Source organism: Fukomys damarensis, unplaced genomic scaffold (genome assembly GCF_012274545.1).
Source record: "Fukomys damarensis isolate Sample0158 unplaced genomic scaffold, DMR_v1.0_HiC HiC_scaffold_6, whole genome shotgun sequence".
NCBI lineage: Eukaryota > Metazoa > Chordata > Mammalia > Rodentia > Bathyergidae > Fukomys > Fukomys damarensis.
In genome coordinates this window covers 42,597,575-42,707,193 of record NW_022900918.1, presented here as the reverse complement: position 1 = coordinate 42,707,193, position 109,619 = coordinate 42,597,575, and the positions used below count along the sequence as shown (strand labels likewise).

The 109,619-nt window shown below is 46.5% G+C and overlaps 2 protein-coding genes and 1 long non-coding RNA gene across 6 annotated transcripts in view; 1 reads left to right on the top strand and 2 right to left on the bottom strand.

Moving 5' to 3' along the window:
- Window positions 1-8,705: 8,705 nt before the first annotated feature.
- Window positions 8,706-59,209, top strand: Tubgcp3 (tubulin gamma complex associated protein 3). The gene is made up of 22 exons (XM_033760915.1): window positions 8,706-8,715; window positions 9,155-9,262; window positions 11,259-11,326; window positions 14,143-14,220; window positions 15,434-15,651; window positions 17,151-17,323; window positions 18,986-19,104; window positions 19,732-19,857; window positions 22,093-22,161; window positions 22,479-22,611; window positions 23,516-23,682; window positions 33,049-33,159; window positions 33,476-33,584; window positions 36,836-37,025; window positions 38,410-38,545; window positions 39,319-39,387; window positions 47,675-47,810; window positions 51,340-51,428; window positions 51,518-51,649; window positions 55,735-55,875; window positions 57,113-57,229; window positions 58,210-59,209. The coding sequence occupies exons 1-22, from the start codon at window positions 8,706-8,708 to the stop codon at window positions 58,366-58,368; spliced, it is 2,658 nt and encodes an 885-aa protein (XP_033616806.1). The 3' UTR covers window positions 58,369-59,209.
- A 756-nt stretch (window positions 59,210-59,965) lies between these two features.
- On the bottom strand, window positions 59,966-64,226 carry LOC117285140. Its single transcript, XR_004516122.1, has 3 exons — window positions 64,159-64,226; window positions 61,991-62,133; window positions 59,966-60,039 (listed from the first exon to the last, which is right to left on the bottom strand). It is a non-coding gene; the product is annotated as an uncharacterized LOC117285140 (long non-coding RNA).
- A 25,144-nt stretch (window positions 64,227-89,370) lies between these two features.
- Window positions 89,371-109,619, bottom strand: part of LOC104859379 (sperm acrosome-associated protein 7) — a 26,394-nt gene continuing 6,145 nt past the window's right edge. The window contains exons 2-6 of one of the 4 annotated variants that reach the window (XM_010619959.1): window positions 108,537-108,647; window positions 107,688-107,786; window positions 107,214-107,287; window positions 90,381-90,458; window positions 89,371-89,522 (exon numbers count right to left, since the gene is read on the bottom strand). In XM_010619959.1, coding sequence (XP_010618261.1) covers window positions 89,493-89,522; window positions 90,381-90,458; window positions 107,214-107,287; window positions 107,688-107,786; window positions 108,537-108,647 — 392 coding nt within the window. In that variant the 3' untranslated portion in view covers window positions 89,371-89,492. Of the gene's footprint in view, window positions 89,523-90,380; window positions 90,459-101,612; window positions 101,809-102,554; window positions 102,795-107,213; window positions 107,288-107,687; window positions 107,787-108,536; window positions 108,648-109,619 lie in introns of those variants that run through there. The other 3 variants (XM_010619960.1, XM_010619957.1, XM_010619958.1) reach the window with 3 other exon arrangements.

The following is a 109,619-nucleotide window of genomic DNA, read 5'->3' as shown; positions in this document are numbered from 1 at the left end:
GCCTGCTTAGCGGGGACCGCTCGGGGTTGCAGGGATCCGGGACAGCACGACCAGGGCGCGCTGGCCACTGTCACCTGCCGCCTCTCCCTTAGCCACAGAGGATGGTTTGATCTGATTGCTACGAGATTATTTCGGGACCGCATCCCCGCGCCAAGCGCTGACGTTCTGTAGCTGCGGTGCTGGAAGCAGTACAGGACGTCATCTGTTGGTACTTGTTTGGTGCTGAAGTTTAGAGGGAATTTTCTGGTAACTGCGTGACTGAATTACATCTTAAGTCCCTAGACGTGGGAAATAAATTAAGTACTTTCTGAGGGAAGACTTTAAACAAAGTTACACGTAAAGTACTGAGAAGAGGTTTTAACCTTCCATTATTTATGATAACTGATGTATGTAATTTATTGGACGTTTCGGTATAACCTTGGGGCATAGGATGAATTAGTTTGTGTCACTCCTAGGTGCTGCCTTCACACAATTTTTGCTAAACTTTGTAGTATTTCCCTGTTACTTTATTCATCCAAGAAATCTTAGAGGTAACCCTTTCCCTCCCCTTAATAGAAGGTGCTGATAGCGCAGAGATACACGAACAAACCATTTCTGCCACAGATCTTGTGTCTGTCACAGACCTTCCATTGTAATGGAGGAGAGTTGATGAGCACGTTGGTGATAAAACTGTGCTGGAAAAGTAGGGTGCGGGGAGAGAGGGAACAGGTGAGGGAAAGAAGCCTCTTGGATATTAAGCATCTACCTGGTAGGGGAGAGGAAGGGCCTCTCCAGCACCTGGGAGGGCTGGGAGGGAACAGCGTGGGGTACTGAGTGCGCATCAGTGCAGCCCTTTCTCTTCTGTTTTGTCACTAGCACTGTGAGTTACCTTTCTGGTTTCATTTCTAGCAGATATGTGATAGCAAGATTGCTGATTTACTCGGTTGAACATTAGTTCTTTTCCCTTAAAGTTAGGGTTAGGGTTAGTGGTTCTAAATTTCCCTTTTCCTGTAAGGATAGACGTTACATTTCATACATTCCCATTGTCATAACTGCGTTTTGAAGTCATCCATTGTGAACTACAGTGATGAATCTAAAATTTAAAGAACTTTCTTAAAATTGATTTTTTTTCAATTGACAAAAGTTTCACCCCTTCCAGAAGATTAAAATGCTTTCCAACAAAATTCTGTATTCTCCTATGGTCTCATTTAGAATTGTGTCTGCATTACCTAAATCAGTAGTCTGTCATTGAGACCCAAGGAGATCTGCTGTGAATAAAATATTTAATAAATTTTATTAAAGATAATGTTCTCTTGACTATGTTCTGGATAGCTAGAGTTGTCAAACATTTTGATTCAGATTATGCTATTTACTGAAAAGTCTCTGTTACTTAGTGCTTGTCTCGGTTTGTCTTTTATTCTACATCAGTAAGCAGTGGAGCAATATTAACTGCTGCATTTGTAATATTTGACTTAAAAAGTTTTATTAGTTGGCGTTTCATTTGTTAATTGCACAGACCATTTCATTACCATTTTCTAATGAATGTTATGGACAAGTGGCTTTATGCTTTTGTAATGCGTTCCTTTTTTTAATACTGTGGAATCAGCAGAATACAAACTTGTTACTTTGTACATGAGTCAAAGTTTTGCAAGATTTCTCTTTTTTCAAAAAACAGTTATACATTTACTTCAAGGGACCTTCATAAGCAAAGTGCCTGGGTATAATGGTGCTTCATTACTTTATAAACTCAGTGTAATCATCACTTCCCTCCTGTGTTAGCATTGTGGTACTATAGCAAATACCTGAGATAATCAGCTTGCAAAGGGAAAACTACTTTGGCTCACAGGTTTGGGGCTACACAGCCTGTGATCAGGTGGCCCCATTGTTGTAGGTCCACGTGAGGTGGCACATCTTGGTGATAGTGCATGGTGGAGCAAACTCCTGTGATGGCCAGGAAGTGAGAGAGAAAGTGGCAGAGAATGGGAGGTCTTGTCCCTTTGAAGGCATGCTCCCATGGCCTCCAGCTGGACTGCAGCTCCTAGAGGTTCCATCCCCCAGGTTTCCTTCCTGGGGCCAAGCCTTTGACATCTGGGCCTCTTAAGGATATTCAGAGTCCAAATTGTGGTGCCACCTTTTCCATCATATATGGTGTATGATTCTGCTTAAACACATTGCCAGCCAGTGATAAGAGCAGCCCTCTGCTCCTTAGAGCACACGTGCTGACATCTTTAGATAGTTATTATTCCTGCCAGTGTGCTGCTCTGTAACCATCTAACTACAAGATTAAAAAGGAGCAAAAGAGGAGGTCATACTAGAGAAGCATGTCAGCATATATGTTTAGAATGACTGTGGCACGCAACACATGAAAATCAGGTGGCTGCCCTGGCTGGTGAGACCGCCAGGAGCTTGTATCCAGACACAAGGACACAGATGGGAGAGGTGTCATGATGGGCCACTGTTACAGACAGGGCTGCTGTTGCTTGCATGAGGTTTTGATGTTTGTGCCGACTAGGTACAGACTTCTTTTCATTCTGTGAACAATATGATATGACAACTCTTCATAGAACATGTATGTTGTGTTAGGTATTGTACATAAACTAGAGATGATTTAAAGGATGTAAATAAAATTTTTAATAAAATTGTAAAGGAAGTTAATATTTAAGAAATGTCATGGTTGAAGTTTCTGGTGTGTAACTGTGGCTAGGTGTAACCTATATAAACACTCTTGGGCCGCCTCAGCTTGGATGCTATAAGGAAGCTCTGGGATCACATGTTTGATGTTTTGTTTGGTAGCATCGAGTTTTAGCTCCCTGTGCCTTGGGACCACCTGTGACCTACTCTGTGAGAACCTAGGGACAGTGGTGTGTTTGGAAAGGGAGCTGGTGGCTGGACAGACAACTCCACAGAATCCAGTGGCACACCTTTTTCCATTGAGCTCCCTGAATGGAAGACTTCCTCAGTAAACATTGTGGTTCTTTCTTCAGGCATTCTGTTCCTGAAGATTGGGGGAGCCTGGTGTCTTAGTTACTTTCTCATTGCTGGGACAAAATATCAGACACCCACAAGTTAAAGGAGGAAGGTCTTACATTGGCTTATAGTTTGTAGAGGATTAAGTCCATTGTAGGCCAGCTCCAAGGCAGGTGGTGTCACCGAAGAGTGGCAGAGGAGAAACAGTCCATGCAGGGCAGACAGAAGGCAGCCGCAGTGATCCTTCTTTTCCCTCTCTCTCTTTATATTCCATCCAGGCTACCAGCCTGTTGGTGGTGCCACCCACACCCAGAGTGGGGCTTCTCTCTTCAGTAAATCCATTCAGCCCCACACAGAAGTACACTACACCAGTCAGTGGGCTGATGCAGTTATCAAATACCCTTAATTCAGTGTCACACACCCACTATCCAGCCGCTTCCAAAAACTCTAGAGGCTTTGGGGGAACATGTAGATACAAGCCATGACACCTGGTGCCTGCAGCTTTGAGATGCATGAGGTACTGCTCGCATTTGCATCCCATGTCCTGGTTGAGGGGTGCTGGCTTTGGTGCTCCTTTCTCACCACACTGGGCTGAGAATCTGTTGTGGATCTTGGCCACGGTGATAGGTGTGCAGTGAGCATTCATCAGTGAGTTTTAGTTTTCATTTCTCTGATGGTTTTGAACCATCTTTTTATGACTTTTTTCTTCTTTCTTGCCATTTAACTATCTTTCTGATATATTCTTTACAGCATATTTTTTTCGTTTTTGAGATAGGCTTTCGCTGTGGAGTCCAGAATTGCCCTAAACATGTGATCCTCCTGTCTCAGCCTCCCAGATGCGGGATGACAGGCGTTTATCACCATGCCTGGCTCACTTATCAGATTGCTTTTTCCTTCCCCTTGCCAAGTATTGAGTGTTCTTTATGTGTCTGGATGCAGGCCCTTTGTTGGATGTGTTTTGTTTTGTTTTGTTTTTGGTACTGGAGATCAAACTCTGGACCTTGTGCTTGCAAGGTAGGCGGTGGCACAGTGAGCTAAATCCCCAGCTCTGTTGGATGGTTTTTGAGACAGGGACTCTGTAGTGCTCAGGCTGGTCTTTTGAACTTGTGGCAATGCTCCTGGCCCAGCCTTCTGAGGGCTGGGATAATGGGCATAGCCTCCATGCCTGGCTTATTGGATATGTGTTTTGCAAGCACTTTTTCCTCAGTGTTTTCATTCCTGTAACAGTGTTCTTTGCAGAGTAAAACGTTTTAGTCTTGTTGAAGCCTAGTTTATTTTATTTTGTTTTTGGTATCAAACTCGGGACCTTGTACTTGTGAGGCAGGTAGTGGCACCACTGAGTTAAAACTCTGGCCCTAGTTTATCTATTTTTAAAAAATTGGTCATAATTTGGTTTCATGTGAGAAACTTCTAAATCCAAGGTTACAGAGATGTCTCCTTTGACTGTTTTCGTTTTCTTAAGGAGCCTTAATCTTACTCCTCTGTTTGGTTCATCTGAGTTAATTTTCATAGGTGGTGTGTGTTGTAAGTTGAGATTTATTTTTCAGTTTACTAAGAAGCCTTTTCTTTTTCACATTTAAGTTGCTGTGTTTTTATCCTGAAAATTAAAGATGTTGAAACAGAGCTTTAAAAAACTTCAGTAGGCCAAGCAGGGCGGCATATATCTGTAATTCCAGCTGCTTGGGAGACTGAGACAGGAGGATTGCCTGTGTAGTTTAAACCTGTCTCAAGGTAAAAATAAGTAGCTGAGAAGGGCTGGGAATATAGTTTAGTATGAAGGCCCTGGGTTCAATTCTCAGTACCTAAAAAAATTGATAGCATGGAATTATAAAGTTGAGCAGGGTGTGGTGGTATCTGCCTGTGATGTGATGGGGATCCCAGCACTCTAGAGGCTGAGGCAGGAGGATTGCCATGGGTTCAAAGCCGGCCTGAACTGCATAGCAACATGTCTCAAAAACACAAAGGGAAAACAAGCACATAGAATTGTAAGGCTGGTCCTGGCATCAGTATAATTTTTAAACAGCATTTTATTTGCCAGTGGTTTAAAACTTACACAGCAGTTGCATGCACCACTCTCGAGGCCCACCCACCTCACTGGCTGTTTGTCAGTGTCTTCCTTTGTGGGGTGCGGTATAGATGCTGTTGAGTCGTGTGTGGGTGCTGATGTAGCTGAGCTCCTAGCCATCTTGGTCTTCGAGCACCTCCCGAGTATGATGCCGCTGCTTTCGTTCTATAAGCCTCCCAGGTGGCTCTGGACTCCAGGCTTCCCTGCCCTCCCCTGCGTGGCCTTGACAGTTCTGAAGATGACTTTGCAGTTTGGATTTGTCTGCTGTCCTCCTCATGACTGGACAGGGCGTTCTCAGCATCTGTCAGGCAGCCTGTGGCTCCTGGTGACCGGGCTGGGGTCCCGCACCATGTGCGCAGGGGAGCCGGGAGCTCTGTGCTGCTGCTCCAGTTTCCTTGCACTGTCACCTCCCAGTTCCCGGCCAGCTGGGCTAGCAGGGCCAGCGTCCCTTCTTTTGTGTTTGAATTTTCACCTTTTCTTTTGGTTAATCTGGTTGAGGTTTATCAATCCTTTCATCTTTAAGGACTCAGCTTTGGATTTCTTAGCTTTTTCTCCTATTTTTCCCCCCAGTACTGGGAATCAAACTTAGGACCTTGCACTTACAAGGCAGGTGTGGTGCCACTGAGCTAGATCCCCAGCCCTCTCTGTTTTTAATTTCATTGCTTTTTGTTCTTATTTCCTAATGCACACCGAGTTTACTTTTTTGTAGATTTTATTTGTGTAAACTAGTTACTGATTTGAAATCTGTTTTCCCTTCTATGCTGTAAATTTCCCTCTTAAGTGTTGTGTTAGCTACCCTACATCTGTTGATGTATTTTTATTCATTTAAACATTTCCCTTGAGTCTTTCTCTTTGGTCTGTGTATTGTGTGTTGGTTTTTCTCCAAATACTGGGAGATCCTTCAGGATTGTTCACATTGATTTCTACTTAGTTGTTAGCGTTAGATAACATACTCTGAGTTTTGAGTTATTTTGCAGTGAAGAAGCTTGTCTGTGAGCCCCAGCTCCCGCATCTTGGTCTGAGGACCGTGCATCACGCGGCTCTCTGTGGAGATCTGCACACCCAGGCCAGCCTTTGGGAAGCGGAGCTGAGTGTGTGCACGTGGGGTGGCTGCCTAACTGGAGAGCTGGCCCCTCTGTGCCCCTGCTGACAGCCTGGGAGCCAGCCAGTCCCTGTGGTCCTGGCAGGGATGGCACGCAGCATCTGTCCCTCCTCCCCTCCTAGGGCGCCTGTTGGCGTTCGCATTGGTTCCGCCTGGGTGGCAGGTGTGTGGAGGGTCTCTCAGCTCAACTTTCTCCGTGCTTCCTTCGCTGTGGTTGGGAGTGTGCCTCTGGTGTCCTGGCTGGGTGCCCACCAGTGTTGCTGGGTTTCACCACTGGCTTATGCCCAGGGGTGGACAGCAGAGGGACTATGGAGAGGGTGCAGTGTGAATTGCGCGCATGCCTGCGTGTGGCAGGAGGATCCTCGCATGTCTTCACCTCTGTGTTTGGGTGTGGCTGGCTGTGCAGCCCCAGCTGGGGTGTGGGAGTCTCAGACAGAGACTGAGAAGCGGAGGCAGGAGCAGCGCAGGTCCTGGGCCCCTTCAGTCTCAGGGTGGAGTTGTCCAGGGCACGGCCTCATACTGGGAGGCGGCCCAGCTTCCTCCCCAGTCTCCTGACTCCCTTCCTGCAGGGCTTTCAGTCTCCCTTTTACCAAGAGTTCCCTTCTCTGTCCAGTTTTCTTTTCCTTTGCCCTTGTAGGTTTATGCCTTATTTTTACAAATTGCCTTATTTGTAGATTGGCATTTTGGAAGAGAGTGAAAGTGAACATCATCTGTGTCCCCAGTGCAGGCCCACACCAACCAGCCGTTTTTGCTAGGTCATAATTATGGACTTGGAGCCATTCAGAAGCTTTTTTCCTTTATGAGAAAATTTCCCCCAGTCTTTAAAAATTAGTGTATGTTTATGATATGTAATTCTTAAATTTGTTTTGGGCAATTCATGCATAGTTGTATTGCATCTTAATCATCTTTGAGCCCCCTTTGCCCCTTCCCCTCCCCTTCCCTGTTTCCAAAAAGTCTACTTCCCTGTTGCCTCTCATCTGCCCTTTATTTTGCTTTTTATTTATATTTTGGCTTTCTCATGTAAGAGAAACCATATGATATTTAACCTTCTGTGTCTGATTTTTTTCATTTGACGTTATGGTCTCAAGATCCATCAATTTTCCTACAGATTACTAAAATGTATCTTTCTTTCTGACTGACGAGTACTCCATTGCATACTTATGCCAAAGTTTTTCTTTTTTCTTTTTAGAGGCCATCACTTTATTTATTTTTTTCATTAAGTTTATTGGAACTTTTTAAGTATACCTTACAGTTACATTCATCATTTGGATCTTGAACCTTTACATGACAAGTCTTGGTTCTCATTTTCTCCCCCTTCCCCTGCCCTCCCTTCATCCCCTCCACCCTTCCCCATTTACAAAGACTTTGTTTCCATTTTTTCCTTTTCTCATATTTTTTTCTTTTCCCTTCTTTCCTTTCTCCTGTCCTTCCCACTTCCCTTACTCTTTTAGCCTTTTCTTCCTATTTCACATTATCAGTTATACAATTGGAACCTTATTTACACTTTTAGTTTATCACACCAGAGAAGCTATTTGGTATTTACACGTCCTACTTATTTCACTTAAGAGTATGTCCTCAATGTGCATCCACTTAGCTATAAATGTCTATGGTTTCTTGTTCTTTGTGGCTGAGTAGTACTCCATTTTATAGAAAAACTACATCTTTATCCAGTCTCCAGTTGATGGGCAATTGGGCTGTTTCCAAGTTTTAGCTGTTACAAACTGCATACCATAGTTTCTTTATCTGTTCATCTGTTGAGGGCATCTAGGCCATTTTCATGGTTTAGCTGTTGTGAATTGCACTGCTATAAACATTCATGTGCACAGGTCATTCTAATATGCAGGATGCAGCTCTTTTGGAAAGATATTCGGGAGAGGTATAGCTGGATCAAATAGTATTTTTAGGTTTTTGAGGCGTTGCCATCCTGATTTCCACAGTGATTGTCCTGGTTTACATTCCTACCAGCATTGCTAACATTTGTTGTCTTTTTGGTCACTCTCACTTTGATTAGAATCTCCCAAATGGCTGGAGATGCTAGATATTTTTCATGCTTTATTGGACATTTGTATTTCTTCTTTTGAAGTGTCTATTTATTTCAGTTGCGCAGGTTTTGATGGGGTCTTTTGGTTTGGGGTCTTAATTTTTTTGCGTTATGTATTCTGGATATCAGTCCTTTCTTAGAGGAGCTGCTGGTAAAATTGTTTCGCCATTCTGAGGGTCTCTCTGTTTCCCTTGCTGTGCAGAAGCTTTTAAATGTGTTATAATCCCATTTTTTGATTCTTGGAATTATTTCTTGCGGAGTTGGGGGTCTGTTCAGTGAGTCCTGGACTATGTTTTTGTCTTCAGGTGTTTTACCTGTGTTGTCTTGCAGGAGAGCTAGTGTTTCTGTTTTCATATTGAGGTCCTTGATGAATTTTGATTTGATGTTAGTGCAGGATAAGCGATATGGGCGTAGACTCATTTTTAACAATTTTTCCGGCACATTTGTTGAAGAGGCTATCTGGTCCCGTGTTTGTTTCGATCCCTTTGTCAAGGACCAGATGCTAAAGGCGCATGCGACTGTCTTGTTTTCTCTTCTGCCTGTAGGTCCGCATGTCTGCCAGTGTGTCAGTGCCTTGCCATCTTGGTTATTGTAGCTTTGTGGTGTAGCCTGGAATCCGGGATTGTGCTGCTTTCTCTTTTGGCTCAGGATTGCTTTGGCTGCTCAGGCATTCTTGACAGGGCTTTCTTCCCTTGTTCCATGTCTGGACCCTAACTTCTCCTGCTCTTTGTTTATCAGTGATTATCAATCCAGTTTCTTTTCTGTCTTCTAGGATTTGTCTGACCATCTGGCCTGTTGTTGTCTTCTGTGTTTTAAAGAACTCTAGTTTTACCCCTTCACTCATTCATTTTTTATGATTTCTCAGTAGCTTTTCTGTCTCAGTGAAGAGGTGGGAGGTGGAATAGACTACTGCCCAGTCCATTCTCTTGAACTGTGAGCACTGGGTGGTGGAACCTTCACCTGGTTGGTAATAACGTGCATCCTTTTATTTACCTTCCAGCTGATGTAGCCCAGCAGTTCCAGTTTGCTGTGCGAGTTATTGGCAGCAACTTTGCCCCTACTGTTGAAAGAGATGAATTCCTAGTAGCTGAAAAAATCAAGAAAGAACGTATGTATTTTTCTTAAGTATTACTTGTTGGAATATGAAACTTGTAAACTTAGTATGTATGTACCCGTTTACGTGTATGTATGTGTGCAGTTCTCAAGCATATTTTGATTACAGGCACTATTAAAAATAAGGACTACTCAGTTCTTAGAGGTAAGACTAAGAGTGTAAGCAGAGTACTGCTGTAGCATGCTACGTGGCTCTAGGTGTGGAAGATACATGCTTGCTGTTGCTTCCTGATTCCATGCTTTGCAGCATCAGTGTCACATATTTTTGAGCAGGTGGCATAGTGCACCATCTTGCTCTTGGCGCAGGAGTCATTGCTTCTCTTTATGGTCTCTGCCTGAACTTCTGTGCTGTAGGCCGTGCCAGCTTTAGTCCGGAGGTACCCGGGCTTCCTGAGCGTGTGCACGGCTAAGAGGAAGGCCATGCAAATGGTGAGCCGTCAGCCAGGTGGGAAGTGTGGCTCTGAGTAGCTGGTGGCCCTCAGGAAAGCGGCCCTGGCCCTGAGGAAGGTGGCTGGCACTGCTCCCTGTACCTGGGCTGTGCGAGCATGCTCCTGTCGGGCCTGCAGCTGTGCCGAAGGGAGGCCTGCCGGGAAATCAGCGTGCTCCCTGTGAGCCTCTGGTGAACCCGCCTGCGTGAAGCTGGCTTTGTGTCCAGTGCCCTGGCGAACTGTCAGTACAGCTCTAGGCAGTTGTTCACAGGGCACAGATTCCCACAGCCAGCTATTGTGAACTGCTTAGGGCCAGTAGACTGAGGATACCGTGTCTCACAGCTCTGTCACTAGTGAGGTGGAGAACTGACTGCTACCATGTGTGAGCTCTGCCGTCCACATAGACCAGGTATGTCTGTGTCTCTCCATAGTGCCAGGGTTAATTGAGTGGTACGGAATTCACAAGTTACATCAGTTTCGTCAGCCTCATTGGCCAAGTTAGAATTAGTATGTTCAGAGCTAAATGTAAGCCAAGCATGGTGGCACATGCCTGTAATCCCAGCTAGTTGGGAGGCTGAGACAAGAGGGTCACAAGTTCGAGGCCAGTCTTGGCAACTTAGTGAGACTGTCTAAAAATTAAAGAAAGAGTATGGGGAGGCCTGGGGATGTGGCTGTGCTAGTGATCTTGCTTAGCATGTTCCAGACCCTGGGTTCAATCGTAGTCCAGGGAGGGGAAAAGGAAGCTAAGTGTAGATAGGCAGATGAGGTTTTCATAAAGTTCCACTCATGAGAAGGGATAAACAGGTTCATTGGAGGGGTTGCCTTGTCGGGGCTTTAAGGAGCTGCACCTCTCCTAGAAGGCCAGCAGTCTCCCGGGAGGTGCCTGTGGGATCGTGTGCGGTGTGGTTCTGGCTCTTGACTTTTCAGTGGCTTCTCCCTTGTCCCAGAACCAAACCTCGAGTGAGTTTGTGTTTCCTGCTGCTTCTTTCAATACAGTAGTCTGAGTGCAGCTGGGACCCTGGAAGACATCAACACGATGAAAATCCACTAATAAGCTATCTGACTTTTATTTTGAAATGGTAGTCAAGTACCTTTATACTAAAATGAGATGATGGATTGCTGTGTTGTGTCCTAACAGAAATGTTCAGAATGTATAGTCTCCAAGTCAGGTGAACTGTCAAGAGTGCTTTACTTTTTGGTGATTGCTCTTTGACTTAGGATTCAAGTGGTGTTCCATCCCTCTCCCAGTAGCTGTTATTAACTAGTTAAACTCATGCTCTTTTGTTCACTGCTGATGAGTGTTTTCTGATAGACTATAGTGATCTCACTGTTTCTGTTAATGAATTTTCACATAAATGCTTTGATTCCAGCATAATACTTTCCATATCTTACAAACGACAGAGGTTGGATGGACGACCACACTCAGCTGAAAAGTTGCCCTTGCCTGAGTTTCAGACTCTTACACTCAGGATTCTTTTCTACTCTTTGAGCTGCCTGTTCCCCTGGGTGAAAGTGAATCCCCTATAGATGGGTCACAGCTGGGTTTCTTTCCTGACTTTGCAGTTATCCGGCAGAGGAGAGAGGCGGATGCTGCGCTGTTCTCTGAGCTCCACCGGAAGCTGCACTCACAGGTAGGTGCAGGGTCAGGCAGAGGGGCACCTGGGAGTGGATGTTTGAGCAGCCTCCGGGGTGGCAGGTTATATTTTCTGTCATTGCGGAGGGCTTCGTGCGTTACGGTGTTAGAAGTTGAAGTCTTGGCTTGCTTTCTGGCCTTCTTGCCTGTGAAGCTGAGCGGGTCTGTTGGGAAGGCACAGATTGCGCTAGGCATGCGCTACTGTTGGCCCCTGGCGCTGCTGGAGGACGTGTTAGTGGGAGTTGTGCCTGAAGCACCGCAGAAGCTGCCCCTCAGGCCTGGCTCCTATAGCCCTGGGGCTAGTGGAGCAGCAGCAGCTGAAGACTGTGGTGTTTTGATGCCTATACTTGAAAACAAGTGGTCTTTCTAACCTGGTGTTTTACAAAGTCTGTATGTTGGTAAGTTAATGATTTGCAACGTTAGCTATTTTGTGATTTCTGGCTATAACAATACTGGATTAATCTAGCTTTCTTATTCTTTTGTGGAGAAGAGAGTGAATCCAAAAAGGTTTAATGCTTTGTTCACCAAATACCAAGTCAGTGTGACAGTAAAAACCACTGCGGTACACACAGTGGTGCTGGTGATTAAACACCTATGTTGTGACTCGTAAGCTCTCTTGTTATATTTTTATGCTTAAAACAGCCTTGTTTATATGCTATGTTGATTCCTTAATTCAGTCTACTTGGATTCATTGTTAAAAGTGTGCTTTTTCATCCTTGATAATATTTACAAGAAAAAGAACTTTTTTGGTACACTCATTTCCAGGCAGATTGTTTTAAACTGAAGTATCATTTGTTAAAATAACTTCTGTGCTTTGGATGTAAAAAAATGTGCTTATCATACATCAGATTTCCCAGGACAGCCTTGCCAGGGTCCCACATGGAGACTTTCCTCCCAGATCTTATTGTGTCTGTGGATGTGTGGACTGTTGCAGGGGAGTGTTTTAGGAGCTTTGTAACTTAAGATGGTTGTTCTCCAAAAGTTTGGAACCCTGGGGGTGGCCCTGGCTGTGGTCTTCCTGGCCGCTGCCCTCTCACTTCTGGCTCTGGAACACACTTGGGCTCACATTGACACCAGCCCATGAAGGATCTTGAGCAGACTGACCCTGGCTGAGTTTTGTGTGTACACTTGTGCTCCTTTTGGGACCTTTCATCACTCTTCACCCATACACGCTTTCTGAGGTGAGAGCTGGAATTTGAACCCGTGTATTATTATGGCACAGGTGGAACTTACTCTGTCGTCTTCCCTGTGCCACTGGCTACCGTCCCCGTGGAACTAATGGCTTGGTGTCTTCACAGCTGAAAGGAGCATTTCTTCTTTTGTAGCTTGGTGTCATCTTGTTCCCTCTTGGCATATGATTCTGCCCTTGCCTGTTTCTGCTCCCATGACTCCAGGCCCTGGGCCTGCCCTCTGAATGTGCCTCTCTGTGTCCTTTTGACTTCAGGCAGGCCTTGGTCTGCACTTGGCCTGCAGGTTAGGGTACCAGCACATGATTTAGGTCTGCGCTGTCTCAATTGTGGAGTGAAGAGAGTGATCCTGTCATGGCCTGTGGTGATGCAGGAGAGGCTGAATGAGCTGTACTTGGCTCTGCGGGCCCTGCCTCTAAATGGCAGCTGCTGCTATTAACTGACTGCTCCATAAAATGTGGAGAAACAGTTAAGTGGTTGTGTGTGGAGCAGGGGTACCGGGTCCTGACTGCTGGTCTTGGGCTAGAGCCAGTCCCTGTGCCCCAGAGCCCTGGTCCCTGCATACGGGGATTCTAGGCTGTGAGGCCGAGTGTAACTCAGCTGCATTTCTCTCAGGTGGCTGTTGTCCTGAGTGTCCTCCAGCGCCCGTTTGACCCCTCCAGCCATCCCTCCATGCTCACAGAAGCAACAGTTTGTGCCTGCAGGAGCCCTCAGAGGCTTCCCGTGGTGTTGCTTAACCTGGATGTCCTGGCACGGCCTACAAGGTCCCCTGCATTTGTGGTCTGTCTCCACTCTGACTCCTGGCTGTGGCAGATTGATCTGTTCATGGTTCCTATCTCCTTTCACGGCTGTCCTTTCTCAGGGACTCGAGCCTCCTCCAAAAGTCCTTCCATGAGCTGTGAAGTGCCACTTGTCATGTTGATTTGTCTGCTCATCTGTCTGCCACTGGACCATGACTCCAAAGAAACTTTCAGGGAATATTTTATGTCACGTGAATCAGCGTCCAGGGATTCCTGCTGTAACTGAGGGTGCTCGCGCGTAGCTTGCCTATGTACCCAGAGTGAGGCTGCATGAGGTGTGCGAGTCTGGACGCCATGCCACACGATGGCAGCAGGTGGCGTCCACGTAATACCTTGAGTGCACGCCCGTGGTCAGCTCTGCTGGCCGCGAAGGTTTTGGGAGCAGAGCCTGGAGTTTGGGTCTTTACGGTTCTGAGATGACTGTTGCACTGTGGCCTTCTTGTTATAATACCTGTTCTGTGGTCTGAAGGGGACATCAGGAAAGAAGGAAGATTTCATGGGCTTTCTGATGCTGTTTACCTTAGGGTTACTGTGGACATTTCTAAGGACTTTTTTGGGGTGACAGTACTGCTATTCAGAAGTAGGGTGGTAGATGGGAGTAGTTCTTTTGAGGGGCTTTGTAGCTAAAGGCCCACGGGTATTGGTGCAGATCAGCCTCACCAGGCTGCAGTGTGCCGTGTGGTATACGGGACGAGAAAGGAGCACAGGTTTGAGATTAACAGGTATATTTTCAAATGCATTTCTATTTTGAAAGTAAGTATAATGTAGAAGAGAGGAACATTAAAGTGAAGAGCTCTATAAAATATTTAAATTTTTTTTCTAAACAGGGAGTGTTGAAAAATAAGTGGTCCATACTCTACCTCCTGCTGAACCTCAGTGAGGACCCTCGCAAGCAAGCCAGCAAGGTGAGGCCAATGCCACAGTAAGAGGAGAAGCGTGAGTGTCTATTGGGAGGCCAGGCAATTTCCTTTTCTTTTCTAAGGTCCTCTTCAGTCTACAGTTTTCTTAAGATGTGTTTCAGAGTCAGATTATTCTGATACAACAACGTGCAGTTAAATCGAGCCTTGCTTGTTCGATTTCAGACGTCAGCATGGGTGCCCGTTCAGCAGGGCAGGAAGAGCTCGGAGGTGCTGTGTACGCCCTGCTGTCAGGGTCTCCAGGCAGCACTGTGCCAGGGTGCTTCCTACTGCCCACCCCACTTCTGCTTCAGTGGCACAGGCACAGTGTTGGAGAGAGCACTGGGTGCAGACTCCTGGCACTGTGAGCAGGCAGATACCTCTGCAGACACCCAGGGCTGGGGCGTGAGCAGTGTGGGCCAGAGTTACTGTGGCCTCAGCGCTGAGCTCTCTTCATTATGGGACAGTACCAGACTTTTATTTTTTATTATTTTTAAAATTAAAAGTTTTATTAGTATATTTGTAGGACATAACACTTCCATTCATCTTAGGGAGTGGCGTGCATGTCCTTAATGTATCTTAATTCTTTTATGCTCCTTCCCCTTCTTTTCTGCCTCTAGCTCCTCTTCCCATTTGCAAAAATTCCAGCTGTTTCCTGCTGTCTTTTATTTTTGATTTTCTAAAGCTTTTACACAGCAAAGGAGAGAAAGTGAAGAGAGCCTACAAAATTGGAAAAAATTTTGCTGTTTACACTTCTGACAGAGGAGTAATACCTAGAATTTACAAATAACTAAAAAAAGAATCAGACCCCCCAAAACTAAAAGACTCAGTAAACACAGGCAACCAAAATGAATAGATGTATCTCAGACATCCAGATAACCAATAAATACATGAAAAATGCTCTGGAGATTAAAGTGATCTTGAGATTCCATCTCATTTGGAAAAAATGATCATCGTCAAAAAAATCAGACTTCTAAAACTTACTTGACTTCTAGTTTACATGGATTTGGAACAGATAAGGTGCTCAGCTGCCAGCCGTTGAAGGGGTTATTGGAGAAAACTCCTAAAGCTGTCAGTGCTGGTGGACTTCAGAAACATCTCAGTCAGCACGTCGCCCAGTGGTGTGCAGTCCACAGCCAGTCCCAGAGCGGGTGGGGACACCTGCTGTCCCTAGTGGGGCTGCTGTGTGACCTCCTGTCCCTGGACTCTGCTTTCATTTCAGGTGTCCAGCTATGCTTCCCTGTTTGCGCAGGCCTTGCCTAGAGATGCCCATTCCACTCCCTACTACTACGCCCGGCCACAGACGCTCCCACTCAACTACCAGGACCGGAGTACCCAGGCGGTGCCCAGTGCAGGCAGCTTGGGCAGCAGTGGCATCAGCAGCATCAGTGCATGCCCTCTTGGCGGCCCTGGGCCCGGCCCGCAGCCTCTGTTCCCAGGGTAACACTCCTGACACAGCCAGGCTGATGGGGGTGGGTGTCCCGAGCTCCTGGCTGGCTGGGGTCTCATATGTGCCCCCAGCATTCTGGGCAGAGTCTGCCAGCTGTTGTTGAGGCAATGCACGCTAGCTCTGTATGAGTAATAAAGGTTGGGTTATCCTCAGGCTGACAGTTCTGGTGTGTTCTGCGTAGGACAGTAGATGAGGGGACCCAGGTGTGCAGGACTAAGATGTGACAGTCTCTGTAATTTAGCCTGCTGTCCAATCTGATTACATTTTGAGGCCTCACAGGGCTCATGGTTGAGAAGAGCAGATGCTGGGGCCTTAGTGGACCTTCAGAACCTTGTTTTTAGTACACATTCTATGTGGAGGTTGTCAATCAGCTTTGCTCCTTGCTGCTATTTATTCCTTAGAATCAGAATGAAGTGGGTGATCCTGTCGCGGTATTTTTCAGAACACTGACAGGGACTTGGTATAAGTACCTGTCTCCACAGGAGCACACAGTCCCAGAGTACTTTGTGAGTAGCAAGGGTATGGGATAGAGGATAGAACAGGAGTACCATGCAGGAAGGATGAGTGGGGCATAATGTTCTGTGTGGGGCAGCTCACATGTTCACAAGCAGTGCCTGGCAGAGGTTGTCTGACACTCACGCTCTGGCCAAGCACTGGAATGATTATTGTCACGATGTAGACAGGTGAATCAAAAACTCAGGACTGGAGCAGTCTTTTAGCATCAATCTCTTAAATTTAGAAGGACATGGTTTCAGCAAGGGTTGTGTTGACTTTTCCTCTTTTGAGAATAAACTTCCCCCTGTCCTCTAGCCTCTCATGGCTGGCAGGTATGGCTGCTGGTATGGCTGGTGCTGATGGAAGCTCTGGCACCTCAAGGCAGTGCCTGGGAGAGTCCTGCATCTGGGTTTGCAGCCCTGCTAGTGTGGCTCTGGATGCACTTGTTGGGTTCATTTGTTAGAAGTTGGCTGTCCTGGGCTTCCATTTTCAAAAATTGGCCGTGGGGTGTTCTCAAAATTAGTGAACAACTACAATGGTTTGAAGGTGCACTTGCCCTCCTCTTCCAAGTTAACTGAAATCAGTGCCTCTTCCCCCGTGGGCTGGAGGGCAGGCAGTAGGTGAGGACAGGCCAATGGTGCGGCTCCCTGTGTTTAAGCCTCTCTGCCCAGGAGAAGTGGAAGTGTCATTTAGCTGAAAATAGCGCAGTGGGTCTGTGTGGGGAATGTGTGCAGTGTGTGCAGAGGAAAGTCAGACGGAGCATAGATGTGTCTGGGTGTCAGGGCAGAGTGAGGTGTCCCCATGCTGCAGTGTGGCCCAAGTGCTGGGCTCGGCCTGGCCTGATTGTGAGTGTGCTCCTTGTGGTAAGCGCGATGTCACCTTTCGTGAGCTAGTTTTGGGCAGGAACACGAGGAAGTTCTCTCTCTAGGAAGGGCCGTGTCTTTTGGAGAATAGGATGGCTGTTGAAGACATGAGTGTCACTTCCTTCCTCTAGACAGTCCCATCAAGGCCTCAGCGTGGGAGACTGCTTCCGACAGCAGTTGGGATCACGCCTCGCATGGACTCTGACTGCCGGTCAGCCTTCTTCCCAAACCCCGACCTCCAAGGGCATCCCGAGTGCTGTGTCCCGCAACGTGATGCGGGCAAGGAGAGACGGGGACTCGAGTGGTAAGGATGTGTTTTAACTTTCAGAATTTACCCTTCTTTCAAGTGCCGACCTGGACCTCTGTGTTACTGGCTTCCCACTGTTTGTGTCCTGGAGCCATGTCCCTGCTGTGGCTTGTTCTTTGGGGAATCATTTCCTGCCCCTGGCTGGCCACTCTTGGCCAGCTTCTGAATGGTCTGCTTTCTGTGTTGCTCTTCCCTGCGTCCTCCTCACCATCCCTCTCCCATCCCGTCCTGCTGTCCCTCCTGGGAAGCCTGTGCTGCTCATTCCCAGCCCGAGTTCCATGAGGGCCACGTCTGTCTAGTGATGGTGCCAGTGCCTGAACACACAAGCACATGGGCATGTGAAGGAAGACCACTGTGAGAGGTCTGAAGTCCTGCTGTGTTCCCAGAGTGAGCGAGTGTCTTTCATGACCACACTGCAGAGCAGTGCTTGTCCGTGGGTATCCTGGAGACCAAGCGATGGCTCTGAGGTCACTGTAGGTGCTGCCTGTACCTGCAAGAGCGCTGGGGCTCGGAGTCTTGGGGAACCATGAGGGCACCATGCTGCCCTCGGCTGCTGCAGTGTGCCCAGCCTCTGCCTGCCTACAGCGGCCGTGCATGATAGGGTTGGATGCTGGGCTGGTGTCTAGACACTGTCAGAGGCTGTCTTCCTGACTCCTGGGCAGTGCCTGTGGTGTGACCTATGGAAAGATGAGAGCACAGTGCCCTTAAACTGGGAGAAGCAGGCAGAAAGGGTCAGGCATAGCAATGTGGCAGGAAACAAGGAAGCTGCTTCAGGCCAGATGCATTACGAATTCCGTTGAGCATGAACACTTCGTTTAGAAGACAGGTGTTTTAAAAACATTTCCATTTAGACAGTCATGTTTTGCTTACCAGAGACGTTTTAAATGTGAAGACGCAAACAGGTTGAAAATAAATGGATGGGAAACCTGCATCTTGCAGACACTATCTGTAAGGCAGATGGGTGATTGTCATTGTCAGAGTGGCCTTCAAAGAGCAGGAGTGGGGATGGAGGGGGCTGCATAATGAGGAAGGCATAGGAACGCTAATCCTGAGTCCCATGTGCACAGCGTAAGCCAGGTGGGCAGACCAGAGGGGAGATGCACCGACCCGTAGTTACAGCGGGGTGAGTCAGCCCTGCAGAGCTGAGAGGCTCCAAAGGAACAGGTGGTGAAGGTTGCAGTGAGCAGCACACCCGTGCTCTGTGCTGCACTCTGGTGCCGTGGACTTGGGGGAGGCCTCTGCCTCCTGCTCCTTGGGCCCAGCACCCAGGTCCATCTCTGACTCTGGATGTGCGGAGGGACAGTGGGCATCACAAACATCTTTTCTGTGCAGTGAGGCTTTCTCAGGGGCTGTGCCCCTCTGTGGAGACCCACTTTTACGGATGCCCCTGCCGCATGACCAGCCCGCTGGTGATCTGCGGCAGCTGCGGCCCTGTCTCTGAAAAGACTTGTAGAGGAAATGCTGTCAGCCGCCTCTGCCCTAGCCTTGTACCCCTTTTCTGTTGGAAGCTCATTTATGGAGTATGTAAATGTTGTCCTGGTGGCAAACACATAATCCAGACAAAATCATGCCATGAAACGTGTTTCATCTGAAAATGTATAATTAAATGTATGATTAAATGTATAATAGTGATTACTATCTTTGACAAACCGTTTACAGGTACTACGGAAATTACTGAAGCTGCTCTCGTGAGAGACATCTTGTACGTCTTCCAGGGTATAGATGGCAAAAATATCAAAATGAGCAGCACTGAAAATTGTTATAAAGTAGAAGGAAAGGTACAGTAACATAAAATCTAGTTTAAAATATTCAAAATGAAAGCTGACCTGCAGTCCTAAGGTGAGCTGTTGATTAACAGGTGCTCCTGGGACTTGCCAGGCAGGGCCCCTGGGGCCCCTGTGGCCTCTGTGGTCAGTACTTCGCCCTCCCCCAACACACTGATGTCACAGGTGTTCGAGGGACGGTGGCCTGGCCTGGGCTTGGCCATGAACGTGGGATTCCAGGTCGGGGGTCCTGCTTGCTCTGGTTTGTCTTTCAGAACAGCCTTCCCATTGCCCTGTCATGTTGCCCCGTGGCTCTCAACCCTTCTCAGGAGTGCAGGTCCCAGGGGTGTTCAGAGGCCCAAGCCTGGGGACTCCAGTGTTCCTTCAGGGTGTTTTCCCTCCCTGTGTGCTTTTTTCCTTTGCTGATTTATATTAGTTACTTTTACTGGGGATCAAATTCAGGACCTTGCACTTGTGAGGCAGGCGTGGTGCCACCGAACTAGATCCCCGGCCCTTAATGTTAGTTACTTTTAACTTTCACATTGAAAGTGGTGATATCCAAGCATAGAATCAAGAGCACAAGTGATTGAGGAAAATTCTAGTGTTGCTTGTTAATTTTTGGTGTGCTTGCTTGCTTTTTAGGCAAACCTCAACAGGTCTTTGCGAGACACGGCAGTCAGACTTGCTGAGTTGGGGTGGTTGCATAATAAGATCAGAAAGTACACTGACCAGCGGAGTCTGGACCGCTCGTTTGGACTAGTAGGTCAGGTACGTTCACTACGACTCCCTTTGACGATAATGTTTAATCTGCGTATGTTCTGCTATGAGAATGACTTCTAGTAGAGTTCTTTTTAAAGATGATGGTATTAGTTGGGTCCACAAAAAGAAGTGGAACCCACAGGAGCTGTTGGAGCCTGAGGCTTCCCCAGCCAAGGAAAGGGGATTCAGAGGGAGGGGCTGGGGAGCAGGGAAGCTCTGAGGAGGTGCTGCCCTGTTGTTGTTGCTGCTACCTCCCACCGGGGTAGGGAGGGAGCAGGCAAGGTGTGGCCACATCTGCGGCCCGGGGGCACTGAGGTGGATTCTGGATGCTGCAGGTGCTGGTGGTGAGCACCCACTGCTCTGGCTGCTGAGCCTGGCAGAAGCAGCAGACAAGTAAACCGCAGCACTGCTGTAGTCCGCCTTCTTTGGTGGTGAAGTAGTCATGATGCCCCTATGCAGTAGTTATTGCTGGTGAGGCCCTCAGTGCAGCAGCTGTGTGTCAGAGCAGTGGCACTATGGTGTGGCTGGGGCAGTGGTGGCAGCAGCTGAGGGCGTGGCTCTAAAGGGAGACAGCCTAGGGTTCTCGGCTTGGCTTCTCCAGATGCGGAATTTACTTCCTGTCTCCTTAGTCTTTGGAGATGAGAGAATGCCTGTTCTCAGCTGGTCTTGAATGAGCCAGTGCATCCACCATCAGGTGAGCTGCCTGAAGACCAGTTGCCATGCTCCCCCACTGTGGGAGCAGATGGTGAGGACAGGCTGGCATGGGGTGGGTCCTCAGCAGGCAGTGGTGTCCCAGCAGTGCCGAGTCCTTGTCTATCTGACAGGATCCCAGTAATACCTTTGTTCGTGTCATCCGGTTATGCATGCAGACTCCACGGGGAGGTCCTGTGTTTGATCAGCTGTGAAAGAAGTACAAAAGGAATATAAGAAACTAAATACTGTGTAGATATTTTAAGTGTATTGTTAAATTGATACATAAAATGGTACATATTAATGGGGTTCCAAGGAAGCTTTGATACAGAAATATGTTGTATAACATTCACATCCAGGTAAACATGCCTGTCTCCTCAGTGACTGTTCCTGTGGTGACAACAGCCAGAATGCTTTTTTACGGCGGTTTGGAAGTGTCCAGTCCATCGCCGTCAGCCATGGCTGTCTGTGCAGCAGCACTGAGAGCTTCTGTCTCTCATCGCCCCATGACTTAGACTAGTTCCCCACATCCTCCCTTCCTGCTGGCCCTGCCTCTGCCCAGCGCTGCTCTACTCCCTGTCCTGTCAGCAGCGCTGATTCCACATGTAGGGTCTGTGATGCTTGTCTTTCTCTGGCTCACAGCTTATTTCACTTAACATAATGACCTCCAGCTTCACCAGGTGCCTCCCTTTTGTTTGCCCATTTGCTCGTCCTGGACAGAAGGAGCCAGCCAGGCTGGGGTGCGGTGGTTGTCCTTCCATGAGAGCCAGGATGATGCTAGGTCTGTCTGACTGCTGGAGCTGGGATGGTCCAGCCTGGAAATCGCACTTTCAAATGTTGCTTTGTGTCTGCACAATGAGTACCTGAATGCATTTTTATGTTAGTCACTTTAGTCCCCACCCACAAAGCAAAGATTCTGCAAACAGACGTTTTTGTACGAGTATGTATTGCTTTAGGGTGTGCAGGATGTGTGGCTGCACGTGGAAAAACCCGCAGCGGCTCCATCCCTGACAGCCTCTGCTTCGTGCCAGTGAGGTCAGCGCACAGGGCTGCGTGCAGGCCCATAAAGGTCCCTGTTGCTCCGACAGTGTCCTTTTGATGTGGACCTCATCGGAGTTCAGACTGCATGTATACAGAGAAGCTTTTAATTCTATGCCTGGGAGAATAAGCAGTGCAAACCAGAGCAAAATTGGGTTGGGACCGATTTGCCAATTTTTAAGTTTCGTCAGTTGAGAACATCTAAAAAAGTTGTATTTTAACTGAAAATTTAGAAAGGCAACCTCAAAATAAAGGATAATTTTTCAAAATTAATTACAAAAACTGCACTACATTAAACATTTTTCCTTTTGTAAAGTTCATGCTTTTTTCTACAAAAGAATAACTCTTCTCTGACATCACTGAACTGTATTTTGTAGTGTTGATCAGACCATTGACAGATCCAGAATTGAGATCTCGGCGTGCTCCGCCTGAACTCACTGCAGGCACCGCACCCTGCACTTGGAGGGTGTCTGCTGTGGTGGCCACCTTGCTTTAGTAACTTCTTCTTCCATACAGAGCTTTTGTGCCGCCTTGCATCAGGAACTCAAGGAATACTACCGGCTACTCTCTGTTTTACACTCCCAGGTAAATATTTTCTCTTTATTTTAAAATTAGAATTTCATGGAATATTTAACTTACTTTGTATATTAAGGTGTAGAAATCAGTGCTGGAGTAATGTTTGTGAGTGCCAAATAGCTATAAAATTTCACTGTATTCCAGAGCCAATGAATTGCTCATTTTCAGAGCCCTGTATACCATTTAAAGGCTCCTGGAATCTTGAAAGGCCTATTATTTCCTCCGAGGAGACCTTTGGCTTCATTATTTCCCTATTGTTGCTGCATATGCGTTAACAATGAATGTGACTGGTGTTTTGCACTTCCACTTTCCATGTTGTCTTTCAGCTGCAGCTAGAGGACGACCAGGGGGTTAACTTGGGACTTGAGAGTAGCCTGACACTGCGGCGCCTCCTGGTTTGGACCTATGACCCCAAAATAAGACTGAAGACCCTTGCGGCCCTAGTGGATCACTGCCAAGGTCCTTGGGGTCTCTTGTGTGTGCCTCCTGCTGTGCCATGGTTCGAAGTTGTTTGCAGGGCTTTGCAGGGTGGGCCATCCAGCTTTGCTTTCCGACCCTGGCAGCCGTAGGTGTGTCCACTGAATGCAGTCAGGGATGTGAGCTGTTGTAATGTGGTCCGTGATTGTCCTTGTGAGAGCTCAGGCTGTGAGGGAGGTGAAGGCCGGTAGGAGAGAGCTGCCAGTGTGTAGAGGTGTGGTCTGGATGCCGTGCTGTGCCCACGCCCCTCCTCTGCTTGCCTTGTACCTGGCAGGCTTCTCTAGCATCTCTTCTTCCCTCCCTTGTGGGTATGCTCTTACCCTTATTTGCTGTCTGTGTGTTGAAAAATCCCCATGTTTGGATGTTTACCTCGGCCCTCTTTTGGGCTCTGGCTTCTGTGTTTTTGGCTGAACCTTTTCCCCATGGTTTGTGCCACTTGGCAGAACCTGCTCTTAAACTGTACGGTGTTGCCTCACGGGTAGGTGGAGCAGTTGGTGAGTTGGGACGGTGTGGTGAGCCCGAGGCAGTGTAGGGGTCCATGCGTAGAACCTGTGCTGCTACTGCTGTGTGTACTGAGCGGCAGGATGTAGTGTGAAGCTCAGTCAGAAAGCTGTGAAAAGCCATGTGAGGTCCAGAGTGGGCAGCTAGTCACCATTGGCTACTTTTGCAGCTGATAAACTCCTTTGCTGCCAGGAAGGGAACAGTACTCCCCTGGCTTGTGTAAAGTGACGGGGTCTTGCTGCTGCTGCTTCTAGGTCCAAAACTGGTATTAATGGCAGGAAGTAGACACGCTTACTCTTCATGCCTTGGCCATCCTTGGTTTGAAGGGCTTGCTTTGTGCTGCGAATGTACACTGGGTGTTTAGTCCCTTCCCTCGTTCCCCCAGGGAGGAAAGGAGGGGAGCTGGCCTCTGCTGTCCATGCCTACACAAAGACGGGCGACCCATACATGCGGTCCCTGGTGCAGCACATCCTGAGCCTGGTGTCTCACCCTGTCCTGAGCTTCCTCTACCGCTGGATCTACGACGGGGAGCTTGAGGACACATACCACGAGGTGAGGCGCTGGGGTGAGGAGGCACGGGCACCCCGTCTGCTTCGCGGTTCCCGGTGGCTGTCTAACAGGAGGCGCCCACACTTCTGAGCTCTGTGCACATTTGCAGTGCCTGGAGAGCTGTTGTGTTGTCAGACAGCAGAGCTGATTTCACTTAGTGAAAAGCTCATCTCCCATTCTTAGCAGTGAGAAACTCCCAAGGTCGAGTGCTTACTCGCTCAGGTGGAATTCCCAGTGAGCTGGTCAGGAGCAGAGGTCTGGGCCTCCTGAGGCTGAGTGTGCATTCACATGTGGGTGCTTTTGCAGGGTTGTTCCTAAAATCACTTCCATCTTCTGTGCCAAGGGTTTGAACCAAGTGAGTTATTTGTATACATGAGTATTTACTTTTTGAGCTAAGTCAGTTCTGCTGTAATGTAGCAGATATGTTCCTAAAAACCACCAGAATGCCAAAACCAGAGTGAAAACCATAGGGCTTTGTTGGGGAAAGGAGGTAGGGGCATCACACTCATAGACATTGCTAGTAACATGGAAAGCCAGTAAGTTAGGAACCTCACACGGGTTCAGTGGCTCAGAAATACATAAATACTGCAGTAAATGTGGCGTTACTCTTGAATGCACCCTGTTGTCTGCATAGGCGTGGGTGGGAGGCTGTACTGGCGCATCCTTTAAAGTGCTGAGAGTCCCTCTGATCCCGGGCAGTGCCTGGGAATAGGCTGGCGGCTGGGTGCGGCTGCCTTGGTGTGTAGGTGGTGGGTTCCTGTGTCTTCGGGCTCAGCCTGTGTTTCTTCCTGTGGAAATTGCATGTAGGCACACGTGGAGTGTGCTCTATGTCTAGCACGCTTCCTGACTGTTGAGTGTGCTGTTATAACTCACTGCTTTTAGAACACACTGTAGCAGAATCTCCTGGGTGTGGTACTGTGTTGTTGTGCTGCCATGAAGACACACCGATGGGTTGCACATGGCCGGGCGTGTGTGTGTGTGTGTGTGTGTGTGTGTGTGTGTGTGTGCGTGTGCGTGCCTGTGTTGAGGGGGTGTGTGTGTGTGTGTGTGTGTGTGTGTGTGTGTGTGCGCGTGCGTGCCTGTGTTGTGTAAGCAGATCATTCGGTGACTGTCTTATTCATTAATTCATATTATCTCGCTGTGTGGACAGGTCAGTTTATATTTGGCCGCATTCCTATTGATGGAGCTTGTGTTCTCTGCGGGGTTTAATATTAGGAGTGTTCTTAAATCGGTCATCCTTTGTGTGTTCCCTATGTGTGGTCTGCACTTCTCCAAGGTAGGCACTGGAATTGCTGGCCTGTGGGGATGCAGACTTTAACACCTTCCCGCCAGTGCTGCAGATGGATCTAATACTTTCCATTGGCCTTTTTTCTAATACACTTAGTGAGAAGCCGCCCATTGGGACAGTCATGCCTGTACCACCTGTGGTGTCAGTTGCCCTGCAGCAAGAGTTGCGAAGTGTGGCCCCCTGTGAACATGTTAAAGTCTTGCTCTGCCAGTTTGAGCCCTCAGGAGATCTGTCAGTGTACCCAGTCACCCGCTCAGTGTCTGTCATTGGAGCACCCAGAGTCTGAGATGCTCTGAGACGGTGCTTATGTGATGCACCAGTGGCCCGCAGGTAATGGTCAGACCCTTGCCCACTAACACGCTGTCTACCACACCTTCAGGCTGTGTATGAAGTGTATGGAACACAAAGGGATTGAATATCAGTACATGGATTCTATCCCAGATCACCTTGTTATCTGCATGGCAGCATCGCTATCCCCTGTTTTTTAATTTTTTTTCTTTTTTATTGAGTTTATTGGTACTTTTTAAGTATACGGTACAGTTACATTCATCACTGGGATCTTGTACTTTTACATGTCAGATCTTGGTTTTCATTTTTTCCTAATATCCCTTGTTTAAAGACAACTTAAAGCTGAGGCATGCTGTTTGAATTTAGGCCCCATCTTTTCTTTCTGTATGTCGCGGTTGCTGAATGAGGAGCGTCTGTATTCCAGAAACCAAAATCCTCAGCACTTGCGGTCTGCTGTGTTTCAGATATGTGTTACTCAACCCAGAGTGTGGACAGGGACTTAGGTTCAGACCCCCTAGGCCCGGAGTGTAGATGGGGACCAAAGTCCTTGCGCTGTGGCATGCTCAGCCTGTACCAGCCTGTGCCATGGGTTCCTCCTGCGCTCTGGTCCACACTTCTGCTTCCCTGCAGCATTAATAAACTACGAAGTGTGAAATAGGCATTCACTGTGGCATTTGTCTGCTTTTCCCTGGTTCCTGGTTTGATATGCACCTTTTCATGGTTATAGGTATTTTTATTTTCTTCTAATTGCCCATTCATATCTCTTTGCCCATTTTTCCTAGGGATTTTTGTTTTGTTTTGTTTTTAGGGTTAACTCATGGAAGGTATTAAGTATTTGGATATGTTGTATATGTAATTGCACTTTTTCTTTTCTTTTCAAATTATTTAAGATTTACAGAAAAGTGGGGATGTTGCAGAGTACTGCCCTGTTGACTGAGCCATCACTCATACCCCACAGGTTTGCACTCTTCATCCCTAACTCCCCTCCATTTCTGAGTCTCGCTTTCTGTGTTCGTCCTTTGAGCTATTTGTGAATGTTATTTAGATGGCTCTACTTAAGGTTTGATATCTGTAGCCTGCAAAGATGCAGGCTTTACCTTTTTTCAATTTCACTGCTGCTCTACACATTTTTATAAGGCATTTAAAATCAGCTTTTCAGCTCTGTTAAAAGTTCTCTTTGTATTTTTATACCCCTAGGCTGGTTTTGAACTCAACAGTAATCGTTCTGCCTCAGCTTCCTGAGTGCTGGGATTACAGATGAGCACTATCATCCCTGGCTCAACTTCTTGTTTTCTAGTGCTAAGTGAAATGTCTTTTTTGAAAATATAATTGAAAACCTTCTGTTTGTTTTACTAATGGTTACCTTGAGGTGACTTAACTTTCAGTGTCATGCGTCTTGCTCAGCGTAGGTCTCCAGTAAACCAGTTTGATTTCTTCCCTAAGATGAGGAAATCTTTTCCCTTCCCAGGTTCTGGGCCAGCACCACTACTAATCTGTAGCTTTTGTGTTATTTTTAACTTTGCATGTGCATGTATAAATTGCTTTTTCTTTTAAGATTTTAATTTGCTTTGCATCTGTATTTGAACCAGCTGTTGAACTGGTATTTTTGCCTCTCACCCAGTGCAGTAGCCATGCCTTTCATTGAGGTGCACACTTGATTAAACACAAAATGAGCCTCCTGAGCCACCGTCCAGGTCAGGACACAGCCCTTCCCAGCGTCCCTGAGCACTAGGTCACTGCCTGCTCTCTGAGGAGCATGTGGCCTTCACCCAGGCGCCGTGAGCAGCTTTGTCTTGTTTCAGTTCATGTCTGTGGGGTCATGTGACACACAGCCACACATGGTGCATTGGTGCTGTCTGTGGGAGTCATTTGTATTCATCATGGTAAAGTTTGCATCCTCGGGTCTGTTTCTGGAAAATATAAAGTTGTTTGTTTAGTTAGGTTTTTCACTCAGACTTAATTTTTCAAGATAATCAGCCGCTTAGACTCGTGCACTCTTCAGTTCTTACTGCCAGGACGAGAGGCAGCGGAAGATTGCAGCTGTGGCCTTCCTTTGAGGTTGCTCTGCAGGTTCAGGAGGAGTCGAATCTTTGAAAGCTTGTGCAGTTGATTATTTAAAAAGCATATTAATCTTCTGATCATTGACACAGTAAGGTAATTATCTGGGCTTTTAAATTTTTTCATTAGTAAATTTATGGGACTGATTTTGTGATGAGAAAAAATAAATGTTTTTAGAAATTGTGTGTGTTTATAACTTTGTGCTGTATGCTAGGGTTAGCGATGTAGTTCTTGCCTCATTGGTAAAAGTTTTTAATTCTCAAAAATGTTTTCTTTTGATTTAATTTTAGACTTCTAGAAAAGTTGCAAAAATTCAACAGAGTGCTGGTGTTGCTGCTCAGCACTTGGCTCCAGCAGTCTCACAGGCTCCCTCACCTTTGCAGCCATTCTGCTGCTTGGTGACCACTGTGCCCAGGCCCTTGTTCACCTCACTGGCTTTGCCTGTGGAATTTCTCCAAACGCCGTGACTGGCAGAGCCTGTGTGGGCCCTTGAGGCCCGCACATGAGTCTTTGCCATGCTCCATAGCTTGGGTCCTGGGTAGGGTGGTTTGGGGCTCCCTGTCCTGAGCCCTTTCTCTGCTGCCATCTTTGTTCCTTCCATCTTTCAGCGCGCATGATGATACCTGTCCCCTGGGTCCTGTGTGGGACACATGGGAGGCATGTGGCATGTCACTGGAGGTCACGCCAGTCTCAGAAGAACTGGGATGATGTGTGAAGGCTCCTGTGCCTATGGTGCTGAGGCCTCTCTTATCTGTAGATTTCTGACCACTGTAGTTTTCTGATCAGTAAACCCTACATTGACACATTTTCATTTAAATCTTTAATTTTAGAGAAGTTCTCTAGGTAATAACCTTTACCATACATACTTGCTAGTGTAGAGAATCACATTGTGTGCTTGTCATTATGTGATTAAAACTTGAGAGTTTTTCTCTACGTTTCTGGTACATGTTAATCCTTTCTCAGCCTGGCTGAGGTGAGTTACAGCTTGTAAAGTTGAATCCCTTCAAGTGTCTCTGGATACAGGAGCTGTATAATTTACTTCATGGTATGTGGTTTATGGGATATCTGCATAAGGAAATGCCACTTTTGGTGATCAAAAGAATGTGTAAAATGCCTGTCAGGAGATAGAAATTGAAAAAAAAGTATAAGGATTCAAATGAGACTGTGGCCCTGGAAAGTCCCGTGAAAGGAGAATCGTCACAGTTCCACAGTGGGCTTCGGAGGGAGAGGTAAGTGCGGCTGGAGGAGGTCGAGGGACTGCAAGGGAGAAGCAGGAAGGGAAACAGCAGCGTCCTGGGGCACCCACACTCGTGAACGAAAGGATGGTGAGTGCAGCAAAAATGCGAGTCTGCACGTTCAAGACCCACACGGAGAAACGCGGTCAGCTGCACAGAGCCAGAGAAGTTCGGCGCCACATCGGGCAAACCCACGGTAAAGGGGCCTCCAGAGCTGCACAGCGGCTGCTCATCAGGCTGGGGGGCAGAGGCGGCACAGCGCGGTCTTGGGTGCTGGAGGAAGGCTCAGTGGGGCCCAGGACTCTGCATAAAGTTTCCAGACAAATAACACCGGAGAGTTCCTAGAAACATGGGAACTACCAAAGACAGGAAATCTGCATCATTGAATCAGTAATCGAGAAACTTCAGCACAGAGTGGCCCGCGACCCGTGGCTGCTCAGGTGAATGCTAACTAAGTCCTTGACTCACACCAGTTCTTCCCCAGCCCTTCAAGCAATAGAACAGGAGGGCCTCCTCTTATGAGGCTGTGATCTTAGAGAAAAACCGTAGAGGACACCCACATGTGCTGAGTAGGTGCAGAAGGTTAAGAGGGACAGCTGCCTCCAGAGGGCAGGGCCCATGTCCGCTCTGACAGTCAGTTGTGTGTCCACACACTCCGAGCAAGAGAGCCCCTGTGGCATTAAGACAGCTCTGGCCATGCTAGCATCGAAACAAGGACACAGTTGAGGCTGTGAGTGGAACCGAGGAAGCATGGGCCTCGGCCCGTGAGACACTGTCCTTGGTGAGTTCACTCGTATGTGGCCGTCACTGCGCAGAGACTGGACCAGCTCACCGTCCCCTAGCGCGTCCACCCTGCTCGTTCCCAGCATGTTGGGCAGAACTCACACGGTGGCCTGCATGGTGGTGGAGTCCGCCGTGGGTTTTCTGTGGTCTGCACCTCTGCCTCTGATTCCTAGAAACAAAGTTGCTTGCTCAAAATCCCCTCTTTGCATCTGTTTGTAGTCAGAAGACCTTGGCGTGTGTCCAGCAGTTAATGAGAAATTGCAGAACAATTATGTTTTATTTTTTCGCTCTATTCTTTCTGAGCTTGACAGAAAAGTGAAAATGAAAGGACCTTGAGTGGAAAATGCATCGATAAAATGAAAGCTTATTGCAATTCTGTTCTAGCCTTGGATTTCCTCCTGTCACTCTATTTTTTGAGGAATTAATTCTGCTCTAGAGGGGCCCCGCTCTTTGTGCTTGTGCTGACGTCTGCTAGTGGAGTGACTGCAAGTGTGCGCCTGGCTCTGAAGACAAACTGGGTCGCCGGAGGGTCTCTTACTGTTTAAATTAAATTTTCCTATTGTTCACACTGATAAAAATCCAGCTGCAGTCCAGCTATCGGGGTGAATTAGTGTGTTGTCTGTAAAAACTGGCACTTCTATTTAAGTGAATAACAGACAAATACAATTTATATGCAATTAATCTAATCTATTGAATGGCAAGCTACAGAGCAGTCCCAGCACTGTGATTGGCTAACTATGGAGACAATCACAGCGGGCTTGTAACGGGTTTTAATTTTTATCTGGGGTAATTTAAGTGTATGTTAAAGTGATGATAACCTCATTAGAGTGAAACTGTTTATCTCTAAGTAGTCATTATTTACGTATTTTAAATTAGGTAATGTAAATCGAAGAAGTTTAAAATAGATCAATGAATGCTGTGTTCATTGAAACTGATAATAAAGGTAAATTTTAATTGAAAATAAGGGTAGCAGTCCACCTGTGTTCATTGAAATGTTGGCATTTATTCATGTGCCTGCTTGCGAAGGAGAGAGGATGTATGGAGCTGATACTTCCTTACAGTTCACTAGGATCAAGCAAGACCTGGGCTCATTTAAATTGTTTCTCTAAATATTTGCCCTTGATAGTAAATTTCTGTGAAAGGAGAAAAACGGTTTTAGTTAATTACCCTGCAGAAATTGTGTTAGTAAAAAAAATACTGGTAACATAGTTAGTATTTGGTTGTTGTTATTTGATTCTTTTACTAAGCAATTTTTTCTGAGTTAAAAATATTTGTGCAATTTAAAACTTTTGATTATATAAACACAGGAGAAAATTCAATCTTTATCAGGAATCTCAATCATGGATAGACTATATTTGTGTGTATTCCCATCTTTATGTGTATGCCCTATGTATCCTATTTCATAACCTTTGTTATTTTTTCCTCAAAGTAATATTATTTCTTGCCATTAGAAATTATCTTCTATATCAAAGCTTCTAAGAATGACCTCAGAAGCTCTGGAATAGGGTATCAGACTTTAATTTGTTGGATGCATGGTTCTTTCCTGAAAATGTCTGTGCTCCCTCAGTCTCTGGGGGTCTGTGATAGGTAACAAAAACCTTTATTGTTAATGACAATATTTTATAATTTATTTATGCCTTCACTTGGTTTTACACAATTAGTAGCCTATTGGAAGTAATATACTTTGACCAAAAATATTTTATTCCAGTAATGGAAGGCTAATTTTATCCAGAATCGATTCCTTTGTGTTTGGGAATGAAACTTGCTATAATAATTTTTGGCATTTTCTTATCAGGAGTGCTAGTGATACACTGATTTTATAAAAACAAATGGGGCATTTTGCATTCTTTCTGTGGTCTCGCACATTTTGAGTAACATGAGAATGGCATTTTTAAAGTTAGGCAGGCCCCACACCTTAGTGGCAGTGTTTCCTAGTCCCTACTTAGTGTAAGGAAATCGGTATTTTGGGGTCTCGTCTTTTTGGTTTAGTTTTGGTTATTACATTTTTCTGGGAAATCAGCAATTTGGTGTTGCTTTGTAATTGTTGAATGCTTTAAACATTCTCTGAGCCATCTTGTCCCTGTGGCACATCCTTTTGTCAGGTGGTGGTGTCCCTGTGGCTGGTCTGGGATCCCAGGGCCGTTTGTGGTGAGCTTTGACTCAGGTGGACTTCATAGTCTGGAGAAGTGACACTGCTGTCCACTCTGCCTTGGGCTCCTGATCCCAAGTGCTGCTGCTTCTCCTCAGAGGAGGTCTGGTGCCTTGGAGGAGTGGCTGACCCGGAGATGGAATGAGCTGGAGCACTTGAGGACCTGGAGCGAGGAAGAGCCCTGGCCGTCCAGATGGAAAATCTGAGCGGCTCGCAGCACCCCTGTTCTGAAAGGAGAGGTGGCGTGAGGACAGTGACGTGTCTGAAGCCCTGGTGCATTCTGGGAGGATGGCGAGGATGGCGGCTGCTGGGGGTCCCTGCACCTCTCGGTGTGGTCAGATGATGTCCTCTTCTGGGCTGTCCGCGGCGTTAATTGCAGTGGTTCCTGGCCTAGAAAAAGGGATGATGCACTGAATGAGTGGTGCTGGTCTAGCATGGAAAAACACACCACACAGAAGCAGATGCTGGGGAAGCTGCTGTCAGGACACAGTGCAGAGTGGCCGAGGGCCAGACTCATGATCGGCTTGGTGGCGGACGTACTGACGGAACGTGATGGAGGGCATTTCTGTGACCCAGAAATGAGGCGATCACCCCACCAAGCCCAGAAGCTAGTGAGGAAGGCAGATGTTTATGTGACAGAAAAATGGGGCAGAACAAACAAAAACACAGAATGTAGTATAAACAGTGGCCGACAGTTAACTTAGAAAAGTTAAGTTTGTAATTTGTAATGATGTATGAAGAATTTATGTATTGATAAGAAAATGACAAAATCAGAAGGGTGGATCAGAGACACGAAGTTCATAGGAGGAAACGCAAATGGCAACCATTGTGAAAACTGCACAGCTTCCTTTGTCGTGAAGGAGATAACAGTACAGGGCACCTGATCTCACCTCAGCAGCCCGCACAGCCTGAATGCGCGAGTCAGCTGTTGCCGGTCACTGGCGTCAGTGCACAGGAATGCGGCAGGTGACCTGGATTCTCCTTACCAGTTAGAGGCCTTTCTAATGCTGTTGGCTGGTGCTGGGGAGGATGGAGGGTGCTGCAGCGTGGATGAGAGAGCAGGTTCTTGATCAGAGCTGTCGAGAGGTCACCTCCGGAGTGCTGCGTGGGAGGCTGCTACTGGCCATTGCACTTAAGTGTGCCGCCTAGGATTTCTGTGAGTAGAATACACAGGCCTACGCACCTCTACTCTGCACTGGAGCTCTGTAGGAGAGAGGGTAAGGGCAGGCAGAGCCCAGAGAGGCACTCGAATGTAGGGTGGGCGATGGGACCCCAGGTAAGCACTCAGCTCCAGTCTGCACAGTTACCAAGGAAGAAGCCCGTGGCTGCAGGTCCTCGACAGTGCATGGCAAAGGCTGAACTGACATGAACTCAGGGATGCTTCCGAGTCTCCAAGTGAAAGCACAGTTTGGTTTTGTTGGACTCTGGTCATAAAAGGATAGGAAACATAGTTCGACTCAGATTTCTGCCCCAGATACTTAACTTTCTAGACTATTGTAGTCTCTGATGTTGCTGTTAGCCAGTATATTGCACCGTTGCCTGTTAATAATGCTTTTTTCTGTTTTCAGTTTTTTGTAGCATCAGATCCAACAGTTAAAACTGATCGACTGTGGCATGACAAGTATACTTTGAGGAAATCTATGATTCCTTCTTTCATTACCATGGATCAGTCTAGGAAGGTAGGGTTAGAAGAGCTTTCTGTGATTTTGATGTTGTCTCGCTATATATTTGGATTTTATGACAGAACTATTTTTCAGTTAAATCAGGTTGCATTCTAAGGTTACTCTTTTGTGAGGTGACATGCATGGAAACTGGGTGATCAGCATGCTGTGCATTTGCTAGTGTATGTTCTGAGTTTGAGAGTGCACTAGATTCAGTGCTCTGATCATGTAGTTTTTAATCCATAGCCAATTTGTAACATTTATAGAATATTTGTAATATTCGACGAGCATTTAAATTTTAGGTAAGAAAATTGTAGGATATTTTCCATTTCAGGTCCTTTTGATAGGAAAATCAATAAATTTCTTGCATCAAGTTTGTCACGATCAGACGCCCACTACGAAGATGATAGCTGTGACCAAGTCTGCAGAGTCACCCCGAGACGGTACGTCGATGATAGCGTGATGGGGGTGGTGGTGGGGATGGGGACAGTGGTGATTCTGGTGGTTTGGGGTGATAATGTGATTGAACTGATGCAGGTGATGGTGGGGATGGTGTTTGGTGGTGATGATGGTGATGGTTTTACACACACACAGTGGGTTTACAGTTTGTCTGAATCACTAAGGTACCGCGTGTACAGTATGATTGATATATACGTGTAATGTTTTATTACATGAATGTTTAATTCCTTATATACAGAGTTAAATAGGTATTGGAATAGGTACGGTTAGTCTGTTCTGCTCAGTGGGTTGGTATACTATTTTTTCTAATTGTAAAGTGACGCGCCAGGATAAGAAACGGGTAAATGTTGCCAGTGGTAGCCATGCTGTGGCACACAAAGGCTTATTCGGAAAGCAGAGATTTAGTGAATGTGTGTTGCGTGCAGAACGTTGGGCTGAAGCTCTGCCTGTGTTACAACACTGTGGCTTACCCTCTTTCACTTGCTGTCCCTTTCTTGCATTTCCGCTCTCGGTGCCTGGTCTAGCTCCAGTTGTCTGGCTGTATTTGGTGCATGGCTAACTTGCTCGTATGGCTTTCTAGTCCTGGCTGTGTTTGCTGTTTACGTTGCCATCTTGATTTGTTCGAAGGGTTCACTTTGCATGAGATGTTGTATTAGGAATGGTGTGCAGTGAGTCCCGGCGGTGGGGCCGTGGCCCTCGGAATTGTGGAGCGCTTGGTCCCATTCCCACTGTGCTCACGTTCTCTGGGTTCGTTCCTGGAGCAGATGGAATCCAGATGCAGCTGTGGGGAGAGGCCCAAGTTGAAGAGGCAAAGGGAGGAAGAGTGTTAGTGTCACTGGAGCTTTCTCTTCTCCATAGGGAGGAAGCAAGGCGAGGAGGGGAAGGTATCTGAGGGAGGCATCCCCCGTGGGAGGGGCGGAGGCCGCTGCACTGCTGTTGTAGTGTTGGTGTTACTGTGCTGCTGTGGTTCTTCCTCTGTAGTTCCGGCTGTTGCCGCTCTGCTGTTGTTAATTGCTGTTTTTACTCCATGCTGTTACTACTCTACTGCTCTTTTTACTCTGCTGTTATTACTACTGCTTGTCTATATTGCTGTTACTGCCACACTTTGTTGTTACTTTACTGCTCTTATTACTCTGCCGCCTTTACTGTGCCATCATTACCACTTTTGTTATTACTTTACTGTTGTTACTATCTACATTGTCATTACTACTGCTGCCGCCACTGCTCCTCTGCTGCTGCTGCTTTGCTGTTAGTACTGCTGCTGCTGCTGTTACTCTACTACTGCTATTGCTCTGCTGCGCTGTTACCACGAGTGCTGCTGCTACTCCACTGTGCTGTTACTGCTGCTATTACTCTGCTATTGCTGTTATTATTCTCTTCTTGCCACTGCCACTGTTGTTGCTGTTCCTTTGCAGCTGCGTTTTTTTTTTTTGGTGGTGATGACTCCTGTAGCCCCCTTGGTCCTCTGCTGTGGCTAGTGTTTATGGAAAAATGAGATTTCTGCTGCTCTCTGTAGTGTAGTGGGAAGATAAAGGTACAACGTTCAAAAAGACTACTAATTGTTGTGGAAGGAATTGGTAAATGACATGTACAGTGAAGCAGAATGGATGTAAAATAATAAAAAGTTTGTTTTGCCAGCAAAGGTCGATCACACTCAAAAGAGCAGTGCCAGTGATCCACCTCGTACTGGGTTGCAGCTTCTTTTATAGGTTTTACAGCCATGACCTCATTCAGGTGGTTACATTTCATTTCCTCGGTTCACGTTACCCATGTACAAATTATAGTAACCAGACAGTTCACTTTAACCCGGACATAACAGTTCCTTGTAGTTGGGGAGTTTACCTTAAGATTCGTCTGGCTACCTATTCTGGTGCACAGGAAGTGGGTGTTCAAGGTCAGGGATGAGGCCAGATGTCCCATTTCGTGGTCAGTGCCTCTGGTGTCTGGTAATTTTGAGCTTAACAAAGTAGATTGCTGTCAGAGACAGCAGAAGTCATTTTACATTTTCCTAACATTTTTTAGGGTTTTAGATTATTCACAGAAGTTCTCTCTATCATAATAGTATAAAGCAGTGGACATCTGTGGAAAACTTGAGGATTTAAAAGTGTGAATCAGGAGTCCAGAGGGCAGTGCAAGGAGCTGGTGTCCGAAGGGCGATGAAACCAGGGGTGGAGCGGAGTGTGGGACCCTGAGGCTCCGTCCGGAGAGGCCGCCCAGGCTGACACTGGCCCATATTTAAATTTTCTTTATTGGATTCCAAAAGTGTGAAGGACCCAGTGATAAGTGCATTCCTGGGGGAAATATTTATGTTCTTAAGTGAGTGAAGCCCAGGGCCCTTGGAAGAGGATCACGGTGAGCCTGGGGTGGCACCCATGTGCTCTGGCTCAGACAGTGGCACCGTCTTGTGGGCACCGGGTATGGCAGCAGTGCCAGAGCTGGCCAGATGTTGCAGCTGGCCTCATCTGGAGGACGGACTCCTCCAGTGACCTGGATCTTCTCATTGGTTAGTAGCTCAGGTCGAGGAAGAGGCTCACCTCGGAACCAGAGCTTTGCTTCTGTATCCCTGCATAACCTTGAGCAAGTGTTTTACCTTTCTCAGTCTCAGATTGTTCCCAGCATTGAGATTACTTCCTAGCTCAAGTGTTACTGTGCTTTCTAAAGGAAATAGAATGTTTCAGATATGTTTTATAGACGGGTTTGAGCTACACAGATGTAAATTAGCATCATAAAAGCTCTATTGTGTTTGTAGTCGCCGCATTGTTTCTTTTCAGTGGAAAGCTATGGAGACACTTTTTTCTTGAGTTTCTCCCCTGGAACTAAGCTTCTGGGTTGGTGACAGGCTGGTTGTGCTGCTGGACAGTCTCCAGCGGTGGCCCGGAGTTCACTCTGGGATGCTGAGCTGTGCTGCTCAGAGCTCACGCACACGGGCTGAGTTGGTCTTGGGACAGGTTCCGAGTGTCCTGTGCCTGCCACGTGGACATTGTGGAGAGGGGTCCTCGGAGTTGCATTAGCGCTGTGGCTGTCACCGTGGACCTGACTGCTGAAGCTGTGTCAGTCTCACTGGGTGTCCAGGTCTTGGGGCCGTGCTGCCCTTGCTGACCGTGCAGCTGCGGTGGCCGGGCGGGGTCCGTGGTGGATACTGCTGGCGGCTTGCGAGCTGCTGTGGGCCACGCTTTCCTGTCCTCTAAGTACATATTACATATGGATGTGTGCTCTCCCCTTTTGTTCTTTACAGCTGCGGATTTATTCACAGACTTAGAAAATGCATTTCAAGGGAAAATTGATGCTGCTTATTTTGAGACCAGCAAATATCTATTGGATGTTCTCAATAAAAAATACAGCTTGCTGGACCACATGCAGGCGATGAGGCGGTACTTGCTTCTTGGTCAAGGAGACTTTATAAGGCACTTGATGGATTTGCTGAAGTAAGAAACTGCAACTGTCTTGATTTTTATAAGATATGCAGTGCCTTGTCTGTTGTGTTTCTCCCTGCATCATTGTGGGTCCCACATTGGTCCTTCTCTCTCTGGAGGCAGAAACAGCTCCGTTCCAGAGAGAATCTGGGCCCGGCACAGGCCAGCGTTCCTGGCTGGCAGGGTGTCCGCCACTCACAGCGTGGCCCAGGGACTTTCACGCAGGTGTTTGTGAGAACAGGTACTGTGTTTGGTGTTCCCTTTAGGACACAGAGCAGTAAGGCTGAGTCCTATTGTCCAACTTATGCCGCTTGTTTTGGGCCTGTGGACTATAGCTTTGGCTCACGCCAGCCCCCTAAAGTGGCTGACGAGGCATCCACTGTGCCAGTCCGAGCTGAAGATGTGGGCAGAGCTTAGGCATGTGGGGGCTGTAGCCCAAGGCCCCTCCCAGGCACATGAGCTCCACAGTGCAGACCGCAGTGCGGGAGGCTCCCTGGCAGTAGCCGGCCCCTGCCCACTCTGGAGTGAGCGTGTGAGCTTCAGTGGGACTCTGCGTGGCATTTCCCGCTGAGTAAAGGGAGCTTTGCTGCTGGGTTGGATGCCAGGTGGTCTGGAGTGTGCATGGTGACGCCAGGTCTGAGTGGGCAGCTTGTAGGGTGTGGGGCCTGTGGATGGACAAGCAGGTGGAACAGGGAGCGGAGAGGCCAGGGCCGTATCATGTGGCCTTGCTGGCTGCGTGGCGTGTGCCTCCTGCCAGAGCTGAACGTGTCGTGTAACATTCTGCTGTGAGGCGGGGTTTATTCGTTCTCAGGCTGTGTTTCAGGGGTACACCTTTTAAAGGGAGTGTTATCAGTGTGACGTGATGTCTGTGTCCCTCAAAATGACTTGAGGACAGCGGAGTCTCCTGTCTTCTAGCCTTGTCTCCCACTGACAGCGCTTGTGCAGACCCTGGAGGGGGTGGTCAGCCGGGAGCTTTCACGAGAGGCGCAGCTGCCAGCAGCTGCAGCATGGGGCGCTGAGGGCATCGCAGCCTGCTCCCTTTGGCGTCCATCGAGATGTCTGTGTCTCGTTTCCATCGGCGAAGACCTCTCCTCCCTTTGGGCCTGTGTAGGGATAACAGCACCCTGTGCTACTCCTAGGCCAGTCGGAGGTTGATTCATTAACATGCATGGCATATCTGAGTACTTCTAATTTAAGTGGAGGTTTTATACGCTCAAATGTGTTTCACTCTCAAGTAATTGGTAGGCCCTATGTGCAGTTAATATCATAAATTCTTTATCATCACACTGTATTGGTCTCATTTGTCTTTTCATTTTTCTATCATTTGAACTCTAAGTTTTTCTAAAGTCCATTAGAAGTTCAAGTAACTTTTTTTATTTTTAAAAATTTTGTTAAGACCAGAACTTGTCCGTCCAGCTACAACTCTGTATCAGCACAACCTGACTGGAATCCTAGAAACTGCCGTCCGAGCCACCAACGCACAGTTTGACAGCCCCGAGATCCTGCGGCGGCTGGATGTGAGGCTGTTAGAGGTAGGCCGGGCGGGCCAGGCGCGCTGGGCTGCTCTGGCCAGCGGGGTGTGCCTTGCTCACCTGCGTCCCCTCCCGTGATCACATGGGTCCTCTCCTAGCCAAGCCATGCAGGGTAGCACCAGTCCACTGTGGTCACCAGGGCATCTGTTTCCCTGGCGTCAGTGTGGTGGGGTAGAATCATGAGCATATTTGCTGAGCCAGGCTGAGGGATCCTTAGAAGAAACTGGTGTGCGCCCTCCGCCTCTGCCTCTGCATCCCCCTCTCTGAGAAAAGTGTCCCACTGTGTAGCCCAGGCTGGCCTTGAACTCAAAATCCTCCTGCTCCAGCCTCCCGAGTGCTGGGATTATAGGTATGCACCATCACAACCAGTTGGGATTTCTTGAAATACAGACTTTTAGAGATTTGGAACCTATTACAAGGCAGTAGGTTTTGTCTGTAATAAAAATGGTAGTAAGATTTGAGCATATGTTCACATTGAAGAGTGCGCTGTTCATCCCTGGGTGTTTTTAGTACACCTGCCATACACCTTGTCACGGTCCACCGGCTGAGGACGCCAGGCCGACATAAAGGGTCCCTTGCTCTCACACAGCTAAACGTTCTTGCTGTGAGGTGGGGTTTGTTTTGTTTTCAAGGCTGTGTCCCAAGGGTCCACCTTTTAAAGGGAGCGTTGCCATGTGGGCGTTTTAAAACGCAGGCCTTGCTTTACTCCTTCCTTGGAGGAGCACAGGTTATTCGCACCAAGCTCAGTCTCTGATTGTTTGCTCTGCTGTCAGGTCTCTCCGGGCGACACGGGATGGGACGTCTTCAGCCTGGATTACCACGTCGACGGGCCGATTGCCACGGTGAGTCCCCGAGCACCTGTGACCTGAGCCTGCGGGGCGGGGCGAGCAGGGTGAGCATTCTGTGTGGAAACTGGCATTCTTCTCTGAGAACCTCTGATTAAAATTACCATGACGTCGAGGATATACCCACTGAATGAACACTTCAGCCAAAATTGTGTTTTTTAAATAATTATTAATGAGTGCTGAAATGCTCTATTATTTTAATAATTCTTCAAAATATCATTTGTTCTATCATAGGTTTCGGAAAGTACTTAATAAATGATTTGTTCATTTTGTTCCATTATTCTTAGACTGTAGCAACTAATTTAAGATAATTTGAAAGGAACTATAAAGTGTATTTTAGGGGAATCGTATTTTTACTACTTAGATAAAATTTGATATTTAATATTCATTTAAACTGATGGGAAAATAGCTGCGCTATTGTTCATAGTGCTTTTACCACATGTGAAGGAAAGTACCATTTCTTTTCAGTTACCAAATCGTAAAAGGTCAGCCAGGGGGGTGTCGTCTTATGTGTCTGGAATTAAGATGCTGTTTTTGGAGGCTCCTTCCTTTATTCAGGCCTGAATGAGTTCCTGACCGTGAGGCACCTAGAAGCGGGCTTCAGTCCCTTGTGTCTGAGATTCTGAGGGGCCTTGTGTTTCTTTTTTGTTTTTGTTTCTGGTACCCGAGATCGAACTCTGGACCTTGCGCTTGCAAAGCAGGCGGTGGCACCACTGAGCTAAATGCCCAGCCCTGGGCCTTGTGTTTCTTTCCATTGCTGGGGAAAGACTGCCCAGCAGTGGCATGGGTTGGCCTTCTTATTCTTGGTGCTTGCAGTCTGTGTCCCGCTGAGTGAAGGTGCTGTGACCAAGTCCGAGTCCTGGGGTCTGCCCCCTGCCTAGGGTGCTGTGACCTAATCCATGCCCCCGAATCCCCCCACTGTAACTGAGTCTGTGCCCAGGCTGCCTATACAGGAGTGTGTGTCTGCGGAGTGTGGTTGCTGTTGTGCATGATCTCCATGTGTGACCACTATCAGGTCACAGTTGCCCCGGGGTCTGTGCACAGCTGCCCTTGGGCTGGGTTGCTGGGCCGTCCACGTTGGCTGCCTCTCCTTGGATGTAATCCTGAGTGGGTTCAATGTTTGGGATGCGCAGCAGTGTGCTGTTCCAGCAGATAACCAACATCGACAAACTTCTCTGTTGTGTGCATTCCCTGTTATTTCATGGCATAAAAGAGACCCGAGTAGCGCAGTGGTGACTGCTTGTGCCCACCAAGTGCAAGGCCCTGGGTTCTGTCCCTTATGCCAACACACAAAAAAACAAAAACCTAGAGATACTGTGGGAAAGGTTGCATTGGTTATTCACAGAGTAGGTAAATTGCAACATCGAGAAGTGCAATTACCTATTTATTTCACAATGTCGTACCTGTTCTGGGCGTGTCACTTGTACTTCGTGTGCTGTGTACCTAAACAGTTGCTCATGTAGTATTATTTAAATTTACATGTTTTAACCCTCTACTGTAGTAGAAAAGCAGTTATGTTGACGGGTTTTAAAACATCTCCAAAGCTGAGCATGGTGGTAAACACCTGTAATCCCGGTATTCAGGAGACTGAGGCAGGAGGATTGTGAATTCAGGGCCAGCTGAACCACATAGCAATACCCTTTCTCAGACAACCCAAATAAATAGAAAGATAAAATGAAGTGAAAACATCTCTGACAGCCCTGTGGGCCACAGCTGCCAGTTGTTTCCTTGCCCAGTTTGTTGGCAGCAGAAGCCTGGGCTTCTCGAGGGAGAAGGAGGCACAGGGGCCGGGGATGGTGGGCACTGCCAGGGCCCAAGTGAAGCTCCCTCCAGTGCTGCTCCAGTCTGCGGTTAGCCTTGCCTGTGCCCGGTGCATGTTAGCTGAGTTGCCATCCTATAGCCATGTGATCAGTGTCCAGATCCCTGATGGAAACTGCAGTTCTTTTTATCAGGCTTCGCCTGTGTGTAGTTGTATTCAGATGCTACTAGAAAGTAAGGACTGTCACATTAAAATACTTTGAGTCAAGGTTTGGAGAAGGTGCTTTTCCTCTCTCGAGGTTGTTATTACCTCTGTTTTCTTTCCATTTTCACTAGTTGTGGTTGTCATTTTTGTGCAGAGTTTAATAGTAATGGCTCATATTTTATAATACTCAAAATTATTTCTTGCATGATATCGCAATTTTAGCTTTGTGGAAATTCCATGATATAAAATATCAGTGAAACTTTTTGATAGGTCTAATTTAGGAAATTAACCTGTTACACTCAAAACTCGGGTCATGAAAAATATTTGCCAAATACAGATCATTAAATATTTAAGATATTTCTGGTTCATCTTGTTTTTCATGAGTCTTAAGTGATTGGAGCAAAATCAGTGATTTTCTTTATGAGCAGTGGGGTCATCTGGTGTCAAGGTGGCCGAGGGTGCCCAGTCGAGAGGCCGTGGGTGCTGGGTAGAGAGGACGCTGGCGTATGCCACACTGGAGTGCCCTGCACTCAGGGAGAGGCCCGCGTTCAGAGTGGACGGCCTTTCTCTGCAGATGCCACACAGTGTGACTGTCTTCCTTAAGGGTTTGTATACATTAATCTTTAAAAAATTAAATAATTTTAATTGTGCTAAAGAGTGTGGTACTTAAAATAGAAAAAACAAGACATTTGTGGGGTTAACTCTTCACAGCCTGCTTTGGTGATAATCAATATTACAGTCCTGTGCATCTCCTCCTTCTCTGTTTGAAAACAGTAGCTGCAGCAGGTCTGGTGATCTTTGCAGGTCCCAGGCCTTAACAGGTGAGGGAGTCACTCAGTTGCAGCCTTTGCAGGGCTGTCAGCAAGGTGTCACATCATGCTGCTTGCAGCGAATCCATCTTGGTCCACGGTGGTACATTCTGGGAGGATGGCCACAGCATCTTTTTATTTTCTGTTGAAAAATAAGCATATCCTGGCCCCTATGCTATTAATTGTATGGAGTCCTTTACCTTTTAGTTAGTACATGCTTTGACAACACTAGTGTCTAGGAAATGTCTGTAGATCTTTCTTTGTATCAAAGGAGTTTCAGTGAAGTATTATTTATCTTTTATAAGTGGATCTAAAAATTTAAAATGAAAGTTACAGGATCTAATTGACCGTGTGCAGGTAGCTTTACCTCCTTCTTTGTTTATATAATCGTGCCTTTAGGGAAAAGGGAGTACACTCAGCAGTGGTTTGTCCTGTGAGTTATCCAATGAACCCGTGTCACAAGGACTTAACAGTGTGTCTAACTGGCTTAGCTGTCTATAATTTTTTATAAAGAGCATTTCCAACTGCAGTTAGGGGAGAAAGGGTGTAGTTGCAATCCAGCTGCTTCAAGCTGAGAAGGGTCCATGTAGGGAAGACCACAGTTAGGGGCTGTCTTCAGGGAGCTAGTTTAGTAGACCTTAAATAAAATTCATATTGCAATTATATACTCTCTCTATAAAGTCAATCTGGTGGATTTTTGTTTAAAAAATCTACCACATTTGTTAAACTGCTTTTTTAAAGGACTAAAATAGTGATTGTAACCTGCTGGCTCTTAGACTCTTTTATTAATAGAGGTTATCCATCAGTCTGATATTTTGTCATAAGTTTTCTTTTTAGCTATAAAAAGATTGAAAATTTAATAATTTAAAAAAACAATTTTAGCTAAAAAATTAAAAAAACTTGTTGAGGTCTATAAATTTTACTGTAGTTTTTTTGTTTTTGTTTTTGTTTTTTATTGACCCATAATAGATGTGAATCACCAGTGTAGTTGGAAATTGCCAGTAGGGGTCAGCAGTTGGAGCCCCTTCTTATATACAATGTTATTACTATGGTCTTGACTTAATATATATTTGGGTTGTACTTTTCTATTGGGTGTTTAAGACCAAGTTAAGGTGAGACCTGTATTAATTAAAATTGATCTCTTGGTCAGTTAAGTCTCCACAGGCATTACTTTGAATCCTGCACGGAGCTTTTCAAGCTCCTATCAGTGTCAGCCATCAGCATGTGTCATGGACTTGCTTGACCACGTTGCTTTCTGTGAAAGCATGGGAGACTTTTCCCTCCAAGTAACACTCTTTTAGCACACTCTTGATTCTTATCTTTTTGATGTCCCAACAGTCTCCCTATTTAGGAGGTTGGGTGACCTACCCAAGTTATAGGATCTTGTAGCAAAGGTTCTGTCATGTCCAGGATTGTTTGTAGACCTTGAAAGCCAGGGCCAAAATATTAGCTGTCTTCTTAGCCCAGTTACCTTTCTAGTTCTGATTTGTAAACTTTAGTTGTTGTACACCCAGAAGAGAAGATCAATAACATTAGCATCGCAATGGGAATAGTGAACTTAATTATTATAATTTTACCTGGGTAGCAAACACTTTGAAATATAAAATATGGCTAGAAGACTTATTTTTTATCAGTCATGGTTGTTCTAGTAGTTGAATTTCTGTAAAACGTTAACAGAAAAAAAGCTTCAGCTCAAGAGCCACACATTTTAGCATGATAATCATGATGACATTATCCTTGTAACACACTTAAATGTCCATCTTAGTATGAAATAGTCACTGTTAAACACACTCAATCTCCAAAAACACAAAGATTTCTCATCTAAATTGTTTTTTGATAGTATGCCATGTAAAGAAGATACATCAGGCTATAAATGTACCTGTTATCATAAGTGGCTGGAATGTGAGAGAAAGGCCAACACCTGAGTCAAAAGGAGGTAATTATTGTAAACAATGTATTAGAAAACCTGTCCAGCCAGGAAGCATGGATTCATTTAGTACATCAGAAAATTAACAATGATAATTACAATTATATATATGAAAGCTTATGCCCTTTAATTTAGTGCCAAAAGCATCTTTTCAATAAAACGTTTTTCTCACAGAAAATTTAATTTTTTGAAGATGACCAGTATAAATATATCACAATAACATATTTAGGTAATATTCATTGATGTAAGTTTCTTTATGCCTGTAAATGCAAACCTTTTATTATAACAAACTTGAAACCAACAAGCAAACATACATATTTCCTTGATAAATCACTTCCGCCTACTTCTTGACATACCTAGCCCTTCTGGTCTTACATATCTCTTTATCCTTCTGACAAGACAAACATACAAAATCTTTAATATCAAAAGTATGCCTCTTCTACTTATAGCCTTCTTAGTAGTTTTTCTTGGTCTCACTTACTATAAACCTCTAACAAACGTGTCTTCAGCTGTTAAAAATTTAAAGTGTCCCTTTTTTTTCCTGTTCTCAGATTGTTACATTTTAAAATTTGACTGCCAGTTAGAACAGAAAAGAGCAAGTTAACACTATAATCACAATTCAAGAATTTTCAATGCATAAGAAATTTTTAAGCACACCAATTAAACATGAACTCAAATTGAAACAAAGATACATTTTTTTCAAATAGTTAAATTTTGTAACTTGATCCTCTTGTAAAGTCTCTTGATGTCTGGTAGAGAGCAGTTGCTGTTTCTCTGGCTTTGTTTTGAATTCCAGACCTTTGCAGGCAGCATGAGGCTGATAACACAGCCCTGGCCGTGGCCATTAAAGCCTGGAGTGTTTTTTCTCTGTGTTTTGCTTTATGCTTTGCAGAGCTTTCCCAGCTGTTTTCAATATGTTACTTATTTTCTCACTTTAGTTCTTGCCAATCTGAGCTCAAGCCCTGCTCCACTCTGAGTCCAACCGTAGGACTCCACCTCTACCCTCCGGTACACTAAGGCCAGGCAGTTCTCCTTATGCTTTTGCCCCCACCTCCTCCACACCTGTGATTTTAGCAGCTCAAGTAGAGGGGGAGGCAGCTCGACCTCCACCAGAGGGGAAGCACTGGAGTTTACCTGTAACGATGCCACATTTTCCGAGAGAGGCAAGTCTGCCGTATGAAAGACAGCAGATTTGGCAAGCAGTTGTTCTAAAACCAAAGCTAAACAGGTCTCACCAGTGGCTGGCTTCCGAGGAGCAGAAGTTTGAGCAGCTCCTAGGCTCTATTGTTCTGCTGCAAAGCAGAGAGCACAAGGCTCCAAGTTGTCAAGGGCTCTGTTAAAGTCCCAAGGGAGTTAACTTTCCTGCTTTGGTGAGCTGTCTGGATGTTATTTTTGACACGCTCCCTAAGTTCTACATCTAAAGTTCTTGTTTATAAAAATGATGATTATATTTAACTATCTTTTGCAGCATTTGTTGATACACTGAGGCCTGCTTCGGCCAAAAGTGATTATTTTAGTCCCAGCTGACTACCTTTACTACCTTCAAGTATCTGAAGCACGTGCCTCTTTTTTTTCCTCATTGAGTTTATTGGTACATTTTAGGTATACAGTACAGTTATATTCATCATTGGGTACATGCCTTTTTTTCCTGGGCTTTGTGCTTGTCCTTCACCTTGATGTGAGGTGCACTACGTCTATTCTTTTTTTTTCCCCCTTCATTCCTTTTTCTTTGGAGTAGCCTTACTGAGCAGTTGATTGCTCATGGCTCAAGCCCCTACGTTGGGCACCATTTGTCAGAGGCCCGCGCAGTCAGGTTCCAGTCCCTCCCTGCCCAGTGTGTGACACAGACTGAGAAAAAGAATACACTAGGAGACAGAACTAAGAGAGAGAAAGCAGGGGCCAAGGCGACCAGTGCTGGTGCAACTGACAAAGGTGCTGCTGGACAATCAATTGGGATAAAGGCAGTGTATGGTTTCTATGGAAATTAATGTAAACGAGGCTCAGGAACAGGATAGACAAGATATATGATTGTAATTGGAACACTGTCCTTCTAATCAGGAGGTTTTAGTTATGGGAATGGAATCTGGGGCAAGTTCCTCTGACCTGGGCACGTAGGCTTCAGCTGGACTCACTTCTGTAAACAGCCAATTGTGGGGTTCACTCTTCACAGCCTGCTTGGGGATGATCAGTATTGTAGCCCTCTGCAGTTAAATGTTTAAGATATTTCTGGTTCATCTTGTTTTTCATGAGTCTTAAGTGATTGGAGCAAAATCACTGATTTTCTTTATGAGCAGTGGGGTCATCTGGTGTCAAGGTGGCCGAGGGTGCCCAGTCGAGAGGCTGTGGATGCTGGGTAGGGAGGACGCTGGCGTGTGCCACACTAGAGTGCCCTGCACTCAAGGAGAGGCCTGCATTCAGAGTGGATGGCTTTTCTCTGCAGATGCCACACAGTGTGACTGTCCTCCTCATAAGAGAGTTAATACCCTGAAGGGTTTGAGTAAATTAAATTGTAAAAAATTGAATAATTTTAATTGTACTAAAGAGTGTGGTGCTTAAAGTGCCCTACCCCATTATATCTTTTGTGCAGTGAAGAATCCGTGGACTCACTCCACATTATCTAAGTTAGTCATCTTTAATGTCTGCGGTCGCACAGGCGATTGCAGTGATGTAACGTGGGCAGTGCAGTGAAATGGGCTTCCGCACACTGGTGTTGGATTTTGGAGCCCTTCACAGCAGCTTCTCATCGGCCCTGTGCAGACCTCGGTGTCCTCTCAGGCTGAGCACCCCACGGGCCCTGGCACCAGAGGTGGGAAGAGCAGCTAGACAGCGGGGCCTGGCCCACGGGGGCCAGTGAGCAGGGACGCTGCCGTCCTAAGGATGGTCAAGGGCCACCTTAGAGGAGGGGCCTGAGGAGAGTGTGCGCGAGGGATGCTCTGGATGAGCAGGCGTCCTCAGCGGAGCTAAGAGCACGGCCCGTGGGGGTCTGCGGGGGGGTGTGGTGCGCACAGACGGGGTGGCAGCCATTGTGTCCTGGGCCCTGGCTCCAGTGCAGAGTTGTGTGTGCCCGAGTCTCTGCCAGGCCCATGTTTGTGTTGTTTTGCAGAATACCCTGCCCCAGCGAGCCTCAACAGTTACTCGGGATGCTCCTGACATTCATGCTTGGCTGCCTGGGGGAGGGTGACACAACCCCACCCCAGGCCTCATCACCTGCCTGAGAAGCCACGTTTGTGGGCAGCACGTGGAGGTGCTCAGAGGAGCAATAGGACCGCCCACGAGATGGCTGCGGGCCCGCAGATGCAGACCCTGCTAGGCCTACCCGGGACATCACCGTAGGACAGGGCTCTTGTGCACACGTCTCCGGGAGACCAGGGAGTGGGTTGACCGCACGTGAGCTGGGCTTATGGCCCTCAAGCCACGTACCAGCTGTGTCCCCGAGGGCCCATCCCCCAGCTGCCCTCGGCTGTGGTGCGTCTGCCAGGCCCGGCACGTGAACAGTGGCGGTGTTACAGTAGGACGGTGGCCGGGCCGGGCTGGGAGGAGCCCTTGAGCGAGTGCCATGAGCCTGTTTCCTGCTGTCCTCTGCAGGTGTTCACTCGGGAGTGCATGAGCCACTACCTGCGGGTGTTTAACTTCCTGTGGCGGGCCAAGCGCATGGAGTACATCCTCACGGACATCCGGAAGGGGCACATGTGCAACGCGAAGCTGCTGAGGACCATGCCAGGTACAGCCGCGTTGTCGGCCGGCGTGCTGCTGTGCTTTGAGGTTGTTTCTGGGGGAGGCCTGTGTGTGACATTGCTCATCTTGACTTCAGTACAGGGAAGAAAAACAATTGCTAGATTTTTGCTCAGACCATAAAGTTTTATTTTTCACCAGTGTTTGTATGTGTACTTTAACTTTTTTAATGACCAATTTTTCAGAGAAGAAAACCATTTAATAAGTCACTGGCTCATTTAAGTTCCTGTAGTGTCTTAATTATATTCCCTTTAGAATTTCCTTAATGTTTTGTCCATAAGCCAGGACGTTTTGTATTATGTTACAATTGAAAACCATAGTAAAAACTCCCAGGTGTCAGAAAGTCAAGATTATTTTGGTGTTACAAATATTGAATGACTTCAATTATGACTCATTTTAATGTTTTCATATTGAAATTGTTTGGGTCAGAATCTTTGAGAAATTATTTCCATAAGTATATATCTCTAAAGAGAAACTGAACTGAGTATGCCCTTTGGTTCTTCCTTGGAGTGGTGAAAAGTAATTATTCCAGGTGAAAAAGGAAACGCAGTCTCTGAAGGAAGGAGTCCGTGGCCTCCCCTCTCTCCTGGGTCTGAGGCTGGTCTGCAGGTGACACCACCTGCGTGCGGCAGTGTGGCCCCAGGGCTGGGGGCTGCTGCAGAGGATCCCGATGCTGGGGGTCCTCAGAGGTGGCCAAGAGGGACACTGCCAGTGTGGGCCAGGGCCACCTGTGCTGCCTGCCCTTGGTTACTCCCTCAGTGTGTCCCGGGCACATCCTTCCTTGATGTTCCTTTGTGCCTCCCCAACATTCTTTTTGATGCAACTGAGGAGTGGATTCAGCTGCTCCTTGCTGTGGATGAGCCAGATTCCAGGTAGCCTGAGACTTGTTCCTAGTGTCATTCCTCCCTCCCTGCCAGGCTATGGTTCCTGCTCTGGTGGGGCCTGGAATCCAGGGTTGCAGGCTGGGCTGTGGCTTCTGATGCACTGTGGCCTGTGTGGATGGATGCCTTTTCTCTCACAGTGCTCAGTAATCAACATGGACATTTTCCCCAGAGGTAACAGCTGATAAATCCCTGGACTGTTCTCTACCTGTGAAAACGTGCCCGTACAGTGAGCAGAGCCAGGCTCCAGCCTCCCCTCTCACTGTGCCCTGGACACATCATTTTCCCCCAGGTCCTGCGTACATCTTCACTAACGTGCTTTTGTGTGCCCCTGAGTGCTTCTTTTTTTTTTTGAGACAGGGTCTCACTATGTAGTTGAGACTGACCTGGAACTCACTATGTAGCCCAGGCTGGTCTTGAACTCACAGCGATCCTCCTGCCTCAGCCTTCCGAGTGCTGGGATTACAGGCGTGCGCCACCACTCCTGCCTCTAATTATTATTATTGTTTTTTTCCCTGAGTGCTTCTTCAGAGTAGATGCATGGAAAGTGGAATTCCTGGGTGATAGGTGTGGGTTTTAGTTTTACTTGTTGTTTACTGATATGGGTATCTATAGTTGACTGTTGGTGCACTGTCAGATTACTTGTGAAGAACGTGTACCCATTTACGTCCCTGTAAGTACAGACCAGCACTCCTCATTTAAAAGTTGCAAGCATCTGCATTTTGCTAGCATTGGATCTTAAACACCCATGTGAACTGAGTTTGATATGTGAAAGTGGCAGTTCACCTCAATTGTTTTTATGCTTTTAAAACCGCTGAACACCTTCCTTATTTTTGCTGCTTGTATTTCTTTGTTGTCAAATAATTTGCTTTCCCATGTTTCTGTTGGGTGTTAGTGTTTATTTTATTTGGTCTATAAAGACGTACTTAAAGTTGTTTATGGCCAGGGGACTTTGTAGGTAGCACTTAACCCGCTAGTCCGTCTTGTAATACAGCGAATGTAGTAATGTCCTGCCAGCCTAAGTCTGAGGCGGAACAGACAGGTGCCCCACAGTGCTTCTGTTACCGCTCACAGGACGCGGTAAGAGTCCTGCAGTGCTGCGTCACGCTCCAGAGCGTGCTTTAGCCATGAACAGGACACCTCACTTGCTTGCCGGCCCAGAGGGCCAGTGACGAGCTGTGCTCCTTACAGTGTGTCCTGGGTCCGGAGCCTTGAGATCAGGCGGGTGCTTGGACCAGTGTGGTGGCCTTAGATGCACATAGGTCTGCCTTCCCTGTGCTGGACACAGTGTCTGGCACCCACAGCTGGGCAGGAGAGCTTGAGTGCGGCTCAGGGTTTGAGAGGTTCCAGGTCCCCAGTGCTGGCTCCGAGGCAGGGACCTGGGGGTGGAAAGGCGCGGAGGAGGGAAGTTGCTCAGTTCCCAGTGTGGCATAGGCAAGGACAAGAAAAAGTCCGAGCCACGCCCCGCAGCCCCTAGACTCACCCAGCCAAGGTGTCAGTCACGAGGTATGAAGACAGGCGGTGGGTGTAGGGCCCTGGAGCTGTGAGGCAGGTGTGTCCTAGAGATTCCTGAAAGTGAGCTTCTGGTGCTCAGGGCTTCTGGAGCAGGGGCCTCTGATGGGGCCCACCACACCTGATGCTCCTCCAGCAGCCTGCAGAGGGCATGAAGAGTCACAAGCCAGTCCCACTTATTTCCTTGGTACTGAGGGTACATGGTCCTGCTTAATTCTGTGATAAGACCAGTGCTCGCCCAGCAGGGAGTTCTTTATGTGTTATTGGGCCTCAGTGCCAGTGTGGCTTTGCTTTTACAATTATGTATTTGTGTGTCAACCATGAAAAGAAAGACACTCCTATTTCAGGCATAGATTTTTACTAAATAGAAGAAGACAGTTCACTTGAAGACGGGAAGAGAGGAAGGGAGAGATGACAGCTACTGGAGAAGTAGGGAGAATTCCAAAGTGAACTGCTCGTGGGTCTCTTGTCTGCAGCACCTTTGATTGAAGTCTTCAGCCAGATTGTGCTTGTGAACTGAGTTTGTACTCGTGAGAGTCCGGAGGAATCGGGCGTCTCTCCCTCCCCTGTGCAGAGCCTGTGCGGCAGTGTTGGGGGCCTGTGCACTCCTGCTGTCAGACAAGACAGGAAGATGGTGGTTCTCCACAAGGAAAACGCATCTGTGGCTGAATTCAGGAAAGGAAAGAGCACACAATGTCACACTGGCGCTAAGTTGGCTCTGGTCATGGAAACTTGAGAAGGGCGTGAGTGTGAAATGCAGGAGTGGGTGGTCTTGTAGCCTTGTGGGGCCCCAGTGTATCTCTCTCTTTCTTCTATCCGGCGGCCCGTGTCCACGCAGCTTCCTTAGATACAGACACTGGAATAATTGTGAAGAGGCCACAAAACAGCTTCCATTCATTCACAGTACTGCCTTTCTATGAAGAGAGACTTCGTAGTCGGGTTTGTCCCTCCAGAGCCTTACAGCTGGTGGGGGGGTGATATGGTGCTGCTCCGTTAGGTAGCTCAGGCCTTGGTACGGTGAAGGGCGCCAGCTGCTTCTTGCTGATGGCCAGGACGGGAGGCCTGGGTCCTCCGTTGCCTGTGCTGTCCCCATGTGCCCCTCCGCTGACATCTTCTCTCTTGCAGAGTTCGCAGGGGTGCTGCACCAGTGTCACATCCTGGCCTCGGAGATGGTGCATTTCATCCACCAGATGCAGTACTACATCACGTTCGAGGTATGTGTGTGCCCTGTGGTCAGGGGTCAGTGGTGCAGAGGGTCCTCCAGGGAGGACTGGCCATCCCAAGTGCCCACTGTGGCCTCCAGGTGCTCGAGTGCTCATGGGATGAGCTCTGGAACAGAGTGCAGCAGGCCCAGGACCTGGACCACATCATCGCGGCGCACGAGGCGTTCCTGGACACTATCACCTCTCGCTGTCTGCTGGATGGTGACTCCAGGGTAAGGCCAGCTCGCAGGAACTGCCAGCGAGCCACCTGGTCATGACAGACATGGGTGGGAGTCTGAAGGTCCGAGTTCCTGTTTCTGAACAGACTTTTAGCAAAGCAGGTGAGAGAAGCGTGCCTTAACTGCCTCAGGTGGGTGTGGAGAGGTGAGAGGAACAGCACTGTCCTAACCACACTGATGGTCTGAGTCACAGAAAGGTAAGCTGCGAGGCCGCAGAGGACAGTGCAGAGGGAAGCGGTGTGCATGTCCGGGGATGCCATGGAGGGGCAGAGCCTCTGGGCTCTGTTCTCCTTCCTCCCGCCCTCCTGTGTGCTGTGCGGGTGTCAGACCCAGGGCCCGTGCCTGCTAGGTGATATTCTGCTTCATCTAGGGACTGCGATCTTTCATTATTTTACTCTCTGAGCATCAGTGTCTGACTACGAGCATTTGAAAATGAGTGGTGTGTCAGGATGAATCAAGAACACTCTCAGGCCTCAGCCTTTGCTGGCCTTCTGTTCCTCCCGCCCTGTTGTAAAGTGGTGGCTCCATGGAGCAGGCCTTGCTGGGGCTGGGGTGTCACCAGGCCTAGGGCAAGGGAGTGTGTGGCCTGGGCAGAGCCTTGGGGGCAGTGAGGTCTGCAGAGTCTGCTTCTGACTGTCCTGCCTCAGCCAGGTCTTCCTGTGAACATTGCCCTGCCAAGGGATGCATTGTGTAAACTGCAGTGTCGAATTTAGCCACCATAGCCAAGAAAGTGTCTTTTGATACAGTAAATTTTATCGTTAAAGAATTATTGATGATATATGTGAAAAAATTGCAGACATCCGAGATGCATCTACACAGAATGTTTTTATAAATAGATTGAGATAACCGTAGAAGTGGTGAAGATACTTTGAATGACATTATGAATTTAAAGAATATCCATCTAGGTGTTCGCAGGCCTTCAGCCTCACTTCCTGTTGGAGGGTGTTGAGCATGTCCGTGCTGCTGCGTCAGCTGACACAGTGACAGAGTGACCGCTCCCAGCTGGAGGCGGCCTCCACCCTGTGCATGGGCCAGCTGGCTCTGTCCCATGGAAAAGTTGCCAGTGACAGACAGACCCTGGGCTCTGCTGGTCACAAAGAAGTACGAGCCCCATTTGATATTTCCTGATGTATGTCCTGCTTTGAAAGGACAGTACCAGTCTCTGCAGTGGGTTGGTGAGTCACATACAATGTTCAGCAGAGTGACCAGCACCTAGGTGCTGCTGCTGATATCTGAAGCAGTTGGTGTGAGTGCTTGTGTATGCCAGTGCACAGTAGTGTTACAGCGGTACTTGGTCACAAATCTAATGCTTTTTGGAGAATGTTGGCACCACTGAGGATCACGCCCAGGCTGTCATGCTCCTGGCCGGGGAGGCACAGCAGTGTAGCCTGTTTGGAGACAGGAAAGTCCAGCTCCTGCCTGAGCCACCTGCAGGGGAGGGCGTGTCCTGTGCGCAGGGTCCTCCCTGTGGCGGTCAGTGGGTGTTGCATCCTCGTTCTTGAGTGAGCCTTTTCAAATGTTTGACTCCAAAGGTGATGATTTGTTCTGAGTAGTCACTAGTTTTTTTTTTAAAGGAAGCTACTATGTAAAATAAATTTAAATAAATAAAATATATAAAGTGAATGTATTACTAACAGATTTTTAAGTCTAATATTTTTGCTAAAAACACCAAGGCTGTTCTGACACACAGATGTGAAGTTAGGCACAGCAGCCTGAGAGTGGCAGTGAACACACATTTTCGGAGTTGTGCGATATAGAAAAAGCTCCGAATCACACCGTGGATTGGTGCAGCTGCAGTTGCTGCAAATTCCTAGGAGAGGCCTGGGCATGCCCTCCAGGGTCAAGTCCCTGAGCAAGCTGCTTGACCGTTGCTCCAGAGTGTCTTGTTTTTATGTGGTCACTGTAGTGATGTAGACAAGTTAGAGAAATACCAAAAATAGGGTGTGTCTAAATGTAGAAAATGTTACTACAGAAGACACTGCCATGAATCCCCAGACTCTGGACTAGCTCTGGATCCTCTTGCCAAGTGCCCTTAGGAGGGGTGTTCAGACCACTGTGCCACCCAGCAGAAAAGCAGCTCCTAAGAACAGGACGCTGTATGTTCCTCTGCCTTACCAGGTCTGGCCCTGTGTGACTCCCGGCTCTGCCCTTAAGTGACCACGAAAGTGAAACGTTTGAATCAGTTCAGGACATCAAGGCAGCCGCAAAAATTGAACCATCTTGATCTTTTGTTTCATTTTTTTTGTCATAAAATAAGTGTTTGTGGCATCAATGATGGCACCACCTCATCAGCCCCCAGGTCAGGCCTCCATTGTGTTTGTTGCTATTGCAGGGTGTTTAGCTGGCCCTGCCTTGGTGAACATGAGAGAAGTGAATTGTTCATCTTGCCGCACTGGGTTCTGGAGCGGCTGGGTCTGGATTCTTAGCAAATGCTCCTTTCTCTCCTGTTTCCCTTGACACCCAGCCTGAGCTCAGCTGTTAGTGGCGCTGCTGTGCCTGAGTGAGTGTTGCCATCTCACGCAGAGGGAGTGGAAGGCTGCGCATCCTTGGGGTCCTGGCCATGGGCAGCAGGGCGAGAGGCCTGTCCAGCCATTGGACTCACGTCCTCTGCCGGCCACAGTTGGGCTGGTCTGGAGTGTTGTTCATGTCTTCACTTTGATCTTTTATTCATTTTCCTATTTCTGCACTTTCTTGGATGAGCTGAGGTTTCCTTGGAATGTTTGTACATGTGAGTGGGGTTCCATTTCTTTATTTCCACCCAGAGGGCCTCCTGCTTTTCCCTAGCTTGTGCACAGAGAACACTGTCCTATTCCTCATGTGAAGGGGGTGCTAATGCTCTGCCCAGGCTGCGGTGTTTGCCAGGACCCTGGAGGGCTCTGTCTTGGGAAGCTGGGTTACCTCCCCCTTCCCTTGGTTGTACATTGCCCGCTGCTGTGTGGCCTTGCAATAGGTATGTGGTATTTCATATGATATTCAGGTTAACTCTCCTGTGTCGTAGGTTTTCTTGCTTCTGTCTTTTGCCGTACTAGCATGGGGATTGACGGATGAGGCAGATATGTGGAGAATACTGTGCAGGGTTTATAAGCAGGGGCCAGAGGCAGGGCTGTGATGTTAGGGAGCAGACACAGTGCCCCTCCGTGGTGTTCTTGAGGAGCAGACACGTGTCGGGGTGTTGGTAGGTTTTCAGGCACAGAGCTCTGTTCCCTGTGCTAAGCCTTTCTCTCCTTGTATAAAATGCGATTTGCACAGAGAACAGGACACCATCGACTCAGTGTGTGGCACTTGTCATGGTGGTGTCTTTGTCTGTTTTTTGCTGTAATCACAGAATGCCGGAGACTGGGTGGTCATAAAAAGGTCTGTGTGGCTGAGAGTTTTAGAAGCCCAAGAGCATTGTGCCTGCATGGGCTCAGCTCCTGCGTCAGCTCTGGAGGGAGGTGCGCAAGGGAACAGGAGCTAACCTGCTTGGCTACAGCCAGCTCCCAGGAGAGGACTCGGTCCCTCTTAAAGGGCTCAGCACCTCCTGACACTGCTGGGTTGGGTTGCAGGTTTCTGACCCTTAAAGTCTGGGGACAGAGCATATTTAGGCCATGGCAGGTAGCACAGAATGACAGTGTTTTGTCATGATCTTGTGCCATGCTGCTCAGTAGGGAGGACTTGGGAAATGTTGTGCGAGCAGCTCACAGGGTTGCTGTCTCGTCTTAGTCCACTTTCTGCTGCTACAGCAGAATGCACAGCTCGGGACAGATTATACGGAGTGGAAGTTCGCTCTGGCTCACAGGTCTGGGAGCCGAACAGGGCAGGCCTTGTGCCACATCAACATAGTGGCACACACTGGCTGGTGGGCACCTGGGAGGCGATGGGCAGGGGTTGCTGCTGCTGTGGTCCTCCAGTCCCCTTCACCCTCTGTGGGGGACCTGAGGTCCTGGGGGCCCCATGGATCTGGCTCAGTTACCATGCAGACCGGATTTCAGCACAAACTACGTCCACACATTGCACGCACTGCTTTTCTAATTAGAAAAGCTTCTCTTAAAAAACTCAGGGAGCCTAAGTCCTAATAAGAAATGGTCCTATCTTTTCAGGTACTTTTAAACCAGCTCAGAGCAGTGTTTGATCAGATCATTGAACTTCAGAACACTCAGGACGCAATATACCGAGCCGCTCTGGAAGAGTTGCAGCGGCGATTGCAGTTTGAAGAGAAGAAGCAGCAGCATGAGATGGAGGTGCGGCTTTTATCTGTGCTCTATAGTTCTGATGGCGCACTTGCTTCTCGCCAGTGAGTGAACAGCTTTCCTGCTGACGTCTCCATGAGATGCAGACGCGTTCACTACTTGGGGTCCTGGACAGCCGTCGTGTTCTCGCACAAGAGGACAGGCATGTTCCCGAGAATCGGAACCTGCGCACCCACGTGCCTGTGTTGTGGTACTGGCGTTTCCGGAGCCAGCCCAGCACCATATCGCTGTGCCCTGGGGCTGGGGTCAGAGTCCAGGCCGCACTCTGGGGTGTCCTCGGGGTCCCTCCTAACAAGTGTTCTGGGCCCCGGCTGGGGAGACGGAATGAGCGGGCTGCGTGTGGGCTTCTTTGTATTTGCTGTGATCTGAGCCAAATGAGACAAACAGTTTGGACCATATGTTCAGTTTTACTGTTCAGTATCATTTCTGGGCAGCCCGCATCAGGGAACCCCGTTGGCCTGACAGCCTGCTGTGCCTGAGAGAACAGGCGTTAGGTATGTCGGAGACAGGAGGCCAGTTGTCCCATGGATGTCGCCCAGCTGTCTCTTGATGGCATGGCTTGGGCGATGCCGAGGAGCTGGGGAGGCTGCGCACAGACCTGGCCGTGCCTGAGCCACCCTGTGGGTTAGTGATTGAGTCACGGGCATGAGATTCAGCCCAGCATTTAGGCAGACTCACCGCTGACTGAAAATAAGTCCTCTAAAAGTAGAAGCAGGTGCACATGTCTCCAAGGGAGTGGTCAGAAGCGTTCCTATCTTAGTTACGAAAGCACAAAGCTCCGCGCGTGCTGGGGACTCACTCTGCTTGTGTGTGTGTGTATGTGTGCGCGCGTGCATGTGTGTGCATGCCACAGGGAGTTGAACCCACAGCCTTTGCACTACATCCTCAGCCCTTTTTCTCTCTTTTTTTTTTGAAATGGGGTCCCACTAATTCCCTGAGTTGTACGGGCTGGGCTCTAACTTGGGGTCCTCCTGTCTCAGCCTCCCAGAGTTCTGAAACCATAAGCACTCTGGTTCTCTCTCTATTTCTTCTATTGTTTCAGTACATATTTATATCATCTGAATAAAAATTATGTCCAAAATGACAGGAAGATACAGGCTCTCTGTAATAGCAGAAATCTGTTAGCTTGGGCCCAATCACATCACTGCTATGTATTATACAGTGTTGCTATGGTCATTGAAAACAATGAGTTGTGAGAAAACTAACTTTGGTGCTTTTGATTCTTCAGGGCCAGTGGGGAGTGACAGCGGCAGATGAGGAGGAAGAGAACAGGAGGATTCAAGAATTTCAAGAGTCCATACCAAAAATGTGTTCCCAGCTGCGGATCTTGACTCACTTTTACCAGGTGTGTGCTGGGGCATGGGCCCCTTGCCCTGGCCGGTGCTGAGGTCACTGTTGGGCTGGAGTGGTGCCCGCTCCACACTGTAGATGGAGAGCTCCAGGGCAGGCCTCCAAGGACATGGTGTCCACCGTGGGCATGGCCTGGCTGGCCCTGCAGGGCCCATGTGGCCGAGCTGTGCCCCTTTTGGAGGCCCTGGCATACTGGTTTAGGGTCCCTTATTTCTGGAGTGTTGATGCTGTCCTAGAGAGCAGAACAACTATTCCTCTTCAATAGCTCATCATGGCTGCTCGTGAATGAGTCTCTCAGATGCAGACCCAAACAGGTCCTTGGGTCTCCTGTCTTACAGGAAGCAGGCTGCATTTTTGGCAGTGTCATTTCTAGGGGCTTTCCTCTGCTGTCACCTAGAGTGACAAATGGGTGTCAGTGCATTGCAGTCTGTTCTGTGCCAGGCAGGATGCTGTGTGTGAGCTCTGTGCGCTGCCCTGCCCTGCCTGGGCCCGCTGTGCTCTTGGAGGAAAGGGAGCAGCAGGGGAGGCCTGGAAGGTGAGTGGCACAGCCCAGGACTCCTCTCTGAGGAATTTCTCCCAGGCTTCTGGCTCACGATCCTGATGAAGCCCAGGAACATGTGTCCCCTTGCATCCTGTTCACAAAGCCCCTGACTCTGAGGCGACCCGGGACCCTGTGATTAAATCCGCTCCCATAATCATGGGGCCAGATTTGTATGCTGGAGTCTTTAAGGGCAGAAGGAAACACCCACTGGGTAGATGGCGTTAAATAAAACATTCGCATTGCTGATTGGTATTTGTAAGAACAGTGACTCCTTGCCATGCAGTCAGGGTAGGCTGCGGGACCTCCAGATCCCCACTCAGCTCCTAGACCCCTCATGGGTGTGGGTGAGGCCGGTGAGGAAAAGCCAGGCAGATTGGAAGCTCTGTTCGGAGGGAGGGTCCTGTTGGGAATGGCCATCCCATTGTTTCTTTCAGGGTATCGTGCAGCAGTTTCTGGTGTTACTGACTACCAGCCCCGATGAAAGTCTCCGGTTCCTGAGCTTCAGGCTAGACTTTAACGAACACTACAAGGCCAGGGAGCCCAGGCTCCGCGTGTCTCTGGGCTCCAGGGGACGGCGCACATCCCACACGTGAGGGCACGAGACTCCATCAGTAAACACCAGCTCACAACAGGTGCTTGGAGGCCAGCCTGCCACCAAGGCCTGCAGTGTCTGTCAGTGGCCCGGCATCTGGTAGGGTTACAGTCACGTGTCCACCGGAGGTGAGTGCGTGATGTCGCTGCGATGGACAAACTGCTCTGCTGGTCAGATCGTCCTGGCTGTGTTCACAGAGAAGACACCACGATGCTGTCCAAGTGGTTGCTTGTATTTATCACAGTTCCCGTTAGCCAGCATAGGGCAGTGGTGTGTTCAGGATAATGTCAATGCTATTTTTTTAACATCCTCTTTAGGGGAAGTTTTTGTTACTGTAATAAACTGAAACAAGATGTCCCTGCTAAGAAAACACAGAGCATTTTATTTTGGTTTTTGTGTTGTGAAAAATCACCCAAGAGAATATTTATCCTAACGTACCCTCTTCGTGTGCTTGCTCTTACTTCCTCTTCTCCCAAGGTTTACATTTTTATATTTACTGTTTCATGTAACTTCTAAAACAGTATAGAAAAGAGTAGGAGCAGCCCTGACAGAAACTGGTGTAGCCCATGCCTTTTGAAGCCACCGGCCAGAACAGTGTGTAAGTGCAGATGACTCAAGGGTAAATGGAGGATTTTATTTTCAGATTCTTACAAGCACTGGAAAGAAAGTGGATAATGAAGATTTCCTTTTTCCTCACCTATTTTTTCACTGTAAATATTTATATACTGCTGACCAGATGTTGGGAGGAACTGTTTTTTGTAAAAGCAAAATGTCATATCAAGTCACATAAATCTGCCTTTTTTTATGTTACATAGTGTAAACTTAGAAAATTAAAACCATTATCTTTCAGATTCATTGCTATTTCTTGACTAGTCTATACAGGGACAGCTCATTGCCCGGTTTGATGTGCTGTGCTGCAGTACGGACTATAGTATTTAACTTGGAAACCCAGAAGTCTGCCTGTGCAGCTTTCAGTGCAGCAGAGAGCAGCCCCACTCACGTCTGGTTTGCTGTTACTGGAGACCCCTGTAGATAGGTTTCAGCACCCTGAGCAGTGTACAGTGCAGGCCTGAGAAAACTAAAAGGCAGAATTAGGAGAGAGAAAGCAGGGCGCCAGGAGTCTAATGCTGGTGCAACCAACAAAGGCACTGACCAGCCTCAGGCACTAACTTTTATTGGCAATCAGTTGGGGTGAGGCAAGCTACTGCAGTAAAGTAATGTAAACAAGGCTCATAAAAGACAAGACAAAGCAGTCTTGATTTAGGAACAGAACAGACAAAATACATGGCTGTAATTCGAACATTGTCCTAGTCAGAAGGTTTTAGTTGTTGGAATGGAATTTGGGTGTGAATTGTCCTGACCTTTGCACACAGGCTTTGGCTAGACTCACTTCTGTAAACAGCGAGTTGTAGGGTTAGCCCTTTGCAGCCTGCTTTGGACATAATCAGATTTACAGTCCTCTGCATCTCCCCCTTCTCTTTGAAAACATCAGCGGGATGAGGTCTGGTGATCTTTGCAGGTACAAGGGCCGTTGTAGGCGAGGGAAGCCGCTCAGATCCTGCCGTTGAATGGCTTTCAGCGAGCAGGGTGTCACGTCATGCTGCTTGCAGTGAATCCATCATCTTGGTCCCTGGTGGTACATTCTGGGAGGATGGCCACAGCATCTTATTTTCTGTTGAAAAATAGCATATCCTGGCCCCTATGTTGTTAATTGTATTGAGCCATTTACCTTTTAGTTAAGACATCCTTTGACAACACTAGTGTCTAGGACGTGTCTGTAGATCTTTCTTTGTATCAGTGGAGTTTCAGTGGAGCATATTTAGCTTCCATAGGTGTATTTAAAAAATTCAAAATGAAAGTAACAAGATCTAGTTGAGCTTGACGAGGTAGCTGTACCCTCCCTCCCCTTTTTGTTTATATAACTGCTTTTAGGGGAAGGTGAGTACACCCAGCAGTGGTTTGTCCCCGTGAGGTTAATGGACTCAGGTCACAAGGACTTATAATGTGTTTAACTGACTTAGTTGTTTGTAATAATTTTTTTTTTTTTAAATAAAGAGCATCTCCTACTGTGGTTGGGAGAGAAAGGGAATAGTTTCAATTTGTTTTGAGCTGAGAAGGGTCAGCATACGGATGACCACGGTTAGGGGCTCTCTTTTAGGAAGCTGATTTAATGGGCCTTAAATAAAAATCATGTTGTAATTTAGCAATTATAAACTCTTATAAAGTTAGTCTGGTGGATTTTGGTTTAAAAATATTAGCACACTTGTTGATTTTATCTATATGATCACTTGGAGTTTGGCAGCCTATAGGCAAGAATAAACAAAATTTTTTAAGAAATTAGAGCATGTACAATCAAAGTATAAGTACGAAAATAAAAAAGCAGGTTGGGGAAAGAGCCATGTTTAGAAACTGTTCTTAAAGGACTGAAATAGTGATTGTAACATGTTGGCTCTTAGACCCTTTATAATGGAGGTTATTAACTGGTTGTGATCAATTAGTTGATCACCACTGCACTCGGACCAGCCAGCCATTAGACTTATTTGTGTAATAATTTTTTTTTTTTTTTAAATAAAGAGCATCTCCTACTGTGGTTGGGAGAGAAAGGGAATAGTTTCAATTTGTTTTGAGCTGAGAAGGGTCAGCATACGGATGACCACGGTTAGGGGCTCTCTTTTAGGAAGCTGATTTAATGGGCCTTAAATAAAAATCATGTTGTAATTTAGCAATTATAAACTCTTATAAAGTTAGTCTGGTGGATTTTGGTTTAAAAATATTAGCACACTTGTTGATTTTATCTATATGATCACTTGGAGTTTGGCAGCCTATAGGCAAGAATAAACAAAATTTTTTAAGAAATTAGAGCATGTACAATCAAAGTATAAGTACGAAAATAAAAAAGCAGGTTGGGGAAAGAGCCATGTTTAGAAACTGTTCTTAAAGGACTGAAATAGTGATTGTAACATGTTGGCTCTTAGACCCTTTATAATGGAGGTTATTAACTGGTTGTGATCAATTAGTTGATCACCACTGCACTCGGACCAGCCAGCCATTGGTCTGATTATTTTATCATAATTTTTCTTTTAATTTTAGCTGTAAAAAGATTTAAAAATTAATAATTTAAAAAACGATTTTAGCTAAAAAATTCTTAAAGTCTTGTTGATGCCTATAAATTTTATCATAGTTTTTTTTTTTTTATGACCCTAACAGTGTTGAGTCATCTGTGTAGTTGGAAACTGCCGTAGGGGTCAGCAATTGGAGCCCCTTAGTATATCTAGCTTTATTACTATGGTCTTGACTTTATATATCATTTGGTTATACTTTACTCCTGGGTGTTCAAGACCAAGTTAAGGCGAGACCTATATGAATACGAATTAACTTCTTGTTATCTTCCTATTATCAATTAAGTCTCAGGCATTACTTTGAATCCTATACAGAGCTTCTCAGCTCCTGTCAGTGTCAGCCATCAGGATGTGTCATGGCCTTGTTTGACCATGTCACCTTTTGTGAAAGCATGGGAGATTTGTCCATTCAAGTGACACTCCTTTGGCCCATTTTACATTTGTAGATTGCTGTCTTTTTTGGTGTCCAGCAGTCTTCCCTGCTCAGGAGGTTGGGTGACTTACCTAAGTTGTAGGATCTTGTAGAAAAGATTCTTTCATGACCTGGGTTATTTGTAGACCTTGAAGGGCCAAAGCCAAAATGTTGGCTATCTTCTTAGCCCAGTTACCTTTCTAGTTCTGGTCTCTAAATTTTAGTTGTTGAACACCTAGAAGAGAAGATCATTAGCATTGCATTGGGAGTAGTGAACTTATTATAATTATATCTGGATATCAAGCACTTTGAAATAGAAAATATCGTTAGAAGACTTATTTTTTATCAATCATGGTTGTTCTAGTTGAATTCCTGTAAAATGTTAACAAAAAAAGCTTCAACTCTAGAGCCACACATTTTAGCACAACAACCGTGATGACATTATCTTTGTAACACACTTAAATGTCCATCTTAGTATAAAAGAGCTGTTTTTAAAAGTACTCATCCTCTAAAAACACCAAAAAAGCTCTTACCCAAATTGTTATCTTTTGATAGGATAACATCTAAAGAAAATATATCAGCCTATAAATGTACTTGTTATCATAAGTAGATAGAGTGTTTGAGAAAGGCAAACACCTGAATCAAAAGGATGTTATTACAATAAACAATATATTAGAAAACCTGTACAGTCAAAAAGCATGAGTACATTTAATACACCAAAAATTAACAGTAATTATTAGAATCATATGAAACCTTATGTCCTTTGGTTTGGTACCAAAAACATCTTTTCAATAATACCTTTGTTGTTGTTTTTTGCTTTTTTGTTTTGGTACTGGGGATTAAACTCAGGACCTTGCACTTGCGAGGCAGGTAGCAGAACCACTGAGCTAAATCCCCAGCCTTTGTTGTTTTTTTTTTTCACAGAAAATGTAATCTTTTGAAAATGACCAACATATATCAAAATATATTTAGAACTTAGCCCTTTGATGAAAATCAATGTAAACATATTATAACAACACATTTAAGTAATATTTATTGATATAAGTCTCTTACAAGGCTATGAAAACTATCAGGTCAGTCTATTATAAAATCATGGAAACTGTTGAGGTTCCCCTAGTGAGCAAAGTCTGGAAAATATTTCCATGCAGCTGCTCCTTTCGCCAAGGGGAGTCCCATTTAGTAGTCTGGGGTCTTCATTTAATTACCTTAACCAAGCTTATTCAATAATCTATAAAAATAGATCAATAATTAATACAGTATTTGTAACCAATTACAGTTTTGGAGTGATTAGACAATATACATTTAGACAATATATATAATTTTGATCTGTTAGCAACATAGGTTAAAAAAAGAAAGCATGCCTTTAACTTTAATAATCTATATCTGAAAGCCAATTTAAATTAAATTAAAGCAAATATCTTTTTTAAAAAAATTGTTTAAAGGCAAAAAAAGACTAGAACTGAACTAGGTACATTGAGAAGGTGTTCAGGAGCGATTTATCAAGAAAATATGTATGTTTGATTGTTGGTTTCTAGTTTGTTATAAAAGGTTTACATTTACAGGCATAAAGAGGTTTCATTCCTTCTGATTCTAGTTCTACAAGAGATCTCTGATAGTTGACTTTCAAAAAGTTTTGACTAGTCTTATTTATAGTTATGAACCTAAAAATTACAAAAGGGTACTGTAATTCAATTAGGCTAAATATATTTGAGTGCACTCTAGTTTTATAAATTATCTTACATGTCTGTTTGTCCACTTGTCTGTCCAACTGTAGTTATTTTGTTTGAACTCCACAATTTTTTTGCTTTTAAACAATTTTTTTAAAAAAAGATATTTGTCTGTCTTTCTAGCAAGACAAACATACAATATCCTTTCATATCAAAAGTATCTCTTTTACTTATAGCTTTAATATTTTTCCTCTATCTCACTTACTATATACCTTCTATAACAAACTTGTCTTCTGCTTTTAAAATTTTAAAATTCTTCCCTTTTTTTTTTCTGTTCTCAGATAGTTACATTTTAAAATTTAACTGGTGGCCAGTAGAACAGTACTAACCTCGAGTTCTTCATCAAGAAAGTACAGAAAAGAGCAAGTTAACCCTAGAATTACAATTCAAGAATTTGCAGTGCACAGGAAATGTTTCTACACACACCAACGCCATTTATCAGTTAGCTAAAATTTATAATTTGATTTTTCTAATAAAATCTCTTTGTCTGTTAGAGAGCAGTTGTTCTAAAACTGAAATTAAACAGTGCTCACCAGCTGCTGAGTGCCATGGAGCAGAAGCTTGAGTGGCTCCCAGGCTCCGTTGTTCGGCCACAAAGCAGAGTACCCAAGGCTCCGAGTTGTCAAGGGCTCAGTTAGTCCCAAGGGGAATTACCTTTTCTTTTTTGTTGAGCTGTCTGGATGTTATTTTTGACGCATTCCCTAAGTGCCATATCTAAAGTTCTTGTTGTGAAAAACAAACAACGATTATAGTTATCTTTTGCAGCATTTATTTCAACACTGCAGGCCAGCTTGGGCCGAAAGTAATTACCCCATGTTTTAGTCCCAGCTGACTAACTACCTTTACTACCTTCTCACATCTGAAGCACATGCCTCTTTTTCCAGGTTTTTGTGCTTGTCCTTGACTTTGATGCGAGGTGCACTGTGTCATTGATTCTTTTTTTCTTTTTATTCTGAGTAGCCTCACTGAGCAGGTGATTGCTTGTGGTTTGAGCCCCCAAGATGGTCACCAGTTGTTAGGGATCCCTGCAGTTAGGTCCCAGCACCCTGGCCAGTATACAATGCAGCCCTGAGAAATAAAACTGAAAGAACTGCGAGAAAGTGGGGGCCAGGATGAGCAAGGCCAGTGTAACCAACAGAGACCCTGGCCGGCCCCAGGCTCTGACTTAGACTTATTGGCAATCTATTAGGGTGAAGGCAAGCTGTGTGCAGTTTCTAGGGAAAGTAATGTAAACAAGGCTCATAAAGGACAAGAGAAAGCAGTCTTGAATTAGGAGCAGAATAGACAAAATACATAGTTATAATTAGAACACTGTCCTTTTAGTCAAGGTTTTAGTTGTGGGAATAGAATTTGGGTGGGAATTATCCTGACCTTGGCATGTAGGTTTTGGCTGGACTCACTTCTATAAATGAGCCAATTCACTCTTTACAGCCTGCTTTGGGCATAATCAGTATTACAGTACTCTGCATGCTGTGTCCCTTTAGCTGCCTTAGGATGTAGATTTGATTTGAGTTAAAAATTTCTTAATGTTGGAAAATTTCTTAATACTTGAAGCCAGCTTCTCCACTACAAGTCTTCCCTGAAATCACAGTACTATAACTTGCTCACAGAACCTACTTCTATCCTGTGTGGCTGCAGGGGTCCATCCTATGCTGGAACCACTCCAGAAAATGTCATCAGTGTTGGGGTGGAAACTGCGCAGGCCAGGAGTCGTCACAACAGAAGCCTCTGAGCAGGCCCCAATGGGCGTGTTCAGGAGGGGCAGAGTGCACAGTCACTGCAGGCAGAGGCCCCAAGGCCCTGGGTGCAGCCGTTTCTTCAGAAGCGGCCCTATCTCACCTTGCAGCCTTGTGTTAAAGACTAGGGAAGCCCTACATGGGGAAGCTGGTTCAGGGTTATGGGCGCCTTCGCTCTGGTAGAGGGAGGCCTGTTGCCCTTGCCTTTTTGTCTCATGACAATGAAAGCGCAGCCTCAGCAGAAGGCCATCGCAGGACGCCTGGCCCTGTGACTCACAAGTCCCTGTGGAAAGCGTGACCCCCAGACAGGAACACAAGCAGGAGGGTACCACCTATCCAGAAGTCTCACCGACTGGGTAAGAGCACTCTGTCCTGTTAGGTGCAGAACTCGTGTGTGCAGGAGCCCCGAAACCACTGGATTTAGTGTGTGGGTCCAACCCATGTGCTAGCAGGCCAAGCTGCACTGGTGACATCTGCTACGAGGACCTGGTACATCTGGCCAGTTTCCGTAGAGTGTCTAGCTGTGACTTTAGATGCAGTCCGCACACCAGAATCATGGTAATGGTCTCGAGTTTTATTCGACAACTCATGAAGTATCTGGTCTTTAACATCTTGCTTTCTGTCTGCCTGGAATTTAGCACTCAGTACAGGGCAGAGGCCAGGTGCTCCCATTTTTCAGAAATGAAGCAAGTTTCCAGGCAGCAGTCGTTGAAAACTTTGGCCCGGATGACTTGTGAGCAGGACTCCCCGGGTGTATGTTTTGTGCTTTTGACCTGCTTGTCTGTCCCTGAATTGATGCCGAAGTGTCTTGGTCCCTGTCACTCTGTGATAGATTCTGGCCTCTCCAGTGCTTTCTGTACCATGCACTGGGGCTGGGATGGGCTACTTCTGACCTTTCTTTCATAGCTTTAGAATCCAGTTCTATTTTAAAAATTGATTGGGACTGTAATAATACCTCGTGTTTAAGTCACCAGGATTGGGCAAGGGAATACATTAAATACAGGGCACATAACTTAAGCTTATTTATGATAATTACCCAAAGAGTCAAATGCAAAGAAGATTAACCACACACTAGGAGCCCAAAGCATTCAACTGGATCCCGGCAGTGTCCCACAGAAGTCCAGATAACAGCTTAGAGTCCAAGGCAGTGTCCTCCTCGAGTCCAGCCAGTGGTCCAGAGCCCACGGCAGTGTCTCATGCTTGTCTGTATTGAGGATCTGCACCTGGAAGGCCCAAAGGCCAGTGGTGGAAGCCAGAAAATCCTAAGACAAAGGATATGTGCTACCAGGCTGTGGGATCCACATTGGAGCCAGGAAGCGATGCTCACGGTGAAGATCAGAGCTCCCCTGATGAGAACAGCAGACATTCCCAGCGGCAGTGAGGTCCTGAGCTCCTCCTCCGATGAGAACGGCCTCGTTCGCATCGGGAAAACCATCCAGGGCAAGCTTCTCCTAGAAAACCAACAGCCCCCATCTTCCCCTCCCGCTCTCTTTTTATGGCTATTGGTAACAATCTTCAGGTGGATCCTCCACGCCCAGACCACGCTGATTCAGTTCATCTGGGCATTACGAGTTGACCATTAGTCAATCCGCTACACCTTGGTTCACCAACATTTCTGTTTGCGAGCAATTCACAAACGAGTTTAGCAAAATTCTGCTTCTGTTCGAAAACTTCACTGGGTGAGGAGAACGTGACTGCAGCCACCATGGAATGGATTGTTTGTGAACTGAGGTACCACTGTATCTCTAAATTGTTTTTAGAAAGGTCCCGTATATAGTTGTTTATTTCAGTCTGTGAACATAGTATCTCTCCATTTTTGCCTAGACCTTTCTTAATGTCTTTCAAAGTTCTGTAAATTTCTCCACGTTAGCTTTGCATGACCTTTGTTATGTTTAGTATTAGGGCTTTCTTTCTTTGTTTTTATTTTAGCATTAAGGTAAATGATTTTTTTTTTTTCGGTGGTTGCGCTGCGGTTTGAACCCAGGGCCTCATGCATGCTAGGCAAGTGATATACCACTGGGCTACATCCCCAGCCCAGTGGTAAATGATATCTTTAACATATAATTTTGTATTTGTTGCTGATGTACACAAATGGGATTAATTTTTTTGTATGGACTTTGTAGCTGGAAGGCTTGCCAAATGATCTAGCACTTACCCCTGATCTGTGTATCCCTCTGTTAGTCCATGTCCTCCCAGAAGCAGAGATGGTGGACTTAGATGTACAAGAGATTTATTTGAGAAATACAGAGAGGGGAGGGTCCTGCCTCATGCAGAGGGAGGGAGGAGCTCAGTACGAGTCCTGGTCAGTGTGGAGTTTTGAGGAAGGTTGGCAGAGCCACAGTGGGGTGGGGGATCCTTGAGCCAGAGCTGCCCTGAACGGGTGGCGGCTACTCCTTGCCACCCTGTCACTCAGCCTTGTCATGGGGTGTGGCTTGCTGAGCTGGCATGGTCCTCAAAGACCTCTTCGCATGGCTACAGAGATGCATTTCCAGAGCCTATACTAGCTGTCCTGTCTGGAATCCTGTCCCTCTTGTGACTCAGGCCAGGGGTGCTGCTGGAGGTGAGGCTGGAAATCCTGAGGCAGTGCCGGCTGGGGTGGCTTGGTCCCACACCTGTGTGCTCTTCCTCAGAGTGTGAGCACGTCCTGCCTCCTGCCACGTCTGTGGCTCGAGGAGGGTCCTGGGTGCCTGGGCACCAGATATCTGGGCAGCCACAACCCAGGGTTCAGTGGGGTCTTGCTTAGGTGCTGCAGAGGTGAGGACACCCTGGGAGGAGTCCCTGCCATGTGTGACCTCGGACTCTGGGTGGTGTGTGGGGGCGGGGGTGACACCCTGGAGGGGCACCTTGCGTCCTGAGGGTCAGCCACCCCCGTGTGTGTGGCTCACAGGCCCCTCGGAGACCTCACCTCTCAGACCCCTGGCGCTGGTGGATTCCAGGCAGCTGGAAGTGTCGAAGCCAACAGGCGAGTCCTTGGCATATGGTGCTTCCAGGGCAATGTGAGTGGTTAAGAAAGAAGCCTTCAACATAGTATGCTGTGTGTTTTTCAGGAAAGAGGAGCTCCGTTAAAATCTGTGTGTACTTTTATATATGAAGGTCTTTGTCAGTGTGTGAATTTTACTTGTGTGCTCACCTTCCTTCAGGCAACAGCTAAACAACACTGAGCACCGGGACGGGGTCCAAGGAGCTGCAGGCAGCCGGGGCATGAAGGGCTGAGCAGGAGGCATGGTGCGGCCTGGAGTCGTGGCTGTGGGTGTTGTGCTTGTGGGAGGAGGCTGTGTCTGCAGCAGTACCCTCCTGGGCCAGTCCCATGTCCTCCTTGCCATGCATTTTTAGTCTCACCTCCCCCCGTTCACAGACCCTCACAGACTTCAGGTCACCCTGGGTGACAGACACAGCTGGACTCGTGACATTGAGAGGCATTGTCTGAGTGCCTGGCCCTGGCCCCTCACTGCCAGTCAGTGAGTTGCTGCCGCGAGCTCGGCTTGCAGGGCCTTTGGGGGCTGCCTGTTCTACATCAGAGTGGGGACCCAACTGGGGACCTGAGGAGGAGGTCAGTGTGCAACAGCTGCCATCCTCCTGGGACCTAAGGTGCCATGGCCACCTCTGAGGTCGGGACCTCTCTGTGGTGCAGCCCGTGCCCAACACAGCCCAGTGGCAGCCCCTGCAGGGTACAGGCACTTCCCACCCACCCGAGGGTGTCTTGCCCAGGTTGCTCAGAGTCAGGGCAGAGCAGGTTGCAAGCAAGCGCATGCTTGGGCTGTGACCTCCAGGGCTGCTCAGGCACTGGGTAGCGTGCACGCCTCTCTTTGCTGGGTCCAGCTCGATCCCCTGGGACTCTGGCCATACTCACGGTGCCTGCTGCCCCCAGTGCCTGGGGTCCTGGGTACCGCCCCTGCCGGAAGCTGAGCTGCCGAAATGCAGTCCATGCTGTGGCACCCCGGGTGGGTGGTAGGAGAGGAAGTGAAAATCACACAAAGATCCCTGTGCTCCGAAAATACACCCTGCTCTCCAGAAAATTGAGTGAAATGGTATGGAAATGCGGCTGCGTGATTATGGATATTGTTCTGCAGACGCTCTGCCAGGTGTCTCTTAAGGAAGAAAATGAATCTGTTTTTCTCCTGCCTTTGTGCCCCGTTTGAGGTTTTAATAAAGATGCAGTGGGGGCGTGGGTTGGGCCCTCGGGCCTATCTACTGGGGCCGGCCGGCACTGCTCACACTGGCCTGCAGGAGCCATCAGCTGTGGAGGCCTCCGGATCCCTGCTGCCCCCCAGGAAGCCACCCAGCTGTGGGGGGGGGGCAGGCCTGTGCCTGGAGTGGTGGGTGGGACACAGATGGGTGTAGTGAGGGGTGTGTCCTCCCGGCCTTGTCGGTGGAGGTGAAGCCTAGGTGCCTGTGGGGGCCAAGAGCCCAGCTGCACACCGGTGGGGCCCTGCAGGGGACCTGAGTTGCCATCTGCAACACTGGAACACATTTGCGCTGCCCGATAGTGGACACCGGCCACCCTGGACAGAGTGGCTCATTTCATTTGTAAGCTTTCATTCTGGGATCCAAAGCCCTGAGGTCCGGAAACCCGTCCAAGGTGCACCTCACACTGAGGCCCCTCCTGGCCCCCCGGGGGGGTCAAGGTCAGAGGGCACATGGTCATCATGGCGCAGTGACACCAGGAGGGAAGGAGGAGCACCCTGCAGGGTGGGTCAGCCTGGGTCCCATGGAGGTGGAAGGCAGAGGGGAGAGGAGACAGACACAGGGTCCTGGCTAGGACAGTGGGAGGTGAGGTTGGGCTTATTCTTGGGGTGCGTGGGCCCCCGGTTCTGCACTGTCTGCCTGCCCTCGGGTGCTCCCTAGGAGCAGGCACCATCACGAGCTCTAGGTGTGAGGACAGGTGGCTTCTGGGCCCTGGACAGCCCCGCTGACGTGGACCTCAGTGGGTGGCCTGGGGAGAGGGAGGAACTGGGTTCTTCCTTCTTACTGACCCCCATAATTCATGTCCAGAGGCCTGCCAGGGTGTCCAAAGTACGTCTCCTCCCAGAAATCTCAGGGACTAGTGGCTGTGTGTCCATTGCTGGAGGTGACGTTTGCCCTGCGGTAGCCACTGGCTCTGCACACTACACAGAGGAAGGTGCATCTTCTCCCAGAGCTGTGTGTTGGGGCAGAGGCCGTGTGTGGGGACAGCCCAGCCTCTCCCTAGTCACCATGGCCAGTGTCCCTGAGCCTGCCCAATGCCTGGTACCCTGGCTGTATTTGTAAACCACTCTGTCCAGCGGGGAAGGGTGTGAAGCCCGTGCCAGAACCACCTCGAAGCCGTCCAGCTGCTGGACTCCTGCAGCAGGTGCTGGGCACAGTGCCCTCGGCCTTCCTCCTGTGTCCTCTGCTTGGAAGGCATGCCCTGAGCCCTGGCCCAGCCCTGCAGCCAGCTCCTGGGGCTGGGCAAGTACAGTGCAGAGGGGATGGGTATCAGGACAGCTCTGGGCTCAGCCTTGGGTCCCCACACCTGCTCCATCCCCACATGTTCTGGCCACAGCTGGCCAGTGGTGTGGGCTTCCGCCCTTGGCCCTGGCCAGCTGGGAGGAATGATGCATCCAGAGCCCCAAGCACTGGAAGCTCCTATGTGGGGGTCTGTTCCCCACTGCTCTGGGGGCCCCATGCTGGACCCCATCTTCACCCTCCTAGCCCCGAGCTGTCCCTTCCTGCAGGCACCTGGAGCACCATTGTCCCTGCCCCGTGCCCTGGCTGCTCCCCTCTGTTCGGGAGTGGGTCCATGTGGTGGTCCATGCAGACCTGGTGCACAGCTGTACACGAGAGAGAGGCCTGGTCCTTGCCATCACTTCTGGAAGGGCCGAGCCTCACCCTGGCCTGCTCCTGCCTAGAACTTACATGTGGCCATGATCTTCATAGCAGACCACCCCTGTGGTGGCGGCTGCCTCCAGGGAACTCCAGGGGCTGGGCAGTGTCCAGGTCCTCTGGCCCCACGTCCCCTGGAGGAGGGTCTGTCCCCGGTGTCTCCACCCGCTCACCCCAGGCTGGGGCTCCCGTGTGAGTCTAGGGGGAGACCAGAAGCCTTCGGCCAGAGGAGCAGCAGGAGAAAGTGTGGGAGCCACTCCCTGTGCAGGTCTCGTCACCTTAGTCATTATTGCCAGTAGGATGCAGCTGCCAAGTGCAGCCCTTGCTGGAGTAGGAACTGCAGTGGGGGCAGCCTGGGAAGGAGGGATGCTGAGGGCCCTGAGGGACTGAGGAACCCCTGGCTGCCTGGGCAGTGCAGATGGCAGTGGTGGCAGTTTGCTGTGAGGAACCACCTGGGGAGTCTCCCGCCCGTCTTTGAATCGGGCACAGGTGGATGTGCAGGTGAGCAGGTTTTCCTGCCTTCCGGAGCGGGAAGATGCTGTGGTGGGAGCATTTGTCTCCACGCTCCTGACATGGGATGCCAGAAAGTACAACTTAGGCAGAGTCGGGAATCCCAGAAAGGTTTTCTTTCTTTTTGGTACTGGGGATTGAACTCAGGCCCTTGCACTTGCGAGGCAGGTGGCGGAACCACTGAGCTAAATCCCCGGTAGAAAGGCTTTCTTATTGGGAAGAACAGTGGATGCCCGGGTGAAGGGGGCAGGAAGCGGCTCTTCTGGGCTGGGTGGCTGGGCTCTGCTTGGTCCCCACCCTAGTTTTACCCTGAGATGCTTCCTCCTCCTCTTGGGGGCTCTGCTGGGTTCTGACGGCAGGGTTAGGGCAGTGACAGGAGACCCCAGGGGCCCTGCCCAGGGCCTGAGCAGGATGCTGCAGACCTGACTGGAGTCCCCACAAATCTCTGTCGGTGTCCTCCATCAGGGGTGAGCAGGCCAGGCCACCTGGGGCTTAGGGGTTTGTGTCGCACCCCATATGTGACAGCCATCCCTCACAACAAAGGCTGCATGCAGAGCTGAGTGCGGGCCTGGCCCAGAGTGTCTCAGTGGTCGAGGACACAGAACAAAGGTAGAGACGCCCAACCGTGTCCTGCTTGGCCACTCGCTAGTACCTGCTGGCCAGAGAGTCACTGTTTTTAGCAAAAGCAACTGTTAAGACCCTGACGCCTTGGGAGGAAAAGCAGTCTCAGGTCGGATGGTAAGGACTAAGGCCTGGAGTCACTCAGTCTGCATAGGGCGGAGCACAGTGGAGCCCAGCAAGGCAGTGGGGGTGCAGAGAGAGGCCCGGGGCACAGGGCAAGGGAGACAGTGAGTCACCCACCAGGCAAGGGGCCTGTCCACAGTGGCCCCTGCATCTCCAAGGGGAGCAGTACAAATGTCCCCCACTAGGGAAGGAAGGGCCACAGCGGCTGGGGAGAGGAGGCCTCTCCCAGCCCCATCCTGTGTCACCATGGCTTCGAGAGGACTGGGGACAGTGTGAGGCTGGGGCGCAGGTTCCTTCGCGCTGCCAGTAGGGGTCTGGAGGCACAGTGCCTCTCGCCTGGCCACTGGCCTGCCTTTCCGCAGACAGAGGCTTTGTGTTTCAGGGCTCCGTGCTCGCAGCTGTGGTGTCCCCACTGTCCAAGTCAGGGTCTGAGGCCGCAGTTGCTGCTGAGGTTGGATGTTTTCTCTTGGCTGTAAACCCACCATCTCCCCAACTTCACTGTGGGTTAGCAGCGACATGTAGAGAGGTGACCTGTGCTCGTCAGGCCACCGTGTGGGAGGCTGCAAGCCCAGGTCTTGGTCACCTCACCAGCCCCAGGTCCCTGATCCTTTGTGATCAGCTCTGCCCGCTGCTCCTGGTGCTGACCCTGGGAGCCAGGGCCCCTTTGTGAGGGACACCCTGCTGCAGGGAACAAAGGCCTGGGCCATGTGAGGGAGGCCAGCACAGGGTGTGTGCAGTGGCTGCCTGGTGGCTATCCCACCAGTGCGAGCCAGGCACTTCTTGGGCCAGCAGGGGCTGTTCTCAGAGCAGCCACGGGGAGGCAGTGCAGGACTGAGGTTGAGATCTGGGCTGGACAGCCAGTGTTGCCCTAGGAACTGCATCCTGTCTGGCCGGTGGCAGGTGATACGTGCATTTCTCCCATGTGTGAGGTGGTCAGGCCCTGGTCACAGGTGTTTGAACAAATGCTGTCTGGGAGTTGCAGAGGTGACAATGTGAGGTTAACATTTAATCCAGGTCTTTGGGCAAAGCAGATACCTCTCCTAGTGGGAGACAGCCTTGTCCAGTCTGTTGAGGGCTTTATGAAAAGACCAAGCCAGATGGGATTGTGCCACCTGTAATTCAAGCACTATGGGAGGATGATGCAGGAGGATTACAAGTTCTAGCCCAGCCTGGGCAAGTTAGTGACTTGGTAAGATCCTGTCTCAAATAAAAAGGGCTGGAGGTGCAGCTCAGTGTGAAGGCCTTGGGTTCAACCCCCTGGAAGGTTTAAAAAAAAAAAAAAAGATGGAGATTCTCCCAAACGAGTGAAGCTACCTGAACACTGGCCCTAGGCTACAGCATGGACTCCCCCCGGGTCTTCAGCAGGCTGGACAGGCCCATGCTCCTTAAATGCCCCACCCACACACGTGTGTGTGCATGAGTGTGTCCTGTCCACTCCGTGTCTTTGGCCCTGTGAGCACAGGAGCTCGCCTTGCGATGTGAGCCCAGCCTGCGGCCACGGTGGTGGCAGTGTTGGAAGCCCACGCCGCCTGTCCCCCTCTCTGAGGCTGCGTGGCCCTGTGGGGAGGAGTGGTGCTGCCCAGTTCCTGTCCGCAGCACCCGCCATGGTGGGAGGCCGTGGCCAGCTGTCCCGCCGGTTGTACCCATTGTTCCCTGACCTCTCTGTTTCCGCTCTTCATGGCTGCCCTGTGAGCTCCCCACTGTCACTTCTGAGAGGAAGAACCTGGGGTCTCCTCTGGTTCGAGGCACTGGCCAGGGACACGTGGGCTGTGGAAATGGGGACACAGTCACCTGGGGTGAGGTGGTGGGGGCAGCAGGGGTGCTAAGCAGAGGGACATTCTGGCTCTTCAGCTGGAAGCATCTTGCAAACACTTGCCGCTTAGAATGTGACTTTTTTACAGAATGTCCCCTGGGCCTGCGCCCTTCAGCTTTGTAGACTCGAGCTTTCCTCCTCGGTAAATGCGGTAGCTGTTTGACTGCGTAGGCATCTTCCCCGTCAGGACCCACTGGGGTGAGCAGAGGGACTCGCAGTTCCACTCGCTTGAACTGGTTTCTGCTGTCAGCCCAGAGTCAGCTCCACAGCCACAGGACACCCTCGGCTCCCTCCCGTGTGTGCGGGTGTTGGAGTTTCTGTGTCTGTGGTCTCCCGAGTGGGCTCGGAGCTCAGACTGGGACATGGCCCTCACCCTCACCCTCTGTGAGCAGAGTACAGGCACCAGTGCCCTGGGCTGTCTGGGGCTGAGCTGTGGCAGACGCCTACCTGCCTGGTGCTGTACCGAGGGTGCTGAGACAAGCTACATGCCTGTCACACGGGCCTCATGGGCCCTGGCTGCCTGGCAGTTACCCCTGAGGTTCAAGGCCAGAGGGCAGCACTGTGGGGACTGGGCAGCCTGGGACGTGAGGCCCTCAGGAGCCGCGGCCTAAAACCCTGCATGTTGTGGGTAAGGCGGCTGCAGACCTGCTCCTCCCGAGAGCCGCACACAGGTGCTGAGACTGCACAGCCCCGCAGCCAGGCACCAGGACACCTGCAGCGAGACCAGCATCGGGGCAGCTGAGCAAGCTCGGGACAGGGGACAGAGCCCACACGGAGGCCCTCATGACAGGGACCACCCTGCAGACTGGCAGTTAGTGTACTCTTGAAAGACCAGGGGGCCAACAAAGAAAAAAAAAAAGTAACACAAGGTATCAAAATCTGTGAGATACAGCAAAGGAGCCCTAGGAGGGAAGTTGGGAGCAATAAGCTCCTGCATAAGCAATAAAGGAAGGCTTCAAATAAACAACCTGGAAATGAAATTCAAGGAACTAGAAAAACAGAAGAAACCAACCCTCAAACTGGCAAAAGCAAAGAACTCATGCAAGATCAGAGCAGCAGTAAACTAAGTACACTTAAAAACAACAGTCAACACAACATGAAGGGTTGATGTGACAGTCAGTTGTGTCAACCTGAGTGACAGGCGCTCAGGTAAAGCAGTGTAGCAGCTCCACAGCCTCTTCACCCAGATAGCATGAAGAGGAAACGAGGAAGGCACCTGCTTCTGTTCCTTCGGAGGAGCTCCAGCCTCCCCTTCACACTGGGCGTCACCTCCTGCTCCCAGCACAAACCCATCGGCATCCTGGTACGAGACCTTCGATTGCAGCCTTCAGTCTGCAGTGTGCACAAAGACCCTCCTCAGGCTTCCACACCCGACTCTGGGCAGCCCCTGTGAGTCAGTTATATGTGTTTCTCTAGTCAACACTGACTGATAATAGTTGGTTTCTCAAAAAAGGTAAACAAAATTGAGAAACTTTCGCTAGCTAATCAAGAAAAAAGACTAATAATATCAGTTAAAAAGCAGACATAACTAATTCCACAGAAAGACATTTGTTTGTCATTAACAACTCTGAACTACACTGGGAACCGGGAAATCAGTAATTGCTGGAAATGTGTAACTTACTGCAAATGAGCCACGAAGATATGAAAAATCCAGACAGATCAACAGTTAAGTAATGAGACAGAGTTTGTGATGGAAGTCTCCCAAAACAGAAAAGCCCAGGACTAGATGGCTTTCACTGGTAAATTTTACCAGACTTTTAAAGAAGAGCTAACACCAGTTCCTCTTAAACCATTCTAAACAACTAAGAGAGGCAATCCTTCCAAACTCATCCTATAAGGCTAGCCTTACCCTGATCCCAAAACCAGACAGGGACACAAAACAAAACATAAAACAGAACAAAGCTATAGATCAGTATCCCAAAGAATGTGGATGCAAAAGTTCTCAACAGCATAATAGCTAACCTAACACACAGCACATCAGAAGGATCACGTGCCATGACCAAGATACGCAAAAGATTCAAGAATGATTCAACACACACAAATCAGTAAGCATAATGCAGCTCACCAACAGAAGAGAAGACAAAAACCACAAGATCATCTCAACAGATGCAAAGATGTGTTCAATAAAATTCAACATCCTTCATGATAGAAAACCCTCAACAAATCAAGTTTTGGAAAAATATACCCCAACACAATAAGGGCATTGTCTCAGTTACTGTCTCCTTGCTGAGACACAGCACCTGACACTCACAACTCTGAGGAGGAGAAGTTTATTTGGCTCACAGTCTGTAGAAGTTTCATTCTGTGGTTGGCTGGCTCCAAGGCAGGGTGGCGTGGCAGAGGGGCACCACCGAGGAGAAACAGTCCACAGCATGGTGGACAGGAAGCAGAGAGAAACCAACGGGGGAGGGAGACCCTGTGACACTCCACCGGGCTCCGTCTCCAACCAGTCCACCCGTGAGTATCACCCCCTCATCCAGTCACCTGCAAAAGCCCCAGCTGTGAGCGTACGAAGCTTTGGGGAGCTGTCTGGATGGAAACCCTAAGCACTGCTTGTGCCAAGCCCACAGTGAGCATCACCCTGAGTGCAGAGAAGCTAAATCATTCCTCTGAGATCTGGAGCGAGACAAACAGTCCACCCTCACCACTCTCATTCACCACAGCATGGGAAGTCTTAGTCTGAGCACTGAGGCAGAAGAAGGGAACAGAAGACACCCAGATAGGAAAGGAGAAGGCACATCTCCCTGTTCACAGTGATGTAATTTTACACACAGGAGAACCTAAAGACTCCACTGAAAATTATTGGCTATGAAAATGAATTCTGTGAAGTTGCAAGATAGAAAAGCAACCCACAGAAACAAATCCTATTCTTTTTTTTTTTTTTTTTTTGTACCAGGCATCAAACTTGGAACCTTGCACTTGTGAAGCAGGCAGTAGAACCACGGAGCTAAATCCCCAGCCCACAAATCCTATTCTTGTACCATGCACATCCTCACTGAGAAAATTAGCAAGAGTCCAGTTCATAACTACAAACAAAATAGAACACCGAGTAAGCTTGACCAAGAGAGTGAGTGGTCTCTACAAGAAAAATTCCAAAACACTGGTGCAGGAAACTGAAAAGAACATGCAAACAAATGGAAAAACACCCCCTGTTCATGGGTTAAAAGAATTGATATCGTTCAAGTGTCCATATGACACAGTGATGCACAGGTTCAGTGTAATCCCCATCAAAATACCAATGACAGTCTTCACAAATAGCAAAAATCCATAAAATCCATAGAGAACTGCAGAGGACCCCAGATAGCCAGAGACATCTGAGCAAATATAATAATGCTGAAGCCTCAAAGTACCTACCCTGAAAACACATAGCACAGAGATATGGCGCCATAACTCCAGGGCATCTGTAAAAACTGGCACATTGACCAGTGGACAGAGAGGACCCAGAAATAAACCCACATCCTTACAACTCTGTTTTTCAACAAAGGCAGTGAGGATACACTGGAGACATTCTCTTCAATAAAGGGTACTGGGAGAACTGGACATCTACATGCAGAATGGCAGTGTGAGCCCTCTGTCCTACCTTACACAAAATCCACTCAAGTTGGATCAAAGACCTACATGTGAGACCATGAAAATGCTGGGAGAAAACTTAGGGGAAATCCTTCAAGACACAGTCAACTATTATTTTGGATATGATCCCAAAAGCACAGCCAACAGAGCAGAAATAGACAAAAGGGTTCATCAAACTAAAGGCTTCTCCACAGCTAGCTGAACAGGAGGGTGAAGGGGAAACTGCAGAGTGGGGAAAAGGTTTGCAAATTATTCATCAGGCAAGGGCTCATTCCCAGAGGGTACAAGGAACTGGAGAGACTTAACAGCAAAACTGGCAAATGATCTGAATAGACTTTTCTCATAAGATACACAAATGGCTAAAAATGTGAAGAAATGTTCAACATCAATTAATCATTAGTGAAATGCAAATCAAAACTGAGATATCATCTTAACCCAATTAGAAAGGCTATGGTCAAAAAGGCAAAACAAAGCAAACAAAAAAAACAGCAACACAAACCAAACCAAAAAATACAACACAACATCCACCAAAGAAATCAAATGCTGGTGAGGTGGTCAGATGGGGAACTGATGCTCTGTCCATGGAATGTAATTTCATGCAGTCCTTACGTGAAACTTAGAATTTCCTCTAAAACTAGACTAGAACTGCGCTATAGCCCAGAGACCCCGCAGCTGGGTGCATCCAAAGAAAATGGAGTCCTGAGAGCAGAGCTGCCTGTGCTCAGGTCTCCTGCCACGATGCTCAGAGCAGTGCGGTGTCCACCAAGGAGTGAATGGGGCTGCGGTTTGTGTGCTGGAGGGACCCCAGGCCACACGCGGAAGGCCCGGCCCAGGCAGTGCTAGGGGCAGGCGGTGGATCCTCTTGGAGGACCCGGGTTGTTGGGAGTGGATTGGGGGATGTCAGCCCCTTCCTCTTCCTCTGCTCCTGGCCATGTGGGGAGCAGTTTGCACCAAGCCCCTGCCATTAACTCTCGGCCCCAGTAGAGGGCCAGAGTCATGTGTCCCCTGTGCCTGCTGAAGCTGGAGTCAAAGCTTTTTGTCTTTACGAGTCGGTGTCTCAGGTTGTTACTCGCCTACAGGAAGGAACGTGACCTGATCCTCTGTCAGAGCACGGACAAGGGCACCCGGTTAAGTGAAGTAGGCTGGGCCCAGAAAGCTGAGGACATGAGACCTTGCCCTTTGGAAGCCAGACACTGATTTCACAGACTCAGTGCAGAGTGGCACCAGAGCCCGGGAAGGGGCGGGAGGAGGGCGGTCAAGAGGCAGCCGTCGGGCACCATGACAGGGTGAGGTGTGAGAATAAATTCAAGTGCCCTATAGGCCAGGAGATTGTCGAGTTTCCAAAAATTATGTCTTTCTGAAGAACCAGAGAGGAGCCAGGGCTTCCCCATCCACTGAAATGATAACTGTAAGGAGGTGGAAATGCTAATTACCCCAGCTGGACCATTGCACTTGGTAAACATGTCAACTTACCACACCATGCCCTGCATATATTTACAATCACTAGGTGTTGATTAAAAATTAAGAGCGAAAAATGTGATGCGGGTGCCCCATGCTGACGGAAGAAGTCATGGGAGCCAGAGTGGCACCCGGACTTGGCAGGGGTGCTGGCCACGGAGGCTTTGACTGGTCGCGGGGGCTCGGAGCAGCAAGGGTGGAGACACTACAGCCAGACCAGGCGGGGGCACCGGTCCCCTCTGTGGGAAGAGCAATGGTGGACAGAGAAGCACAACTCAGTTCCCTGGGGCTCTATGCAGCTGCTCGGGGTAGCGGAGGCAGACAGCCCCCGGGCAGCTTCCCACAGAGTGGGGGCTTTGCAGGTTCAGCTCACGTCCCTAGTGGGAGGCAAGGTCCACACATCCCCCAGGAGTCTCACTCAGGCTGTCCTCTTGGTTATGTTGTACGAACAGCTCAGTCTGAGCCCCTGGCTTTCAGCCCTGAGCAGGCATCCAGACCACCTAAAGGGCAGCAGAGGATCCAGCCCTTCAGCAGAGGGGACTCCAAGGTGCACATGTGGGGGTTGGGGGTGTTGCTCATAGCTCAGTCTCATTTTGAGCCTGAGAAGCAGTTCATCAGTGACATCCTGACGTCTGTGTCCTGTAGGTTTGGCCACAAACCGACAAAGCCGGAGCTTCTGTGCTTAGGATTGGACCTGGAGCCCCCAGAGGAAGGGGTTTGCCCCTGATGCCTGGTGGGGAGGGCTGGATTGGCACACCCGATGGAGAAACACAGCACTGTGGCCAGCTGCTGCCTGGAGCTCTGTGGGTTTAGGGTCAAATGCAGTTTCCCTGCAGAGGAGCCAGGAGGGCTCTGAGCATGGCATACAGGTGCTGGTCCTGGGCAGAGAGAAGCTGGGTCACCAGTGCTTTCTTAGTTTTTTTTCCTTAGACCTTTCCATACTCTATGGTCCACTATGGCTCCTTCAGGGTCAAATTGTTTCTGGTTTTTAAGGAAATAGCCAGATGTCCAGGTCACTGGGATCTGTAGGAGTTCCACGGGGCAGGACATGGGGCCCGTGGGGGGGGGGCGAAGGGAAGGGAAGAGATAGAGCCTCAGATGTCCTTCAGAGGGTGTCCCCTGCAGGAGGATGCAGGCCACTGAGTCCCTGCAGCATCCTCTGAGACAGTGCTACTAAATCAAGAGGCACCAGTGCCTTTCCTTAGAACTCTCCATAGCCTGCAACTCACTCTAACTCCTCAAAACCTTCGGTAATTACTTTGCCTGAGGCAGCAGAGGTAGAAATCTATTTTAGCATTTAAAAGAAAAAAATGTTCTAAGCACAAGTTTAGGGTCTGCCACCTCTTAACTCCAGCTCTCCTTGTGCACATTCACAGCTGGCTTTGTTGACTATCACTGGAGGTTCTCTCCCACTCAGGCACTCTGGCACATGTTTCTAAACTGCCTCAATTTCTGTTAGAACAAACAGGGAGGGGGTCTAAGCCAATTTAGAAGAGAAGAGGGGAGGAGTCCCATCTGCTCCCTGAACATGGAGGCTTTACCTCTTATCTAAAGGACGAGATTTCCTGGTGTCCCTGAGATCGACTGAAAAAGAAAATTGTGGACAAACATGGCGGACCCACAGGACCAACCCGCATGAAGAACCAAAATGACTGCAAAACATGATGGAAATGTGGACTAGGATGACACCCTGAGGTCTTAAGAAACAGCCCTGAGACAACAACCCATTCAGGATACTCAGAAACAAAAGGCCATTTGGAGAGAAGCACAGATGAGACTTTAAGCACAAAAGGGGGCAGATTAGGGTAGGTAGCTACTCAAGCAAACTCTCAAAGAGTGAGAAATTGGAGCAAAGTATAAGAGAAAACTGTGGGGTCAAAAAGGCATACTAAATACTACGGAGCCTGCACAGTTTGCAGAAACCCTCTTGGGCCTGGAAAAGCCTGAAATGGTTCATTCCATGACTCTGTTAATCACAGGCTCTCTGGAAGCCCCCAGTTCACGTGACCACGGAAGACTCTACAGCGTCCCTTGGCTCACCACTGGGGCACAAGCCCACACACTGGGCCTCGGCACCAGTCCCCCCAGCCCGTCATGGGGCAAGAGAGGTCCAGGTCCCAGGTTAAGCCCGGGGGCGTGGCCCAGAGTGGTGCAGCATGAGTGTGGATGGAGACCCCACATGGCAGGACACACAAGGAACTGTTCTGGATGGCTGAGAAAATGTCCTGAGTCCCCAGCTTCCGTTAATCTTTCTCACCCTCCAGTTCCCTGCCTCTCTCTCACAACCAGCATCAGAAAAAATGCTGAAAAGGATTTGTGCCCTCTGACAGATGAGAGAGAAGGGACAGAAAGAGGCCCTCCCAGGGAGAGCAAAGAAAGGAAAAGAGTGAAACAGGGCATTCCTCCTCAGCCTGCGTCCACAGACTTCAAAAAGAACCAAAAAAGTTACTGAGGCCTGAAGTGCTAGGCTCTTTCCAGAGACCTCTTCCAGGTTCTTGTCCTGAACAAAGAATTAGCCAAGGCACAAGCAAAAGGTAGCAAGGTTTTCCATTAAAGGCAGGAAAAGAAATATGCTGTGCGGAGCAAGTGCAGGCCAATGAAAGCAGGAAAGGAAGTGTTCTCTCCAAGGTGAAGGCGGCCCTGAAAGCTCACGTGGTCCCGAGGTTAGTGGCCACCATCTTTTGTAACCACCACTCCTCAGGCTGATGTCAGATCTAGGCCATCCTAGCAAAAACCTGCCTGATCTCATGCCAGAGGAACTGAGGACAGCACTCTCATTGGTTCCTTGTACAGGGCTTGGACCTGGTCCGCGCATGTGTCCTGGATCCCCATCCACGACTGACTAGTTCATGCTCACACCCAGTTGGCTGGCCGTGCCCTAGTCTCCTGCCTCAACCCAACCTGCCAGTCCCTGTGAAGCCCCTCTCTGAGCAGGAAGTGACGGCTGTGAGGTGAGAAGCTGGAGAGAGTGCTCCCACACTCCTAGGCATGGAAGGGAGAGGCTGAATTCCAAGGTCCAGCCATTCCTCAGAGCTTTGAATCAGCTTTGAGCTGATAATAAGGGAAGCTGCTAACAGAACAGGTCTTCCAAAGACTAAAACCAGTGTCCAAGCAACTCAACTGGTGGGCTGTGCTCACCCCAGCAGGCCACCTCCTGGAGTCCACAGTGTCACGGCACCACGTCCAGTCCTTGGCCAAACACACCGATTGTCTGAATTCCAGGCCAGACGAGTTAACTTCTGGGCAATGCAGTATTGGATCACCACACACAGAGTAAAGACCACAGGTACATACAGTGCAATAAAGCAGATGGTACAACGGTGAGATCCACAGAGAAATGGAGTTCGTGGAGGAGAACTGGGTGGAAATTCTGTGATGCAGCACAGCTACTGAAACGGGACATTAGAGTAATTGTCGGTTACTGTGGACAGAGAGTGAGTGACCTGAACGTGGTCAGCAGAAAATAACCGGGCCAAAGCTGGAGAGAATGAAGAATGTGCCAGAGACTCCGCAGTGTCTCCAGTCCCCACCTGTCCAGTATGCGATGCAAGGTTGAGGAAAAACTAAAAGACCAAACAGGGAAAGCAGTACTCCAGGAAGTCCAATGCCGGGGCAGCTGACAAAGGTGCTGGCCAGCCCCAGGCGCCAAGTTTTATTGGCAATCAGCTGGAGTAAAGGGCAGCTATGTGCAAGGGCAGGACAAGGCTCAGAAAGGACAAGAAAAAGCATTCCCGAATTAGGAACAGAATAGACAAATTATATGGTTGTAATTAGAGCATTGTCCTTCTAGTCAGAAGGTTTTAGTTGTGGGAACGGATTTTGGGTGTGAATTATCCTGACCTTGGCATGAAGGCTTCAGCTGGACTCAGTTCTATAAACAGACAGTTGTGGGGGTCACTCTCACAGCCTGCTTTAGACATAACTAATATTATGGTCCAGGCTGGGGATTTAGCTCAGTGGCACTGTGCCTGCCTCGCAAGTGCAAGGTCCTGAGTTCGATACCTGATACCAAAAATAAAAAACAAAAATGCCCCCCAAAACAAAAACAAAAATTACAGTTCCCTGCAAGAATGGAGATAAGAATATAAGAAAAATCTGGGAAAACTACCAGGAGCCCCATCTGCCATCAAGAGTGTGAGAGGGCCGGGGATTTAGCTCAGTGATTCTGCAACCTGCCTCACAAGAGCAAAGACCCAAGTTCAATCCCTGGTACCAAAAAAAAAAAAAAAAGTGTGAGTAAAAGTCCATAAAAGTGGAAAAATGAATTTAGTTACAATTGGCCAAACCGGGGGGTGGGGGGCTGCCTGCTGGAGTGCACAGCCAAGTTCTAGAAGGGGCAGAACACAAGCCAGGAAATGCCCACACAAGGATATCAGCAGCTGGGCTTCGGCCATGAGCCAGCCCAGGAGACTGTTGACTCTGGCTCTGTGGAAAGCACCGTGGTCCCTGCACAGGAGTGGAAATTCTGCTCTCGGCCCAAGAAGGCTGGAGAAATAGTTTAGCTTTAAAAACCCTGATTTGTACAGATCCAGATTCTGGACTTCACAGTTTTCAAAGTAAAAGCATCTTCATCTGTAATTGGAGAAAAGAGGAAGAAAAAAAGGTGCAGAATCAGTATTTGAATCTTACAGGAGGAAACAAGCCAGGTTCAAAGATCTCTGTGCCCTTGGCAGGACAGAGACAAGACCATTTGGGTGCTTCTAAAGGTCCTGACTCCGCTGGAGGCAAAAGGCACAAACCTCTGGAGCTACCATGTGAGAGGGCAGGATTTGGGAGAAGAGGAAGGTGGTCCTCAAAATACTGCCAGAGCAGCAAGCCTGAAATGTCAGCAGTCTGGGAGGCTGAGGCAGGACCATCACAAGCAATTTAGTGAGACTTTTTAGCAGAGTGAAAATGGGCTGGGAATATAGCTCTGTGGGAAGGCCTCATGTTCAGTCCCCAGTAATACACACACACACACACACACACACACACACACACACACACACACACAAATTGGCAAAATAACTGTCACTGGCCACATAGGTCCCTACACTCAGGTTCATCTGCTCACCACTGACCGAAAGACTTGTTCAAGGTGGGTCCACAGAGATGGTGGGGTCTCATCACAGACCCTGCCCTCCCTGGCACAGGCGAGTCCTGCACAGCCAGGAGCAGTGGGACAGGGAACAAGGTGACTGCAGACACAGGCTGCTCTGGCCCTCCTGGACTCCAACCTCTCGCCCTTCCATGGGAAGGAAACTAGACTCGCCCTGCTTGTTCTGTTCACTTATCTGGGGGAGGAGAGGAGGGCATGGCCTGGATGTCCTGGGCCTGCAGAAGCCCGGAGAAGCTGCTTGTCTCTGCAGGAAAAGCTGATCTTAACGTTAACTTTGCCACGCGGTTACAACTCCCCCTTTGCTCTGGCCCAGGTCACACCCCCGGTGGGCTGTGTCATGGCACTTAGGTTCCAGCAAAGTTCATCTGAGCTTAAGCGAAGGGCAGCAGATACTTGAGGCTGCAGAGGTGTCACTAGAGATTATGAGGTCAAATGCAAACGAACGCCAAAGTCAGGAGACATCTAACAGCTATGCCTGTGGATGGGCTTTCTAAGTCAGGCAGTCGTGAGCATGAAGCCTCTTCCTAAACCCTGCGGCTCTACTCATTCCACCAGGGCCGACACAGACCACTGTTCGGTGTTCACACCCACCTTGCTCCAAACGCCCCCCTCTCCTGCAGGCATCCCACACAGAGGCTGTGGCCTTGCGCCCAGTGCCAGGCCGCTCTTCCGGTGTCGTAGTCAGAATATGTTCTGTGTGGGAGGGGATGCGACAGATGATGGGAGTCCGGGTTGTAAACCCTTCTCGCCAACCTTGAATGAGGTCAGAGATTTAGGAAGAGGGGTTCTTGGGCTGAGTTTAATCCAGTCCTTTCAGGTCTGTTCTGTAGTCAGCATCCTAGAGCACGAGCACTTTGTAGTCACAGATCTTACAGTAAGTTGTAAAACCAGCCAATAAGAGCAAAGTAAACCCAGTCTGTACAGTAGACTTGGACTAAGGATAGAGTGGCCAAGTTAATTAATGAAAGCGATATTTCTGTGAGGCGCGGTTAATCCTGTCAGGAAGTGGCATCCAGCACACGCTGCAGTCCCCGTTCTTGTAAACGTGTGTGAATTACCATCCTTTACTAACGCCAAGACTAAGAATTACAGTTCAGCAACACCTCAGAATTCCTTAGGTAAACACAACTATAAAAATTTTGAATAAAGTGTATAAGAGTTAATGTCTATTTTAACAACTAAGAAAGTACATTTTTTGAGCAAGACTGATTCTTATCCACCAAAAGGAACATAGCTTTTGACAGTTAAATGGCTATAAACAATTTACAAAGTAGCAATTTTGCAAAAACAATTCAGTTACTTTTATAACATATTAATATAGGACTGCATTATACCAGTACAATTACATTCTTAGAAAAAAGGCAAATCACGTATAATAGTGGTTTATATAACCAGAATTGTAAAACAAAACTTTAAACAGATATCTAAGTAAATACCAACTAAGACTTTATTTTTCTAAAATTTAAGACCTAACAAAAGACAGTAAAGAAAACAAGAAACTATTTTGACAAAAGCAAACCCCCCTTTAAAGGTCCCATTGTAAATTTTAGGAAGAACAGATCGATATCTTAAGCCTTATTATTTTAAATATAAAGATTCTGACATTATCTCTATATATGGTATTTTGAATTCTTAAACATCTTTCTTAGGAAAACTGTCTCTAATTTGAAAAGTTTATTAAGAAGAAATAGTTGAGATATGAAGAGTTTATGACAAAAACAGAATTTAGATAATTACAAAATTATGCCACCCCACACATAGGTTATCAGTAGCACATTATTAGTCATATTTTTATATATTTATATGACTGTACATGCCATATAGAGATGAAAACACTGTGCATATACACAGCACAACATGCATAGGGTAGAAAATCCCCAAAGCTTGGTTTTTGAAGCTTACAAGGCTTTTTTGTAAAAACAAAGTAATTTTTAAAAGCCACATTTTAAAGTACTTAACTTAAGCAAAGACTAAATAGTAACATAATAGCAGCAAGATCCTATCAAAAAAACAAACAAACAAACAAACAAAGACCATAAAAGGAATTTTAGCAGTCATGGGCAGGTAAGATGGCAAAACTCAGAAGACCTAGAAAGATCCATAGACTGCAGAGAGGAATCCCCAAGTCAACATCAGCCCCTCTGGGCTGCCTCGCTAAAGTAGTTACCAACCACTAAGGTCCCTACGCTCAGGTTCATTTGCTCCTGCTAATCACATCAGAGGAATTCATTCATTTTAGTAAAAAGGAAAAATGATTTATTTGAAGCTACCCATGAAGAGGTGGAGAGTCATCCCCCAAATCACTATCTCCTTGATACACATATATTAGGGACTTCTATAGCAAGGAACAGTGAAGGCGGGAGCACAACGAGATAGTAGACATTCTCACATTTGTTTTGTCCCTTCCTGGACCCAGACCTCTCCTTCTTTTTCTGTGGAAATGAAACTGAACTTTGACTTCCAGTGCCACGATCTGCACATTCTTTCCCTTCATCGGGGTGAGGAGAGGAAGAAGTAACAATTTATGCCCTAGATTTGGGAAGTGTGGAGAAGCCACTGGTCTTGAAAGGAAAAAAAAAATCTAACTATTAAAGCTCCACTCTGTGGTGCCAGTTACATAACTGCTGATCTAGTAAGACTATCCCTTTAAAAATGAATGTAAAACAAATATATTTTCAGACAGATAAAACCTTGCAAATTTTCCTGGTAGACTCACACTGAAATACTCAAAAGAATTCTTCCTTTGGCCAGAATGTGTGCCAGTCATTGGGTACTGAAAACTGCCTAAAGAGAAGAATAGGAGTGTAGACCAGTAGGTAAGTGAATATTGACTGCATAAGACTAATTAAAATATTTGGTGGTATTTAAAATACAGAGTTTACCTAAAAAAATGTATGCACACTCCAGCAGGTCACAACACTAACAAATGTCTGGAGACGAGTGCCCACCACTTTTGAGCACCTCTTGTAATTGTAGAGGCCAAAGATAATTTGTATCAATCTCATGATGTCTAAATAAATTTAGTATTAAAATATTCATACAAGTTTTTATTTTCCCAATGTATACATTTTTTGGTGGATTCTGTGCATAGAATTAAAATTTGTAACAAAAATCATGCAAAGATGGTTAAGTGGATTGAAAGCAAAAACTGCTAATTTCAGATTATGGTACATCAAGGATGTGCATATTGTAGTTTCCAACATACTCTTCAAAATAATATTAAAAGAATATATAGTCAACAGTCTAATGAGCAAAAATGGAATAAAAAAGTACTTGTTTAATTCAAGTAAGGTGAAAGAAGAGAAAATTTATACACTTGATACAAATAAACAAAATAGTATGTAGTAGATAAAAACCTAGCTCTACCTTAAGTTATATGTAATATAGATGGCTTCAATATTTCAATTAAATGACAAAAAACACTGGATTTAGAAAAAGCCCTAATATATGTTGTCTGTCTTTTAAAAAGAGCTATACATTAAATATGATGTTATAGAAAAGTAATAAATTGAAATTGATATACCATGTACACACTTGCCAAAAGAAAGTTAATGTGCTCATGGTAATATTAGATAAAGTATATTTAGGAGAAAAAGAAATACCACAAAGCAAGAGGAACAATTCATAGCAATGTGATGGAGAGGTTTAAATGGATCTATAAACATTAGAATTTTAAAGAGGATAAGTTGTTTCTCCAGCCTCCTTATTCTGAGACTGGAAATATCACCCCCAGCCCGGGGACCAAGGAGGACTCAATATTTCATAGGCCTCTGGTGGGCCAAGGCCTAGGGAAGTCTACTTGTGCTTATCTTTGGCATTTGTTCTATCTTTCTATAAACTGAAGTACTTCTCTGTGTTAGAGGGGAGTGGGCAGCTGCCCTCTAAATATGTCCAGTGCATGAATAAATTCATTTTTCCATTTTATGGACTTTTCTGATACTCAATGGTGGATGAATAAATGAATGAACTGACAGTGGGGGCCTGAAGTAAGGTCTTTACATCCCTCAGCAACAGCAATAATAGTTTAAATCAAACCAGGAAGGAGATTAGCATGTTGTCTTTATGAACCTAGCTTAGAGAAATATAAATAAGGCAAAGCACACAGAGTGAAGAAACAAACTCCTCACAAGATAGCATAGACTTTATCACAACCATCTTGGTGACTGGTGGACAGAAGAGCAATTGGTAAATAAACAGCTTCAACCCCAAGACGCCCTATTGACTGTATAGAATGCTGCATCCAACAACTGCAGAGTCCACCTTCCCCAAGTTCTAGGTAGATATTTGCCAAGAGTGACCATATGTTTGGTCATACAGCCAGCCTCCATAGATTTCAAAACTGAAATCACACAGAGAAGCTATTTTCAACATTTTCCCCAGTCTATAATACATAGTGGGATCACTCTAGCATCAGCTCCTTTCCCGAACAGCAGCACCCACTCATGCCACCCACCTCTTGCACTGTGGGACTCTTCCTTCTGTGGAAGTGCCATCAGTTGATGCCAGGGACAGCAGAAGACTACTTCCACTCAAGAGACCTGTTTTCAACATGTGCCACCTCTTGGCCCCTCATCACCTGCTGCCTACTGGCTAGTGCTACATGTCTAATTTTGCTTATAAATTTGCTTTCCAACTCTGTGTTAAGCCTCTGAGAATACAGGGATTTGGTGTTCCTGAACTAAACGTCCAGTGACATTGACAGCAAGCATCTGACTTTTCCGGTGTTTGTGTGTCATTGAGGGAGAGGATAACATTGGAATTCATTCAGTTTCCAGGTTTTGAAGATTGCTGCCACCTGGGGTCCCATCTATCAAGATGAGGAAGAAAAGGCTGGCAATCCATGAGGGTTTTATAAGCAAAACAAGACAAAATCCTACAAACCTATATACCCTCTACCTTAGCACTTAAATAAAGTAACTCAGTTTGGGATCACATGGATAAAACAAATTTCCTTTATGGAGAGGTTAACTGTGTGTGTGTGTGTGTGTGTGTGTGTGTGTGTGTGTGTGTGTGTGTTGTCCTAAGGATGAGGGTGAGTCCTTGCTGGTGTTGCATCCTTGCCCAGGAACATTGGCTGCCTCTGCTGCTCTGCTTGGCTCATTCTTCTCTGGTACTGGATGCTATTTTCTGTTTGGAGACAGAGATTTCCATGAGAAGGGCCCTAGTTGTCCCCAAGGGTTGCATCTCTGGCCCTGCAGCTTCAGGAGAGGCCTGAGTCTAGCCTAAGCACAGTGGTCTTAAGGGGTGGGCAGAGGGAGGTGGGCACTTGGCATTCTCCACTGTTAGTGTGGCCACTGTCCACTTGTCCTTGGAGACATACAGTCGCCAGGTGGCTGCTCAGTTCTCCTGTGTCGGTCACAGGCCTTAGGGGCTCCCTGGTGACATTAGCCTTACACTAGAGGAAGTCCCATTGCCACACTGAAGCCCCTGCTGATCACCTGACTTTTCCCTCATAGCTCGATCATTACATATAAACAAACACATGAATGCCAAATGTCCCCAAGAAAGGAGAAGCAATCCAGCCTCTGCCGTCCTCTGGCTGGCATGCTGTTCCCCAAAGAGCCCATGGGCATTGGTGTGAGGAGAGATCACTACTGTGCTTGTCCCTTCCCTGCAGTGTCAGGTAGGTGATTCCTGGAGCTCTACGTGTGCCAGGCTCTGTGTATGCATCACACTCATCCATCCCTTGAGGAGAGGAGCTGGCCCTTCCATCATGATGCTCCTGCCTCACCACAGAAAGCAATGTAACCAGCCTGCTATGGACTGAAACATCTGAAACTGTGAGCCACAGTAAACCTTTCCTCCTCTAGGATGACCCCCTTGGGGATTTTGCTGTGGTGATGAAAAGCTGATTACCACAGGGGCCAAGTATCCTGCTCTACCTGGGGTGCATACGGCAGCTGCTGAGCTGAGGGATGCATGTCTCCTCCTCTGCCCAGAATGAACTCTCAGACCAGGAGTCAGGTGTCTATTCTTCCACGTTACCTGGAATTCTTCCAATATTGTGAAGGATTTTGCCCAGAATGGAGAGTTTTTCATATTTATAATTTTTAAAATTCTTTTCTGTGGGGAAAAATAAATACAATGATCAAGCTTTGAAAGTAAAAGCATGATTCCTTTTCCTTTTAACTTAGAAAACTGCTAACCCTGAGAAAACCACAGCCACAGAGGAGCATGTGATAGCAGCTGTGTCACCCCAGGCATCCATCAGGTGAGGTCAGCAAAGACACTATTGTCCAGGAGCCCAGAGCCGACCAAGTGTGGGAGCTGGACACCCTCACACTGCCTGTCCTCTCTGTGCTGCTTGGCGAAGCCAGTGAGAATTGTTTGGCCATTGAGTGCAGCAGCAGAGCATGGCCATGGTGAGCTTGGCTTGTTCTGTGGGTTTGACAGTCTTGGTGCCTGAACTGATTCCCTTGGCCTGGACGGTTGGTTCCAGGTCTTGTCCCTTCTCCAGAGGTCATATCTGCCCCTTCCTGCCCAGCCTCCTCTTCATAACTGTGCTGTATGTGTCCCTGCTGCTACTGAGCAGGTGCAGACTGAGGGGTCCCGGGCCGTCCTTCTGTGGTGGGCGTGGTGTTCAGCACACCAGAAGGTTGTGCACATCCTTACCTTTTGTCTGCTCTTCTGTGGGGGCTGAGCTTCATTGTGTCAACTACATCAGCCTGGGAGCCATCTGGTGTGTCTGCGTGGGTCACAGAGGGATGACCTTGGGTACTCTATCTGGTCCCTCACCCCTTCCTCTCTGGCACTGTTTTCCTGTGCTCTGCTTTCTGGCTGCTGTGAACTGGCCATGCTTCTACCATGCTCTTACACCATGATATTTTGGCCTTGGAGTCAGCCAATGTAATAAAAGTTTTCATGAAATTATATACCATCTGTTCTAGAAGCATAGATCACCAGACAGATAAAAATCAAGACCCAACTATGTGTTGCCTACAAGAAACTTTAAATATAAAGACACAACTAGATGGGAAGTAAAACAATGGAGTATGATAAGACGTGAATACCAATCAAAAGAAAGCTAACATAGCAATCCAAATTTCAGACAAAGTAGTTTGGGAGCTACCCTTCCCTACTCTGCCTTCTGAGGGAGGAGACAAGACTTCATCCAGCTGCATTTCCTTGTCTGAGCTTTTCTGCTTTGATGTCTCTTTGCTGTTCACATTCAGTGAACATGAAGAAAAGTTTTCCTGGTCTTTTGTTTCAACTCATGCCTCCTATCTCTCATCTTTTCCTATTGCTAGGTTTTCCTGATCTGCTCCTGACATGATTGTGTGTCTGTAGCAGGTGAGGCCACTGGCACTGTGGGGCTCAGAGCCCATCCCCTGTGGTGCTGCACAGTTGTTCCACTGAGACATTGGAGAGGTGGATGGGGCACTGGGATGATATGGTACTTGGCCTTTCTTCTATGTTGTTCGTGAAGCTAAGTCTTCTTTTTCCTTCATGTTCTCAGAGAAGCATCTCTGCCTGTCCTGTGTCCCCATGTACTGGAAGTTCTGTGCTTCCTCTATGGGATTCTGCTAATTCATTTGGCCTCTCAGGAAGTTCCCACCCTGTGCAAGGGGCTGGGACATAAGAGAGGACTCACAATTCCCTCAGGAAGTCACTTTACAAGGGAACTCACGCCTCAAGTGCTTTTCTCAAACTCAGGAGGATAGCACCCTTCCAGCTCCACTGGTATTTGTCCTTTGATTATAAAGAGCTGAGCTAAATTAGAGCTGCATTAATACTTCCATTTATATTTTTCTGAACATTTAAAGTATGACTTGGGTTATAAGCAATAGCAAGAAGAAATGATACAGGCACTGGCCACAGGTCCCAGGGGGAGCCACTGGACCATGGGTGGGCTCTGCTACTTGTCCTTCCCATGGGAGGAGAGAGGGTTCACGTGATGTTTCTTTTCATTCACAGTAAAAAGTTCTCTGCACAATGTCACAATGCCACTTGCTGCAAATTGGCCCTGTGGACTTCTATGTCATTCCATTCTTATCTAAACAAGAGCCTGTGCTTGTAGATTATCTAGACTACCTAGTTGCCCCAGGCTCTGCATTTATCATTCTATCTGTGTCACAAAGTTCAAACACCGGGGCAGGAAAAGGAGAGGAGTCTTGTGCCTAGTGAAGAAGGAGAAAGCCTTGCTTGGCACAGCGAGAAAGGCCAGACACCAGGGCACTGGCCCTCAGCGTCAGCAGAGAAACTCTCAGAACCCTCCACACCCACATCCACAGATGCTCAAGGGCTGTGTTTCAGTGTTTTCATATAACCTGCACCACCCTTCCATGTACTTTAAATCCTAATATAATGTACAAGCTATGTAAATACTTGTCAGGCTGTACTAGCTAAAGAATAATGACCATATATGTTCAGTGCAGACATAATTCTTTTTCTGGAATATTTTCAATCCAGTTGGTTGAACTCTCAGTTGCAGAGCCCACATATGCAGAGGGATGATTGTATTAAGGCAGTGGTGATAAAAGGGGCATCTCCCTCCCTAACTTTGTGTCCTCATATACATCCTGCCTCAAGACTTCAGCCAACAGCAAAAGCACCTGCTTGGGATCAGGGAGACAAGCCCTGTGTGCTGCTTGACTGCACTTAGGTGCAGACAGCTTTGCTACTGTTGCTTTGTTCAGGGAATACTTGTTCAGATTTGTCTCCATGCCTCTTTTTTTTTTTTTAATTCATCCTTGCTTCTCACAAGGCTCTTTTCCCTTTGTCCTGTATCCTTGAAGTTTTCCTGAAATGAATTTGTACCAACATTAAACTCAGCCTTTCTTATCACTGCTAGGTGATACTTCAGCTGGGATATGGAATTCTAAATTGATAAGTATACTTTTCTTCCTCATTTCTAACAGTTCTCTTTTGATGTCTTCAAATTTGTTTTTAAATAGTATCTTGATATTTTCCATTTTTTTATATTGTGGATAATTTTAAACATATGTATTTTAATACAAACATCTAATGTTATAGATTTCCATCTAAGCACTGCTTTAACTGTGTTCCATAAATTTTGACACATTGTTTTTATTTTCATTCAAGAAAAAATGTTTTTCATTTCATTTATGACTTTTTGCACTTGGGTTATTGAGAAGGATATCATGTAAATTTAATACTTGGCGGTTTTCTCTGCATTGCTTTCTATTATTCATTTCTAGTTCATTTCTATTGGGACCAGATGTACTTTGTACGATTTCAATATTTCAAAATTTGTTGCTTTTGGCTTTGTGGTTGAAATACTGTACATGATGGTGAATGCTCCACATACCCTGGTGGTCTTCTTGGTAGTGAAGAGTGCCCTGCAGAGGTCACAAGGATGACCTTGACTCCTGTGTTGTTTGGGTCCTGTATGTCCTCTTTCTGCCTACTTCCTTTATCAAGTACTGGAGGGAAATATTGATGTATCCAGACACTTTTGCAGATTCACCTGTTACCTTTTATTCCTATGGGATTGTCTATGTGTTCTAGAATGCTATGCATGCACGCACACAAACACACACACACACACACACACACACACACACAAATGCTGTTAGGTGTCTTCTTGACAAACTGCCCTTTTAACAAGGATATGATTTCTTGTTTCCCTAACAATGTGCCTTTTCTGCAGTACACTTCATGTGACAGTAACATAGCCAATTCAATTTTCTTTTTATATGTTTATGTGATATATTTTCCCATCTTTTTAGTTCTAGGCTATTTGTGTCTTTATGTTTAACATGGGATTTTGTAGTTGGGTCTCACTTTCTTTTATTTGTTATTTTTTATCTTTATTAAGTTTACTGATACATTTTAGGTATATAATACAATTACATTCATCATTGTGATCTTGTACCTTTATCTTGGTTCTTATTTTTCCCCATTCCCAGCCCTCCCTTCAGCCCCTCTACCCTTTCCTGTTGTTTACAAAGACATTATTTCCATGTTTTTCCATTTCACATATTTTTTCTTTTCCCTTTCCCCTACCTCTCCCACTTCCTCTACTCTTTTAGACCTTTTCTTCCTATTACACAATATCAATTATACATTTTGATCCTTATTTACACTTTTAGTTTTTCACACCAGAGAAACTGTTTAGTATTTACTTGTGTGATTTATCAATTTCACTTAAGAGTATGGCATCAATGTGCATCCACTTAGCTATAAATGTCTCTAGTTTCTCGTTCTTTATGGCTGAGTAGTAATTCATTTTATTAAAAAAAAAAACCCACATCTTTTTTTATCTCCAGTTGATGGGCAATTGGGCTGTTTCCAAATTTTAGCTATTACAAACTGTGTCACTATAAACTTGGGTAAACATATGTCTCTGTGGTATGATTCTTTTAATTTGGGGGGGGGAGATACCCAGCAGAGGAATAGCTGGGTCAAATGGGACTTCTAACCCTACTTGTCTGAGGTATCTCCATATTGATTTCCACAGTGGTTGCACCAGTCTTCACTCCCACCAACAATGAAGACGGGTTCCTATCTTCCCACAACCCCACCAGCTTTGTTATTGGTTGATTTGATAGCAGCCATTCTTTCTGGGGTGAAGTGGAATCTCAGTGCTGTTTTCATCTGCATCTCTCAAATGACCAGTGATGCTGAACATTTTTCATATGTTTATTTGCTGTCTTTACTTCTTTTTCTCAGAAATGTCTGTTCATTTCAGATGCTCATTTTTGAATTGGGTCTTTATATTTGGGGAGCCTGATTTTTTTGAGTCTTTATATATTCTAGATAGTAGAATATATGTCTGAGGAACTGCTGGTAAAAATTTTTTTGCCACATTGTGGGTTGTCTCTTAGCTCTGCTTGTGATTTCTCTGGCAGTGCAGAAACTCTTTAAAAAGATGAGAGATACCAGTTGTTGATTCTTTGTGCTCCCATGCTACCGAAGATTTGTTCATAAAGTCTTTCCCTGTGCCAATATCTTCAAGAGTTCGACCTAACTTATCTTCCAGCAAGTTTAGTGTTTCTGTTTTAATATGTATATCTTTAATCCACTAGGATTTTAGTTTAGTGCGTGGTGAAAGATATGGGTCTAGTTTTAATTTTTGATAAGTTGAAATGTAGCTTTTCCAATACAATTTATTAAAGAGGCAATCTTTCCTCCAGTGAGGGTGTTTGGCTCCTTTGTCAAAGATGAGGTAGCTGAGTATGTCAGGAGTTGTTTCTGCATCTTCAAATCTGTTCCACTGATCCTTGGGTCTGTTTCTTTGCCAGTACCATGCTGTTTTTATTATGGTGGCTTTGTAGTATAGCTTCAAGTTGGGGATTATGATACCCCCTGCCATGTCTCTGTTGCCTAGAATTACTTTTGCTATTCTACGTCTCTTCTGATTCCAAATGAATTTTTGGATTGTTTTCTCTAGTTCTGTGAAATATACTATTGGGATTTCAATAGGGATTGCATTGAATCTGTATAGCAGTTTTGGAAGTATGGCATTTTCACTGTATTGGTTCCTCCTACCCAGGAACAAGGGATGTCTTTCCATTTTCTTATATCCTCTTCAAACTCCTTTTTATCAGAGTGTTGTAGTTCTCAATGTAGAGGTCTTTTGTTTCCTTTGTTAGACTGATTCCTAGATATTTCATTTATTTGAATGCTATTGTGAAAGGGATTGTTTCCCTAATTTCACTTGCAGTGAGTCTGTTATTTGTATACAAGAAGGCTATTGATTTTTTTTAGTATTTACCTTGTAACCAGCTACTTTACTGAATCTGTCAGTTAAGCCTAGAAGTCTTTTGGTGGAGTTTTTTCCATCTTCTATGTAGACTATCATATCAGCAAATAATGACAGTTTCACTTCTTCTTTTCCTATCTATTGCTTTTACTTGTTTCTCTTATCTAATTGCTATGGCTAATATTTCCAAAACTATATTGAACAGGAGTAGTGATAGTGGACATTCTTGTCTTGTTCCTGATTTTAGCACAAAGGTTTTGAGTTTTTGACCATTTAGTATGATGTTGGCTATTGGCTTTTCATAGATAGCCTTTATCCAGTTGAGATAAAGACAATCTATTCCAATTTCCTGTGGGGTTCTTTTATCATGAATGAGTGTTCAGTTTTGTTGAATGCTTTTTCTGCATCTATTGAGATGATCATATGGTTTTCGTCCTTGACTCTTTTAATATAGGGTATTATATTTATTGATTTACATATGTTGAACCAACCTTGCATCCCTGGGACAAATATGACTTGGTCAGGATGTATAATCTTCTTGATGACCCTCTGTATTCTGTTTGCCAGTACTTATTGAGGATTTTTGCATCTATGTTCATTAGGGAGATTGGCCTGTAGTTCTCTTTTTTGGTTGGGTCATTCCCTGGTTTTGGAATCAAAGTAACACTTGCTCCCAAGAATGAGTTTGGAAGTATTGCTTCCTTTTCAATTTCATTGAAAAGTATAAAGAGTAGTGGTGATAGTTCTTCTAGAACTATCTAGAACTTCTAGAACTAGATAGTCTTATAGAATTCAGCAGTGATGCCATCAGGACCTGGGCTTTGCTTTGTTGGTAATTTTTAATTACATTTTCAATTTCAGTGATTCTAATTGGGGTGTTTAGAAATTTTATATCTTCTTCATTCAATTTTGGTAATTATATGTATCTAGAAATCTGTCCATTTCTTCTGTATTGTCCATTTTATTAGAGCACAGGTTCTTGAAATAGGTATTGAACATCCTCTGCTGGATCTGTTGTGACTTCACCATTTTCGTTCCTAATTGCATGAATTTGAGCCTTTTCTTTCTTTTTTTTTGGATAAGGTTGGCTAAGGGCTTATCGATTTTATTCTTTAAAAAAACCCCAACTCTTCTATTCACTGATTTTTTAAAATCTTTCTCTTAGTTTCTGTTGTATTGATTTCTGCTCTGTTCTTTATAATTTCCTCCCTTGTATGAGTTTTGGGTTTCTATTGCTCTTGTTTTTCTAGGAACTTAAGATTCATCGTTAGTTGATTATCTGAGCTCACTCTGTTTTCCTAGTGTGGGCATTCACTGCTATGAATTTCCTATGTAAAACTGCTTTCACTGTATCCCATAGATTCCTGTATGTTGTACTGGAATTGTCGTTAAATTGTAACAACTAATTTCTTCTTTGATTTTTGCTGTGATCCATTGGTTGTTCAGGAGAGTGTTATTCAATTTCCATGTGATGGTGAAGTTCTTATAGTTTCTTATATTACTGATATCCAGTTCAATTGCACTATGGTCTGAAATATACATGGGATAACTTCAATTCTTTTGCATTTACTTAAACATGTTCTATGAACTAGCATGTTGTCTATTTTGGAAAATGACCCACGTGCAGCCAAAAAGAATGTATATTCTGATTTTCTGGGGTGGAAAACTGTACATCTGTCAAGCCCATTTCTTCAAAAGCTTGGTTCAGTTCTAGTATTTCATTGTTGATTTTTAGTCTAGATGATCTGTCTATTTGTGACAATGGGGTATTGCAGTCCTGCACAATTGTATTAATATTTATTTTGTATAGTTGGGGGCATTAATATTTGGTGCATATATATTTATGATTGTTATCTCTTGTTGGATGATGATGATGATTATTATTATGTTTGGGTATTTTGGGGGGGGTTGTTTGTTTTGTTTTGTTTTGTTTTTTGAGACAGGGTCTCACTATGTAGTCAAGACTGACCTGGAACTCACTATGTAGCCCAGGCTAGTCTCAAACTCACAGTGATCCTCCTGCTTCAGACTCCGAGGGCTGGGATTACAGGCATGTGCCACCACACCCAGTGGTTGAATTATTCCCTTTACAAGGATGTAGTGGCCTTCGTCTCTCTTAATTAGCTTTGGTTTGAAATTTGCTTTGTCTGCAAATGAGATAGGTACCCCTGCTTTTTTCTGGGTTTCTGTCACATGGAGAACTGTTTTCCATCCTTTATTTTCCATCTATGAGTTTCTTTTTCAAGTGGGTATATTTCTTGTATATAGCATATTGTTGGACTAAGCTTCTTAATCCATTCTGCCAATCTATTTCTTTTGATTGGTGAATTGAGGCCATTAACATTGATGGTTATAACTGATATGTGATGACTTGTCATTGTCATGTTATTTTCCTGTTGTTGGTTTTTGTTTTGTTTTGTTTTGTTTTTTCCTCCTCCCTTTAAATTCTGGCCTTTTGGATTTGCTCTGTTGGGCCTCATGGAGTTGTGACCTTCGTTGTCTTTTTCTAGGATATTTTAAAAAATTGTTTGGAGTGCTTGTTTGGTATTCATGAAGTTTATCAGATGTTCTTTACCATGAAAATATCTTATTTCTTCATCAATTTTGAAAGATAATTTTGCAGGATACATCAGCCTAAGGTTGGAGGTTGTTCTTTTTTTAAGTTGAAAAACCTCACTCCAGGGTCTCCTTGACTTAAGGGTTTGTGTTGAAAAGTCTGTTGTGATTCTGATGGGCTTTCCTTTGCATGTAATTTGTTTCTTTCCTCTAACTGCTTGCAGTATTTTGTACTTCTGTTGGTTTCCAGGATCTTGATTATTATATGTCTAGGTGTAGATTTTATTTTATTTTAACTAGTTGGAGTCCTATATGCCTCACTTATCTGTATGTCAAGTGTTTTTGCTCTGTTTGGGAAGTTTTCATTAATTCTGTGGTTTAAAAAAAATGTCATTTGTGTTTTCTCCTGCTTTTTTGTGGACTCAGTAATCTTATATTATTCTTCTTCGCATCATCTAGGAACTGTTGGGTTGATTTCTCATGGTCCCTTACTATTTTTAAGAGATCTCTCTTTTCATGGTCACTGACTGACATCCTATCTTCTGTATCTGCTATTCTGTCTTCAGATTGGGTTAGTCTGCTATGTATACTTTCAATAGAGTTTTTAATCTCAATATCTGTTTGAATCTGTTTCATAGATTCCATTTCCTTCCTATGCTGAGTATTCATGGCTTCTATTATGGTCCTGAACTCATCTATTTTTTTTTTAATCTGTTTCTTTTCTAGTGTCTCTAATCATGTCTTTAATCTGGGAAATTATTTCTGTTTTGAATATTTCTAGAGCCTCATTCACCTGTTTTTTTTTTGTTTTGTTTTGTTTTTTAACAGGTGCTATCAGTTCAGATTATCCAGGTGGTTATCAGACTTTTCCATCTCATTTCCCCCAGAATTTACCTTTGGTAAGAATTACCTTTGGTAAGCTGGAAGACTGTGTCTTATTTAAATGTCTTTTAATTTATATTATTGTTGTTAGTATAGTCCTTGGTTTAGTTCCTGGGTTGATACTGAGATATAACTTATTATAACTACCTTTGTTGCTTATATTTAAAAACTTTAAACAATTATTGCTTCCCAGAGGTGTCTTCCAGATATAGCTGGTCTTTAGGATTTGAGTCTCTAATTACTCTGGGGCAATCTCATTTTCATTATACCAGGAAAGATGACAGATTAGATCAATCACAACTAGCGCAAGTGATACAATCAGCAAAAACAACAGAATCAAACACAGCTTAGAAAAATGACAATTTGTGGTAGTTATTAATCTATCACCTTCAACCATGTGAAATAAAATGAAATTGAAGACTAGCCCAAAATATGTTCATAATGAATAAACTGATCAATATAGTAACTTTACCCTTCAGGATGTGGACTCAGAAGGAGTAAAGCCCTCTATTTGGTTCTCAAACAAAACTATTCAACAAAAACTTGGTTCCATTCACAAACTGTACATTGGATGACAAACACAAACACAGTCATCTTCCTCCAAATCATAAAACAAATTAAGTTCATGATCTGAGGTACCACTGTACCTACCATCACTTTTGAAACTATTTCACCACTGTTCTTCATACAGTTATTTTCCCTGTTCTCTGTCCCTTCTTTTATCTGTTTATGATTCCACACATTTATGTGATTGTTGGGTACTGTAACGTGACTGATGATCTGGTGTTTTTCCACCTTTTGGTTATGTTTCAGTTTTGATTTATGGATCCATCTTTAAGATATCTAATATATTCTCAGCTGTGCAATGTTTTGTGTTGATGAGCTTGCTGGAGAAATTCCCAACCTGAGATATTATATGTTTATTTCATTTCTAGTATTTCCACTTGACTCATAATTCCATATTCCCATACATGCTTAACTGCTCTATTAGATTATCCAATTATCGGAAGCTATGTCTACTAATGCTATTTATTTTGCTTGTTGATTAGACACATGATGTATTGCTTCCCATAGCTTTGTTTTGCACAGTCTGCTTGTGTTTGCAAAGCTAGCCTCTGTGAAAACTGTGGAGCTCTGTTTAGGTCTTTCTTCTTCACTGTGGCTTGGCATTTGCTTCTACTAAGAGCCTTGCAATCCAGGACTCATTGTCATGCTCATCTCAGAGAACTGGGTTCCAGAATGTCCCAGAGAACAAATGGAAATGACAGAATTCTGCAGGTCACTGGCTGATGTGACAAATTTTCATGCTGTTTCTCTCTGATCGTGGGAGGTTCCCAGTCTGCACGTACATTCCCTTAGGCAAGTCAGTCCTGTGGCAGTCTCTGCATTATTTAGGAATTTCATCTGCAGTTCTTGTCTTCCCCAGGCCACATCCTCCACAAATTAAACCCAGGGCTGTTCTTCGGTTAGACCCATAGCTTACTCTTCTGGGTTTTAATTCCCTCCTGGCTTCCTAACCCTGAAGGTGCACCTTACTTTATTGTTGGGTTAGCTCTCCATAGAAAATGTCAATTAGATTTTTTTCTAGATTTCTATAGGTTGTCAGACTATCTACAGTTTTAAACATTAGAAAACAAGATAATAAATTACATCTTTTAAATCCTTTGATTTCCATTCAGTGAAAGACTATGGCACCTGCCTTGGTCTGTATCTCCTACTATTTCCTTAAACAATAACATAAAAAGGAAAGAAAAATAAAATAACATAAAATCACCCCTACAGTACAACCTAAAGACAAAAAACAAGCTCAGATTTCAAAATAACTGAAAGTAAAGAACTAAAAATGACAAAATCACAATGGGCAGTTTTTATCCCATCTTACACACCTCTGGCATGATGCTTGTGGTGGAAATGGCAGGTATGGATGGCCAGGGGCTAGAAAGCCTAAGTCTGACTAAGGGCTGTCATCAATAGGAGGAATCCACAAGGATGAGACCCCTGAGGATCCATGTCTTTTTTTTTTTTTTTTTTTTTTTTGGATTGGGGCATTGAACTTGAGGCCTTGCACTTGCAAGGCAAGCAGCAGAACCACTGAGCTAAATCCCCAGCGCAGGAACCATGTCTTGGAAGAGACAGGAGAGAAGGAACTCAGCACACATGTGATGTCATGAGCCTATCCACAGTGGTCTTAGCATCAACACCATGCTGGCACATGTAGCTCTGGGGTCAAAAGGAAACCAGGTGTTGGGAGGAGTCCCCTGCTGAAAATGAATGAAGGAGAACAGGAGCAGAAGGGAAAGCCTTTGGGTCCTGTGAGACAAGAGAGAAACAAAAACACCAGATGATACACTTATTTTCCTTGTACCAAGACAAGCAAAATATTCCATAAGGGATCTGTATTTTGCTCTGTGCATCATTTATCTAGCAAATTTGAAATATATCCCACTGCCTCAAAAACAAAGAAGAAAAAAATAAATGAATTGAGGTGGAATCATCACACAAATGTCAGAAACTGAGACTCAAACCTTCACAGAAAAAACAACAACAACATAAAAAGTCAACAAAAATCCATGGCACAAAACAAACAAAACCCCAAACTCAAGCAAAAAATCATGAAGCAAAAGAAAACTGTCAGTGAACATCCCAGAATGAAACACTCATACTCAGAGAGGCATTTAGGGATAAAAAAAAAAGTACTTTTTGAATCAGAAATGTGTACTCCAACAATAGAAATCAACAAAACACAGAAAGAAATTACAGACAGTTGAGTTAACTCAGGGAAAATGGATAGAAATGATAAAATTATCTCAAAATAAAAAACTCAGTGTCGATTGAGTCACATCAACACAGCTCCAAAAGAATGAACTATAATGAAAATTTAATAAAAGGTAAGGAATAAAGGCAGGAAACCAACCAAAAAATGGTAATGAAACAAAGAAAGATGCAAAATATGTCAACAAGGATGCAGTTTGTATTAGTCAGCAGTTTATTGCTGTGACAAAATGGCAACGTGGATACAAATAAACTAAAAGGACAGCTCTACTGTGGCCCACAATTTCAGAGGTCCCATCCATGGTCAGCTGGCTCTATTGCCCAGGGTAAGGCCCATGTTGAGGCAGAGGTGTCCTGGCAGAGAAGAGCTGACACATGACAGTCAGAAGCAGACAAGCACAGAAGACCCAGGATGTCAATCCCAAGGTCACATCCTGTGATTGGCCCCTTCCAGCCAGGCCCCACCTCCTGTTTCTGTCACTTCCCAACAATGCTGTCAGATTCTGTTTCACCTGTGTATTAATCTGCGGATGAAATGAGAGCCCTCAGGATCAGTCTTCTTGGAAACACTCACCCGCACAGGCAGAACTGATTTCTTAGGTGTTTCTCAATCCAGTCAAGAACCAAGTCTGACTGTCACATAGTAGATTAGGGTCACATCCAAGACAAGGGTGACTGATTAATACAGTAGACATTTAAATTTTAAAAAGTATTTGATAGTAAATGACACATTGCCATTCATCCTTCTTTGAACAAGCTTAACCCACTGCTCTGGCCACTTTCTGCAGCAGATCTGGAGTCCTCTTTCCTGAGGGTCTATACCAAGTGTGATGAAAAATATAATGACCGCTGCTGCCCAGTGCCACTCAACAGAAAGGCAGCTCATAAAAACACGACACTGTGTCCTCGTCCACCTTATTCACAGGATCTGGCACCGTGTGACTCCTGGCTCTTCCCAAAGTCAACACGACCATGAAACGTAAATGTTTTGAATCAATTCAGGACATTGAGCCAGCCACAGCAGTGCAACTAAAGACACTGAGGAGAGAGGGCTCCAGGGCTGCTGCAGGAAGTGGCAGGGATGATGGGATAAGAGTGTTCAAAGCAAGGGTGAAGACTTTGAGGAGGATTCATTAAATATGTCTCTTACTGTAATTTTTAAAAATGTAAACACTTTTTATCACACTTCATAAAGGCAAAGAAGGAATAATCTTTGTGCATTTGGTGTGATTAATAAAACAGCAGGAAAAAGTGAAGAATAAAACTGATATTTAATATTATAATCTACAAGAACTTTATGGTAAGAGAACAGGATTTCATTTTGAGATGGTTTATCAATAATCTGGGAAAATTAACTCCAACATGTATCCCAGCCCAACTCCTAGATTTCAAAGGCAAAGCAAACAACAAGACAAACAACATAGCCAGCCACCTTCTCCACCTCCAGGAAGGGCCTCAGACACCAAGCATCTGCCGTCCATGTGGGTATTCACTGAGTACCATAATATACTGAACCTTAAGGACCTTCTAGTCAGTGAAATAAACCAAGTACTGTTTTCAGTGAGGTGTCCAGAGGGGCCAAGCTTCTAATGAGATGTGCATGGTGGTTGCCAGAGGCAGATGGGAGGGTAGGTTAGGAAAGGAGTGCAGAATAGGTATAGGGTGTAGTGTGACAGGACAGAAGGAATCATGGATGTGGGCAATGGTGATGGCTGTGTAACACTGTGACTATGCTGGATACTGTGAAACTGCACCATTAAAATAGTTATGCTGGTAAATTATCTTATGTATATTTAACCACAATGAGAAAGTTGAAAAGAAAGAAAATGAATTAAAATAAAATTTTAGATGATGAGCTGAAAAGATGATAGAGAAATAGGTAAAAGATCCATGAGATGCACAAGAAACAAGAAGAAACCAGAGGAGTGGTCCTGACAGTGGAGAGAGACAACTCCATTCCTAAAGCACTGAATATGACACAGAAAGGTCTTTTTAATTCTGAGAGCTAAAATCCACACAAAGATTAACACTCAGAAAAATCTATGCACCAAGTAGCAGAAATAATGCTTATGAAGCAGAAACTTCAGAAAATGCAGTGACATTTAAAAAAAATTTTAATATGAAAAATTTATACATTGTTCTCAATAAAAGATTTAATGGATAAAAAGTAAATAAGGAGAGAAGAAGAAAGCAAGCAGCATGATCAGTGGGGTAGAAAGTAAACATACTCTGCATTCCCTAGCTGTCTCAATGTTAGAGAACACATTTTCTTTATAAGTACTCATGGGACATTCATAAAAACTGACTTAGGTGTTTGGACACCAAGAGCAAATCTCATAAAGTAGAACTATTATAAATGACATGTGATTTGAGTACAGTAAAACTAGAAGTTACTAACAAAAAGGAGAGGCCCTACTACCTGGAACTTGGAACATATTTTTGTTCAAAAACTTCTTGTTAAATGGGAAATACAAACTAAAATGTTATTATTTCTGGGAAATAATGACTAATTAAAATATCAAACAAAAATTTTATAGAATATATTAAGAACACCATTAAACACTCACTGGTAAAATTTTTAAAAAGTAAAAGAATTAACCAGGTCTAAAAACCAGTAAAGAGCAACAAAGTAAACAATAAAGTAGCAAAAGGAAGAAAATATGACAAAGTCAGAAACTAAAAGGATATAGAAAAGACAGCAGAGTGAATATATCAAAATGCTGGATTTTGGGGAAAAATTAATAAACAAGACAAACCACTAATTTAATTGATAAGAAAAAGTAAAAGCATTTATAAAATAGGAAAAGAAAAAAGGAAGATAACTATGGAAACAGATGAAATTCTAAAGTTCATGAGACAATCTGAAGGAGATCATGCAGATAGCTCAGAGAACTTAGAAGTGGATAAATTTCCAGGGAAATAGAGGTGGCTAAAATTGACCCTGTTTGATTAAAAAGAAACCCAAAAACCCCATGCAGATCAAGTTCTCTAAAATGAAGTTTGAAGGGACTGCTGCAGGAGCAAGCACTGGGCTGAGATGGTTTCACAGGGTGCTTCTAGTAAACCTGACAAGTTAAAATGCTTCTAGGACTCTGTCAGTTTCCCCAGAGAATCAAAGAAGGAAAGAAAATATTATTTTTCATAAAGTAAGTACAGCATTGGCACTTCAGCCTGATAAATAATTTTAAAATACTGTTCAGATTAATGTAATTAGATGCCAGAATGCTAAAATAAAAATTATTAAGCAAGATCCAATACCATCTTAGGAAAGTATTCAACATAGCAGGGCTTGGTGGCACACATATGTAATTCTAGCTCCCTGGAAGCACGAAGAATGCAAGTTCAAGTCTAGCCTGAACAATTGAGTGACTCATTGAGACCCTGTCTCAAAAATAAAAAGAAATGTAAAAAGGGCTGGGGGTAGAAGGCAGTGTGAAGGGTTTGAGTTTAAACCCCAGGGTCAGAAAAAAAAATCCCACCTCATAATCCAGTGGAATTTTTACCAGGAAGGCAGGGTTGGTTCAATCTTTGGAAATCCATTAATGTCACTCACCATGTAAATATGTATAAAAAGAAAACATTATTTCCAAAGACGATGCAAAAGACTGACAAAATGCAAAAACAAACAAACAAACAAAAAAACGCTGGTACTTTCTTCACATACTGAAATATGTGTGCCCTGCCCTAAAGTCAGAGTCTTACTTACTGGATAAACACTAAGATCACAAACTAGGCAAGGACACCCCTTAACTACCACTGCTCAACTTTGTCTTAGGTATGCTGGCCAGTACAGCTAGGTAAGGGAATCAAGGAGACACAGTCATTGGGAAAGGAGAAAGCTGTTCCACCTCACAGGTGACTGTATGCACATCAGGGAAATCTTGGACAGGGGCAAAGCTAACAAAAAATGCCAGAATCCCATAAGGTAGCAGGATGAAATTCGCCTCCAGAAATCAGCAGCATTCATTTATACAAGGAGAATCAGCCAAAGGAAGCAATGGCAGGAGAAAACTCATGTATAACAGCAACGAAGATGAATAAATTTAACATGAAAAATGCAACAGGCTTACAAGGAAAAATCCCAGTATCCCTGACAGATACACAAGTAGCCTGAATGAGAAGGAAGACGTCACCGGTTCTTGGAAAGAACTGAACACCTCAGCAAACTTTTGTGAAAATAAAGTAAAAATGCCAAGCTTGAAACAAGGGAAATTAAATATGTTACCCCCCACCCAAAAAGCAGGAATAACACTGAAAAGGAAAAGTTAATGGGAAGCAGAGGAGGCAGCAGCAGAGGTCAGAATGCAGGTACAGAGAGGAGCAGGGACGTGTGGCTGGGGAGAGACATCGCAAGACGGAAATTCACCTCGAGAACCATGAGGGCCTGGCGGGTCTGCCTGGGCTGCTACCCATAGGAAGATAAAATTGGAAGCACCGCATGCTGCACCTGAAGATAAAGCTCTGTGAGGAGAAGAAGTCACCTAATGAGCATGGGGAGCACAGCGTCTCTTGGGCCTCTGTGAGGGAAAGATTTCCCAGCCATGGGTCACGCATTCAAAGCAATGAAGACTAGCGATTTTGACAACACAAAAATTGATGTTTTTGTAGGAAAAATCATGAACATCATCAAAAGTCAAATGATAAAATAAAAAAATATACTTGCAACATGCATTTCAAAGGTTTAGTATTCTTAAAAATAGAGCTCTTAGAAATTGAGGTTAAAAGACCAAAAACCTCAGAAAAGGTGGAGCTGGCACGGATACCTGTACAGAGGTGGTGTCAGACAGCCCTGATGTAGGAGATTTTAACACTCAACCAGAGGACTTTGGAGCGGAGAGGCCTGGCAGGACGCCACCATCCTGTGTCGCCGGCCTTGGGGAAGCGCAGCACAGTGGCCCCATCGCCTGGCAGGTGGGGACCGAGAAGCCCGCTTCTCTGCTCACCTTGAGGAGAGGCCTGTGGCTCCTGGCTGTTCTCAGGGATAGTGAGGTACGGAATCTCACCAGTATTCTCTTCTCTAGTGAAGAATATGGAAAACACGGGAAACTGTCCGGTTATGCACACACAGACACTGCGGCATTATGTAGACATGAACTGAGAGGCTATTTCATTCTCATTTTATCTGGAAATATGTCTGGGAAGTCAGTGGGCAGCCGAGATCTCCCACCAAGTTGTACCCTCCTCCTGGGAAGGGTTTCCATCTGCATCTGTCTATCTCCCATGACATTCTCAATTTGGGCAGGGAATTTCTGGGACGTGTTTACCATTTTTGCAAATTTTGTCCTTACTGCCAGAGAGAATTAGAGACTCCTAACAATTCCCGATAATTCTCAGAACCATCAGCTTGATAAATCTCATCCATCCCGGTGTCTTTGAGGGGATACACGAGATTACAGGGAGAAAAACCATATACTTGCTTTTTTCTGTGTGGACCCTCGATAGTGTTGATGCTGTTCTGTATGTGTCAGGAAGTTTTGATTTGTTTCTTTCCAAAATCTCTTGGACTAGAATCTCATCTTGGGAGAAACAGGAGGACACGTGAGAGCCACGCACTGTGAGGGCTGATGTCCCAGGTGCCAGGCCCACCAGGGTCTCAGCGTCTGCCCCCTGGGAACCCAGCCTGTATCCCTGCAGCCTCCCTGGTGCCCTGGGTGGCTGGGCTGAGAGGAGGAGGTCGGGGCTCAGCAGACAGATGGGCAGGCCGGTGTGGCCCATGGATGGGCGTCACCGGTCATGGATGCCGCGTCCCCGCCTCACTGTGCAGCCGGCTGCCAGGAGCTCAGTTCTGAGGCTCTCAAAGCCCACGCCCGTCCGAACTGTGACACTAAAGCCAGGGGACTGATTCTGCCCATCTCCGCTGTCCCGGGTGCTGAGGCCCAGCACCTGACACCCCCAGCTTCCAGGAGCAGAGCTCTACTTTGGCTCAGGGTTTCTGTCCTGCTCGGCCCGGCTCAGGGCAGAAACAGCAGGCAGAGGGTGGTAGGAAAGGCTGCTCACCCCAGGCAGATGGAAGCAGAGAGGAGGGGCAGACGCCACAGCCCTGCAGGTCCTCAGCCTGGGGACCCCCTCCCGCCGGGCCCCACCTCCCGACAGCACAGTCTGCCGGAGTCCTCCGTGAGGATCCACTGTCGTGCACAGCACCCGGGACCCAGTCTCCTTCACACGGAGGGCTTCGGGAACAGTGCAGATCCAAACAGGAACAGGAACAGGGCCTCCCACCAAACCCGCTCCGCGTCCACCCGTCCCTCGGGTTATTTGGGACGTACCCGTCGCGGCACAGCCTCCCCATGGCCCAGATGTTTGGCACCAGGGGTTCTTACCGACCACTGCACGCAGGTCTTGAGTTTTCAAGCTGATTGACCCTCCAGTAGTTGGGCCTGTGAGGGGAATGAAAACCCTGCAGGTTAACAGAAGCCACTCATCTGCCTGTGCCTCTCTGTAAGTGGATGTGGTATCGGGGGATGCCATCCTGTTCTAGAGTACTGAGAGTGGCCACAGAGAAGCCCCCTGGGACAAGCTCAGAGGTTTGGGGGTGAGTGGGAGGAAGGACGCACGTCCTTGTGTTAGAGCATCACGGTGACCCCTCTGGATGGTGACGGTCATTCACGGGAGGCCACCAGGCTGGAATGGCGCCAGCGCCCAGATTTCTACCTGACAGCCTAGAGGAGCTCTGTGCACACAGCAAGGGGCACTTCCACTCAGCCCTGACCAGGGGCTGCCTGCTCTGACCACCCAGATGCTGTCTGGCATCGCTCAGGAGGCTTCCCAGGTCCAGTAATGACCCCACTGCTCCAGGACTGGCCCTCACTGGCTCTTGAGTTGTTGATGTGTGCTGAGCTCCGCAGGATTTTTCTGAGCCCAAGGTCACCTTTTAACAGAATAATCTGCACAGTGAATGCATCTGAAAGCTCAGATGTGTGACACGGAGAGGGGAACGGGTGGGTGAGAAGCCATTTCACGCCGTGGTTCTCAGTGGGGGACAGGAGGACCAGGGATGGACCACCCAGGTCTCCGCTCTCAGGGGCGCAGAGCTTTAGGGAGATCCTGCCTGCTCAGGAAGGAGGCCCAGACGGCGGGCGTCCACAGGCCCAGGGCCCTCTGGTCTGTGGCCTCGGTGGCCTTAGGGATAGGAACTGCCACACTCAGCCACCAGCAGGTTTGTTTGGAGAGCCACGTCCTCCTCCTGACACCGAAGCTTTCCCTTCACCAGGGATGGCACCCAGGTCTCCGCTCTCAGGGGCGCAGAGCTTTAGGGAGATCCTGCCTGCTCAGGAAGGAGGCCCAGACGGCGGGCGTCCACAGGCCCAGGGCCCTCTGGTCTGTGGCCTCGGTGGCCTTAGGGATAGAGG

Excerpts from the sequence above, each read along its gene's own strand:
- Tubgcp3 (XM_033760915.1), top strand. Across the intron at positions 15,652-17,150 it reads CCGCAGCCTCTGTTCCCAGG|ACAGTCCCATCAAGGCCTCA; the intron begins GTAACACTCCTG and ends TCCTTCCTCTAG. Across the intron at positions 22,612-23,515 it reads CCTAGTGGATCACTGCCAAG|GGAGGAAAGGAGGGGAGCTG; the intron begins GTCCTTGGGGTC and ends TCGTTCCCCCAG.